The following is a 131,543-nucleotide window of genomic DNA, read 5'->3' as shown; positions in this document are numbered from 1 at the left end:
TGAAGCACCATGCAGCGCACCTTAATCCAATTCTAGATACACGACGGGCACGAAAGGGGCGGCGGATTAGCGCCGCTCGATTGGCCTCCGCCCAGACACGCCGAGCTCGAAAAAAAAAAAACAACTTCTCTGCTACGCGACGTGCCACAGAAAGCAGCAGCAGCAGCGCCCAGAATCGATCTCGGTCTCGACATTCGTAAGCGCGCTTCCTGCCACAAGGCGCTCAGCGGGGCCCCGCTCGACAAAGTACCCGGCTCTCTCTCTCTCTCTCTCTCGAGAAAATCACGGCTTACAAACCATCCTCACCCCGTTTTTCTGTCTTTTGTTACATTTCTCCGCCCCGCGGAAATACTTTATAACAATTTCCACAACAGCCTTTCGGCGCCTAACTTAAGCCACATTTTCGTTTGCCAGAGCTGGGCGCCTCCCTCTCCCCCTTCCGCGTATAAGGAGGGGTAATTCCTCGCCGCTGCCGGGAATCCCCGCGTTCGACCGCCTCCCAAAATCGCCCACAATTTTTCTCTGGCGCCTTCGCGAGGCGTGTTGATCTTCGATTTCCGAAAGGATGAGCTCGGGGGATCGCTCCCCGGCGGAAACTACACACGCTGTTCAATTGTTTCTGACCAGCCTCTATAGACCCTGCTCTAGGCCAGGCGGAGCAAACCCTGCGCGTGGCTCGCTCAACCACGCAGTGTCATCCCCAGGGGTTCCCTCGAAAGCTCTTCTTCCACCGCCTGTCCAAACAATCCAGTCCCTCCATGAGAACGGTGCGCACACACACACGAGCGTCGAACACACACGAGTCGCGTTGCGGCGATGTTTGTCATTTTCGCGGTGTGCTTGGCGTTCAACCGTGGGCGGCACTGTCAGTCGTGATGGGCTGGGACCTCTGCTATTCCGGAACAAGAAAAAAGATGAAGCAGAAACGCGCGGGAACGGGAAGCCACGCACGAGACTCCCACCACGGGTCGGTGCTTTGCGCCCGGAACGGAGCCAGTCGCCAACGCCCCGTTCTTCCTTTTTTTTTTTTTCGGTGTTTCCGTGACAAATCGAAGACGGAATCACTTATCATTCGTCTCAATCTCGCGGCACATGTGCTCCGTGGGGCGCAGGTTATTGTAGGCTAGCTTGTCGTCCAGTTGTGTCGGCGGTTGTTTCTGTGGCTACGTGGCAATTTATCTTCCTTCGAGTTTTAGCGTATACGGGCGGGCCGAGGCTACAAAATAATATCGCTTTCGGAATATAGAGACCGGCGCTGAAGACATCGTAAACCCACAAGTGGCCTGCGTTGGATTGCGAACAAACGCCTCTGTCTGCACAATGCTGTGTAACGTCGCGACGTTTTCAGCTATATATACGCGCACGATTTAGGAAAGAAAGCCACTGAGTGTGCGTCGCAGACGACGGTACTAAGTATTGCGCCGCGTGCAACTTACAATCTCAATCACGCTAGAGTGAAGCGGTTGTTAAAACCTCCGCAGTTCACTCTTTTCCGATGTCAACTGGGAACCAATGCAAGATGTCCATGCTGAAATGACCGGTGTTGGCTAGTGTCATAGGGTAGTGCATTGCAGATTGGGTTTAACGTACTACGCAACCAGATACGAGGTGAATATGCAATATCTCTTACCGGCGCCTCACACGTACAGATGAATACAGTAAATACGTCGCTCCATATTCCAGCGCGCCAAGAGAAATACGGCTCGAAGAGCAATTGCCGGGATTGCAATGTCGGCTGGTTGGTAACGCATCTTGAATAGATTTACGGTAGCGCGATTAAAAGACAGGACAAAAGAAGACACACAGGGAGACAGACACAGCACCGTTCGTGACCCTGCGTGTCTTCTTTTGTGCTGTATTTTAATCGCGCTACCGTAAACCTATTCAAAATTGCCGCGAGTCCGCAGCCTCCGGTGTCGTGCTTACCCGCACGACACCGGAGGCTTCCGGGCAGCCTGCGCACGGTCGGAGCCCAGCGGAGCGGAAAACGAGCGCGAAATTTCACGCGTCGATGCGACGCGGTGAAATCGCGATGCACCCGAGACCACCTGTTGCGTCGATTCATCACGCTCTCTCTCAAGTGAATAAGAGAGAGAGAGTAAACGCTTTGTGATGGCTGTCACTTCGGCCCAATTTGGTAAATGAGAAAAAGTGGCAATGCGGAAAAGAAACAAAGCGAGCTAAGCCGGGCGAATCGCGCGGCGAGTAGTGCTAAGCTCTTTCGTGCTGATTGACGGCCACATTTAGAGGAAGCTTTAGCTCGGTAGTTCCTATCTAATATATGGGCAATCGTTTTTGTCGGCAACCACTGCAGCAATCTTGATGAAATTGGATACATTTAAAAGAAGTTAAAATGTAGCAAGTGCAGGAAATGGACCTTCAATCATGCCATCCGTTTCTTAAAAAAAAAAAAAAAAAAAAAAAAAAGCTTAAGTGCGACGTTCACAAACCTGTAACTCATCAATAAAAACGACATCACAATTCTGTAAAGTGCCCCTATACATCTAAAGCGGACAAAATTCAGAGCGGACACCGCTCTGAAAAGATAACACTAATTTGTGCGCAAGACTTTTGCCGTACCCGACAAAGCATTGTAGCCATGTCACGTAAGCTGCTAATTCACATTTAAAATTGGTCCACTTCAGATGCTCTAACAGGTGCAGTTGACAGACATCTTTTTTGTTCCGAGCTACGGTTTCGTAAACTTCGTGTCTTCTATTTTCTTTTCTTAATTAGTCCATCTGGCTCAATCTTTCTCAAAAGTACGAGGCTTTAATCAAAATTTTCTTTCTTATCGTTGCTAGCATTTCACTTTCTCATTCAGATGCAACAAATTTTATTCAAATCGAACAAGTGTTTGTCTCACGAGAGCGTTTCTGCGGTCTGCGTGCATTTCAATAGGGAAATCCGAGTTGGCCCCGAGCTAATTTTCCCCTTAAACAGCGATCGATCACGAAACGCACTCGCCGTGTTCTCTCCGAATCCAGGGCTGCGCACGCCAATTATATATTTACGACGCACCGACAACTAGACTGCCGCAACACATGCGTCAGGAGTGGAGGCTCGGCCGTACTGGCATAATAAGTGGCAACAGATGGGCGCATAGTCGAGATTGATTGATTGATTGTTGGAGTTTTTTGGCGCAAGGGCCAGATGTGGCCAAAGAGCGCCAAGGCGATGATAATGACTTGTCAGTGGTAGATGAATGGTGAATTAGAAGGTGTGGATAAAACAGATGTGGCATGGCTGTAAAGAGGCCTAAAATAGTCGCTGTAAAATGCGTAAAATCTATAGGTACTAAGAATATGGCAATGACTAATGAAGTGTGCTATGGATACGAGGGATGCATTGTGAAAGATTGATGATATACTAAGATATGTCAGAGGCTAAAAGTTTCAAAAACACAAATGCCTTAACAGATCCCTTGAGATGTAAGGGCCTGGAGGCATGTGCTATACTGAGCTATTATCACAGTGGCATCCTCTTGAGAGAGGATGCGCTACGTATTTCTTGGGCTGATAACATGCAAGACAACATCATTCAAAAAAGCGAGGACTGCTTTGGTAATGAAAAGCGGTTCTTTGCCAAGAAACATAGCGGGATGAAGAGGGATAGAACAGCGGTATGCCAGAGGAAAATGTTTCTTCCTCTCTCTCTCGGCTTCCCGACACTCCAGCAGGACGTGGAGGACGGTCAGCCTCTCTCCACATCTACCACAGGTTGGTGGTTCATCACCAGTCAGCAAAAAACTGTGGGTACCGTACGTGTGTCCTATTCTGAGACGACAGAATAGGACGTCAGTTCGTCGTGTTTTCGTTACGGGGGGCCAGAAACCTAGCTGTGGTTTAATCAGGTGAAGCTTGTTATCTGTTTCAGCGTCCCACAAGCGTTGCCAGTGGCTTCGCAGTTTCTTTCGCAAGAAAGGTTTCAAATCTGTTACAGGGACAGCAGCTGTAGGATTAATAGCGTTCGATGTTATTGATGTGGCCATTTGGTCGGCAAGAACATTACCCTCAATGTCTCTATGCCCAGGCACCCAGCATATTATGATTTGTTGTTTAGATGCATAAGCAGAGCAGATCAGTGAGTAGAGGTAGATAATTACAGGGTGTTTATGTTTTTGCGGCATCATTAACGCTTCAACAACGCTTAAAGAGTCGGTAAATATTACAGCCTTTTGGAGTTTCAATCTATCAATGTGTTTCACTGCCGATAGTACTGCATAGGCTTCGGCCGTAAAGATACTTGCTTGGGGATAAAGTACATCGGATTCTGAGAAGGACGGACCGACTGCCGCATAGGAAACGCCAGCATGTGACTTTGATGCATCTGTGTAAAATTCAGGGCAAGAGTACTTCGACTTTAGTTCTAAAAAGTGCATTTGAATGTGTGCATCTGGCGCGTGTTTTGTGACTTCAATAAACGATGTGTCACATTCAACCAGCAGCCACTGCCACGGCGGTAGCAGCTTCGCTGGAGGCATTAGGCAATGTTCAAGTAGTGCAGCACCCATTTCTTCACTGAGCTTTCTCACGCGTAGCGAAAAGGGCTGCTTCGCTGTTGGTCGATTATTGAATAGTGTGGCACATGTGGTATCGTTTATGGTAAAATAGGTAGGATGTGTACGGTTTGAATTTGTTTTAAGGAAATATGTAAAACTGGCATAATTCCTCTGAAGGTAGAGCGACCACACGTTTGCTTCCACATACAGGCTTTGTACGGGGCTTGTCCTGAAGGCTCCAGTCGCGAGGCGGATTCCTAAATGGTGAACAGGATCCAACATCTTTAAAGCACTGGGTGCAGTAGACTGATAGACTATCGAGCCGTAGTCAAGTCGTGAGCCGACAAGGCACCTATACAAGTTTAAAATGCATTTCCTGTCACTGCCCCAAGTTGTACGCGACAGCAGCTTCAATAAGTTCATTGTTTTCATGCACTTAACCTTCAAGTATTTGATGTGCGGAACAAATGTGAGTTTCGAGTCCAGTATGATGCCGAGAAACTTGTGCTCTTTGCTTACAGGTAATGTGGTACCAGAGAGCTCAATAGAAGGGTCTGGTACTATTCCTCTCTTATTAGTGAAAAGGACGCATGTGCTTTTTTGTGGGCTCAACCTAAAACCGTTTTCATCAGCCCATTTAGCCACTTTATTTAAGCCATGCTGGACATGTCGTTCGCAGACAGCAAAGTTGCACGATTTAAAACCAATCTGGACATCATCTACATATACAGAGTAGAACATCGTTCGTGGAATAGCCGTGCGTAGAGAGTTCATTTTAACAATAAACAGTGTGCAGCTAAGCACACCGCCTTGCGGGACACCAGTTTCCTGGGTGAAAGACCTCGACAATGCCCGGCCCACCCTTACACGAAAGGTACGGTTAGAAAGGTAGCTTTCGATAGTACTCAACATATTGCCGCGCACACCCATAGTGGATAGGTCTTGGATAATGCCGAAGCGCCATGTGGTGTCATACGCTTTCTCTAAGTCAAGAAATACAGATAGAAAAAACTGTTTATGTATGAAGGCATCCCTTATAATCCCCTCAATACGGACAAGGTGGTCTGTAGTCGACCTACCTTCTCGGAAGCCACACTGGTACGGATCTAGTATTCCGCTGCTTTCTAGGAGATAGACAAGGCACCGGTTAATCATCTTTTCAAAGAGCTTACACAGACAGCTTGTCAAGGCAATGGGTCTGTAACTACTAGGCAAGGACGGGTCCTTGCCTTGTTTAAGTATAGGTATTATTATAGCTTCTTTCCAAGAAGATGGAATGTACCCAGCAGCCCACATGACATTAAAAAGAGAGAGGAGGGTCTTTTGTGTTTCAGGGTGTAGGTGCTTGATCATTTCATACATGATACGGTCTGCACCAGGTGCTGAGCTGTTGCAACAAGCGAGAGCAGTTTTAAATTCAGCTAAACTAAACGGGCGGTTGTAATCTTCATTTCGAGCACATTTCCGATTAACGGGCTGTCGCTCTGCACGTTCTTTGAACCTCATGAATGTTTCTGTGTAATGAGATGCACTGGATACAAATTCAAAGTGTTCGCCCAGACAATCTGCCTGATCTTCCAGGCTATCTCCTTGGGTACTTACTAAGGGTAGAGGATTCGACTCCCGGCCTTTCAATTTATTCACCCTATGCCATACTTTCGCCTCATCTGTGTAAGAGTTTATGCCAGAGAGGTACCTCTCCCAACTCTCTCTTTTTGCACGTCGACGGGTTCTTCTGCCTTGTGACTTAACCTGCTTGAAATTAATGAGGTTTTCGGTGGTTGGAGAATTGCGAAGCAATCCCCAAGCTTTGTTTTGGTTTTTGCGTGCTTTCCTACATTCATCGTTCCACCATGGGATGCGGCGCTTCTTGGTCAATCCGTTAGTTTGCGTAATAGATCTCGTAGCAGCGTCAATAATAAAACATGTTAGATATGCCACAGCATCGTCTACATTAAAATCAGCAATGTCATCGTCACATAAACATGTAAGCTCTCGGAACAGTTGCCAGTTGGCCGAGTCCACGTTCCATCGAGGAAAACTTGGCAAGCATCCATCTTGTTTTGTTGAGTTTAACATAATAGGGAAGTGGTCGCTCCCTAAGGGGTTCTTGAGAACAGACCACTCCAGGTACGGTATTAGTGTACTCGATACTATACTTAAGTCAATGGATGAGTATGTGTTATGTGTAACGCTGAAATACGTTGGCTCCTTCTGGTTAAGTATAGCTGCACCTGAAGAAAACAGAAAGTTTTCAATTAGGCGCCCTCTCGCATCGCAACGAGAGTCTCCCCACAAAGTGTTATGTGCATTTAAATCTCCGACAACTATATATGGCGGCGGAAGTTCATCTATGTAATTTTGAAATTGTGTCTTGGAAAGTTGATAGCAAGGGGGGATGTAAATCGAACTAACCGTGACTAGTTTACCAAACAGTACTGCTCGGGCAGCAACTGCTTCAAGGGAAGTTCGGAGGTTTAATTGTTGACAGGCAACACCTTTATCGACAATTATAGCGACACCGCCCGACGAGGCGGTAGCCTCGTCACGGTCTTTGCGAAAAACGGCGTATTGCCTTAAAAAGTTTGTGTTTCCTGATTTCAGATGGGTCTCCTGGACACACAGCACCCTCGGACTATATTTATGAAGGAGCTCTTTAACGTCATCGAGGTTATGGAGAAGTCCCCTAACGTTCCATTGCAATATTTGCGTGTCCATATTGAGAAAGAGGTTTGTGCTGTGTGTGAAGGGACTGTAAATTAGCTTACAGAGCCCTTGTCGGGCCCTGTGATGCGGGTTTTTTCTTTTTTGGAGCGATCGCGAGATTCGCGGAGCTCCTTAGGCGCTGGCGGCGCCGTCTGACCGGTTGTTGTGTCCATCGGCTCTTGCGAGGCGCTGGACACGCGCTCTTGCGAGCGCAGTGTTTGACGTGAGGGCCTCGCCTCGATGGACGAGACCTTTGAGGCCACGAGCCCGGAGGTCGATGGCCCCTTCTTGTCAGATGGCGGAGCAGTGGTAGCCGCAACCGCTGCGGGGGCGGATGGCGTCACCGCCGGCTCACTACGTGTGGGCCGGACAGCAGCCGGAGACCGTTGTGACGCTGCCCCCTGACGCGCCACATCGGCAAAGCTGGTTTTAGACAGGTAGGTCACCCGCCTTCGTGCCTCTTTAAATGAAATATTCTCTTTCACTTTTATAGTTACAATTTCCTTTTCTTTCCTCCAGGACGGGCAGGACCGCGAGTATGCGGCGTGCTCCCCATCACAGTTCACACAGTGGACAGCGTTTTCACAGGATTCAGATGTGTGTTCCAAGGCACTACATTTAGCACATGTCAGTCGGCCTCGGCAGTTCTGCGAGCTGTGGCCGAATCTTTGGCACTTGAAGCATCGGAGCGGGTTTGGCACGTATGGCCTGACACGTAGTTTGACGTATCCGGCCTCAATGGTCTCGGGTAGAACACTTGAACCAAAAGTAAGAATTATGTGTTTTGTCTGAATCTCCTTACCATCGCGCCTCATCTTGATACGTTTTACAGCCAAAACATTTTGTTCCTTAAATCCTTCCAGAAGTTCATCTTCGGTGAGCTCCAACATGTCGTCATCAGAAATAACACCGCGGGTGGTGTTCATGGTGCGGTGCGGGGTCACAGTCACAGGAAGATTACCAAACGACACTAGATTCTGTAGTTTATCATGTTGTTTCTTATCGCGGAGTTCCAGAAGGAGATCACCGCTGGCCAACTTCGTCGCCTTGTAACCTGATCCTATAGTCTCTGTCAGAGTCTTTGCAACAATAAAGGGTGAGATCACTCTCACGGACTTGTCAGTTTTCTCGCTATGTACCACGTGGTATCGTGGAAAGTTCTCAATTTGTCGGCCAAAAAATTGGAATATTTCTTCGGTGCGCCCTCGTTTCGGGCGGCGATCAGCAAGTGCAGGAAAGGAGCTATCCATATATGTGTGATGAGTTTCGGCGGTGGCGCCAGCCACCCACCATGGAGCCCAACGAGGGGACGCTGCAGAAACTGGAAAAGGCAGGTCCTGCAAACGCCAGCTGTACGCCACTACTATAACCAAATATGGAGTATCCAAGGTTGGCTACCCACACAAGGTTAACCCTAGCTGCCTGGGAAAACGGAAGTAAAAGGGAAGTGAAAAGAAGACAGGAAAGATTGAAAGTATGAGAGAAAGACGAAGGATGGAGAGGAGGATAGGAAAAGGCAACTAGCGATTTCTCCCGGATGGGTCAGTCCGGGAGTGCCGTCTACGTGAAGCCGAGGCCAAAGGGGTGTGTTGCCTCCGCCGAGGGGCCATAAAGGTCTAAGCACTCAGCATTGGCTCAACCCCCAGGATCCCCTTTTCCCCGGACACGGCTAAGCCACGCACGGTTAAACGTGGGAAGGTCCAACCCTCGTGTGCTCGGGTCCGTGGTGTCGCGGGGCGCATAGTCGAGGAGATCGAGGGAAGGGAGCACAAACGCGGCGATGACTTCTAACAGCGCTTATATTGGCCAAGTGCAGGCCACGCGGTACACGCTGGCATGCGCTAAAGATAAAATCAGTGGCGATTTAGCGGTAAATACGAGAGAAATGCGTTGACATCACGACGCACCTCTTTGGAGGGCCCGGATCCATGTTTTAGAAACTGCGTTCCCCACATTGCAAAGTGTTGTTCAGGAGCTCACGCGACACTCTTCGAGGAGCAAAGTACAACTGACGGTGGCCGGGAGCAGACCAGTTGTCAACTGCACTGTACAGGGTGATTTTTTTTTTTCCATCTGCACCAAATTTAAAAAAAAAATGCCTGTGACAGTTTATAGAACACTACCCCTTACTCGATGAGAAATCAAAAAAGCCTAATTTGATAATTAACATAACTGCGGCAATCGACTATTACTTAATTTAGGGCACATATTTAAATATACGAATTGTGGCCGGTGAGTTCACTCGGAACAAATTCCCAGGACTACACCAGTTTCGAGATGTTCATTTTCAAAGTGTCCGACGATATGCATTGGCCTTCCGGTTACCTCTGTGATTTAATGCATAAAACGGTGTTTCCTTAAAAAAAGTAAGTGGAAAACCGTGCTTTTTACCGCAACTTTGACGGTTAATTACTTTCTTTTCGCAACTTTTTCGGCTAATCTCGTGGCATGATGTCCGCTTTTTCTAAGTTGTCCTTTCGGGTCGCATATACATAGAGCAGAGCGTTACAATTATCAAACGCTTCAATAATACACAAGCAAAGAAAGAAAGAGGAGAGCCGTGGGTTATAACTATTTATAAGTAGAAAAGTAAACTATTCCATCCTAGAGCGTGCTCTGGAATCGCATAGCTTATTCAAAACCATAGGCCCTCGAAACGATCCATGAAGACTGGCTGACAGGACACGCACGCCGAGCTGGAAAAGAGGCGCAGATCGGGTGCGGTGGCGAAGAGAACTCTGCAGGGGCACGCACTGTCGGGCGACGGGTTGGAATGATCGATAGCGGCTTCCCTGTGTGCGGACATTGGCACATGCACTGACATTTTAGTTCGCGTGCGTACAGTGGGACGTCTTCCGCACTGCGTACGGGCAGGATTCGTCGAATCCCTTTGAATGCAGCAAGGTCCGGTGCTGATTTCGAAGATACGGCTGTTCGTTTCACGTCGCCGGCTGGGCCAATTGCAAAGCTGCAACATTGCTTCCATAACGAAAAAAAAAAAAAAAAGAGGAGCAGATCCAGATGTGAAGTGTACGTAAAACGCCACATGTGAAGTTTACAAGACCACATCATGTTACATAACTCCTCCATGTGCATTTTCTCACACACGATATTCGGGTACTTGTATGTCTCAGTTGGCACAGTTACGCTTTATTTGCATTTTGCACACCTGTCGGCCTGTAAGCAACAAAATTCGTAAAAATCCCGCGGGCACTACACGTGAAAGAGGGGAGGTCGACAACAGCACCTTATTTTAACGGCGATTTTATTTAGGCGCCGTATACACGGGCAGAAGCCAAACCTGGAACTGTACAAAGCGAGAAGCAACAGACAGTATTTTGATCATAGCAACTTTTTCCAGTTACTCTGCTGTGGCCCGTTTCGTCTGCTTCGAGAACTTCTCCGAATAAACATGCACGAAGCAAGTACGTTCTTGTGTCCTTCCACCATAGCTCGACGTGCTCACTCGCCGGTATACACCGACTCAAACTCGCTTCCCACTCGTTATACAGGCGTGAGATTCCTCAGCAGTGACGAAGGGTGCGAGTGCACGCATGACTATATGAGCGAGTGCCGGTTAACGCGAGTGCGATCGAAAGGCAGTACTTGAGTGGACGCGTGAACGTTATGCGACTGTCGGCGAATGTCAGGGGACGTGAGTATGAATGCGGGTGCCGGTGAACTGAAGTGGACGCGAATAATCAGCGTGAATCAGCGGGTACGGCGTAGTGTGAGACGGAAGCGACTATGAGCGCGAGTACATACGAGTGCGAGTGAGTACATAGCGTACAAAGATATTGGTGAGAGACCGCGTGTGAGCATCCACTTATTCTGCAAACCTATATATCCTTCCACCACCAGCATACTTCCACCGACGGGCAATACTTCTTCGCAAGCAGAACTTATTTCTCCGTAAAGCTCGACGAAAGATTCTTAAAATCGTAGAATGAACCCAGAGTAGTAAAGCTGACGTAAAATTCGGAAGAGTCGGCATGTTATTAGACACGTAACCATAGTAAGATGGTAGACTACTCTTCCAGAAAGTAAGTAGCATCATAGTCCCTTAATAGCTTTTAAGTATTAAGTATTTTAAGTATTAAGGGACTGTGGTAGCATTAACCTTCAGAGAGGTTCGCGTGTTCATGTGGCACGGCGGATTAAACACGCTGCTGCGTTACTGTACATGTTTTAAAATAACTCATCGCTTCCGTCCAAACTCAGCGCTCACCTTCCAACGGTTTTTCAATTTCTCTCACCACACTCGGTACACAAATCGGCGAGGATTACACAATCCCATGCACGGTACCTCGAGTCGATGCCAGGATCCCCAAAAGGAGTGGTGCCTTACCTGCACAAAGAGAATGAAAAACAAAACGCAGGAGTTAAACACACTTCACCTTGGCTCCTGAAACAGGCACACACCGCTAAAGAAAAACTGTGAGACGTGTTCTGCGCAAAACGAACAAAACAATCGGCCTAAAGTCTACGATAGCGACACAACATATTACAATAGAGAGAGAGAAAAGTCATAAGGGAAAGGCAGGGAGGTTAACCAGGCTGATCCCGGTAGGCTATCCTGCAATGGGGAAGGAGGAGAAGGGATTGAAAGAGGAGAAGGAAGAGAGAAGTTCACACCTTGCACACTTACACAGTCAAGCGCTCATTGCCGAGTTTCGTCACAGGCGGTCATATAGGCTTGTGCACTTCAAAAAACGCTGCTGCGTTTTTTGAAGAAGAGGGGGACGGGGGAATAGCCTCCACCTTTTGTGGAACACATATCCACTTTATTTACCTTTACCTTTTTTTGTTGTTGTTGTTCACAGTACACAAGGAGCAGCAAAGTTGGAACAGCCCAAACTGTAAAGCAACACACTGCCAAATTTTTCAGTGACTTATTATTCGCTCTTGCCGATATTGCGTACTTCAAGAACTTGGCTGCATAAACTTTCTCGAAGCAAGTGCACATATGGCATCACTTCGCCATCAGAACAATTTCAACGGACAGTTCAAAGACCCACGAGCGGATATCCTTCGTGAACAGAACTCAACTTTCGTAAAACTGGTCGCAACATTCGTAAAAAATGTCACAGTTTCGCCCTAAGGGCGAAGCAATGAATGCGATAGCAACACAGCAATGTCATACGATGTAAGGTGGCGGCTTTGGTAGCAATATAAATTGTAGTAAACATGAGCTGATTAAGTAAGCAGGTGTGCTGCGGCGTAAGTAGACCGACATGAAGAGAGACTCGATGACCACGAGAAGGCGCGTGTGAAACGGTGGTGTTGATGAGAAGCGCTTCCCGTGGGCAGCGCGTGCGAAGGGACACACCTGTAGCGCTGCACTGCCGATCCGGGCAGCATTACATGTGTAGCGTGCGTTGGAAAATGTGGCCCGACTATTACTAACTGAATGAACAAGCGTGGTGTGAGCGCGCACAAACAAACATGAATAGGTCACACTGAATGACTGCAGACAACGACTGTCAAAATGCTGGCAGCAAGCCCATACGCTGCAGCGGGCGAAGGTACGTGCGGTCTATCGCTTCAACAGAAACTGAGCGGCGAATGCACAGTGCATAAAGGTCAGAGCCGTGTGGAGATAAGAGACGGTGCGGTCGAGTGACGAGCGCGGTTGTTGGCAGAGAAGTGCCCCCCCTGCTCCCTCCGGCGCTGACTTTCCGCTTCCTTGCTTGCGCGTGGGAGATTGAGCGCGTTCGCTCTCCCGTGATAGATAGCGCGCGTCCCCGCACGCTTCCGCTGGGGCATACGGCGCGCGGCGAAGATTTTATCTATACGGAACCTCACGGCGACGGCGGCGACGCCGATGGCAGAAATCCGGTTGAAGTGTCCATATAATTGCTATCGCAATAAAAATTTACACGAGCACAAATTCGCCCACCTTAAGGAAAACACTGGAGAGTTGGCAGGTATACGCTTTTTGTACAAAACTAGTTAACACTTTGGCTTGTTTTCCAGTGGTTTCTCTTCAAATTATTAACCGAACATGATTACTACGACTTAAGTACGATTTAGGCTGTTTTGCTCACATGTTTTAGGTTCTTCTTTATTATTTGCTTTATTATTATTCGTTTTTCGCATAGCGTACTGCATGAGTACACTAGGCTTTACTATTTTATAGCGCCGCCAAGGATGCCCCCAATAAACGAAAAAGCGAAAATAATCATAATAATAATAGAGGCAAGCGAGAAGCAGCTTTAAGATTTTGCGTAGAAAACTAGTCAATTAATACTCCATTGCCAGCGACTACTCCTTGATATTGATAAGTTGATAACATTACGCGGATATGAGTGCGCTCCCCGCCTCCCGCCCTGTTTGTTATAGCTTTCGCATGTGCCGAGAGCAGAGATAATCGACTGATTGATTGATTTATTGAGTTTAACATCCCAAAGCAACACACAGGAAAAAACCTGCATCCAATGCTCGCTATACACAAGCGTTCGTGCATTCAGGCGCTACCGGAAAACAAACCCGCGACCTCGTGTAAGCAGCCTAACGCCACAGCCAGTGGGCTATGACGTCGACAATCTTTCCATGCGCTCTTCGGATAGCTGACGTTTGAGCAAAGGTGCGCGCATTGAGAGACGGGAAGTTATATCGGGAAGGCGGAGCCACTTTTCAGGAGGACATAAAATAGACGGGAAACAATACAAGACCTACAAATGCGCACGGGGGTACGAGGGGAAGGGGGGCGTCAGCGAGACGGCGGCACGAGAGGCTAAATTTCCAATAAGTATATATAACGAACGCGTAGGCCGATAACGAAATGCGGGCGTTATACTCTGCCCGTCAAATGAGGGGCTGATTGGAACAGACGCCCTGGAGGCACGATATGAACACAGTCTGGGCGGATCGTTAAGCAGCCTCCGCGGTTGGCGGATGTCCCTGCTGCGCTCTTCCGTCGCAAGGACGAGACCGGAGAAAAAGAAAGGAGAGAGAAGGAAATGCCGGCCAACCGAGCACGAAGTTTAAGGACGAAGTTACGGGTTACGTACAATCACGAAACAGAAGGAAGATGAAGCCGGTACACACACAAGCAGAAAGAACACTTTAAGAGTCTGTTCCGCGCGTGCAGCTAGACACGGCGCCCGTAATGGTATTCTGGCGCATCGCGACTAAAAAATCACTACGGGGCTGGGCTGGGTAATGAACGCTTCCTGCAGATCACCTCGGGGCCGGGAGTGGGCGAACAGAGAAGGAAGGGTTAGAAAGAAAGAAAGAAAGAAAGAAAGAAAGAAAGAAAGAAAGAAAGAAAGAAAGAAAGAAAGAAAGAAAGAAAGAAAGAAAGAAAGAAGACGACTTCCCATTTGGGCTCGACAGAGCAAATCAGTCAGGCATGCAACGCGTGGCGCTACGACACGGAAACAACTGCGAGACGATATAGCTATACGAGAACCGAGTAAAAAGAAAACAACTGTGCACGCGAAGGCAGGCTTATCAAGCTTCCGCGAACAAATCGCAACGTTACGCCCTCTGCGTTTGTGCTTCCTTCCTATCGCAAAAGAGCAGTCTCGCTATATAGTGGGGCTCGCGCAGGGCACGTTATCCGTCGCACCTAAAGTGGCCATATAGATGATCGAACTCGTTTGCGGTGACGGCGCCTGCACCGGAAGGACGCGCTCTCGACAAGCCGGCGGCGTCGAGTGCGTCGAGGCACGAGTCAAACGATAGGCGCCTCGCAGCAAACGGGAGGAGAAAAAAACAGACTTGGAATAAAGCGCCGAGCAACCGGCCCCGTCGTGCATGCTGTTTCTTCACATATACGCGCACGTTCTGCTGTCGTCTGGAAGGATTACTGCTTTGCCTTCAGATCTCATAGTGAGACATGCAGGTGTGAACTAAGGTCTGCATCCGTGCTGGCTGGTACGGCTTTGAAGGGAACAGCGCGAAAGATGCGAGTGGCACACACAGAGAGCGCTGCTGAAGGGCAACGGCGTTTAAACGAACATGCAACCCCTCAAGGGACTTTGTTGAAGGCGTCCTGTCGAATGGCATATCAGACAACAAAAGTATACCGGAAAAGGTTATATAGGGTGTCCCAATTACCATTCACCTATAGCTAAAAGAAGAAAAAAACACAGGCGGATTATCCTACGCGATTAAAACCAAGTACACGTTGACTAGAATCTTTTAGACAAATCAGTAATCGTTTTTTTTAGGCACTGACATTCAATCAGTAAATAAACGCAATCAGCTTACTTTTTATTTATAAATTTAATTATGAGTTAGGGGGTTGTAGAGAATCGTAAAAGACGTAAAAATGAAGCGTTTCCAGCACGGTGCACATCGCGTGTTCCCTTTCTTTCTTTTTTTTTCGGCAAATAGAGAAATCTTGCGAAGTATATGAAATACATTGCAACTGCGCACCCGCGCGCATTCCCTCCTCCTCCGTTCCACTATCGCGCTCGGCACGACCAGCGCGATCGAGGCGCGATATCGACAGTGGCGCCGCCTGCGTCGGGCCTGCCGTGGCAGACGACAGCTAACGCGCTACCAGAGGAAATCCGAGGAAAACTTCGATCGCGCCCTGCGGAGACGTTTTTGAGGCGCGATTTTGCTTCGTCAGTCAGAAACTGGTCTTAATAATGCCGTTTTGGAAGTAGCACCGCGACGATGCGAGACGGCGCAAATATCAAGTGTGCAGCAAGCGTTTGCGCACGCCGGATGGTAAACAAAAAAAGCCTTTTGCCCTCGCCTTGTCGGTTGCGGCAACTTAAGGCGCAGCAGCATGCCATCACAACGAAGTTCTTGTCCCTAACACGTTTGATCCGTTTGTGCGTACAGCACTTTCGTCGCACAGGCCCGAGAATGGCAGTCGGAGCGCGCTGGAAAGAAAAAAATATACAAAAGCGCGACGCGAACTTCCACGTGATACGGATTGGCCAGGGACAGCAGCGCCATCAAACCGTCACAGTGGGAAAATAAGTTTGCCAACAAGACTGTAAACAACATGCACTTCGACTTATTCCCGTATAGAATGGCCCGCGTGTTTCTTCTCTCTATTTTAGCTCGGTGCATGATAGCTGCAGCACCTTGTGCAGCCATCTGTACTACCCAGAAAAGTCGTGTCGGTGACCGGCTCTGTTCTCTACGCAATGACGCAATGCGACGCATATTACTGCAAAGAACGCATCATGGCTTCAAGCGCATAATTGCTTTATTAAATCGACGCTGTCTTTGCGTCGCTTCCTAGGGATATGACACGTCCGCATGCACGGTCGGTTTATCACCGAGCAAGGTAAGCCAATCCCGGGTATATTGCGTAGTAGCAAAGGGGGCCGATCACGGAGATAGTGTAATCAAAACTGGGCCGACGACTCACGTTGGAATTCACGCGAGTCGCGTTTGGTGGGGGTAGCCGCGTCTTTCCGCTCCACCGTATTTGCTATGCTGCAAAGCACGGTGCAGAACACGAACAGTTGCATGCACGTTGCCGCGCAGTCAAATGGCACAAAACTTACGCAGTGTGAGACGACTATGCCATGCGCGCACTTGGGAATAAAGTTGCGCACATCATGTTAAACTTTCCGATGAAAGTGTCAAGCTGCGCCTGACGCTGATTCCACCAAGTACGTTGGAATTGCAGCATTCATTTCTTTTCTTTTGGCTCTTCCTCCCACTTTGTGTGAACGGCTACGTACTGGCTGTACAAACTGGGACGCTTCCGGAGGCATCAGTGCAATCCAATATGGTGACTTGGTGGGCCTATCCTGATATTACCGACCAACAACATTTGTCCTTGCAAGGATTTTGTTAGGAGGCAGTGCAGATGCCCTGGAACGAGGCTGCCACTTCAAAGGAATCCAATCTGTGCGCCCTCGCGCGCCCAGGCTGCACCAGAACGCAGAAGTTAATTCGCTCCGGCGCCTGACGATAAAGAGGAACCACACGACACGTGCTGCTTCTCACGCGTCCGTTCCAAAGCTGCGCGATGACCGCCCTGACCCCGGCTGAAATGTGTTGTTAATAAGAGACACCAGTATACCCAACAAGGCATGCAACATAGGCGGGCTACTTGCTTGGTACAGCTCGCACCTATACTGCCAGTGACAACAGTCGGCGCCAGAAGCCATGGCCCCCCGCTCGTTCCGTCTGCATCATTTCTTTCTTTCTTTCTTTCTTGGCTACGGCTAGCCCTTCTCACTTGGCTATTACAGAATAAAAAACAAAATAAAAGGATAAATTCTTGCATTAGGTGATACATAAATACAGCAGAAGAATAAGTAACGTACAACACTACATAAGTGTAACCGTCGCTATCGCAACGTTCTCGATAAAATGTCCGCGAATGTCTGGGCTACACAAGTTTCAGATGCAAAAATGAGACAGACACACACAGGGTGCTGTATAGTGTATATTCATCGCAAATGCCAGTGTCATCCAAAGAAGCATTGAAGCAATTTTATTGTTTTGCGAAGCAGCGCACTTTTGATGGTCATGGTCATGTCTGAGTGTCGTCCTTTATTTGCGCTGGCAATACGAATGCAACCGGTATTCATTATTATTATTATTATTATTATTATTATTATTATTATTATTATTATTACTATTATTATTATTATTATTATTATTATTATTATTATTATTATTATTATTATTATTATTATTATTATTATCATTTAATTGGAACAGGCAGCAAATAGCATGTGCTTAGAGTAATGCGCGCGACTTAAGAAGCAACATTACATCCGTTTTCGCTGGTAAAGTACTACTCTGAAAATCTTTTTTTATTTATTTATTCATTTGGCGATGACTAGTTTCTCATTATAAGGCAGAAAACAAAGGCCCAACTTCCATTTCTTGAATTTCGCTCTGAAATCTCAGCGCCGGTAAGTCGGCGTATAGCGTACGTCACGGACTTCAAAGGAACTTTTTCTGCTATCCGGGTCGTTTTTGCACAGGAAAAGTCATCGAAGCTTGGTCGGTAGGTAGGGCCTCTGGTTTCATTAGAGTGCCAGCCTTTCTTGCCGATAAGCAGCCAATCAAACGCGATCGAGTACAACAAGCAAAAATCCATGACCCCAACGTGAGCTCTTCGCCACCCGTCCTTCGATTTCGCGTATTTTTCGGCTTATCGGAAGGCTCGCACTTGAAGAAAATACAACGCGAAAACTTTAATAGGACGATATAAGCGAGAACGGGTCGGCGGTGAACTGTTCTCTCTTCCTCCGTCCTGTTCTTTTAGCGATGTAATTTCAATTACGAACTATTTCCGACTATAGCCCAGCTGTCCATCCTATACTCACCAAGCCTCCTCACACGGTAAGAGCGGTTTTGCATTGCGGTAGCGTAACTTCTTCGTTCTGGGGTTTTACGTGCCAAAACCAGTTCTGATTACGAGGCACGCCGTAGTGGAGGGCTCCGGATTCATTTTGACCACCTGGGGTTCTTTAACGTGCACTACAACGCAAGCACACGGGCGTTTTTGCATTTCGCCTCCATCGAAATGCAGCCGCCAGGGCCGGCATTCGATCCCGCAACCTCGTGCTTAGCAGCGCAACGCCTTAGTTGACAGCCACCCCGGCGGGTAGCGTAACTTACTAACATAGCTTAGCTTATTACTAATATTTAAGTGTCCTTTCTAAGTGGGCGCGGCAACACCGACCGATGCTGAGAATAAAATGCCTGCGAAATCGACACTACGTCATTGGAGGTTTGGCTGCGAAGAGGAATAAATAAAATTCGTCGGCATCGATGCACTGCAGAGGAGTGTAGCTCTGCTCTTCGGAGCTCCGACCAGTCACGCCAATTTTGGGCTGTACAGAGAGCCCACGATGCGGCGCTGGAGCTCGGTCTCCCCGTCCCGACGTGGGTTGCGGCCCGCGGCTTCGTCGCCTCTCTGAGAGGGGGCAACGGAGCTTCTCAGGACCTTCATTAAAGTTTCTTGTCTGTCTGTCGGCCCTTCCACTCCGTCAATTGAAGGTTAAGCAGCAAAGCTGAAACATGCGGCCCCGGTGTTTATCACTGGTTAATCCCGAGGGTTCATTAAAGTATTTCTCAGTTATGAGGTTACACACACGTTCGGCTGCGACGGGGTCGCTGACGGTATGCCAGCAGTCCGCCGTTGTCACTTGCGATTCGTATGAATTAAATGGCTTCTAAATTAAATCTGGCCGTTACGCGCGACAATGAATGACTCATACCTCCTTACGCAATATGGATCTTACCCCCGTAAACGCGGCCTCCTCATTACGACGACAGAAGTGAAATTATACGCTGGAATAATGAGCGGCAACGGAGCCAGCTGTGGAAGAAGCCGACGACGACGAACGCGGGAGTAATGGCACGAGCGCGTGCCGACCACAAGCACGAACGAGCCAGCTGCGGAAGAAGACGACGACGCTCGAGCCAATGCTGATGATAATTTTTTGTGCACAGGCGATTTCGCCTAGCCATATAAAGCTTCGCTTTAATAATCATCGAGTGCTGACGGGAATATTTAAAGCGAGGAGACACGCGACGCAGCTATAGGGAGCGAAGTTTCGACATTGCCGTACGAGTAACTTGGAAATATTCCCAGGACGTGGCATCTGGCTGGCGTTAGACGCAGTTAACTACAGTGACGTCGCAAAAGTTAGGTTTCTGCAGAGTGTATGGGAATTGAAACGCCGCATCCTGGTGGGACCCGGAGGTTGCGTTTAAGATTATATGTGTCGTTGACCCTGGTCCATGAGCATGACCAGTGACAGTCAATTAAAGCAGCACATAATGTCTCCTCTCGCGAGATTACTGTACTACTACTACTACGAAGTTGTCGGCTTTGTAATGAACGTACACTTCGAGAACAGAAGCTCCCCTCTCTCCTGGCCGCTGTTCAGACGTCAGCGTTGCAGTCAGCACAGCGTTCCTTCTTACCCTGTTCCTTTCTCTCTCTCTCCCGCTCCTCATATAGAACACGCATATCTCTACCTATATCTGAAGATGATGTGTACAGTATAGTGGTTACGCACATTAACGTTACAAGTATTCCGTCGAGTAAACTAGTGCAGGGCCATGACGTCGAATGCAGCTCCACACAGTGTGTGCTCACGACGAGCCAAACAACGGGATCGAGCTGAGATAAGCGCAGCCCACGGCGCAGCCACACGCGCATATAAGGAACGAGCGACCCGATAGCGAACACGTACAGCGCGTGTTTGCATGCGCGCGCGCAGGCAGGCAGTCAGCTATATACACAGTGCCGTTGAATCGCTACAGGCGCGTGACCTCGGCGCGCTAGGCCGCATCAGTGGGGCATAAAGAACAAAAGGACTGACCCCCCGCGCGCCGGGCGGTCGAACAATAAAGTGCGACGCGGATAGGGTGCGCGTGGCCGCGCTATGTAGCTGTCTCCCCTCGCGCTAAACGCGGCCACGCTGTGTGTGTGTACAGGTATTGCGCGGCACACCACGGGTTACGAGCACGTAGAAAAACAATGATCAACGCCGCTAAGCAGAAAAAGGCCGGGCGCGTGCGCTATGCGCGTGTATTAGCGCAGCGAACTCGCAAAACGGCGGTGCCTGTACTGATCGACGTGGCCGAGTACACGGGCGCCACGGGGACGCGAAATGTGTGGAAACAGCGCGGCGCTCAGACCCAGCCATTGTGCGCGATGCACGAGAACTATCTCGCTGTCGCAACACACGCACGCAGCCGCTGGTACTTATACAAAACCGAACAGTGTCTGTTGCCGGCATCGCGAGTGGAGCGCATCCATACATTACCACATTATACGTATAAAGTTTCCTACAAAAGCTGCTAGGGGCAACTGTGGCGCTGCAATCGCTCAGCTACCACGGGAATTATGGCCGCGGTAGTACGTGGATTGGTCTAATCTCCGCGCGTGTGACTTCAGGCGTTGTTGTGGCTTGTGATTATATACGTTTTACCGTTCTAAATTTGCACGCCATGACACTTTTTTTTTAACACGGCAGGGCAGCGAGTCTCTGCGCACGTGTATGCACCATCTCTTCCACGTAACTCATGCCAAAATTTAAAATTACGCAAGTGCCACGTAGTTGGACAGAACCAAGGTAACGTTGTTTGGCATCGCTTGGAGCAAGTCAGACATTTTTTTTTAATTTCACCTAATTGCATAATTATTAAGTATTCATCAATCACTTTTATAAATATTACATTCAGAGAAAAAGTGTCAATAACAAAATTGTAGACCATCCTGAAAAATGTCGGATCCAGCTTTATCCTGCTCAACACGCGCAAGAGAGAATCGTTGCCTTTTGTTTAAAACGATCCGTCGGCAAAGTCGCTAAGCCGTTTGAAGCCAGGAGGAGCGAGTGCGGGCAAATCCACGTGTATATACTGAATTCACAATTTCCCCCTTGGCTGAAGCGTGCACGATTCTTGCGGCTACCGCACAGACACTACAGCGCCATAGTTCCCTGCAGCAATCTTTGTACGGAACTCCATGCCACTCCACAACGCAGCACTACCCTTCGCTATACCGTTCCGCCGGGACCCGCTCATCGCTTTCCTCGCGATACACATGCCCTGTTCGAATTCCTCGGCACACGCAAATAAAAGCCTTATTCTACGCTTCGGCTCGGTCGTGGAAGATGTGCGCCTATCATCATCTTCGCGGCCTCACGGTGCATTACCCCGCTGGCCACCCAAAGCGAAGCGTTTTGCGCGCGGCGAAGCGAAGGAGTATTTCCGAATGGGTTCTGCGGAATGCATCGCCTGCCTGAGGCTGGAGCGATAAAAGTATAGACGAAGAATGGAAAAAAATATCAGCGCCGCGCGTAGGTTACGCTGTGCCTCAGCTGTGAACGTATTTCTGTTTTGCTCGTACCCACGCCGCCAACCGTCGGTGTCGGTAAATAGCTGTTTGCGCCAGACAGCGCGGAAAGACGTTCACTTCGGTATTACTCGCGAAGCTGCGCTCTAGAAGCGATGCACACGGGGCGATCATTATTCAGCCTGTCCAAGGAAAGAAAAGAGAGAAAAAAAAGAGAGAAAAGAAAGAAAGAAAGAAACACGTGCAGGGTAAAGTTGGGGGGCTCTTACAAAATAAAACCGATCCAGAAACTATTTGGTTACGGCAGCCAATGTGAAGAAGAAAGCACGCTGGCAGGCGCGCGTACGCACACACGCACAAGAAAAAAAAATACTGCATAAAAGCCTTTAGCCCTAGTCAAACGAGTTTCTAGCGTCCATTCAACACCCCACCCCCATTGAAGCGTACAACATTGTGCTTCTGCGGCCAGCAGAATCCGGGCACATCTAGCGGTACGCACGGGCATTGGTGGGCGATTAAAGCAACGACTGTGGCCAATGGCGCCTAATAAAGCTAAGTTAAATAGGTGGCTGAGTCAGCTCGGCCCACCCACAAAAGTATATCATATCATATCTATGTATCATACAGCTACAAACTATGAGATAGTCAGGGAGATCAGGTAAGGGCCATTCTCTTCCATCGAGTAACGGTCTGTCCTCCGCACATTGTAAGCTCTCAGAATGCACGAAGTCTGTGCGGCGTGCATCAAATTAAACCGGGCTGACGAAAGCGACAGCGGAAAAGTGAATGTGCAAAATTAACTGAGGGAAGTAGCTCACACATCAACGTTTGGCGCATCCAGCTACCTCGTTTTGTTAATTATACGTTCACAGGCGTACAGCAACCTAAAGCTTGCTTTCCCATCTAGCACCGGTGACAAGCGGAGAAACAGACCACAGGCCAAGAGAGGCATACCAACGGAGGTAGATAGGGAGAGCGGGTGAGGACACGGGGAAGCAGCCACGACACGAGGCCACTTTCGCTATCCTTCCTAAAGGCCGCCTCAAATGGCCGGAGCCTTCTCATCTTGTCCACTGCGAGCAAGAGCGTACAGCTTGAGAGTGACGGTAGAGCGTTCCACCGGTGCACAACAGACCGCAGTAGAGGCACGAAATCTTTATGAGGCTAGTGATCGCTGGAATGGAATCAGTGCTGAACGCCAATGCTGCATGCAGCAACAGTGGCAAGATGGATTTGTTGGCAGTTCATACTGACAGCCTTGATCCGTCAGGCAAAGAATCGGACTAACTGGGCACGCACTGAACGGCGAAAGCCGCGTCGCACGAGCGATACTAAGAAGCACACCTTTGGAGTCCTTGGATTCTTAAAAACCCAGCAGCCCTTTGACTGCTGTTTTTTTTTTTTTTCGCGTGCTAGCATAGCGGACATCTTGTGTTACATATCAACTGTTTCTTTATTGTCGCTTTCTTGCGACACCGAGTTCATCAACAGCTTACAAATTCAATTTGTCAAAGTGCAGACGGACCTGCCACACTTGGTTTGCGATGGCTGTCCTGCTGAGACCGGGCGACAGAGCATCGATACATTGGCTCCCCCGGCTATAACAAATTTAACTTACAAGCTTTGTTTGTTCTTACGACCTCTGTATAGATCACAGAACAGGTAGCACAATGTCCATTTTTGCAAGAGTTGCTTCTTGAGAGGCAGGGAATGCGCACAAAACGAGCATACTCGTCAGTGGCAGTCAAAAACGATCTAGACAGTGAACGCACCGAAGGTGCACTCGGCCAATGCCGCGAGGGTGGCCTTGGATGCGCGCCAAGTTTAAAACGCGCACGGGTCACTGCCCCCACAGCCCGGAAGACGACGCCGAAGAGCATATGTCGTCCATGCTGACAGCAACCACGCTGCGGGCGGTTCAGCACTCCTCGCCTCAAGACCGGTGTCTTTTGCAGAGTGCATGCCGACGGTCCATGACTTATTTCCATAATTTTGGGGATAGCCGTATCGAGTTATAGTGTGCTTTAGAATTTGACGGCCCAAGGATAGGGGACGGAATCGTACTTGCGTACAAAAGAACGCATGAAAGAATACAAAAGAACGCGAACGGCCGGAGTCTACTCTTTTGCTCATACGGGGGGCTAAGCCGCTCGGAAACGCTTGCTTAACATATTCACAATTTCAAACGACAACATATTGAAAAAAAAAAAAGCCTGGTTGCACATTACGGTAACCTGCACAAAGCTCTTGTTCAAAACTTAATAGGGCTATCTCCGAGTTCCGAACAATTTGACTACACATATACCGTGGAACCTGCTCCGCTGTGCTTGCCATCCTCTAATGTCGTGTGTGCCTTGATAGCGCTCGAGATCAACCGGCGTACGCAACAAGCAGGTATAGCGAGAAGGTCGAGAGAGAGAGAGAGAGAGGGAGAAACGACGCAGGTTTACTGTTCGAGTGACAAGGCTAATAAATTTGACGTCACGCATTAAGTCGGGATCGCCAGAAGCACAGCACTCCAAACGGCGATATTTCCACGAAGCAGTCGAGTGGTGACGGAGTTTGATGGCTAAGCGACGGACGTGAACAAATGCTCGAAAACCACGCGAGTGACCAAGCAAAAAAAGCTCGCGCTTTTGTTGCGAACACCTGTGCACCCTCCGGGGACACCGCGAGCTCCACCCCAGCTTCAACCACGTGGACGCCCGTGCCTCGCAGCACCGTCCGTCTCAGTTTCCTGGCTCTCATAACCTCGCGGCGAACTCGAAACCTGTCCGTCGCTGACACGCCGGTGATGACGCGGAGACAGGAAATCGCGTCCCCAGCATCGCGCCGTACACGCCAGACGCGTATACCATTGCCGCTCATCTTATGCCAATTGGGCTTCTTTTTTCTCTCTCTCTCTCTCACGCGCGCGCTGTCAACGATGACGACTACATCAGGACACGCGCGAGCGACCGTGAGAAAGAGAAAGAGGGTGAGGTAACGAATCGAATGGCGCGTTGAACCACGAGAGGCTCCCACGAGGAGAGCGAGCACAAGAATGGAGAAGCCACCCGAACCTGTCGCGGCCGCGTCGATTGCGTCGACCTGCGGAAGCGAATCAAACCAAATCAGACCCTTCCAACACTCCTCCGCGGAGAGGACACGCCGCGCCCGATGTGTGTGGCCGTGAAACGCACCACGTCTCCAGGGAGGAGGAGAGACACGGGCAAGGGCGCGAATGCACGCAACGCGGAAGCAGCGCGGCGCCGATCTCGATGCAGTTCCCGAAGAGAGAATGTCATTTCGTCCTTCAACGCGGCTTCGTCGGCCCAGAGCGCAGGCGCGCATTCGACGCGGATCAGCCGACGCGCGCAAGAGTGCCGGCTGCGGTCGTGCCGGACCCCTGGCAAAGACGGCGAAAGTTTTTTTTTTTTCTTTTTTTTTAATGCGATAGCATTAGGAGTGCCAAAGTAGAAAAAGGGGATACGTGTACGTGTGTGAAGTGTAGGAAGCCGGTCACGAGAGAGAGAGGGGATAGAAGAGCTTAGAAAAGCGTGTATACCTGTATGTATGTATACCTGTATGTATGTATGTATGTATGTATGTATGTATGTATGTATGTATGTATGTATGTATGTATGTATGCGTACGCACGCACGCACGCACGCGCGTGCGTGCGTGCGTGCGTGCGTGCGTGCGTGTGTGTGTGTTATAACTATACACATAACCAATAGGTATACACACACGCACATTTGAACTGACCGTGGTTTGCGCCGGAGATTACCGTCAGTTCCACTTCGCTCCTCGAAGAGGGAGGACGAGTGTCGAGTGAGCTCCTGTACAACACTTCTCAATGTAGTGAACGCGTTTTAAATCGCGTATCCGGGACCTCGAGGAGGTGGGACGTATAATGCTAGCGCATTTCGCTCGCATTTACCGCTAAATCGCCACTGAATTCTTTCCCCGCCTAACGGCGTATTCAGCGTACGCTTGGCACCCCCGTAGTCCAGGCACTGCGTGGTCACCCCGATGACACCCATTACCCAAGGAGACCTCCTCTCTCTCCCACGGAGCTTTCCAGTCGAGAATACATCGAAGCCATAGTTCGACCTGTCCCAGTTGCCCTCACTGTAACATTTTTTTTAAACGTCTTTATTTCTGCATTCCCCGATATCCCATATCGGGGCCGTGCTGTGGCCATAAGGAGTTAAATGATAATCACTGTCGCCCAGAAACTTTAGCTACACGTTGTATAAGCAGCAGCTACTTTATTATTGACACTCACTGCACTTTTGCATTTTTATTGTTCTTTTGTAACCACTCCCCTCTTTCATGCCTCTAGATGTGAGGGTATAATAAATAAATAAATAAATAAATAAATAAATAAATAAATAAATAAATAAATAAATAAATATTTTTTCTCTCTCTCGCAATAAATGGCGCAAATCTATATACTTGCGCAGAACACGACTGATTTGGCTGACCTGAAGTATATAGCTGCACGTCAACGGGCGCACCCAAGACCTACAGCCAGGGCTCCGAATATAGGCTTATCAATCTGTATGCCAGCTATACGACGAATCACCGCCACATATTGGAGACGTGTAACGTAGAATGTCACACACCGCTCGACAATGAAGCAGTGTCAATAACTAACATTCAGCTATACGTTGCTGCAGCGTTCCAGGCGACACAAAACAACGTTGCAGCCCTACGTCGTATATATAGCAGCATCGCCTGAATGCTGATGAACGGTGCACGACTCTTTCAGGTGCAAACTGATTTGGCTACATTGCCCCTCTCTAGTATATATACTGCCGTCACCAAATCTGGACCGGTCTGCCGAATATTAGCATATCGTAACTTATAGCGTTACAGCTTCCTTTGTGTACGTGTGTACAGTGTACGATACATTACGTATTTCATATGCCGTATCCGCTGGGGAATACCAACCTTTTGACGTGTACGGGTCTCTATGGCTGTGTTCCAATTCTTTCCATCATCGTAGACAGTCTACTTTGACGTCTACGAAGACAGCCAACACAGCTTCGAGGCCAAGTAATGGAACGCGTTTCGAGCCGTCTGGAAGACGCTTCTGCGACGTGACGCCACCTCGCGGCGACAGAAAGAAAGTTGAGAAAAGCAGACATTAGTTCGGTATTTTAAGTATTTTAGCCTGCGAACCTATGAAAAACATGATGTGACTTACATTTAGGGTATAGAAAAGCGTGTCTACGTTTTTGCGTGCGCAAACAACCTTCCCGTCGAGTTTCTACGTCCTGCTCAGTCGCCATCTTGTTTAGACAGGAAAGTAGCCTGCATCGTTTTTCGATGCTGTCTTCGCGATGCTGTCTACTGTGACATCTTCGTGAGAATTGGAACGAGACTTAAGATGGCCGCCGTCCGCTTAGCTGTCTATTTAGCCGTCTAAGGCGAGTATTGGAACACACCCTATATATTGTTTCCGTGCAACGCAGTCGTAGCAGTAATTGTTGTTCATTTTAAATATAATGCATTATGAAAAGGGAAGTAACGAAAATTACTGCCGACCGTGCTGTAACATGCTAGTACTTCGCGTGCATTGGCTCATTGCTGCAGACATTATGCGAAAAAGAAAGATGCCACCTATTAAATGCATGTAAACGCAGAAATGCATTCCTGAGTCATAACCCTGATATAATCTCGACCGGGTGAGGTGGGTCGTCACCGCAGGAATCAGGAAACGACGATGAAGGCGGGCATCGTGATGATGAAAAATAGAAAAGATTGTATTCACTTCATTGGTACATGGTTTTGACTCTATCTGAGTCTCGAGCGGTTCTGATTAACACGGGGGCCAGGACGGCCTTAAATCCCCTCGTGGCGGCCGGCATTTCCTTCGGGGAAGTCCTCTCTCCGGTGGTCAAGTTGACGACCTCCTCGCCCTCGGGTCCTCCTTCTTGGTAGCTCGCCGTTTTCGTCTGCTCCGTAGAGGTGAGAGCTCTCTCGGGGCTGAAGGGGATTATCTCGTCACGGGAAAAGCGCCGGGGCTTGCTTCCCACATTGGAGAGATACAGATTCCAGGCGTAACCTGCCGATGACCTCTTCGGGGAACTTGTGGAAGTGTCAGACCTCTGTCGGGCGGTCAAGTTGGCGACCTCCTCTCCCTCGGGTCTTCCTTCTTGGTAGCTCGCTGTTTTCGTCTGCTCCGTAGACGTCAGACGCTCTCCCGGGGATGAAAGAGGATTATCTCGTCACGGGAAAGGCGCTCGAGCTTGATTCCCACATTTCACAGGTGCAGTTCCAAGCCGATCATAACAGCCCGTCCACCGCCACAGGAGGTCTCGAAGGGGTTGCAGCATCCAAGCACCTCGAAGAGACCATAGACCCCGTGCCTCTGCTTTGTTTCGCCGTTCGTTCCAAGGCAGGCCAGGTGACACCCTCTGGAAATAGACCACGCCAAGCCCAAGGCACAACAAACAGAGAGCACCCAACTAACCATGAGAACTGCCAGGTTCACATATTCTTCACGCAAAACCTTATCAGAATTAAACCTGCAGCCCTCGTTCGAGCTTCTTGAAAATTAACAAAAGGAAGAAACTAGACTTAAGTGCATATTTCAATTAACCTAATACCTAACGTTTTTGTTTCTTCTGCCCGGGAAAGCCACATTTATTGAGAGACTGAGAGTGCATTGAAAATGATCAGACGGATAAATGCTGCGCAGTGAGTTAGTTACTCGTTGGGTCAATAGTATCTGCCAGTACCAGCGCTTCTAAGGCAAAATGTACTGCGCTCTGACGACCGCTTGAACTCCTAATTAAGCTGATTCATAAAGTGGCATTTAAAGCCAGAAAACCAAGAGCCATACTCTATCTGCAATGGTAGCCGATAAACGCACCTACCCTGTAAGCATTGAATTACCCAAAATGGTTTGTTTCTACAAACCTCCAATGTCAATGCCTATCTACAAAAACAGCGCGTTCACGAGCCACCACCGTCGCAAAACCTGCTTCGCAGTTTTATTCGCGTAACTGGCGCGCATAACAATCATCACAACGAATCACCGAGATTAACGCGGAACCTTTGAAATTAAAAGAAAATAAGGTCTTAATAACTAACAAACGAAAAAAAAATGCAACGTGCTCTATTTACAAATTTACAAACGGGAACCTTATGGAGGCGCCCAATTCGACAATTACTACCTCCTAATGCGCACTCGACTAGGTCGCAATCTGAAAGTCATTGGGCCTCGCCATGGGCAATAAAGGGTGCCAGACACACACTGCCCCCTCCCGTCACCTGTCAATTCGTGTGGCCGCAGCTTTCTTTTGCGTCTCAGGGAGGGAGGCCGTAAACGCGAGGAGAATCGCCATTCTTCCTTTGCTCTCCCTCTCGCGGCGCATTCCCCCTCATTGACTGTTTGACTGGCCCTGTGCTTGCGCGCGTACGTCATCCAGGTTGCCCCTTTCAGCCGCATTCCTACTCGCCGAGACGCGCCCTGTTCTGTTGTCAGCCGCCTTTGGCGACGTCTCCGTTTTCTCAACCACCATAACGAGCTCTTTGAAGTTCTGCGTGGTGGCCTGTTCCCTTCGCTTACGGGCTGCGGTGTGTCTGTCTCGAATTTGCGCTGTGCTAAATACTTCGCTCGCTTGCGCTGTCTGAAAAATTTTTGCCTCGCCAGGCGGTCACCGAATGTGCCTGTGCAATCCTCGATCGTCCGGGTCCTGCCCTGTTTGGCCGCCATATCAGTCTCCTCTCCTTTGGACGTTTCCGGAACCCCGCTCAAATGCGGAGGTACAAGGGAGTTTTTCGGCGCCTCCTTGACCTTTTTAGGGCTGCTAAAAGAAGCCTTGTCTCCGCAAGGAACGTGCTCCGGAATAGCCACTGCTTCTACCTTCGCGACGTAATTGCTCTCTTCTGCCGCGATTCCTTCTTTAACAACCTTCAAATGGTCTAAATAGCCCTCCGAATGTGACAGCTCCAAATTATTTTCTAATTCCTCTACCAGCCTCTGCTGCGGTATGCCCACTGAGCCGAATGCCTCCTCGCTAGCACCTTTTTCCCCCCTTTCATTAGCTATGTGCTGCGCTTCCTGAGTGCCTATGTCATGAGGCCTTTTCCTTTCTTCATTGCCTTGCCTTATCTCCGCCGCGATCTCATGAGCCTGGGGACGCGGGAGAGCTTGGGCAGTATGGTCGCCAAAACTCAGACCCTTCTTTAACAGCATCTCCGAGCGATTTGAAAATAAGTATGGGTATTGCTTGGACAGATTTTGTGATACTGCGGCTTCAGTCAGCAATATTCCGAATGGCCCCTCGATCTTTACGCTAGCTATGGGCAAACAAACACTATTCTCCTCAACTACCTGCCGGATCCACGCATGTTCCCCGGTGAAATCCTCAGGTTGCACATACGCAGGGTGGACGATGTCCATTGTCGCAGCCGAGTCCCTAAGTACCCTACATGGCGTTCCGTTCACTCTGAGGTCGCGAAGGTAGGGTTCTAGGAGCGCTAAGTTGTCGTCATTCACGAAAGAAAAAACAATCCTAGGCTTCCGACAGCCGATCGCAAGGTGTCCAGGCTCCTGGCAACGGAAACAGACGACCGGTTTTCTAGCCTCGAATGCCTTTTCTGTTTTTCTTTCGTCTTTCGCTGCACTGTTATTCTGGCCTAAATTATCTGTCGGCATGTCTTTGGTCTCACTTCCAGCTTTCTCTTTGTGAAAGGGGCGCCTGTTTTCCTCTTTGCCGAATTTAGTCAACGGCCTGACGCGCGTTTTCTCGGATTCGCGACGTGCGGCGAATTCATCTGCTAGCACTGCAGCACGTTCTAAGCCCTTCTCGCCCGACCTATCTTGAATCCACAGGCGCATCTCTTCGCTCAAGGACCCATAGAACTGCTCCATGCAGATTAGCTCAACAACCTTGTCGTGACAACCGAACGCATCTTCCCCTTTTAGCCACTCAATTAAATTGGCTTTCAGTTTGTAAGTGAAATCTTGAAAAGACTCGCCCGGTGTCCTAGCTGCCTCCCGAAAACGGCGGCGGAAAGCCTCCGCTGAGAGCCGATATTTCCTTAGCAACGCAGCTTTTACTTTCTGATAATCTTCTGACTCGTCCTTCGTTAGCCTTGCAATTATTTCGGTTGCTTCGCCAGGAAGAACGGTCAGAATCTGTTGCGGCCAACTCTCTAGTGCCAACCCGTTTCTCTCGCAGGTTCGTTCAAAAATAACGAGAAACAATCCCATGTCATCGTTAACCTTGTACGACGGCATGAGATCCCTTATTTTCACTCTTGCTTCACCTAAATGCCTTTCATCTATTGAGAGGTTATTTGCTGATTGCCTGGCCAGATCCCGCTGCACGTCTAGTTCTTTTAGCCTTAGTTCGTGAGCTCTCTGTTCCTCGCGTTCCTTTCTTTCTGCAGCTTCCTTTTGATCAGCTCTCTGCCTTTCTCTTTCTTCTGCAGCGTTTTGTTCAGCTTTCTCAGCTCTTTGCCTTTCCCTCTCCTCTGCAGCGTTTTGTTCAGCTTTCTCAGCTCTTTGCCTTTCCTTCTCTTCTGCAGCGTTTTGCTCAGCTTTCTCAGCTCGTTTCTCTATCTCTTCCCATGCTTCTGAAATTTCGTCCTCAAGAGCCCCGCACTTCTCAATCGCCTCAATAAGCTGTGGCTTTCTCTGACTTTTCCCGACCTCAATTCCCAGCTCTTCACAAAGTAATAACAACTCTGGCTTTTTCCGTTTGCCCAAATCCATGGTCAATCCCGAACGAGGACTTTCTTACTCTGCTGTGACGTGAGGAAGCTTTCAACAGGAGCCTGCACGTACAGAAACTAATTCGCCGTTTTAGAAAACACACAAGCTAAAACCTGGCAAATTCTCAAAGAAAGTCAAGCGCTCACCATTCTGCTGAAGCCAGGACGAAGGGTGGAGTATCCCATTGCTGCCAACCAGCTGATATAATCTCGACCGGGTGAGGTGGGTCGTCACCGCAGGAATCAGGAAACGACGATGAAGGCGGGCATCGTGATGATGAAAAATAGAAAAGATTGTATTCACTTCATTGGTACATGGTTTTGACTCTATCTGAGTCTCGAGCGGTTCTGATTAACACGGGGGCCAGGACGGCCTTAAAGGCCTGTACACGCTCGAGCCGCACATCGCCGCAAGCCGCACCGCCCTCGCGCGGTCCGCTTAAAATGGCCGCTCTGACGTCACGAGAGGCGGTCGTGAACTTTTTCCAGTATGCAGCATGTATGCGGCGACCGCACAAACATGGCGCTGGTTCGAAGCGAAGCGAAGCGCGAGGCCTAGGCTGCTGTGGCAGTTTTTTTTTTGTCGTTTTTGTGTTTTTGCGGGATCATTGCAAGAGTTATCGAGCACTCGCGGAGACAGTCGTCGAACGCAGCAATCCGATGTACCCTGCCTGACCTCTTCAGCGCGTGCGATCGTCAACGGCAACAGATGGAAATGTGTTGTGTTTACGCGAGCGTCGGAAGCAATGAAACCGGCGATTTCGTGTGTGTTGGGCCGTATTTCGCTTGTGCAGTACCAGCAGTACAAACGCGAAGGCCATCACATACACGCACATTCTAAGTATGACACATGCATTCAGTACGCGCCAGAACGAAAATAGTGCGGTCGCCCATCTCAGCGTATGGTGTGTTGTGTGTGCGCGCTTCATCGCTGCGAAGCTCATACGTGTATGTGCATTGTGCAGTGCTGGTTTGTGTTTAAGAAGTGACCATATGACCTGTAGCGATTAGCTTTATTGTCGCGTCATCGCAGCCATTCGTAATGTGCTGTTTGTGCCTTGCTTCATGTGAGCTGTTTTGGGGGCTGCGATGCGCCTTGGTGACCGCGAGCACGTACAGAGCGTTTGAGTGCTGGGGTTCTTACTGTACGAGGTGAAGGGTACTGTTATGTATACGTGCAATGTGTCACAGTGGTGCTAGGCGTATAAGTATTCGTTTTATGCGATATGCATATGCTCGGAAGTGAGCCGTGCATACGGAACGGTTTGTACAGAACATTAGGCCCAAAATTCAAGGATGCCAAAACCAAAATTCAAGGAGGCGGAAACAAACCGTACGTGTACACATACATTGAAAAATAATGAAACCTCCTTCTCCTTGGCCGAACTTTCTTGTAGCTAAGCAGCTGCTGAGTTGGACACACACTACAAGCTCTTTAGGGTGCTTTTTATGCATGTGCTCTGAAGTAAACAGTGCAGAAGCACTGCTGGTCGTTTGTGCTCTTTGCATCTCAGTATGGGTTTTGTATCAAACCAGCTTTCCTTGCTTTGTACACGTGTTGTTTGTTTCCAGTGTTGTCACTGCACATTTTACTCTTTACGAAGAGGGGAGGCTAGGGAACAGCTTAAAAGTCATATCACTGCTCCACGTATTGCAATTATTAATTTCGTGCCAGGTGTCATGTGCTGTAATGTAAACAATGCAAATGTGCCGCATGCTATTTTTTGCGGATGTGACGACACTGCAACGCACCTTCTCTGCCACTGCCCAACCTTTCATGCTGAACAATGTGATTTGCCAGTTATACTCCATCTCAGTAGTTCATTGCAGCACTGGGGCAGCGGCAGGGCTTCTTAGCCAATAGGAAGGCTGACTTCCCCTCAAGATGTGTTCATCCGTGCTGTGTCAGCTGCTCAGCGTCTACTTGCCATCCGTTCGATACATCAGCCACTGTTGGAGCAGTGACGCAACAAATGTTCCTACGTTGTAACTAAAGGCTGCGTTTCCATGAATGCTACTGTTGGGCTTCGCTTCATCGACACGCTATCTGAGCAGTTCACTACAGCCTCCTGAGCCAGTTTTAGTAAAAGTGAACACCCTGATAAATGTTCACATGCACCGCGCCATCTGCTCAGCGTGTATTTTACGTTTGCTCACCACTGTCATCACGTACCGTACTAGAGCAGAGTAGGAATTAATGATGCAGTGAACAATGACGCCTTCGTAGCGTTCTGCATCGTCAATGCATCACCATTGCAACTGCTGTGGTGCCATCTGCCAAATAGAAACCGAACCACTTTTACTGCCTGTGTAGTCCTAGCAGTGTCAAAACAAACAGCTGATCTCAATAAGAACAACGAAAAATACCTAATGCTTTGTCCTCAGCATGAGATGAGACTACGCAGTGATGGATTTTACCATTTATTTATTGCTGTCAGGGCGTACAGCTAGTAAAAGGGCAAATTGAGATTGAAGCGGGTGGTTTGGGCTGCATGGGCGGTGCCATGTTGCTGCGTAATCACGGTTAGGGTGGCTACTGATGTTACCAGTGCTAACCGCCACAGTAATTCATCGTACAAGATGGGCATGCAAGAAGGGCCTAACATCTGTAAATCTTTTGTGAACGTCACCGTGTAGCCTGCACCAAAGGACAACAGAAAGCTAGGCAACATGAGAGACGTAAGGCGTGGAATTGACGAGGGAACAATGTTTAGCTTCATGCACCTTCGCAACGATCCATCTCCTTACATTAATTATCTGCCATCATGTCAACAAACTCATTACAGTTCGACTTGTAAATGTAACATGGATGTATTATGTCGTTGTCGTGATCTAAATAAAAAAATGAAGAAAGGTGCATTAGGTGTTTTGCAAAAAAAAAGAGAGAGGAGGAGGTGAACCCTGGTTTCTTATATGGGAGTAGGCAAGAGAGAAAGGTCCTTTGCGTTGCTGGTCGGGCAAGGAAAGAATTCCTCTGTACACGAAGAGCAGGTCACGTTCTTGTACTACAGATTCTTTGCTTCTATTTCGGCTGCTACTATGCCGTTTTAAAGAATTCTTGTGGTAGAATACTCCTTGGAAGACACTTTACAACTTTTATAGTATAACTAAAGTTTTCCGCAGGGCCCTGGTGAACGGTCCTCTTAAATTTCTGAGGGGCCCATCAAGGGGTTGTACAAATTAGATGAGTTGTTTCTATGTAAACCTCACATTGACAAGCTTTGCAAAAATCTCGGCAAGGCTTGTTATATTCTGCTCAAGAGCCGAAATTGTTTTGATACAGAAACCCTTCGAGAAATTTATTTCAGCTTGTTCCACAGCCACCTGTGGTACTGTGTTGCATCTCTGGGCCATTCATACATTGAGCCATTTATAAAACTTCGAAAGAGGGCTGTCCACTTTATGACTTCCTCACAATACAATGCTAACACGACACCGCTCTTTCAACACGTACACATTTTACCGTTGCCTTCATTACTAAATTTTTAAACTCTTGTAATGGTTAATAGTAGCATCGTTACTGACTACCCACTCTCTGCTACCAACTTTACCGAATCAGGACGCTGTACACGCAGTGCACTAAAACAAAATTTTCTGGTTCCAAAGGCTTGTAATGTGTGAGGTAAACAGAGAATTTGAAGTGTTGGAGTAGTCGAGAGGAACGTTCAGCCCACGTAAGTTAGAAATGCAGCTAATTTTCAGAGATAATTAAAACTGCATTTTCGTGATCTTCTTTCGTATGTTTATTAATACATTCACCGCTTCCTTTTTCTTTTTTCTGGTGCATTTTCCTTTACTTATAGATGTTCAATGATACCGTTTGCATTTTGAAGATTCTTTGTATTGTATTCTCTTCTTCTTCTAATGTAAAGTGCATATTGTTGCTGAGTTTAAGTACACGTGTCTGTGCTAAATTAATTGCTTTGCTTCCTCTACATTTTTTATGGATTGCAACTGGCCTCGAGCTAGTGATCCCAATGTATTTGTTCACATTATGTTTTACTCTGTACTGTACACAAGAAATAAAGTTTAATTCAAGGAAACATTTTTCTCACAGGGCCCCCTAGCCTGGAGCTGCAGCCCCCTTAGCCCATAGGTTAATCTGGCCCCAGTAGTAACTACTATCACGAATGCAAGTTTTGGCTTGCCATCCCTTTTATCAGGTTAACATTGATCTGCACAGCAGAAATCCTAACATTCATTGCATGCAGAAAACAGCCTTAGATCAAAGGACGCAAGTAACTTGTGTCCTCAAGAATCTAAACCTTGTTTGAGGTTTTCTGGAATGAAAGCAGTTTAGGTACCTTAGTCTGACACTCTATTTTGCTTGACTGCAGCATTTATCATGGATGCGAAGTGGGTGTTGTGACAGAAAGCCAGTGTGCTCATACAAGAAAAAGTACTGCAATGCCGCTCAAAAGTTTTCTAGGTGTATTGTGCAAAACCACAATTAATGTACGGGAATGACATGACAGTGGTCATAACTTAAAGCAACGGTTCATTACAGATGGGGTACACATGTATGGTCACATAAACATAATGGTGCAAGCTTGACATATAAGTGATAGTCCTTTTTAAGATACAAGTGGCATGGTGACATACCGGGAATCAATGCTCGTTATTTCTTTATTCCCAAAATTATCAGTTGTACAATACTTGTGCCCCGATACAATGACATATCTCTGAATCACAGATGTCACATCCTATCTGCCCTGTGAAATACTTTGCCGCATGAAATGGAAATCTCATTGACATAATCAGTTATAGATTTTGCATTAGTTTTATGCTGTTTCTTGCAGTCCTGTCTTTCATGAGTACTTGCATAATATGGAAAAGGGTACCTTGACATTCTAAATGTTATCTATATATGACCATACAACTATTATTTTTTCCTAATCAGAGGAGGCTCTCGTGTCATTATATTAATTGAACTTCTTTAACAATGAATACGCGACAGGTACTTGCATGTGAACAAGTGTATGTAGCCTCCCAAAGGCAAGCACGTTTACGAAAGTATCTTTCAGTCATTTTTTGGCAAGAAAACTTTCCCATGGGCTTTTTTTCACGCGAAAGGTGACCACACATTTCTTGATCTAGCAGACTGATCTTTTATGCTACAAGTCTGTGCTGTTTTCCTTGAAACGAGTAGTTTTACATATGTCTACAACACGTAGGTCCTTCATCGGCTATTCTTTTTTTTTTTCTACAACTTTGATGTTTTCTTGGGAACAATATATTGCACGTTTTTGAAAGCTAGCCATTCAGAGGCCATTCTTTCTTGAAAAGCTTCTTTGCAGCCAGGCTCTAAAGTTGTTGATAGACTGTTTATGTCGATTTTTTACGTAACAATTAGTAGTCTTGCATTTAAAACTTATCCTTTGTGCCCAATATTTAGCTCTCTTTTTGCACTAGTTAAGGTGTGGTACCTAATTTTTTTATATGAAAATAAATATTGTTACTACAGGTACGTGTGTCGTCGTATGACTATTGAATATTTGATAAATAATATTTTATTCAATTCGTATTTGAAAACGTTTACATTCGCCCACCTTTACTTCTTGTACAATGCACAAAGAGGCACGCAAGCCATAGTGGTGCTTAATGAAGTCTCTTTTTGCTGCATGTATAGTGGCAAAAAGCAGCTTCTCACAGGGAACTTGATTGTGTTGTCTTGTGTATTGTTCTTCTGCCATATGTATTCTGAATTGATAATTATATCACAGACAGATATATAACCTCTCAATGGAACAGGCATTTATGTGATACACATGAACTCGCACCCTGTTCAGCTGGCTTTCAGTTACGCTGATTGTGGCCAGCCTCTATAGAGTATGTCTGCAATGTGGTATGAGGGTATGTGTGCAGTGCTACTGTTAAGCCAACTATTGTTCTCACAGCAATGTATTGAGTAAGGTTATTGCATAATTATTATTAAAAAAAAGACAGCATTAGCCCAGGTTTTAAGGGTGAGAAAATGCTTGGTGCACTTCACCAAGCATACAGACAGCATACAATGTGACTACATACCATGTGCTAGTTTGTATTTACAAAGTGTTTACAAAATGGGGAAGGTGGAAGTGAGACTCCTTGGGGAAGCAACACTTCAGTTGTACTGATGGTACGGCGTGACCATATAATTTCCTTATTGCTTGGTTAAAAATATGGTGGGTTACAACCTATGAAATGCCACACCAGCAAGGCTGAACATCCATACTTACTTTTCAGTGGCTTAAATACGCCACTGTGTTGTTGAGATTCCGAAATATCGCCTCGTGTGCCACGTTGTCAAATGCCCCCTTCAGGTCTAGCGCGAGAATGGCCCGTGGTGTGTGGCAGGGATGACAATCTCCTTCTTCAATTGCATTAGCACGTCCTGGGTCTCAAGTTGTCGTATAAAGCCAAACATGGGGTCTGGCATTTGCTGGGTTTCGTCCAGGTGTTGTTGAGTACTATTTGAGTACTATCCTTTTCATGATTATGCTTATGCGTGAGGTGAGGGATATCAGCCACAGGTTGTCAATGTGCGGGGACTTGCCCGGTTTGGGGATAAAGCGTACTTCAGCTGTTTTTCATTCTTGTGATAGCTTGCGTGATGTCCAAAAGTCATTGAAGGGGTCTAGAAGCGTCTCTAGGGCCTGATCTTCGAGGTTAGCCTCGAAGATTCTGGTCGGGCCCGGGGGCACTGCTTCGCCGGCTTTTTTCATCAATGGAACAACGACATAACACAGAATGAACAAACACGAGTGCTGTGTGACACGGTCATATTCCATCATGTAATCAATTGTACGCTCACTTTTAACTTGGCAGCTACTAAAAAAAACCATAAGTAAATCAACAAGCCGTAGTTGAATATTCACTCGCGTGCTCGGTGATGAAGAGAAGTGACTTGTCGATCTACACAGCTGTATTCCGCGATAATAGAGCCATCTGTATAAGAGTATGTTAATATACAGGGCGTTCATTTTAAAGTGTTACGGAATTTTTAAAAATTGCCTGTGGCAGGTAGCATAATTCTTATTGTTGAGCTGGGTTATTCGATGAGGTGGACATTAGTAGCACAAAAAAATCGAAACACATATTCAAGTAAAAAAAATTGACTAATGAACTTCTTAGTTAATTACTTTACGACACATATTGCAATTTCCGAATTATAGCCGGTGAGCTTGCAAGACGCATCCACTTCAAATGAATTTCCAGGATGACGCCAGCTTTGAGATATTATTTTCGCCAAGTGTGGGACGAAATACATGGGCGTTCCAGTTACTTTAGTGCTTCAATGTATAAAACAGCATTTTGGTAAAAAAAGTAAGTGGAACAACAGTGCATTTTTAGGGCGAGTTTGATGGCACATATCTCCAAACTGGCGTCATTCTGGAAATTCATCCCAAGTGGTACGCCTGCCAAGCTCACCGGCTCCAATTCGTAAATCACAATATGTGCTGTACAATAATTAACTAAGAAGTTGATTAGTCATTTTTTTAATTAGTTCAATATGGGATTTCTCGTGTTACTAATGTCCGCCTCATTGAATAACCCAGCTCAACGATAAGAATTATGCTACCTGCCACAGAGGATTCCTTAAAAAAATTTAAAACTTATAAATGAACATCCTGTATAACGCTGCGGCGCTTCAGCGTGCTACGCTGTTGCTGCGACAAATCCCTTGTTCATTGGCTTAAAAACGCACGCGCGGTCTTGCAAGCTTTCGCTAGCACATCTACACAAAATGCGCCGTCACGCCGCACACAACCGAGTACATAGCGATGTATGTTGTTACAACAGTATGCGGTAGCAATGATTCAAAAAAAAAAAAAAAAGAAAGAAAGGAAAACGAAAAAAAAAAAAAAAAGAGGCGCAGGTAAGATCACTGCATAGTGTTCGAGAGGTGGCTTAGCGCGCCAACACAACACATGCAGTCAACAGAGTATGACAGTGCAAGAGTTTTGCGTTTTCGCCGTGACGCGGAAGCTTGAACCCACGCCGATAAAAATATGCCAGTGTCGTCTGCTGTTGACGATAGTTGCCGACTTAGAACATCTTTGCCCCGCCTCTCGGTTGCCGGCTCTTAACTACTCTTAACATACGTCGCGTCCCCAAATCGGAGTGCGGATGCCGGCACTTGCGAACCGCTCGAGCTCACTAATCAGAAAATTACCTAATAAGAAAACAAACGTAATAACAAAATCCTGGATCGGGCCAAAATTTTGCTGGTCGCCAGCACACAAACGCTGCGACTGCGCTGTTGCATGTTGCCAGTCGCTGGTTATCTGTTTTGCCAGCCAGAGGGCGCGTGCGTACGGCACCGCTCGCGCCGGTCCCAGCGTGAATCGAATTTTGTGCCCGGTTGCTTCAACCGTCCGCCGCCACTGAACCGCCAGCATGCGGTGCGGCTTGCGGCGATGAGCGGCTCGAGCGTGTACAGGCCCTAAATCCCCTCGTGGCGGCCGGCATTTCCTTCGGGGAAGTCCTCTCTCCGGTGGTCAAGTTGACGACCTCCTCGCCCTCGGGTCCTCCTTCTTGGTAGCTCGCCGTTTTCGTCTGCTCCGTAGAGGTGAGAGCTCTCTCGGGGCTGAAGGGGATTATCTCGTCACGGGAAAAGCGCCGGGGCTTGCTTCCCACATTGGAGAGATACAGATTCCAGGCATAACCTGCCGATGACCTCTTCGGGGAACTTGTGGAAGTGTCAGACCTCTGTCGGGCGGTCAAGTTGGCGACCTCCTCTCCCTCGGGTCTTCCTTCTTGGTAGCTCGCTGTTTTCGTCTGCTCCGTAGACGTCAGACGCTCTCCCGGGGATGAAAGAGGATTATCTCGTCACGGGAAAGGCGCTCGAGCTTGATTCCCACATTTCACAGGTGCAGTTCCAAGCCGATCATAACAACCCCTAGACTGATTTTAATCAAATTTGTTGCATTTTAGAGAGAGTTCAAGTTACATTCTAATGACTGTTGGAAGCGCAATTTTGATTTAGAACCTGACATTTTTTTTTTACAAAAATTCAAGAAAATTGGCTGAAAAAAACAACAGAAGCACGAAGTTTACGAAACCGTAACTCTGTATCAAAAACAGATATCGCAGTTCTGTAAACTGCATCCTTTAGAACATCGAAAGCGGACAAATTTGTTATATTAATCTTTGTCTTACGTGATTTTGCTACAATGTTTACGAGGGTTTTGCAAAAGTCCTAATTACGTATCAATGGCGTAATTGAGAACCATATGTATAACACATAAATTTTGTCTGCTTTAGATATGTACTATTAGATGCAGTTTACCGAATTGCGATATTATTTCTCTTTGTTGAGTTACAGAGCTGAGAACTTGATAGTTTCGTTGTCTGAATATTAGCGATATTCAACAACCCTTATTAAAAAAAAATTGACGGGCTCAATGAAGAATTCGCTTCATACATCACTAGATTTTAACCTTATATTTTAAATGCAATGAATCCCGCCAAATTCGGTGAAGTTATGCGGAGAAAAGCTAATTCTTCTTTTTCGTGTACTTAGATATCAGCCTCCCAGCAGAGAAGACAGTCGCGTTTTTAAGCAGCTTTAAAATACAATCTTGCGACAACATTGACACGATTACGTCGGAGGTCCGATTAAAAGCTGCTGTGATGCACCGCCGTTATGCATGTCCGCACACAGTAATAACCTGCGAGTACTCTCCACTATAGAGAGAGTATTCGAACCGAGAAAGAAAAAAAAAGCAAGAACAAAAGAAGCAATCGCGCATCCACGCTAGCTTGATTACGTTTCGGACCCCGAGGACGCCCTTGCGCTGTCCAACTAACGAAACAGCTTGACACTTTTATCTACGCTCGTAACCGGTGTTCTCTTGCATTTATCTGCCCGTTCTCATCTCATTCCAGTGGTACGGATAAAGTCGGCAACGAATTTGAAACTAAGGACCGGTTTCACCGGAACAAAGACGCTTGAGTTGATATCAACAGCCGTGAAGCAACGGGTGGCTATGGAACAATCGTTTCGACAAGGAGACTTAATTATCCTGACCAAGGCTCTGACGAAGACGACGTCCCTCCGTCGAAACGCCGATCCCAGCCCGATGACACATATCTCCTCGATCGACCAGCGTTCACGTCGACGAAGAATGCGTGCCAGTAGTGAGAGTCAATTACGACCGCTCCGCAGCGCGGTGCTTCTTCGATCGCGCGCTGCGCTTCCTCGTCGTTATAAGAGCCGCGGGTCACTGCCCCGCGCACATGCGGCTTAACCCTCCCGCAGCTCCTTTAGAGAAACCTGCCAGAGTCGGACGAAGCTTCCGCGCATATAGAAAGAAACCGAGCGGAAGGCGGCGAGGAACTCGTTCACCGATATGCGAAAGACGGTGCCACCCGAACAACACCGTATATATAGTGCGCGCGCACAACGGAGCGTTGCGCGAATGCACTATGCATGCGCGGTTGCCCTCGCGGGCCGCCGAACGCACGAGCTGGGAGCCGTCAACGTCAGCGCGCACGACAGCCGGGCAGAGAGGGGCGGGACCCGCGTCGGAGGATTGAAAAAAAAAAAAAGAAAAAATAATGCAGGGTGCGGTGCAAAAGAAGAAGCCACAACGCAAAACTGGAGTGAAAACACTGCGGAACGAGGAAGTCAGAGCGGAGGCCTCGGTGTCATGAATTATTTACCGATGCGCGGAGAAGAGGATTTGGCACCCCCCCCCCTCCCCCCTCTCTGATTGCTACGGCCGAAAGAGGGTCTCGTTCCGAGACAACCCTGTCAGACCGCAGATTGGGCTGGGGCAGAGTGTATATCGGGACGGCACGGAGACTCGGCACGATGAAAAGCGGCCAGTGCGTGCTGCTTCGGCCCGCTTTCGACCGCTGCCCCCCCCCCCTCCCCCCGCCACCTTTTTCTTTTTTAATCTCTCTCTCTCTTTTGTGTCCCAGCCGCCAATCGAATGGAGCAGCGAGTGCGAGCACCTCGATGTAAATAACGGCGCGAGCAGGACAAAGAAGGGTGGACGACGACGACTCATCGCGAAACGAGTGCCAGCGCTCGGTGGCGTGTCTTCACTCCGTTCCTCCAGCGCGTCGAGTTATCTCGCTCAAAACGAACGTGTAGCACCTCGACCAATACTTCTTTATTCGATTCTCCTGCATGTAATACTTAGATCGCACACAGTTCACGAGCAGGAAGACCAGGGGACCCGTCGTCGTGCGTTCGCGCTGTAACCCATGTATGGTCACGGCGTGAAAGCATGGAGGGACAGGAATTATACAACCGACGAGCCAGACGAGCACTTAATTGTCCTTGCTGGTGTCCAGTTTTCGCGCTGGAACCCTTTTGCCACAAAAAATTACCGCCCAGCCCAATCCATCACGCTTTTATAAAAACATGAAATTGGACCATATACTGAAACCTCACTGCTAGCTCCCTCGTTAACACTGTTGAGCCGTAAGTCACATACGGATCTAGTGGTAGTGCTCTTCTACTAGACTGCGCTGCAGAAGTAATGGCTTAAGGCCGTGCAAACCCGAAAGCGTAGCCGCCACCGAGAGACCACGCAAAATCGGTGGCGAGCACTCAAGGCGATCTATTTCGTCAGCGAGTGGCTTCGTCACAATCGGAAAGATCGAGTTCCGAGCAAGCGTACGGCTGTTAAAGCGCCCGATATGAGGAGGCCTTTACGACGACGCAGGATTCAAACCCGCAACCTGTAGACTACCGACAGGCCTTTCTTTGCCACAGGTGCGCGGCCCCGTTCAGGCGAACTGATCGATTGGCTTCATTCAGCACCGGCACGCAAGCCGAGCCGTTGACCGGGAAGCCCTAAAACCTGCCTCACCGCCCGGGACCGATCGATAACCTGTGCCCCGCATCATAAGAGAACAGTGCGAGGAGTAAGGCCTTCGGCCGAGCGCACGGTTCGGGGGTAGTCACGTGGCTGCGCATTACGCGGCTTAGCTGAATATTTCATCGCAAGCGTAGCCGCGACCGACAGGCTATAGAGCGAAGATGTAAACGCACTTCAAATATATACGATTGGCGGCGCCAGGAAGTGAGCGAGTGGTCAGGGACTGAAATGCATTACGAGGGTGAAATGAACTAGCTTGATGACATGTGCCCCCACTATACGTTTCAAAGGGGGCAGTCATATCAACACCAGCAGCAGCTGAACATTTCACAAAAGACGATAGAAGAGGAGGAAGAAAACGGTAAACAAACGTGCTGATAAGTGATTACTGTATTACTGACCGGTGGCCGACTACACTGTATTACATTCACAATCTTTTACCTTCGTATTTTCATTGAGTACCACCAGATTATCAGCCTATCCTCCGCGCCAGTCGTCTAGACGAATAGCACACGATGGTAAAGGAACAAACGGAGACACGAAAGGACACACGCTGTCACACAGCGACCATCGTCTTGCCCATTTTGCCTCACTACTGCACGGATGACCCCACAGAGGGTTTGTGCCATATTCAGAGGGAATCCACAGAAGCATAAGACAAGGACAAGTGGTGAGCATACGACGCATGCGCCGCCCGCGTCTTCCACGCCGTTTTCAGCATGGATTCGAAGCCAACGTCTCACGGGGCAAGCAAGAGCCGCGGGTAGAAACGGAGAGCCTTCCGGCTAACGGAATTCCCGTCTCGTTTGAGCCCACGTCATTGCTCAAGTCAAACAATGAGGGGGGGCACCCACTAAGCCTGGAGTGGAGTCCCAGAAAAAGAGAAGGCGCGGCGAAGGAGGGAAAGGGCCGACGCCGGCGAACAGATCGATGCCTTCGCACTCCTCCCCCACGTGTGTCCGCAAGGAGCGCGAGACGCAACCCCTGGGAAGAACGAGGCGGAGGGCGGCTAATAGCGGGCCGCAGTGGGGATCGCGCCAAGACGGGAGCACCCACCGCGGAATGCGAGCCGCCAAGGGATGACCGCGCGGAGAAAGCAGCGGGCCGCCTCCAAAATGGCCCCCCTTCTTTATTTCTCTGTTGCTTCCATCACGCACGTGTATATACACACGTACGCTGGCTGGGCTAGCCGCCCGCCACCTCTGACTTTGAAATCGACGCACGCAGGGGCGGCGAGCGACCCAGTCCGGAGCTGGCGCCCTAATGGCGCGTGCCGCATTGTTGCACTCCGAAGGGAGGCAACGATGCGGTCCACGGACGCCGCCCTCGGCCGCGGAATTCTTGCATTCGAGGAGAGTGCACATACCCTGCAGTTCGTCTTGCAACGCGCCCGTGTGCAGAGAGAACACAGAAAGAAAAAAATAGGGGAGACGAACAGGCGAAAGATGCGAGGATCGAATAAAACTCGAGACGTTCACTTATCTGAGAAAGTCGCGTACTTGCCGGTTCGCTGCTCACAGACTAGCTAGCGCGCGATGCCCAGAGTTGCCGTGGAGAAGAGCAGACAATTAGGAAGGCTGGAAGCAACGCACTCTTCGTTGTAATGTACAGGTACGATGCGTTCGTTTGTATTCTGGCCTAGCGCTCACTGAGGAGTCTCCGTACAGAAAGGAGAGATAGGGGAGGAAAGAAAGGCACACAGGTTAACAAGATGATGTGTTCACGTGGGGAGGAGAGTGGGAGAAGCGGAAGAGAGAAGAACGAAGTTCAAATAAATCACACGGACTACACGAGATGCAGCGTGTCGAGCACTCAAGTCTGTCGTCTTCACGTATGCTGTAAACATGTGGCTTTCTGCATGGGCTGTGAGGCCAGGTTCCCAGGACATTTGCTTCGTTAAAAGGAGTATTGTCCAGTCTATACTCAGGGCACACTGATGAGTCTGGCGTTGTTTGTCGAAGCGGGGACAGTGGCAGAGGAGATTTTCGATAGTATCTCCTCACATCTGGACTTAGGGCACATGGGTGAGTAAGCCAATGCGATGCGACAGCTGTATGAGTTACTGAAGGCTACCCCGACCCACCACCGACACAGCAGTGTTGCGTCACGTCGTTAAATGTTTGGTGGCCGGTAACTGCAATTATATTCGAATGCACGGGAGTAAACGAGTTAGTCAACGTGATATCACGCGCAAAATGGTGAAGCTCCCTTACAGCGTCCATTATTGATAACGGCACGAGGGGTGTGGGCGCTCCAGCGTCGGCACAGAAAGGAATGCGCCATTAGAATTCTTAATGTCACAGGACACCCACTGTGTCAACGAGCTCCAGTTTTCTCGCGTGCCCTCCGTCGTGGGTCTAACTGCTTCCCAAACAAACTAATGGGTCGCGAACACGCAACCGAACCGCGCCATCACATTTAGCGAAGGGTCTTTAGTGAGGAGGAATGTATGGTGGAAGGGTCTTTCGCTATGCATGGCTTCGCGGCTTGCACAGGTGCAGCCCCTTAAATACAGATCCCTACATACCGCAGTCACAGTGTCTGAGCAACCTGCTGGTTTTCGGGTAACTTTTAACTTACAAACTCCAATTAATAATTCACCGTACTCGATTTGATTGGCACGAACACATACATGTTTTAGCCCGCGCGATTGACTGCTGTTACATACTATTTCAATGCGCAATGTCAATGCATTTCTTTCTTTCTTTTTATTTCGTTTTCATATTGCAAGTGAAAGGACTAAAGCTCCTGCTATTGCGAAAGTCTAGTGAGGCGACGTGGGCCTCGCATGTGTGATGGGTCGTATAAGGCAGCATAGGTTGTGACGAGCACTGGATGTGGCTGACGTCCGGACCGCGTGTATATGTCTATCCGGCGCTGTTGCGCGCAGGTATACTATACACTTGCGCGCAACACCGCCGGATAAGCACGCCTACGCGCACCGGCGGAGCACATGTTACATATATATATACTACATATTGCGCCACTATTATAATCCACATACGTAAGATGGACAGGAACGCTCCTAACGACTTATACCGCGTAACGTATTGTGCGAAAAACTGCTGCAGCATGTCCCTGAGGACGTACATGAAGTACCGTTTAAAAGAGCGACAACTACAAACGGCGACTATAAAAGGAATACGACGAGTAAGATGAACCTGAAATAACGTAAGTTTAGGCATGTTGGTGTTCGTTCCATTTCTGCATAAAGCGCACCACACAGGACAAGGACAGAGTCTTCGTCGGTTTTTTCACCCTGTCCTTGTCTTGCGTTGTGCGCCAGATGCGGAAATAACATGAACCCGTATTGCGCTGATAACGGTGCCGATGGCTGCGCGCACTTTCTTTTCGTGCTATGTGACCGTATTCTATATACTCTCATCCAGCTGATTACATCTACGGCTGACCACATCAGCGTACGCTCTGCAAGACCGCAAATGGGCAACAAGTACAGGAATCCTGCCGATCTCATATGACCAGACCTGCCAGCCTTAGATTTGGACTGTACCACAATGGAAGAAAAAAAATGTTGAGAACTAATAAAAGGTGTTTTATGCAAGACGTTCACTGCTCGTTAAAAAAAAAAATTGCACACCGTTATGTACAGGGACGCTGTGAACAGGCACTGTGCTTATATAGTCGTCGTCAGAGACAAAAATGTTTGAGTTTATGAAATATTCACGTCAGCTTTAAAAATCGCTTGCATGCATGAGAGGGTTTCTCTGCGGCGGGTATATGTATAACGTATAATCGAGCGAATCCAAAAATTCAGGCTCCGAAACATCAGTATGCGACTGTTTTAGTGATCTTCCTAAATCAGTTTTGCTTTAAAGAGAACGCAAATTGAGAATGTTAAGGTTTTTGATGTCAGTATACTACAACCGTATAAACAAGCTACGACAACCTGTAATTTTACGATAAAATCGTAAAAGTCGGCAGATATATGCATATCGCAGTGAACGCAAGAGCTGCACCGCGCCTGTCTGCATCTGCGCCGAACTCTGTCACTCGCGATCAGCACCGAGGCATCCCCCGATGAGGATTTCCTGCTTTTTTTCGTAAGGCGCAAATATCCCCAGCGATGTACATATCTGTGGTGCCTTCCCGTATGAGGAAGATTTCCTTACCGCGGAGATTTCCTTTCCGCACCGTAAGTGAGAGCACGTGACCTTTTCCACCATCCCGGGCGTGCTACATGTTCACCGGGATCCCGCAAGCATTCCTCATGTCGTCAGCAGGCGCGCTTCGGGATAGCGCGGCCGCGAACGACTACAAAGGGAAGAGAATGGGGGAGGGCGATCGTGGAGAGGAAGCATGTATCCCGCGTTTCCACGGCAACGGAGATGCGCGGATGGCTCGGACGCGCGCAGCGAGCTGCCTCTCGTGATAAATCAAAGCCGCGGTCATTCTATATGGCGGTGTACAGTGGAACAGTGCGTCACCGATCGAATGGGCCAAAATAGTAGGAAAGAGGAAGAAGAAGCAGACATAAAAAGCATGTAATTGAGGAGAACACGAGAGGCACGCCGTGTTTTATGCCCAGAAAAGACAACTGAATAAGAAAATGTTTTTTTTTTTTTTCATTCGTTCTTAATCGTAGCAGTTATATATGCGCGCGCCAGTCATTTCAGGTATGGCGCTCGAAAACATGGACCGTTTCGAACACACATAGCACAGACTCAAAACACGGCGACAATTCGTAGCTTCGGTAGACGTTCCGGCACATTTCTGACCTAACGGGGGTGTGCGTGAGGGAGCATTTCTCTGCGGTGACATTCAGCCTGCACTGCACCGACCATCGTTTCAGGGGAGCCCGTCGCACTCTGTGCGCATGTCGGGAGCTGCTAGCGAACGCGCCCGAGAGACGTGCTCGGCACACAAGTCCGGCGCAGGAACCCCGAGGCGTTTCTGCTGTGCCACATGTGCTTGCCGCACGATCGCACAGTAGCAGAAAATGTGCCGGGTACTCCGGAAACAATGTTTGGCATTAACACGACACATATTACCGAGGTCAGCAAAATGACACACACACACACACACACACACACACACACACACACACACACACACACACACACACACACACACACACACACACACACACACACACACACACACACACTGCAGTGTGCGTGCATATGTATATGGATCAATGACATAATGCCGTTACGCCACACCGTCATGCTGCAACCGCGCGTCCTAACAGTGCGACTTTATTATGTCGCCAGATATGGAGAACACCGTCGATAGATTCCCTTCGCGCGCGTATACTATAAGCGCCACGTGTCCACTCATATACCCTCGCAGTACACCGCTTTTCGCACGCAATAACAAAGGTTGTTAGCCCCGCACATTGCGCATCCCGGGTGCACGGAGTTCGCCAAGCCGCCCTTGAAGACCTTGACCCATTCGGGGCGCGCGCACTCGACGTCAGACAAGGTCGCGCTACATCACACCTCGCTCGCGATCCTCTCTGCCTGTAGTCCAATTACGCCCCCTGCGTAATAAGCGCGCGCGTTCGTCGCCGCCACGGTTCTCGGCGCCGGCCCCGCGGGGGTATCCTCCGGGGGCCGAAAGGGGGCCGACGCCCCCCGCACACACGAGCGAGCTTTATTTAGCGGAACGCTCCCCCCCGGCTGCCGAGCAGAACCCGTTCGTCTCCGAGATAACGGGAAGCGCACGCCGTAATGAGGCCTCCCACGGGGCACGCGCGAAACGAGATCCAGACCCGCGATGCATATATACGCACGCGAACGCGGGCAGCGTCTATACTCGTGCGCAATGATCAGCTATATATTTACCCCTGCCGCTGTGTGACCGAAGGTGGTTTGCTGGATTGGCGCTCCGATGCTCGACGTTAGGGACCAGGGCCCATACTGACTAAAGCCTCTCACGCTAGCCCCTCTTTTCGTATGAGAAAATGCCGGCCAATCCGATAAAACGCTGCACGTATGCTTAGCGAGAGCGTTCCAGTTCGTAGCCCAATTGAAAAAAATGTGGTTGATCCCTCTTATATAGGAATCGGTATAGAACACGAAAGTGAAATGTGTCTTCACAGAAGTAGTGTAATGTTTATTGCACATTGATATATAATGTCTATTGGTGTTTTGTGGCTAAAGCGCCCTTAGGCGTTGATGCACCCACGCTGACGCCTGGTGGCACGTCTCCTCCATCACGACTACCAACGTCGATGACCATGAGCAACCGTCGTGCATATGGAAGCTGCACTACGCTGCACACGCTAGCACAACGCGAAAGACGAAGCACGTAACTGACACACTAATACAACGCGCAAGACAAAGCACGTAACTGAATCGTCACCGAGTCAAATCAGCGCGTACAGCGCGTCGTAATTGCAGCCTCCGCGATCAACTTCAGAAACATTTTCAGAGCTAATTGCGGAGGCCACGCTCCGCTGTGCTGAGTACGGTGAACGCCACCTAGGTGGCGTTGGTAGTGCTTCTTGATGCCAGCGTCCCTTCGAATGCTGGCATCGAGGCGTCGTAGTGCTGAGACCACCGAAGCGTTCACTGTCGGTGCGCGTTAGTGTCATAATGCAGTACTTCTCTTTTCTGCTCGTAGGCGGCGGCACCGCCCCGAGCAAGAGCGCGGGTACACGGAGGAGTGTTAGATATATAAGGCGCGTCTGTGTAGCTCTCTGCAAATGCGTTTGTGGCGCAATGGGTTAAACGCTCGGCGATCTATCGTCGCGGACCGAGAGGTCGTGGGTTCGATTTCCAAATTTTGCATGTTTGTGGAACTTTTTCTTCTGGTTTCTTTCTTTGTATTATGTTCTATGACGTATTTCCGTGACGGAAATACGTCAGTGAAGTCTTGGTGGACCCCGGCATAAAACACTTTCGTGTTAAAAGTTGTCGCAGTTTCACCTGAAAGGCGAAGCATCAATTGCGATAGCAAATTTGTAGAGAGCTATACGGAGTAATGATAGTAGCTTTATCAGGTGTATAAACTTGGACATGCAGCAGCACCGGCAACACGCACAACTGTTGTCGACGCCGTCGGCGTTTTGCCCGCGTTCGCTCAAAATGCGTGCGGCGTTGGTGACTGTTGCCGGAGCCTCTGATATAAATAGGCACTTGGTGCCGCAGCTAAACGCCGCCTCCCTTCCCTCCCCCTCCCCCCCCTCCCCCACGGACTCTCGCGCGTCGGAAGAAGGCGCGTTTGCTCTACATATATGGTGATTGTAAAGGAGGAAAGAGACGCCTACTTCTGCAGCCCTTAAGCGAGCACGGCGCAGAACGCGCGTTTGTTCTCCGCCGTGCGTTCACTCCCCGTGAAAGCGCGCGCCCCTCGCGCCCTTTCACTCGCACATACAGCGTTCGGCGCGCGGCGACGATTTCATCTTCATTGACGTCATACGGAACCTCACGGCGACGGCGACGGCGACGGCGACGGCGACGCCGACGGCAGAAATCTGCTTTTGAGTGTCCATATAATTGCTATCGCAATAAAACGACTGCCGCGCGCTAGAGTGTTGTGCGCCGAGACGTGTATACCTGCAATACTTCCAACGACATCGGCAAAACATTACGCTATATCTTTCAAGTTTTACAGAACTCTTAAACATCGCCTGTGGCTGGTAGCATGACTGTAGTCCTTGAGCTGCATTATTCAAACATGCGAAAATTACCAACACGAAAAATCGAAACACATATTCAACCACTTAAATGATTCACTGATTATCTTCCTAATTTTTTACTTAACAACACGTATTGCAATTTGCGAGTTGTAGCCGGCGAGTTGGCATGGCATATTCCACTTGGAATGAATTTTCAGGATGACACCAGTTTCGAGATAATCATTGCCAAAAGTGTGCGACAAATTACATAGGCATTCCTGCTAATTTTGTGCTGCAGTGCGTAAAAGAACGTTTTGTTAAAAAAAAGTTAGTGGAATAACAGTGCAATTTGACCACTAGTTTGATGGCGCATGTCTAGAAACTCATGCCACTCTCAAACTTTGTTCCAAGTGGTTATGCGTAGCAAACTCACCGGCTACAATTCGTAAATTGCAATATGTATCGTAACGTAATCAAGAAATTAGTGAATTTTCGTCAATTAGTTATGATGTATTTCGGTTTCTCGTGGAAGTTATGTCCCCGCTATTTCATTAATGCACCTCAAGGACGACAATTATGCTATCTGCCACAGGTAATGTTTAAAATTTCGTAGAATATGGAGAGTTCCGTAGAACTTAAAAATGACCGCCCTGTATACAACAGTGTATGGCATGACGATGGCGGGTACAGATACTCGCCACAGGGATAGGAGAGATGCTGCTATTAACGCCACCATGTAGGTCAAGCACTGCGTGCATCGCAGAGTACAGAATAGAAAGCTTTCTCAACTAAGTTGACAAATGAGAAATCATCTTACTGGCGGTACTTTACGATTAATAACACATTCGTACTTTTCATCAGCACACAACGCAAATGCGACCAACAAGACAGCTTTCGATTCCGAAACCCTGGTACCACCATGTTTGCCGGCAAATGCCGCACATATTCGCAAGAATGCGGCTGTACACTATAGATGCATGGCTGGTCACTGCACACTTTGAAAATATGCTGGCCTGGAGTACTGGTGTCCACGGGGCCCAGCAGTTGCATGTGCCACAAATATGGCGGACTCGATTGGGCTTATATTTCAAGCTATGTCCCGGGAAAAAGCCTAAAGTGCGCACAGTCAGTAAAACTAAAAAGAAGAAAAAAAAGTACCGTACGTATACACCACTACAAACGATGACCGTAAGTGTAGTGTGATATTAGGTATATTAAAAAGACAAAAGCCTATTTTTTATAATGATGGCATCTGCAGATCACACACATCTGCTCATCTGCACAGCTGGGGCGAGCAGCGCGAAAATAGGACTTGTAAGGCCTTTGTACCAAGCCTTATGTCCGCGTTGCTCGTCGCCTCAAGAAATGTGTACCAACTCGACCAGCAAGCCATCATTCTGATGCACATTGTTACAATCGGCCAGCGGGGGCAGCGAACTTCGAATCTCTCCTGCTTTCCTGCGACGAATCGCTTCAACTTTGTGAAGCTAAGTGCCTTCGGTCAGACCAGCGGCGACAACATGCATGGCGTGACACGTTTGACAAAGAAGACGCGGTTGACGGGACGCCACTTGGTCGCCGACCACCACGCTGAGACCAAGAAACTCCGGGAAAAGGGCGATCCATACGCCGCTTCCTTAAGCCGCCAAAGCCGATCGACAGACGAGCCAGCGATTCCAGGTAAAGCCCCCTTTTACCTGGAACTGGGGGTACGTCGCCGATTGTGTTCAGCGAACAAAGGCACCGCAGTGATTGCGCGCACCTTCGCCTGCACCTTCGGCGACTTTGGACGTTCCGAATGGAGTAAGGTGTGAGCTGCGAGCTTCGGCACCATACGAGTATCCCTTGTTCCGTAAATAACTTGACCTCTGCTGTCTTAATAAAGCCCCTGTTCCGTTTCCCCTACCTCGTCGACCTCGTAGAAGCAACCGTCGTCAACAAGGCTCGGACGAAGGCGTAGGCCCGCTAGGCCCGTTACGAGACGCACCGGCCGCGAAGGATAGAGAGCGAGCCTCAGTGAAACGCCAGGCTCCGAGACTATAGTACGACCCCCGAATTCGACAAGTCTGCACAGTTGCACAAACGTGCCGCATTCTCGGAGAGCAGCAATAATGGAGAGCTATAGATCTCTCTCGACTTCCGCTACACACGGTGCGCGCAAACGCGGCTAGATCGCAGCGTGGCCCGTCTGGCTCTCATCTCGCATGCACAACGCGACCTGCTAAGCGCAAGAGGGGCGGCCGGTGCACTATATACACACTGCAGGCCACGTCACAATGGTGCGGTGCAACGTGCACGCCGCTTGGTGCGAGACAATGCAGCGCGGCGGTGACTGCAACACCCTGCTTCTGTTACACTGCAACGTGTACAGGCACGCAATTTGAAATACTTGACACCTCGTCAGTCACTTTAACGTTATGATTCTCGTCCAAGTAATGCGGGCCACTTCAAGTGATCCACTCGGAGAAGGGGAAATGCGCGCAACTACGTCCATTGGCCCAGAGCCACGGGGCTTTCTTTCGCAATGCTTCGTTGTAGGGGTCAGTGGGGTAAGTGTGACAGACACGACCAGCGTGAGACGTCACGGACGTCACGTCGTGCCTGGGTCCTCGCCCGTGGGAGCGGGAATACGAGGTGCGGCAGCCCTGACGCGGGGTCCCGGACCAGAGCCTGTGCCCTCCCCCTCTCTCTCCTATAGTCCTGGCGTGGATCAATATATCGTAGTTACGCGCCGGGTTGACTTTCTGCAGCGTGCCGCCTTAGTGACGCAGATAAGATGCGTCCGATCGCACTAACCCGAATGTGAACTGACGTGCCATGCTCACTAGCAGCCTCGCGTCACGACTGTCGTGGTTGCTAAGCACGCACCAGGGCCCACCAGTCTGTCCCACTGATTTCTCTCTCTCTCTCACCTCTTCCACTCTCTTCCTCTTTTTATACCCCTATTCCTTCCCTCCGAGCAGGGTAGCTATTCGGAACTAGACCTCTGGTTAACCTCCCCGCCTTTCTATGCATCCTTTCTCTGTCTCTCTCGTTACATACATTGGACACGGCTTCGACGTATAGGGCGCAAGCTAACTTCCGACAGAAATGCAGCAGAGCCGTATAGCTTTCGTGTATGCCCATACGTTCTCATTATGAACGTCGCTGCCAGTCTTGCAGGTAAGCAAGCACGCAGCCAGGCATCCGGAATTTAGTCGCGTGGAACGGTAGCACCAATGCGGACGGCGGATGTGTCACCGGGCCGACCTGTTGCTGCGTCGGCGAAGGGCGGCCAAGGACGGCGGCGTCGTAGCCGTCGTGATACGCAGCCGTGTATCTGCAGCTGACACGAGCTGTGGAAATTAACTCGGCTACGCGCGCTTTCGCAACATCCGCACATATTTGGCGCGGACGACGACCGCCGGCACGCGCCGCCGCGCGAGGCGACAGCGTCCAAGCGCAGCCGCGTACGAGAGGGATCCGATCGCACCGAGACTCTCGCATAAATGCGCGCACAGTTCATACACTCTGCTGCAATATGAAATGAAACAACAATGTGTGTACAAACATAGATCAATCAATCTTATATCGACTGCCCATAAGTGAGAGTATACTGTTTCGTCCTCCACTTCGTGCTTTTTTTCTAACGAGCTGATCTCGCGGTCGTGCTTGCATGGACTCTTTCACTGCTGTGTAATAGACGACCATCCAAAAGTTACTGGACCGTGCTTCCGGTGCTGGTGCCCGTAGAGATCATCTTTGTGCACCTGTGTTCGTGCGTATCGTGAATTTTGGCATTTTTCTTCCTTTTCCTTTTTTTTTTATTATGCCTTGAGTCACTCGAGATTTCGGGATAGCCGGTTATGACGCAGCCTAGCTTCCTATGTTCCTACACCCAAATAATTCTTTTTCGAGTGACACTCTGCGGCTCGCAGTTCTCACGCTAAAGAATCACCCTCGTGGAAACATTTGCTCTTTTTTTTTTTTTGGCTTTCGACAAGAACTTATCCTAGGCGTTTGCACTGAATCGTGTCATCTTGTATGAAGCCTCTTTGCGTGTCACATGCCTGATCAAGCAAAGAATTCCCTGAATTTCAAATGTTCGCGCCGAGATCTCGGAGGCAACAGCCGTCATTCGCCGAGGACAAATTAAATGGAGCCAGAATACCACGCTGTAGCAAAACAAGTCTATAATAGACGCACAGTTTCCGCGCCTCCCCAGCGCAAGTTCGTCAAAGTGCGCCCGGCCGAAGCGGGCGGATTGATGAACGAGGGCACGTGCGTTCGTCAGGCGGCATTGCGCGTGAGAGACACTTGAACTTGCTATCGCAAGACCTTTCTGGCGCAGGTTTACGCAAAAAAGAATGGTTGGTTATTTATTTATTTATTTATTTATTTATTTATTTATTTATTTATTTATTTATTTATTTATTTATTTATTTATTTATTTATTTATTTATTTATTTATTTATTTATTTATTTATTTATTTATTTATTTATTTAGCGCAGAAACAAGGGAAATCACTGACTATGAACATAACTCCAATGTTCTAGGAGGCCATTCCACGCGACCTCATTTTAACAGACGTTTTCTCTCTCATTCATTCTCTTCCGATGTAGTCTATGACATCTGCTTCTGCAGATTAAGCACCTATAACGTTACGGAAACTTCCTTAATGAATCGATAACCCTTTCGTATCCGCGCAACAAGGACACGCACTGCTCCGCCAGCGAGCCTTACTCGGGATCCTCGCACGAGGACGACACGTGACTCTCGTCTGCACGGAGATCGAGAGTCCAGGCGCAAGGAGAGAGCACGGGGGAAGAGATAAAGCGGGGAAGTAGCGTACCGAAAGAGCGGTGCAGGGCGCAACACAGGCCTGTCAGCGCGTGGACGGCGCCGGAGAGACGCGCGCATGCACTACACCGTCAACACGCGGCCGCGGTAGTCACGACGAGCTCGTGACACGGAACGACCGCGCGCGGACCCGCTGACGAGCTACCGCACTTTCACCGCGGAGATGCTTCACGCCAGATTAGCCAGGCATCGGGGAGGGAGGGCGCTGACGAGCGACGCCGGAACGTCGACACCACCGCGCGAGCAGTCCGCCGAGAGGCTGACACACAAGAGAAACGCTCGATCACTTTATATATACGGTGTTGCACTTAACTTGGGCCAAACTTTAAAAATATGCAAATGCTACGTAACTGGACAGAACCAAGGTAATGTTGTTGGCCGTCCCTTGGAGATAGATTATTTTTTTTTTGCATTCTGCCTAATTACATAATTAGTCCTAAGCAATTATAATCAACTTCTCAATTTATATAGTTAGATTAAATGTGTCAATGATAAAGTTCTAGAGCAACATGAGAAACTCCCGATACAGCTTTCCTTGCTCAACACGCGCTACGTAAAAGTTTTTCCGACACCAAAGTGCCTCGAGCGGCCAATCGCGCGGCAATCTTGCGTGTATTCGCGGGCTTCTTTCCAGCTCGGAAAAACACTTTTATGTAGAGCGTATTGAGCAAACGAGAGCTGCATCGGGAGTTTCTCATGTAGCTCTACAATTTTCTCATTGACACGTTTCATCTAATTATATTAATTGAGAAGTTGACTACAATTGCTTACGACTAATTATGTAATTAGGCAGAATGCAAAAAGAAATAATCTGACTATCTCCAAGGGACGGCCAACAACATTATCTTCGTTCCTCAAAGCTACGTGGCATTCGCATATTTTTAAATCTTGGTGCATGATAGTTGGGAAACCCTGCATATAAATCCGTAGCCAGCGGGATTTCCGAGATTACTGACTATATAGCTTTGAACGAGACAATGCTGTACTGTGAGCCACTATAATAAACTTACAGGGCTTTTCGGTGCGATCACATTCTTTTGAAGAAATGTGCACGCTGTCGGCTTACTATATATCGTACTACAACGCCGAGCTGTACAGTGACTCTGCGATTCGCGCATAACGTAAGCGGTCAAAAATCGAATGCGGCGTGGTCAGGCAGCACAGTATAAAGGCGGCTGTGGCGTACGACCGCGTACTTACGCAAGTAACACTCGGACCATTCTCTTAATAACGCGAAATAACTATAGAAGTTCGGTTATGTCATCATCATCATCATCCCACAATTACAGAGTTGATCCCCATCCGCCCCGCTCGCTGCAATCGTAATACATATTTCTTGTTTTTTTTTTCGAATAAAATGGCAGGCAATGAATATTCAGGTAATATGCGATGTATATGTAATATGCGATGTAATACGCAGGCAATATGCAGGCGACCTTCATCCTAGTTGGTCTCCTAACGTCCCCCGCATCGGCGTTGCCTAACAGCGGGCTGCTACGCATCCCAACCTGCACGCTCGCGATGGCGGTTTGCTGCATACGGGCATTAAGGTCGGACAAGCAAGAAAGAAAAGCAAATGCAACAGCGAACGGCAATGCATACAGAGATGGATTCCATCCAAGGTCGCTGCAGGGACTCGATGAAGCGAGACCCGCCGCACGTGACCTCGTACATAAGCAGCCGGAGCCCGTTTCCGTTATTATAACGCGGGAGCCCGTGGGCGTAATTAGGAGCGCCGACGAGGGACCCGCCATATAAAGAAAAGACCGGAACGACAAAACGGGAGCCCACCGTCGCGAGCGGCCCCAACCTGCATCAGGCATTGGCTGCAAGATCCGCAACTGGCTCACGATTCCGTTGGGCCGAAGCCGATAACAACGAACTGCTGCTGGCTTGTCAAATGTAGCGATCAAATACAAAAAAAATGACACCAAGAAAATAAAACTGGAATTTAGGCTCCTTATTTCTATAAAGTCCCTCTCATATAGGGACTTTATATTACTACACATAACTGCGCCATCTAACTTTATTCTTCTGCACTTTCAAAACGTACAGCCAAATGTACATAAGTTAGCGAATTTTTGTCGTTGGTCACGCAGGAAAATGGTCGACGCTATGTTGCCAGAACCGAAATTAGCCCGTGGCTGTCCTCCCTAGCTGTGTGACTCGGTTGCAGGTCAGAACCTTGCGTGTCCGCCAAACTTTTATCGGCGAGTGACTCACGTGCTTTCACAGTTGTATCAAGTTGTTTTCTTTTGCATTTCGAATTAAGAGGGGGTGAAATAAATCGCTGACAACGCGGACTTCCTTTCCTTTTTTTTTTATCCCTTCTTTCTCATCAGCCATCCTCGAACGAAACGAGAAGTGGTGGAAAAGTATATATGAACACGAAACGTAACCAATAAAGGCTCGTACCGCGCCCTACATACTCTACTGCGAATAGCGGCTACGACGAAGCCAAGACGGCCCTTATCCGCGAGAAAACGTCAACGAGGGAGAGAGAGAGAAGAGAGCAATTAAGTTGCTGCCGTGACGAATAAAAGCCCGCTCGTCTGGGATTTGTCTGCGGCTGACGACGTCTGACCCTGTCAGTGCCAGAAGCCACCAGTCTAGACGTACATGCAACAAAGTCGCAAGACTTTTTTTTTAGTCCTACCATGTTGAGATTTACAAGAAAAAGTGCATTAACTGCTTGGCTACAACACGGCTAGCAGTGCAGATAGAGGTACTGTGAACGCGGTTAGGGTCTACAATTAATAGAACTGGAACCACGAGAAAAACGAAACCACCGTTACATTTATCACGATGCAACAGAACAGAAAAGAACAAAAAATGGGCAACTGAGATAGCTAGCTGTCAGGCATTGTAAAGAGGCAATCTGCTTTCGTAATAGTTGTGCAGTAGAAAAAAAAAAAGCAAAAGTCGGGACTGTCCCGCTAAATTTGGGACGGTTGGCAACCCTACCAGGACATCGCAAGTGCAGTGCGGCTAAGCGTCTAACAGCAGCACGTGTCCCCGGAACGTGCGTAGAACTGGAATAAATCATTTTTCGCACTAAATATTTCGAACCATGATGCACAAGAGTGTACAAGAATAATTTACTTTGTTCATTTCACGATTCAAGACACCTCAAAGCCTTCGTTAGCTGGTGTCCAATAACGAGCTGTACGTGCATTTGCTAGGCACCTGACCTTTTTTTCCACAGATACCTCCGAGCAAGCGTGTTGTGACTCGAGATATATACATCGTGCGCGTCATCTCTTTCGCGCGCCCCACTACGAAGTCATTCCCTCAGCGCAGAAAGACAAGTGGTTCCGCCAGCGGGAGAATAAACGAGTACGGCGTGACCCGGGGAGTTTCCTCCGGGTCACATTACTACAGGTAACTCGGGCGCATACTATATACCACGGGAATGATGGTTAGTACATGGACTTGTCTGATCATATCATCGTGCTCGAGGCATGAAACGTCCTCGTGTACTCGGGCAATCCACTTGCTGTACTTTATGCTCTACATTTCCAAGCACTCATACTTTTCTAAGCGCGTGAAGACAATAATTTTGTAGCGGTATTCTGTTGGGCTTTAGTCGGTTCATACCGGCGGGTGCGGACAGCGGTATACCCGAGAACGACAGCAAAGTATGCGAGACACCGCTGACTATCAAGTTGATATTTTTATGGAACGTGCTAAGCTGCGCTGACCGCGCACCCGTCAATAAGTTTTTGCGCACATGCGTGCACAATGACTGCGAATTGCTACATTTATAACGCAATGTTTTGTAAATTAATTATCAATCTGCAAAGTCACAAGGCCTTCAGGGGTCGTATTCTGAAACGATCCACTTCGGCGATAGTATCGCCTAGGCGACAATTTCGCATTCAGGCGCGCGCTGATTGGCTGGTTGAGCAAAATCGAATGACGTCGGGCTCAACCAGCCAGTCAGCTCATCCAATTTCGCTAAAACAGCCAATCAGCGCGCGCCGTTGGCGCAGGCATGGTCATGGCGAACTATCGCCGAAGTGGAACATTTCAGAATACGGCCCCCGTAGCGAGAATGACAATGTTGAGGCAAATACGTGTCCTGTGTACTCATCGTTCCCGTGCTGGCTGAACGCCATACCCTGGCAAAAATAAATAAATAAATGATAATAATAATAATGAAAGTGCGTGAGATTCAATTGCATCTCAACAGAAAGTCCATTGAGACAGAAGAAGCTCAATGGAAACACACCAATATTTACATAAGGGCTTCTGTAACGGTTCTGGGAGCTCCCACTAGCGCCAGATTTCCGTCTAGTAATTTCTGCAGAGGAAATTATACGCGGCGACGTTCCCTCGATAAGGCCCCCCGATGGAGCGAGCCACAAGCCGAAGACGTCGTTCGATCCAGGGAACCAGCTCGGCGATCGAGCGCGTCGACCTCAGTCGCCGCGTCGGCCACCAAATGGGACACAAAAATGCGGCAGCCCGGGTCCCCGTGTCTCGCCTCTGGCGGCAACGGCGGAGGCCGCAGGCGTCGTTCACTCGTCACGGCAGCGGTGACAGGGGGGGAAGGGGGGGGGGGGAGGGGTTACACGAGCAGTTCCCGTCGTGACTACGCACGGCTGTTGTGCGCGAGTGCGCGAGCGATCGACGATCGACCGGGCCGCCGGGTTCGCCATCCTCCTGTCAGACAGGGAGGAGGGAAACAGAACATGCGCGCAGAGTTCGGTTGCCCGAACGGCGCTCGCATCGTGCATGGCGTCCCGTGACAGAGGACGCCGACGGGCGACAGCTAGGCGCGACAAATACAAACACAAACGAGCACTGACGCTAAACTCAATCTCATACTGGTGGAGACTGTATATGGCTGAACGTTGGGGCTGGTTGGTATATACGCCGCAATATGCGTCACGAGTCGGGAGTCCGAGGCCTTTACTCAGGTCGGGTTGTATTGCTGGCGGCACCGTGTAACAGGCGCACGCTCATTAAATAGACACTAAAATTGTAATACTACATCAGTTTAGACTGACGAAAGATTCTCTTCAATATCTATTTCAATTATTTTGGCGGAAGGATGTTAGAGAAAACGCTCATATGCAGAACGAGGGCCCTACAGTCTCCGACTATGGGACCTCCTCATAGATGTAACACCCATAAAATCTTAATCTAAATTGAAAAACCATACTTCCTTCTTTTTTTTTCCTTTTTTTTAATTTTCATAGTGTTTTGTCTCCTGGCTTGCTATACTGAGTCTTCGGTTTCCGAGTAGACGCGCTGCCAGAATCCACGGAATGTCGGCGAGAAGTCCGTTCTCGCGGATTTCCCCGACTCGCCAAACCTTCACCCACTTTGACAGTGCGCAACTTACTAAGTCTCTCGGCGTTCTCCTTCAGACTCGATCCAACACCGTGGATCCCTCCGAATGGGCTAAGAATTGGGTCTCACTCACGTCGAGTACGAACGAAGAGCGCGCTAAAATCGAGAATGAGACAGGACGACACGGCAGCCTGTCGCCTGTCCTGCATGTATATCTGCGTTCAGAATCACAAGTTCCAACGACGTGTTGGGGCGCCTACAGGCCGTTGCAGGTAGTTTGAAAGTGTTTCAAGGCCCTTCGTGACAGCGATTTATACCATTGAGCCACCCTTAGTGAACAAAGCTTCATCATCATCATCGTGATAAAAGAACAGTGAACATGGAAGGAAAAGAGTACACGTCTCCGGGAACTATACCGTGCAGCCTATAAAACGATTTCAACGCACCGCGAGTTCCTTTGTTAAAAAAAGCGCGAATTATGTATACAGTTACACTGAGCCGAAAATAATTACACGCGCTACCATGCAGTTCACACCACATACGGACAAAAAGCACACATCTGATCTTTCGGAAAACGTTTGGGAGGGTGTCTGGCTCCTTTTGGAGGGGGGTGTTAGGGGGCCACATGCTCGCCAGGACACGACTACGCTTACACGTGACACCACCTCGACGCGCACCAACGTATTGCATTCGCGATAGTGCACCCCGCTGCCCAGGACAGTGCACTTCCTAGCGCTGACGGACACGCACAACGACTACATCGTTCTCGTGTGGCCGACGACGCAGCGAGACTGCCGCATGCGCCGCTGCACAGATCTCTCGATCGCACGCTGTCGTAGAGCTCCGCTCAGCGACGGGAAAACGGGAGTCTGCGAGGCAAGTCACCCGGGAAACCAACAGGCTGCAAACTCGCTCGGTTGACAAAGCGGCCGGCCGCGCGTGCATGCATGCACCAACGCAGTAGCGAGAGCGTCGCATCAGCGTGCTCAAAGGCTCTCGTTTTTCTGCACGGACTGCGCTATATACGCAGCAGTGCACGCTGTCCCTGCGGAATCGTGCCGTGGACAGAAAGCGAGCGTGAGACGAGCGCGGATAACTGGCCCGCCGGGAACTCCGCAACTCCGCAATGCGGAGTTCCCAGCGACGCACAAACGGCGACGAGGAAAGAAAGAAAGGCCTGCCGTAACGGCAAAGAAGGTCCGGGATTTCGCAGCACTTGGCTGGACCTGCCGTGCCAGAGGGGCAAAACAACTACGGCGCCGGCGGCGAGATGCTCCTACACTCTAAGAAGTATTCCGGGGAAAACGGGAGTAACTGCACAGTTAGTCCAAAAAACGGCACTTTCGTCCGTCAAGGGAGTAACTGCAGGAGTGTGGGTGGCGTGTGCAAATTTTGGAGAGTAAGTGTACGATCCCAGGTCCGAAAGAGAGCAACGGCGAGGACGAACTGCAACAGTTACTCCCCATGCACTTTGCTGTTTTCGTCCGTCTCGTGGAGTGATGCGGCGAACGCGGTATTGTCTATATATCATGAATAGTTGGAAGTTCGCGTACTGTCTATCTGAACTAGATGTAAAGCAGCACTTTGCATCTTCGTGAGAATATTGCCTGAAATTTAAAAGGTGGAATCTGAAGAGCCGTGCACTTCGTGTGCGTGCACACCATAAGTGAACGATACGCATTAAGCGCGCAAGTCATAAATGGATTGCCAGATTTTCTTGGCCAGTAGTACCTAAGGAGTACCTTTCGTTCCAAGGAGATTATAAACTTAACTAAAGCGATGTGTAGCTCAAAAGGGGCACGCTAAGCGATAGAGAAGTTGTCCTCTGTCGTCTTGCGTGCCCCGTTTGCACTCGCTACACGAAGATCACGTAATGTCTCAGTTTAAATCACCGTAGGAATAATCGGGCAACTTTCTTTATATAGTCGCTTAGATTTGTAAGTATGCGCAACGTTAGACTCTCCCGGCATAGCATACACCAAATGCTGAGTCTCTTCTGTTACTGCCGCACCTGCGTTAAGCTGGTTAACGTCGACTCGGTAACTTGACTTGCCAACCGAGCTGCCATAGTGAAGTGGTTAGGGTACCCGCCTTGTAAGGGAGAGGATGTGAGTTCGAATCCTACTTGCCGGTGCGTTTATTTTTTCGCCCAGTAATTTTTTTATTAGCGAATAAATGGCTAATTTAATTAATTCCATCTTCGAGGAGCATCGGAAAGAATAACCGTTACTCCCTTGAGGAGCATCGGAAAAGAGCAACTGTTAGTCCTCCGCATGGGGAGTAACAGTTCATCCCCTCTCACTTACCCCCTAAAGGGAGGAATGGTTGTGGCAGATCAGTTCCTCTCCTAAAGGAGTAACCTCAATACCCCATTTCCTCCTTTTCTTCTTAGAGTGTACGCACGCATACAGGCGGTCGTGGGTTGCGTTTCGCAGGCGGCGAGCACATTCCGACTGTGGAAGAATGCAAAGATTGCAGAACTTCGGCACACGATGAAAAACACACTAACTCGGCGGTGATAACCGAGAGCCCGGCAACTGCGGCCTCCGCCGTTACGCAAACAGCTTCGACAAGTAGAGGTCAATCAATCAATCACACGGGTATAAGGCGTCCTATTTCCGCTACAAGGGCCGACGGCGGGCGGGTTATCGGAACAGGCGTGTCTGTGGTGACAAACCCCGGCTGTTCGCTCGAGCCTGGATCCGCACACGTCGCAATTCGGGGACGCACGCGTACGCCGCGGTCGCCGCACGCCGCCACATGGGTCACGCCGCATTTACTCGCTCGCAGTTTCAGCAGCGGCCGTCGCGTGCGCTCCAGCCATCAGTCACCGCCGCCGGGCTTCGTTTGCACCGACGAGGCGTCGATGCGTAGAGCAGAATTATCGCAGCGCGTCTTACAAACGCACGCACTTCGCCCTCCTCGCCTATACGGTGGCAAGCAAATCGTTAATAATGTCCAGGATAGCCGGCAGCCTGGGTTACGCTGCGTGGCCGCGTGAGACTGTGCGACGGAGGTTTTGAGTTCTATTTCTCTGCATACTGTTCGTACTTCAAAGGCCACATACGGCGGCGGCGTCAGCAAACAATTAGGGGTGTGCGAATAGTGATTTTTGTGACCGAATCGAATGCGAAACTACACTGTAACGAAAATACCCCACATGGGAATTTTAACAAGGTGATGTGCCCTATATACTCCCATCCTTGAATATTTATTTCGATGTATGGGAGGAATACAACGGCATTCCCTCGTTTCACTCCGCTCACAACCTGTGGGAGGATAAGGGCGGACATGACGTGATTTTATTCCGCCTTCAAAATTTTGTTCTCCCCGGGAACTCCGCACAGGGAGTTTTAAAACACTCCCCCGCCGGAACAGGTTGGTCACGTGGTGCTTCCCATAAGGCTGTGCGCCGTGCCAGCGACTGGCCGCGTTCGGCGGAGTCGGCGGTGCTCATGGCTGACGGTTTGTTTACATCTGTGAAGTGTCGTTCCGTGCCAGCGTTTCGCCGATTTTCTTTCCTATACTTCCTTCCAGAAAGTGTTATAGGCGTGCCTGAAGCTCACTGTATCTCATCTTCATGTGCGTTAGCTGTGATCACTCTGCTGACAACGATGAATGCAAGAGCAACGATTTCAAGTGCGGAAAAAGGCTTAGTTGTGACCACGAAGCTGCCGGTTGACTCGTGATGTCGGCTCGGGTTTCTGGCTGTGCTTCCGTGTTGCGTGACCTTGACTTGTGTTCCTCAGTGTGTTCAATACCACTTTTATGTCCTTTTGAGTATATTCTGACAACGTCCAGTGTAAAGTGCCGCGTAGCAATGACAACAGCAGCCACTGTTCGAGCGACAACGTCCGTGATAGCCGCACATGAATGCCATATTCCGACTTCGTCACGGTGCTGTGCTGCCAGTAAGTTAGACCGTGGTGCAAGCAACTCTTTTATGAATCTGTGTACGGATATCCTCGCCCAAGAAATACGGTAGGACGTAAGTACGTACAGTGAATAAAGCTTCTTACTGAGCGATGTGAATTGAATTGTTATCGCGCAGTTCTGTTTTGATCACGTCGTTGCTTCGGATATTGGATTAACATCATGCTACATCCAACATACTGATTTAGGAGCATACCTACTGGCTCCGAGCGTGAGGATTCGTTTGCCACATCAGCGATATGGCTCCGTTTCACAGCCGAGAGACATTGCTTGGACGCGGAGCAAATAGTGCGGTCAAAAAAATGTATCACTACGCAATTTTCGGTGTTACGTGGGCTACTACGGGTCATGCTCACATGTAATAAATTGTTGTCCCGCCACAATTCTTTCGCACGAAGCTAATTTTGTCATGAAGCACGCGCGCGTACATTTTTCTTGCGTACTGTAACAACGCACTACATTTTGGCCGCGGACGCCGGCAGAGTGCGAAGTCGCTTCAGCCATCTTCAGCGGACACGGAATGGCATTCTAATTTTGAAAAAAAAATGTGCCATGAACGTTGTTTTTTCAATATTCTAAGTTAACAGTTCCGTGTGGATTTAGGTTTCGTGCTATTTTCAGAGAGGCCGATCCCATATGTGCGAGCCTGTGAGTCGTAATTGTGAAAACACTACAGCTGCTCGCTAGGCCGTTTCGAGGCCCACATTATCGTGGCTATATATACTGGCACGGTTGCTTCTTGTGTGTCGAGTGTCCGTTGGATGTCTTTCAGAGCTCTTTATCGGGTGTTTCTCAAATGTTTGTGTTTATGTATTGCTTGTCTACGCTTACAAAATGGCTCCGTTAGCCCCGATTTGCTTTCGTAACGTGACGCAAATTTGACGTTTCGCCTAAGAAACTGTAATGTAGGCATTGAACATAGCGTGGTTGATAAAGCAAAACAGTTTTCCTCCCCAGTAAAAATAAAGCGGCTAGCTCAACGCGTACGATTATTCCATCAAAATCGTTTCTCGCTTCCGTCGTCTGCATGCGCGCAGGCTGTCGTCTGCTTCATTAGCTAGGATGCGTGTCCTCGGGAAACTGAATGAGTCATCGTATATCGGCGCCCACGCGCTTGCTTTCTACCTTGAGACAACACACGCGACCTACCAGTGATGATGAGCGCACGCTCTAGGCCGCGTTATCGCTATCTCGTGATCCGCAAGTTACTCAGCCCGACTCACTCGTCTGGCTGAGAAGCCGCCGAATATCATCGATAGCGTTGCGCGCGCCACAGGTATCTGCTTGAGCGACGCAAACGCCGGCACTGCCATCTCTTGTGCACTTCGCTGCTTACTCGCACCGCGAGAGGAAACTTCACGGCGCCGTCTTACGACATTTCTTTTTGTAAATTAAAAAGTCACCGTTGTCATAGCCTTTGATGATGCGAAAAGTCATTAATATTGATTAAAATACAAACGCAATAGTGAAAAGTGCGCAATGTCACAGAAAGTTTGCTAGTTTCAACCAATATTATTTCAAATAAACGTGTTTTTAATAAAAATAATGGTGCAAAACACAAATTCCAACACCACCCGAAAGCGATGCAAATGCTATGAACACGAGTTGTGAACAAAAGATTTTCATGGCCCGAAATGACAGGGAAAATGCGGCGTACGCATGCCTCTCCACTGCCGTTGCATATGGCCGCTCATTACCATAATTCGCGCGGCTCGTCGCACCACAAACTATGGCGGAAAATCTCTGCAATGGCGGCCCAGCGCAACGTCACGCAACGTCAAATTGACATTTACGAAACAGCCCTTCCTGTGACGCTCCTCGCGGGATATTCCTTCAGTCTCGTTCACTTGTTTCGCAGAATTTGGCTTATTCTTGTGCGTGTATTTCGGAATTTGACCCGAAGCCTCTACATAAAAATTCTCCACGCAAATTGACGTGTCTTTTTTTTTTATATATATATACTCCCGGTGCACCTCGAAAAAACTCCGTCCAGCTCGAAGTAAAAAATAAAAACGTCAGAAAAAAAAAAAAAAAAACTCCGAAGGCACCACGCAAAAATTCCGCCCGCACGGAGTAAAAATTATACTCCGATCATTCGGAGCATAATAAACTCCCAACCGGGGGGTCGCTAGAGGACAAGCATTATACTCCCACCTGAGAGTTATTTCCATTTACAGTGTAATAGGATATCTTTCAAATAGTTCGTGAAAAATGAATAGCCTTTATCATAATTAATATAAATCGATGTTCACACCGAGTAGTCCTACAATTAGCAAGTTTGTCATTACGTATTACGTTATGACGCGTTGTTTGTTAAAAGCGCCAATATAGCATTTATAGGAGCGAACACGTAGTTTCTTCGCATGCACAGGGCTCTTCAGAGAGTGCGAACGATCTATGGACAGCCTGAAAAATACGGCTACCAAAGTGACGTCGCCTGCTCCAGTACACAAGTTCCCATGTTATATGTCTATACTGTGTGCCGGGGCTGATGATGATGACTATACTGGGGACTGGGGGGGGGGGGGGGGGGCGTTTACGTTCTGAAATATTCGAAAAGTATTCGAAAAATATTCGTATTTAGGAATCGGCATTACTAGATTCGAAGACCCAATCGAGTAGGACATTATTCCGTTTGTTATTCGAAACGAAAGTTCCGAATATTCGCAAGCACCTACACACAATGTTACAACGATGGTCATTCCAATTCAGGGACATAGTAGGAACTATACTTTAAAAACTAAACGCAACATCAACCGTGCTGAGACCCTGGAACTTCACTCCTTGCCGTGAGAACACGCGAGGCATACACACACTATACGCGTACATGAATGCACCGTTAGAATGCGCGTACATTTATGACATCCTCTACTCGGCCGGCCTTCGCTGCGCAGTCACGCCATCAACACACAAGACAGCTAATGTTTCAGGAGCCTGTCGATGCACGCACTGTGTACTCGCTCACACACCTATGTGTACTAGCACAATCGCCGGCCATCACTCACGTTCCTACAGTCGCGCTTACGCATACACACTCACTCGCGCCAACTGTCGCTTCCATTCGCGCTTACCGACACCCACTGACGCTCACACTCGCCGACAGTCACTCACGTTCCTATTCACGTCCACTCACGATCACCGTCCAAGACTATCGTTCGAACTTATGCATTAACCAGCGGGGGTATTCTGTAAGTGTCCAGCTAGTGGGCATCTCCATTTCGTCTGGTGCTGAAGTTCGGATTGGCTTGGCTGGGATGTAAAGCTATACCACAACGTTCACGTTTTCGGGTGTTGTCAGGAGGAGCGTGCTTGCGTTGTTTGCTGCTCACGTGTGAACTCTTGCGCGGCGCAGCTTCAAGGTATGTATATACGTGCGCACTGTCTCGTACAAAATGTTTCCGGCGCAGAATAGCCACGCGACCTCGTCGTGGTTTCCGACACGCCGCCAAAGCGAACGTGTACGTCGTCACCAAGCTAGGCTACAAGAGTGCGAACGAGGATAGCACACGCAAAATGCAATGCTTAATTTCGTGATGGTCCGTCTTATGAGGAAGGACACAAGCCAAAGTGCGCGGAAGGAAACAGCCTGCGAGCAAACACACGAGTGTGCCAGGAGGAACCGGCACGCCAACACAAATGGGCCGAGGGATATAAGGTGAAGAGCGCGAGGGACGTTGGGGCGGAGGGAAATGCGACGCCAGCCGAGAGCGGCGCATTTCTCGGGCGCCCCCGACGCCCGTTGAGTTGACGTGCGCCATTGCTCATCTGTGGCGGAAGAGAGAGAAAAATCCTGCACCGCGGCAAAGCCAGACAGCCAGAGCAGGAGCAGGGCAATTACTCGACCGCAGCAACGGGACAGCCGCGAGGAGATGAAAGACGACGCGGAGCCCAATGCGGAGGAGAGCGCGCTATCAGCGAGCTCCGCTAACTGGCGGCCGAACGACGTAACACGAGCACGCGCGCGGCCTGTTTCATTTCGGGGCGATAAGTATAACGTCTCCTCTCCCTTCCTTCACCGACGCGCTCGGCTGCCGTTCGTCGTGTGTGCACACTGCGGAACCCCTGGGGCCTCCTCGAGAGCGGAGGATGACATGCTAGATACCCGACGTCCATGGCAGGCCTCCGAGCTCCTATACACTTGCCTGCTCGTGATGATGGCAGATATCCCATTCGGACGACTATGACAGCGTATAGACGGGACCAAGACGCGCACGACCAACCCTCGACATATACGAGCCGTAATAGGGCTGCCGAAGGTGCCGCAGTTTCTCCAGCATCATCATCATCGTCAGCCTATATTTACGTGCACATGAAGAACGAACGCCTCTCCTTGCGATCTCCAATAACCCCTGCCTTGCACTAGCTGATTCCAACCTTCGACTGCAAATTTCCTAACTTCATCATCCCACCTGGTTTTCTGCCGTCCTCGACTGCGCTTTCCTTCTCCTGGTATCCATTCTGTAACCCTAATGGTCCATCGGTTATCCATCCTACGCATTACATGGCCTGCCCAGCTCCATTTTTCCTCCTAATCTCAACTATAGAATATCGGCTATCCCCGTTTGTTCTATGACCCACACCGCTCTCTTCCTGTCTCTTAACGTTAGGCCTAACATTTTTCGTAGCATCGCTCTTTGTGTGGTCCTTAATTTGTTCTCGAGCTTCTTTGTTAATCTCCAAATTTCTGCCCCATATGTTAGCACCGGTAGAAGGCAATGATTGTACCCTTTTCGTCTCAACGACAGTGCTAAGCTCCCAGTCAGGATTTGGTAATGCCTGCCGTACGCACTCCAACCCATTCTTGTTTCCTTGACAAGCTACTGAACATTAATTACCTTTGCCTTCTGCATATTGATCTTCAACCCCACTCTTACACTTTCTCGGTTAAGGTCCTCAATCATTAGCTCTAATTCGTCCCAATTGTTGCTGAATAGGACAATGTCATCTGCAAACCGAAGGTTGCTGAGATATTCGCCGTTGGTCCTCACTCCTAAGCCTCCCCAGTCTAAAAGCTTGAATACTTCTTTTAATCATGCAGTGAATGACATTGGAGAGATTGCGTCTCCTTGCCTGACGTCCTTCTTGATAGGTAACTTTCTACTTTTCTTGTGGAGAACCAAGGTAGCTGTGGAATCCTTGTAGATATTTGCCAAGATATTCACGTATACCTCCTGTACTCCTTGACTATGCAATGCCTCTATGACTGCCGGTAGCTCTACTGAATCAAATGCCTTTTCATAATCTATGAAAACCATATAGAGGGGTTTATTGCAGTTAGCAGATTTCTCAATTACTTGATTGATGACATGGATATATGCGTCAGGCAAGGAGACGCAATCTCTCCAATATCACTCACTGCATGTTTAAAAGAAGTATTCAAGCTTTTAGACTGGGAAGGCTTAGGAGTGATGATCAACGGCGAATATCTCAGCAACCTTCGGTTTGCAGATGACAAGCCATATAGAGGGGTTTATTGCACTTCGCAGATTTCTCGATTACCTGATTGATGACATGGATATATATATGGTCCATCGTAGAATATCCCTTCCTGAAGCCAGCCTGTTCTCTTGGTTGACTGAAGTCAATTAAGTGTTGCCCTGATTCTATCGGGAATTCTCTTGACGAATATTTTATACAGCACTGAAACCAAGCTAATAGGTCTATATTTCTTCAATTCTTTAACGTCTTCCTTCTTATGGATTAGTATAATGTTGGCGTTCTTCCAGCTCTCTGGTACATTTGAAGTGGCGAGGCATTGCGTATAATAAAGGGACGAAAGTTTTTCAAGTATGATATCTCCTCCATCGTGGATTAAATCGACTGTTATTCCATCTTCTCCAGGAGTTTTTCCCCTGGTCATGTCCTGCAAAGCCCTTCTAACTTCATCGCTAGTTATAGAAGAAGCCTCTGTATCCTGTTCATCACTACTTCGAGTGAAAGTAGCTTGGCTGCTCTGGGTATACTGTACGGGTCCGTATAGAATTCTTCCGCTGATTTTACTATGTCATCGAAATTGCTGATGATATTAACCCGCTTATCTTTCAGTGCGTGTGCATCTTGCCTTGTCCTATGCCAAGTTTTCTTCTCGCTGATTTAATGCTGCGTCCATATTTGGCGGCTTTCCCAATCTTTCCCACGAACATATAATTTCTCACGCATACCATCCCCCATTGATCGGAAACACAAGCAGAGTATCTCCGACGCATTTCTGGCAATACCGCCGGCCATCATCGGTGCGTCTTTTAAAACGGACTGGAGGCAGGTACTGCTCTTTTCATAGTGGATGCATGTCGCAGGAGTGTATATGGCCGTCGTGGAGTAAAACGAGCCGAAAAGATAGCGCAAGTGCGCAGCAGTTGTCGTGCCATGGTGGTGCACGCCGCCGTCGCCGTAGTCGATCGTCTCGCTGTCGCGCCGCGAACCAAAATATTTGCACGATATGCCATCATCAAACACCGCTGTCGACGTAAGCATGACAGTGTACTCCGAAAGTACTGCTAATGCGTCCATTTGATTCATGTGGTCCGCACAAGCTATAGTCCCTTATACTTTGGCGATCATCTTCGATGGTTTCTGCGCAGCATTCTTTTTTCAGCGTATAGCTCAAATCCCAGGTGCATTAAGTATAAACCGCATTCACGCGATCTTGCGCGCGACAGCGACAAGCGACGCGATGGAGATGGCTGTCGCGGTCGCTCGTCGCCTACAAGTCGTACCGCATGCGAGCGACGACTTTGAGCGACGTCTCCCCGGTGTTGCCGGTTTGAGGGCAGCAAATATACTCGCCGAAACTGGCGTGACGCTTGCTTTATTAATTTAAGTTGATGTGTATTAGTGTAAAGAGCAGCATAAATATTTCTAAAGGTCTTGCACTACGTTTTTATCCTTGCACGTATCAAAATCTAGTCGTTTGCTCGTTCCGTGCGACAATCGGTAGTGTTTGACTGATGTATATCCAGTTCCGGCTTCGCGTTATTGGCTAGTCGCTCATAGCACTTTCGGGCGACGAGTGACGAATTCTAGATTTCTAGAACCGAGCGATTGAGCGAAAAGACCGAGCGATCTGTTCGCGCGACGGCCCGTTTCGTCGCTCGAAGCCGTCGCTCGTCGCCGTCGCGCACAAAATCGCGTGAATGCGGTTTGGGCTTCAAGCAGTGTTTCATGCGCCAGCGATCCCACCTAGGCGGATTCGCAACCGCGCGAATCCTACTAGACTCGTTGCTTTTCCTTTTGCAGTGCCACAACGTCTAAGTTGGCAAACTCAAATGTCACAGAATGCTCTGCTGTAACTGTTACTTCCAAACTATTTCACATTGTTTAGGCACTTGTGGAAGATTTCAATGTACTTTTGATGTATTTTATATGGTCTTGGGTGAACCTGCACTTGAATGAGTTGCTTTCAATTCATACTGTGCGTTGTGCAAATAACATGGACAAAAAGGAGGAATCGTAAAAACTAGTTGAGAGCTTGCGCTCCTGTCATCCATTTCTTCCTTCTTGCCTGTGTACAATTTGCATTAGTCCACCCACTGTGTATTTGCATGTTCACAACATGATGCAGGTGATTACATGGTTAGTGCAATCTATGACAATAGGGTTTTATAAGTGTGCTTTAGGCCATCTTAAAAAGTTCTGACAAGACTCCTTGTCACACCAGACTGCATGGCAGCCTATGCTGTTAAGGATCTACGTTTTTGAATGCCTGAGTTTGATGGGATTGCTTTCTTTAGATGATGTGATCATGTGGATTCTAATGGCTTCACAATGTTCAATAAATTTATTTTCTACAAAGCACTACTTTGACTACTTTTGTGCATCTTCCAGCTTGGAAAAACAATATATTTCTCAGTGTGAAAAATTAATATTGAAGATTCTGAGAGCGGCATATTATCTGATGCATGCGAACAGATACTACCACCTCTTGCAAAAGCTCCCCAATCAATGTAAAAAGATACTCCAATGGTACCATGCAAAGCCTCCTCGATGGATGTAAACATATGCTCCCATAGTTGCCTGCAAAACCACCTCGATGGATGTAAACATATATTCCCATAATTCCCTGCAAAACCTCCTCGAAGGATGTAAACATATGCTCCCATAGTTCCCTGCAAAACCACCTCGATGGATGTAAACATATTCCCATAATTCCCTGCAAAACCTCCTCGAAGGATGTAAACATATGCTCCCATAGTTCCCTGCAAAACCACCTCGATGGATGTAAACATATATTCCCATAATTCCCTGCAAAACCTCCTCGAAGGATGTAAACATATGCTCCCATAGTTCCCTGCAAAACCACCTCGATGGATGTAAACATATATTCCCATAATTCCCTGCACAACCTCCTCGAAGGATGTAAACATATGCTCCCATAGTTCCCTGCAAAACCACCTCGATGGATGTAAACATATTCCCATAATTCCCTGCACAACCTCCTCGAAGGATGTAAACATATGCTCCCATAGTTCCCTGCAAAACTACCTCGATGGGTGTAAACATATATTCCCATAATTCCCTGCAAAACCTCCTCGAAGGATGTAAACATATGCTCCCATAGTTCCCTGCAAAACCACCTCGATGGATGTAAACATATATTCCCATAATTCCTTGCACAACCTCCTCGAAGGATGTAAACATATGCTCCTATAGTTCCCTGCAAAACCACCTCGATGGATGTAAACATATTCCCATAATTCCCTGCACAACCTCCTCGAAGGATGTAAACATATGCTCCCATAGTTCCCTGCAAAACCACCTCGATTGATGTAAACATATATTCCCATAATTCCCTGCAAAACCTCCTCGAAGGATGTAAACATATGCTCCCATAGTTCCCTGCAAAACCACCTCGATGGATGTAAACATATATTCCCATAATTCCCTGCACAACCTCCTCGAAGGATGTAAACATATGCTCCCATAGTTCCCTGCAAAACCACCTCGATGGATGTAAACATATTCCCATAATTCCCTGCACAACCTCCTCGAAGGATGTAAACATATGCTCCCATAGTTCCCTGCAAAACCACCTCGATGGATGTTGTCATGATATGGACGGAAGCGCGCGAAAAACAAAAAGACATTGCCGTGTTCGCAGTGCGGGGGCGATGACGAAGTGGTGTGATCGTGTGGCGCGTGGCGCGTGGTGCGTGCAAGTGTTCTGAGCTGCTCGGCGTTGAAGGCCAGCCGGTTCTCGCTGGACGCCCGGTCCAGAGAACCCAGATCGCCCACTACGCCGTCCTTGGACGCAAAGGACCTGCGTTCCTGCTGGGCAACCGGTCCAGGGAGCCAGGCGAACGAGGTAACTCGTTCTCGGATGCCGGTGACCTGCGTTCCTGCTGGGCAACCGGTCCAGGGAGCCAGGTGAGCGGGGCAACCGCGGTCCAGGGAGCCAGGCGAGCGGGGCAACCGTTCGAGAGAGCCAGGCGAGCGGGGCAACCGGTCCAGGGAGCCTGAAGGGCCTGTGTTCCTGCTGAACAACCGGTCCAGGGAGCCAGGCGAGGGGGTCGCTTTCCCGGGCCACTGCCACGACCAGCCTGCTGCCGGAGGCGAGAGCAGTAGCGAGAGCTGTTGCACGGCTACCACGGCTGTGTCTGCTACCGTCCCTGCTGCAGCTGCAAATCCCATGATGCCGTGGGTAGGCCCATGGTGACGTCGTCCAGCCGTCAGCCGACCCTTCGGGACCGACATCGGCCTCTACGCGTCAACGCGCTCCACGCAAAAGGAACGCACGGCGAGAGACTTTAGAATATATAACAGGACACTCTAGTAGCAGCTTCGGGACTGCATGCATTAACAAACTTAAGTACGTGTCCATCGTGATGTCTGTACGTCTTTGTGCTGTTAATATACATTCTGTGTTTGTGTGCACTCGAGTGGTCGATTGGGTTCCTTGGTGAGTGGTCCTGGGCCCAAACCTCATTACAGTCTCATCACCAATCTAACGTCACTACATAATCATCATTTTCATCACAATCTGGCGAGCCTGCCAGGATACCGCTCGTAAAATCATCGAAGGAAATTATCCTCCCTCGAGTGCACGCTCACAGAGAACTAAACGATGGATACAGAAAGATTAGCCACTATTGGATCACAACTAGGATTGTCAGGCGTGGAATTGCGTACGTGGATTGAGAATGAACAGGCAAAACAAAGAGCGGAACGAGCTGCGGAGAGAGAAGCAAGTAAGGAAGCCGACGAAAGAACTCGACAAATTCTTGAGCTCAAATTGAAGCTCCAAGAAGGAGCTCAGAGTGAATCCGCACGAATCAACACTGATTCGATGTCTCTTCCGAGTGCCGCCTCTTCAGTTCTCAACCCGCAAAAGTTGCTTCCGTTGTTCGATGAGCGACGCGATGATTTGCATGCGTACTTGCAAAGGTTCGAGCGCGTCGCAACAGGACAAGATTGGCCACAAGAGAAGTGGGCATTAGCTGTGAGCATGTGTTTGAGTGGTGAAGCGCTAACAGTAATTGGCCGAATGACTGCCGCTGATTCATTAAACTACGAGAAAGTAAAGAAAGCTTTGCTGCAGAGGTTTCGCTTCACTGCGCAAGGTTACCAGGAGAAATTTCGCAAGGTAAGGGCAGAGGATGGAGAAACCGGGAGACAGTTAGCTGCTAGGCTCTCAGGATACTTCGACCACTGGATTGACATGGCTAACGTGTCCAGAACGTTCGACAGCCTCCGGGACTACATGGTCGCGGAACAGTTTATCCGGTGTTGCCATCCGAAGCTTACTATATTCCTGAAAGAACGAGAATGCAAGTCACTCCAAGAGCTAGCCAATGCGGCTGATCGGTTCATTGAAGCTCAGAACTTATCGAATCTCGGGAAGGTTCCGGAGGACGCAATAGACGTCACTAGGAATCCCACCAACGCTCCAAGAAAACCACCACCAAGGTGTATGCTTTGTAAGCGCCTGGGGCATCAAGCTCATGAATGTCCCAACCAAGCTAAAGAAGTGACAAAGTGCAAGTTCTGTGGGAAGGTTGGTCACAAGAGCGACGACTGCTGGAGCATGAAGACGCATAATGAGAAAAGTTCAGCCTGCGTGGTCAACGAGAACCGCTATGATTTTTCTTTGTGTCACCCAACTGGAAAACACAAGAAAGGGAAAAATAGTGACACTTTTGACAAAAAACCGGATCAAAGAAAACCCAGTTTTCTGGTGGAAGGAATGCCAGTAGTTGAAGGGCAAGTTCTCGGCCGAACAATTAGGGTTCTTCGTGATACGGGCAGCAATACTGCAATTATCCGAAGAGGCTTAGTTCCTGATCAGAGCTTGACTGGAAAGAGTAGCAGAGTCCTGCTTATTGATGGCTGTGTAATTGATGTGCCAGAGGCCAGACTCCACGTAAATACACCCTACCTTACTGGAGAAATCACAGCCTTATGTATGAACAAGCCGCTTTATGATCTTGTGCTCGGAAACCTACCCGGTGTCAGAGGACCTCACGAGCCAGATATTAACTGGAAGCACGCTTCAGTCGACCAAAGAGACACTGCGTCGCTAAACACCAGTGTGCAAGTGATACCTGTGGAGTACCCTCACTATGTTTCCGCCATGGTCAAGCCACAAGAGGATAAGACGACTCCTTTGTGTGTACCAAAAATAAAGTGGTGCGACGTTACCAAAGAACAATTTGCAGAGGAACAGCACACGGACAAAACGCTGAAATCTCTGTTTACTAAAGTCAACAGAAAGTTCAAGTCACCAAAAGGCCACTGTTACTCGTTCCTTGAAAAAGGTGGGCTTCTCTACCGACAGTACTGTCTTGCTACCGGCAGGACATTTAACCAGCTGGTCGTGCCGAAGATGTTTAGAAGACCTATACTTGAAGTCGCACACGAAGGTCTTATGGCCGGACATCAAGGCATTCGGCGCACGACTGATCGAGTCTTGGCGGATTTTTACTGGCCAGATCTGCGTGGCGACGTGAAACGTTTCGTCAAGTCCTGCGATAAATGCCAGCGAACAACACCAAAAGGCAAAATAGGTGTTGCGCCTCTGGGCAATATGCCTATCATACGTACACCTTTTGAGCGCGTTGCGGTCGATTTAATCGGTCCTTTCTCACCAAAATCAGACCATGGCAACCGCTATATTCTAACCCTCATAGATTTTGCCACACGATATGCGGATGCCATTGCTCTCCCTGCAATTGATGCTGTGCACGTGGCAGAGGGAATGATTGAGATCTTCTCTCGCATTGGTCTACCCAAAGAGATCGTAAGCGGCCAAGGAACAAGTTTCACATCGGAACTCATGGAAGAGGTGGGCCGTCTACTTGCCATCAGGTTTCTACGAACAACTCCCTATCATGCCATGGCGAATGGGCTCGTGGAAAAGTTTAACGGGACCCTGAAGACCATGCTGAAGAGGATGTGCCAGGACAAACCTCGATCCTGGGACAGGTACCTTGCTCCACTGCTTTTCGCCTACAGAGAAGTGCCGCAAGCAAGCCTGGGCTTCTCGCCTTTTGAGTTGATTTATGGTCGACACGTACGAGGACCACTGACGGTGCTCAAGGAGCTGTGGACCAATGAGGATATCGACGAAGAAACTCGTACAACCTATACCTATCTCGTCGATCTTCGAAATCGCCTTGAGGAGACATGCAAACTCGCCCATGATGAGTTGGAGAAGGCACGCGCAAAGCAAAAAACCTACTTTGACCGGAAGAGCCGTCCTCGCAAGTTAAACGTTGGGGATAAAGTGCTACTTCTACTGCCGACTGATTCTAACAAATTGCTAATGCAATGGAAGGGTCCATTTGAAGTCATCGAACGGAAGAACGAGGTCGACTATGTTTTGAACATAAGTGGAAAAACAAAAATATTCCACATCAATATGCTCAAGAAATATGAGGAACGCGAACCTTCACAAGTGCAGCAGGTCTCTGCCATAAGCGAGATCACCAAGCCTTTGACAGAACTCACACGGAAAGGACCAAACAACATTCTCGCGTGAGGACCGGCTCAAGAGCAAGCGTTCAGCATTTTCAAGAATAAGCTCGGCAATGCTCCCATTCTACAAGCACTCAACATGACAAAGAGTAGGATAACATCGGAGCGGATTACCTGAGCCGTTTCTAAATCGCTAAACCATAGAGTTAAAATGTTTAACCTTTGGAGTGCTGAAGGACAAGAAGACAATTACCAACTTTACTTTTAAAGCAACAGTTGTATATGTAGTGGACTCGTTGTAAAAGTGTACCTCCGCGCAACACGTTGGCCTTTGTTTTCCGCCTTCTTCCCCATTAGAAAAGTTGTAAACAACTTTCTTAAAACCGGGGGTTGTCATGATATGGACGGAAGCGCGCGAAAAACAAAAAGACATTGCCGTGTTCGCAGTGCGGGGGCGATGACGAAGTGGTGTGATCGTGTGGCGCGTGGCGCGTGGTGCGTGCAAGTGTTCTGAGCTGCTCGGCGTTGAAGGCCAGCCGGTTCTCGCTGGACGCCCGGTCCAGAGAACCCAGATCGCCCACTACGCCGTCCTTGGACGCAAAGGACCTGCGTTCCTGCTGGGCAACCGGTCCAGGGAGCCAGGTGAGCGGGGCAACCGCGGTCCAGGGAGCCAGGCGAGCGGGGCAACCGTTCGAGAGAGCCAGGCGAGCGGGGCAACCGGTCCAGGGAGCCTGAAGGGCCTGTGTTCCTGCTGAACAACCGGTCCAGGGAGCCAGGCGAGGGGGTCGCTTTCCCGGGCCACTGCCACGACCAGCCTGCTGCCGGAGGCGAGAGCAGTAGCGAGAGCTGTTGCACGGCTACCACGGCTGTGTCTGCTACCGTCCCTGCTGCAGCTGCAAATCCCATGATGCCGTGGGTAGGCCCATGGTGACGTCGTCCAGCCGTCAGCCGACCCTTCGGGACCGACATCGGCCTCTACGCGTCAACGCGCTCCACGCAAAAGGAACGCACGGCGAGAGACTTTAGAATATATAACAGGACACTCTAGTAGCAGCTTCGGGACTGCATGCATTAACAAACTTAAGTACGTGTCCATCGTGATGTCTGTACGTCTTTGTGCTGTTAATATACATTCTGTGTTTGTGTGCACTCGAGTGGTCGATTGGGTTCCTTGGTGAGTGGTCCTGGGCCCAAACCTCATTACAGTCTCATCACCAATCTAACGTCACTACATAATCATCATTTTCATCACAGATGTAAACATATATTCCCATAATTCCCTGCAAAACCTCCTCGAAGGATGTAAACATATGCTCCCATAGTTCCCTGCAAAACCACCTCGATGGATGTAAACATATATTCCCATAATTCCCTGCAAAACCTCCTCGAAGGATGTAAACATATGCTCCCATAGTTCCCTGCAAAACCACCTCGATGGATGTAAACATATATTCCCATAATTCCCTGCAAAACCTCCTCGAAGGATGTAAACATATGCTCCCATAGTTCCCTGCAAAACCACCTCGATGGATGTAAACATATATTCCCATAATTCCCTGCAAAACCTCCTCGAAGGATGTAAACATATGCTCCCATAGTTCCCTGCAAAACCACCTCGATGGATGTAAACATATATTCCCATAATTCCCTGCACAACCTCCTCGAAGGATGTAAACATATGCTCCCATAGTTCCCTGCAAAACCACCTCGATGGATGTAAACATATATTCCCATAATTCCCTGCAAAACCTCCTCGAAGGATGTAAACATATGCTCCCATAGTTCCCTGCAAAACCACCTCGATGGATGTAAACTATATTCCCATAATTCCCTGCAAAACCTCCTCGAAGGATGTAAACATATGCTCCCATAATTCCCTGCAAAACCACCTCGATGGATGTAAACATATTCCCATAATTCCCTGCACAACCTCCTCGAAGGATGTAAACATATGCTACCATAGTTCCCTGCAAAACCACCTCGATGGATGTAAACATATATTCCCATAATTCCCTGCAAAACCTCCTCGAAGGATGTAAACATATGCTCCCATAGTTCCCTGCAAAAGCACCTCGATGGATGTAAACATATATTCCCATAATTCCCTGCAAAACCTCCTCGAAGGATGTAAACATATGCTCCCATAGTTCCCTGCAAAACCACCTCGATGGATGTAAACATATATTCCCATAATTCCCTGCAAAACCTCCTCGAAGGATGTAAACATATATTCCCATAATTCCCTGCAAAACCTCCTCGATGGATGTAAACATATATTCCCATAATTCCCTGCAAAACCTCCTCGAAGGATGTAAACATATGCTCCCATAGTTCCCTGCAAAACCACCTCGATGGATGTAAACATATATTCCCATAATTAACTGCAAAACCTCCTCGAAGGATGTAAACATATGCTCCCATAGTTCCCTGCAAAACCACCTCGATGGATGTAAACATATTCCCATAATTCCCTGCAAAACCTCCTCGAAGGATGTAAACATATGCTCCCATAGTTCCCTGCAAAACCACCTCGATGGATGTAAACATATATTCCCATAATTCCCTGCAAAACCTCCGCGATGGGTGTAAACTATACTCCCATCATTCCACCCAAATCCACCCTTCAGCTCAGCAGGAGAGTAAACATATACTCCCATCATTCCACCCAAAACCTCCGTTCAGCAGGGGAGTAAACTTTTTACTCCGCCTGACCGGAGTATATCGCACTCCCATCGGGGAATGCGCTAGAGGACAAGTCATTTACTCCCATCACGGCTCATTTTTGCTTACAGTGCTATAGTCTAGCTTCTAGTGCAGTAACGTTGTCTAGTAGACAAGCTAGTCTACTAACGTTGTGCCGGCCCGCGTGCAGAAGTGGCCCCGACGGGGCAGCACCTACGTGCACGATACCATGCAGCACTACATATACTCGAAGAAGCTCGGTGCATGCAGCTGAGCACGTATGCGCCCGGATGTCGCAGAAACTGCAAGCGTCGCCGTCCGCCACGGCTTGCGTGTGTACTGCCGGTGCGTGTTTCCCTCCGGCATCGTCCCGATGCAGTCGACGGCGGCGCAAAGAGGTAACGCGAGACGCAAGACCCGGCGACGCGCGATAAGGCGCCCTTCCAGCGCAGTTATGTATATATATGCGCATGCATCTCAAGGCCGGGGCTAGCCTTCTGCAAGTACACACGATGGTGCCCTCAGCCCTTTTGTTTCCGCGAGATTGTACTTCCGCGCGAACGACAGAAGGGGAGGGGAAATGTAGAACGCGAGATATCACACAGGAAAGGTCTCTCGCGACACGGCGCACGGGAACAGCACAAGCTACGAGCTGAATTATGCGCAGTTGAAAGGAAATTCAAGCGGTACGCTCAACCCGCTTCTATAGCCACCTTTACGCGTAGCGACGCCGAGTCTACCCACAAGCGCCATGAGAACCCCTCTTTTTACGCACACGACATCTTTCTTAACAAACTAACCCCGTCTCTCGGAACGCAATTCAGGAAAAAAAAAGTTTATTGATTGGCAAATGCAGAGAGGTCGGCCGGAAAATGGAGTATCTGGCCTGCCGCTCTACATAAGGGAAGGGCAAAATGGGAAGAAAGAGGGCCACAAAGGGGGATGATGATGGGAGAAACGAGGTGATAGAACACAAGTGGTATACCATCACAAGCACGAGTCCAGGCCCGTGTCGCCTATAAAGAAACGTGACAGAGCACGCATTGCCTCTATCGTGGGCCAACTCTCCGGCCATATGCGCCTGGCAGGAGGTCCTCCGACAGTGGTCTGCTGTCTATATGCCTCAAGGTAGCTGCCATGGTGTCAGTCTTTCGCGCGCATACACAGGGCACACAACGAGCACATGGTCTATGCTCTCTACAACGCCACACGATGGGGAGTCTACCCGCCCAATGATGTGCAAGCATTTGCGCGTGAAAGCGACGCCTAATCGTAGTATGTGCATCAGGCAGGTATGAGGGCGTGGAATTCCACGCAGAACAGAAAAGTGCATATCGGGACCCAGCCTTTTAAGGCGGACGTGACGAGCGTGAGGCTGGGCCCACTATCTTCTCGTCGCACTGAGGGAAGTCGCAAAAATCGGCAGACACGAGACGACGTACAGTGGAGCGATTCACCCCCAACAGCGTAGGCAGTGGTTGGAGGGAGACAGGGGAGTAAGGAGGGGGGGGGGGGGGGGGGGGTGTTGTTTCGTCCATTATAGCTTAAAGGGATGCGGACACAAAATCTGAAAATTTTGCGAAAATGCTGAAAATGAACCCTCAGTGTGTGATTACACCGAAAAGAAGTAGTCACTTAGCTCATTTTTGAGCCGATGGCTTTGTTTTTGACGTTTTTGTGAGCGCGCGCCTCGCCGCCCGACCCGCGGGAGTTGGAAGGCGTGACGTCACGACACCCTCGTCGGATAGCCAGCCGGCCAGCCGCGGTCATTCGAAGCGCACCGACGCCATATATAATCACCATATATAAGCAGAGCTATGTGTGTGTCTGCCCCGCTGCCATGTAGGACTGATCTCGCAAGTCGCGCTCGCGCGCGCTAGCCTTGTATTGTTTTACTATGCTTTGCCAACATGTTTAAAGACATTACTGCCTTCGTGCCCAGCCTCGGGCATCTCGCCCCAGCCTCGCCCTCACACTGCTCAAGAAGGCTGCAAGTGAACCGAAAAGTACAGACATCTTCTCGCCTCCTCTTTTCCAACGCGCCGCTGATCATTTCTGCCTTGCGTTTTCGTGAGAAGACCGATGGCACAGCGTCAGGCTTTAGGCGTTGCCTTTTGAGCGGAATGCCGCGGCTTTTCAGCACAGCCGGGCTGGTCACATAATCATCGTCGACGAAGTGGTCCGCGCAAATGAAGTCATTTTTTAAGGTCTCCAGGCTGGGCGTGATAGCTGACAGGCAGGTATCCAAAGTTTACGCACCTTCTCGTCTCTGGGAAACGTGTGCGACGGCGTGTCACGACCGACGATGCTGTTATAACAGATGTCTGGGCTTTTCCTTCCGCCACGCCGAACGCGTCAATATCAAGCGACGACCACGAGAAGGCTCATGTAAGACGCACCACCTGCGTGGAGCGCCGACGGAGATAGTGTTTCAGACGGACCAAGTGCGAAGATCGCCGAAAGGGGTTAAACAAACGCTGCAAGGGGCCGAAACCCTCGGAAACACTGCGACGGCTGTGGCCGACCTTGGACGCGCGCGCGCGCGCGCGGGTGGGTGGGTGGGTGGGTTATGACGTCAAATTTCAGCTTCTGCCGGCGGCCGCTTGGAGGCAAGGTGCAATAGAAAATCGCAAAGACATATGTTTCTCGTTCTTTTTTTTTTTTCAAAGCAGTTTGTTGTATTCGTCATTTTCAACAGTTAAACTATTGTTCCGACGCAAAAAAACCACCCCCCAACTTTTGTGTCCGTATCCCTTTAAGCACCTGATTATATTTTATGGGAAGCGACGTCATGTATAAAAAATGTAAAGCATATATTTAATAAAGGATGGAGTGTTAGAATGGCACACTTGAATGTCATATTAAGCTGCTATGAGCGTTATGAATGGCAATTACGTGTTTTCCTCAGGGGGGCGCGGCCTAGAATGTACACGTATATGCATAGTACGCGTCTGTTTCTAGCTGGTTCGAACAAGAGGCTGTATGACACGCACGTAAACCCGTACTTTATTACTGCTGCCATATAAAGAGCTCAGTTGTCTGAGAAGAACAACATCTATGAATAAATAGAGAGTAAAAAACATATGCCACCATGCAACTCCCATATCAAATTATCCCGAATCATTAATGGGAGCATACGCACTTTTGTATAGGATATATCATATAGGCATATGCCGTTACCGCATATATATATGGGCTAAGTGGCATACGGGATTTTCCGATATGTTACGGATTACATAATAAGAATAGAAACATGCGTTCGATTCTTTAATGCTTTGATATTTCAAAAGCGGACACCAAGTCGGCACGAACAGACGGGTATTCTGTAAGTGTCCACCTAGTGGACATGTCCATTTCGCCTGCTGCTAAGTTCTGATTGGCTGGGCTGGACGCACATGTGAATGAGACAGGTGGCCCCAGCCAATCAGCACTCAGCAGCAGACGAAATAGACATGTCCACTAAGTGGACACTTACAGAATACCCGTCTGCAGTACTCCTACTCCTTATTGATAGCTGAGTGCGTAGTCCCTCAGCGTGAAGCACGGCGAGCATGTGGACAATGGAAACTCAGTATAAGATGCTGGCTCGGGCTATGCTTGGCTAGGTTCCATACTTGAGAACAACCAAGAAGACGCGAACGAGTGAACAGACGAAAAACGTCGGGTCGTCTGTTCGCTCGACCGTGCCGTCTGCGCTTTTTTCTTGAAGCTCAGCGGGGTCAGCGACGATCGACGGTGTGGAAGTATTTTGCTCGAGCACAATTTCTTTCGCAACACGCGCGGGAAGTATACGCGCCTACGTCGTCAGTCTCGAGAGTCGCAGTTACAGTTGCTGAATTCGGCACGCGCGCTCCTAAAAGGGGAAACCATTCCCGCCTCACCCGGTTTATAATAAACTCGGACAAGGCGTGCGCGCACGGTGTCGTTATACCAGGGAGGCCCCGCCGCATCGATCCCCACGCTTAAATGCGAAGACGTCATTCGGGCCCACGCGCGGCGCCGTCCCCCTGCAGCAACTATATGCTCCTGACCGAACGCTATATTTATTTATTTTTATTTTGAACTACTGTCAATCCCTCACTGGGATTATTGCAGGGGTGGGGGTGAATACATAAATAAAATGTACAGAAATATGACGCTAACCGCAGCATAATTTAACAATTAAAATACAGCGCGACAGCGTTGAAAGCACGCCATGGCAGTGGTGGCAGGCGCCGCCGAGATTATATTGAAGTATATATGCAAATTCCCCGTTTCCCTTTATGTATATGCTCGGGCAAACGAAGACGTGACGTGTGCTGCTGGTTCTCAAAGTAGACACTCTTGCACGCGAATGAACGAGTGATGATGCGAAGAAACGACTGCACGTCACGCGGAAGCGAGGCGCATCCCGCGATCAGTTTCATTAAACGCGCTCGCTCGAAGGGAGAAACAAAAAATTACGGCACAAACCCATCTCACGATGACTGCCGATACGGTAATGCGATTAGCCTTCAAACAGTGTGGCGACACACACAATTGCTGAAGTCTCGCTATATTAAGTATGTATAGTCCTTCTGAGACTTCCGTTGTTTCGCCTGCATCCGACATAACACTGTCTCGAGTATCAATCAATCAATCAGTTTATTTCCACTTCAAAAAGCGGAGGGCCAGCAAAGAAATGATCCACAGAGCTTGGCAAGGTTTCCCTAGCCCCTGATAGAGACACGACTAAGTTAGAATGACGATGACGGTATATGGCGAAAGTCTAATGCCGAAACCTGGAGCGATGACACTGAAACGACCACGATGGACCCAAGCGACGGCAAACAACATTAGCTTGGTTCTGTCCAGCTACGTGGTGTTTGCATATTTTTAAATCTTGGTGCACGATAGCTGGGACACCCTGTTTGCATGAACCTCTTGTGTCACACTGGCACATACCAATTCTGGAGGATCGGTCAAGAATGGACAGTGGCGGATACCCGAATGGCTATAAATCGAAGAAAATCAAGTAGATCAAGGAAGCCGGGAAATACAATGCACTATGCCATTAAGAGACCGCTCTGATATTGAGACATATATGATCCGACACTGCACGTCCAGGTCCGTCTTCACTTTTTTGTTTTCTTTTTTTTTGTTAGGGGAACTTAATACGCACAACTTTGTCGGTGAGCATAAGGGCTTATACAAGCCTATGGGTAACTGTTACCTACAGTCGCTCTCTTGTATATATAATTGTCTGCTTTACTCTATCTTGTCGGGCTGTCATTCTACTATACGGAGTCCCACCACGCGTCCATCGTAGCAGCCGTCTTGTTAAAGGCACACCAAAGGGCAACATTACACTTATGTGTAAGTTAGTATTACAAAATTAGTAAAATTTGGTGAGGGTTGCTTGGAACTCTTAATTTGAGTGGGTTTAATCAAGTATAGCCGCCACTGCGCAACCCACTCTTCATCTCTGGATCCACAAGTGTGTCACACTGACGTATCGGTGCCGGGATTTTGTCACGAAATGAAAAAAAAAAAAAGTAAGGCAAAAAAGTGTTGCCTTTATTTTTTATGCTAGTATACAATCGAACCCGTACTGCGAAATTAACGACAATAAAGTTCCGAAAGGAAACTATCAGTCTATAAAGCAATTTAGTGCTTCTGAGCAAGTGTCCCTTTAATTTTCGGTTGTCAGCTGCAGCAAAACGCGGATGAATATTAAGAACGAATGCAAAACAGCGAGACACCACAGCGCTAGACTTTTTTAGTGACTGCATATAGCTACGTTGCGCTTAATTGGCTGTTTATTTGCTTATTTACGGAATCGCAGGACACAGGGAAGAAAAGCTGCAGCATATGCCAGGTTGACCCTGTTGCCTTTACAGGCACTCCCAACTACGTGAAAATCAAAGCAGGTGAAACAGGGAGAAAAAAAAAAGAACAGAAGAAAATAACACAATATCAGCAAAGCAAGTAAAAAAGTCAAAGCTTACACGTCATTACTTTGAATTTTATATTCGCCACAATACAAAAGTAACACCTAAACTCGACATGTGTAAGCGTGTTTAATATACAAAAGCAATACATATACAGAAGTAACAAATAGGAAAGTTACCGTGACATTAATAGTAAAAAAACAAAACAAAAACTGCGGCAACACAATCACAACGCATACGCTTCGCATCCAAAATAATACGTAATCTTCGCACAGCGGCAGTACGTTTTTATAACACACATGCTTCGCATATATAGTACAACAACGACATGTCGATCGAGCATTAAGAAGTCACGTGTCACCTAGCTCGCTAGAAGCGGCGACGCAAACCCAGCGGGCTGAACAGTCGAGCGTGCTCGGAGGAAGCGCTCCGTACCATAATCCCCCGGCGCGTCGGTAATCCGGGCACGTACACTGTTGCGAATGGTGATGGTCCGAGCGGCCACGAAGGTTTCCATGTATGGTGCCGTGCCAGGTGCGAAGAGGAGGAGTTATCCAGGGAGATTACAAAATTGTTTTATATACACTGTACATGGTATATTACAAGATGGGCTCCATGATATTGGAGCCGTCTACGTGCTAACATCTTTGCATGTGGTAGCGTTTACATCTCCGAGCGTTCTACATGGTCGAGCGTCTCTACATGATCAAGCGTGCTCTACATGGTCAAGCGTGCTCTACATGGTCAAGTCTCAATTAGCCTCTCTACATGGTGAAGCCTCTCTCACAACACTCAAGTCCCCTGTTTTATCCCTTTCGTTTCCCTCTTTCACTCGACGAGGGAATACACTGTAGTTCTTTTAGCCAATCAGCATCTTGGATCAGGTGGCCATATCCCGCACGTGATGTGTCGTCGTTTCCCGCCGGGCTCCGCCTCCAATCTTGTTAGGTCGCCCCCGAACACAGGCAGCGGTTGACACCTTGGGAACCGAACGTTGATGTCGTTCCCCCGGGATTGCCAGACACTGGCCCCTTTCAAGATTCGCCTCTCCATAGCGGCCAGTTCGCGGAATCAGGGAGGGCGGTGGCTGTCTCGAAAGGGCGCCAGTTTGGCGCGTCGCAATCGACGCCGGACCTCGTTGTGGTTCGGGCGGCGCTGGTAATTCACGGGACCGCACCAAGGGGCGACGCTGCCGTTTAGCCACGCATGAGGTAGCCCGGAGACCAACTGCTAATCCCTCAGTCCCAGGTGACAATTCTCGGCCGCGAGAAAGGGGCGCCAGGTTGGAGCGTCTGAGTCGGCGCCGGCCTCCTGTGTCCCGAAGGACCGCCAGACACAACAGCACCCCCGCCGCCAGATGATGCATCGGGAGGTCGAGTTGTTCCATGCAGCTCGGCCGGTTTGATGCCTGCTTCGCTCAACCCCATGGGGCCGCTGCTTCCAGGAATGATGATCTTCCCACCAAAGGCCTCTTCATAGGTGGGCTCTGACTGGGCTGCAGAAATGCAAGATGACAAGCTCCAAGGAGCGACCTTTGTCAGCCACACACAGTGCTGCAAGCGCCACTGCAAGCCACTCTCATCGCCAGACTTTACCACTGTTGCGAATTCCAAAAATCTGACTGCCCCCTATCTAATGAAAACCCTGAAACACAAGGTGCTCGTTGATCCGGACAAGTACCAAAAAACTTCCGATGATGTGTCTTCGCAAACAGACACCAACTGGGTTTATGTAATGAAGCTAAGTAATTATGAATTAGAGCTTCCACAGATCAGGAAGGCGAAGGGAGAGCTGGCCTTCAGTAATTCATACTCCGTAACACTTAGCACAAGAGAGCTACATAATCATTACATAATGCCAATATACTAGATAACAAATGGGCAAACCATCTACGACTTATTACAAACTCGTGCAAAAGCTCCGGTCATCAACTTGCGCAACCTGCGCGTGACCTTCTAAACTATTTGCAACCCTGACACTGTTTGCAATTCAATTCTTTATCTGTCGCCGCGTACACACTCCCCTTTAAATCGTGAGTCTAACCTGAGCCGGAAAGTTTAACAACAAAAAAATGTCACAGTTTCGCCCTAAGGGCGAAGCAATGAATGCGATAGCAACACAGCAATGTCATACGAAGTAAGGTGAGCGGCTTTGGTAGCAACAACACGCAGAACTGTTGTCGACGCCATCGGCGTTTTGCCCGCGTTAGCTCAAAATGCGTGCGGCGTTGGTGACTGTTGCTGGAGCCTCTGATATAAATAGGCACTTGGTGCCGCAGCTAAACGTCGCCTCCCTTCCCTCCCCCTCCCCCACGGCCTCTCGCGTGTCCGAAGAAGGCGCGTTTGCTCTACATATATGGTGATTGTAAAGGAGAAAAGAGACGCCTACTTCTGCAGCCCTTAAGCGAGCACGGCGCAGAACGCGCGTTTGTTCTCCGCCGTGCGTTCACTCCCCGTGAAAGACGCGCCCCTCGCGCCCTTTCACTCGCACATACAGCGTTCGGCGCGCGGCGACGATTTCATCTCCAAATGACGTCATACGGAACCTCACGGCGACGGCGACGGCGACGCCGACGGCAGAAATCTGCTTTTGAGTGTCCATATAATTGCTATCGCAAAAAACTGCGGCATTCTTTACGCGCTTCAAACTTTCAAAACTCAACTAATCTCAGGCAGAGAGAATACAAAAGAAAAAAAAATTGCGACCCGTCTTCCTTGTTTACTTATTCTCGGGCCCCAAACGCACCCCTTACTTTCAAACGCACTCGAGGGGGTCGCGCGTTCCGGGGATTTCGCAAGGTGTCGTCGCGAATAAGGCAAAACCCCCTAATTTGCCTGACACACCTTGTAGCTGCGACTTTCGAACAGCCGCTTCCAAGTACTGGGAGGGGGAGGCATTGACAGACCCATGCGCGCACTGTCCCATTATCTGCTAGGCAGACCCTTTTCTTTTCCCCCGCGAGTGCTCGGCCATTGTAACAGCCTACAGGACGCTTCCCTTTGTCCCTCTGCTTACAATGCGCTGTACGCGAGGCGGTTAGGCGACAGTTACAATCCCTCTGTCTACAGTGCACTTTACGCGTTGCGGTCAGGCGACAGTCACTACGCCTGAATCTTCGCGAGACTCGCCTTTTCGCGACGTGCGTCACGCCGATCCTTGACCTCAGCAAACGCCTAAGCTTTGGAGTTACCCTCCTGCGCTTTTTCACATTATCTGGCTGGATCATGATCTTAGCGCGTTTACCAATGTCGCCTTGGCGCTTCGCACGTTTGACTCGAGACGCCCTGACCGCCTCCACCTTTCGCATCCTGCGCTTGCGCCTTTTATGTTTGGCATGCTTCGTTGGTCCTGCGGCATCAGCACACGCACTTGAAATTTCGTTGCCCTCTCGGGTTTCACAGTGCGTCTGCCTTTGTAATAGAACATTACCAGATTTGACCATTGAGCAAGCTGGCTTGTCATGAAGTCTACCTTCAGCTGGCCTAGCTCTATCACTGCCGTCGACAGCATGCAAAACTCCTTGCTGGCCTTCGAAGTCGGCCTCTGTTTCCAGAACAGCCTCGCTAAATGGCGAAACAGCTGTTTCTTCGCGCTTGTCACTGTGTCCGTTAACGACGGGCACCGCAGCCCTCTCAGCGCTGTCTGAACAATCTTTGTCACTGCCATCTTGGCCTTCGAAGTCGGCCCCTGGTTCTAGGGCGGGAAAACCACCGCTTTCTTCGGTGACCGCATTCACCTCGCTTCCGGCTACTAACACGTCTAACTCATCACTGCTTACAGCTGCCTCTGGAATCGTTCCATGGTCCTGTAACCGCTGCTCAATAGGGAATGCGCCTATCAGTCTCTGAGTCTCCTCACGTGCTTTTGCCCTGAAAGCTCCCTTGCTGGAGATGGATTTTCCCGGTTCCCTCAGCATTTGCTCCGACCTATTCGAGAAGCAATGCGTGACCTTGTCTGGCAGGCCGGCCGAAATTGCCGCCGCCGTACACACTTGGCCTGAAGGGCCTTTCGTTTCTAAAGCGGGAAATCCGCCACTCTCTTCGCTTCGTGTGTGTGCCACTTGCATCACACCTTTTCCAGAGCTTTCTGCACTAGTCCTCTCAGTGCTACTGTTACCTTCGACAGGCTCGGCTTTTCCACTGTCTTTTGGGCCTTCGAAGCCGGCCTGCCATGCTACCCCAAAGCGCCTGAACAAAGCCCTCTTAGCCCTGTCGTAGTCGCGCGCTTTCTCCTCGGACAAGCAATGCAAGAAACACGCACCGACACTAAACGGGAGAAGTGCTCCTAATCGCTCGGCCCACAAGTCCCGGCTGACACCCTCTTTCTCACACACTCGTTCAAAACCGGCGAGGAAATTAACAATACCCTCGTCTGTCTCGAAAGTGTGGAGCTGGCGTCGCGCTGTCCGCCATCTGAGCATCTGATTTTCCCGTTCGAGCTCTTTCATCCTAAGAGCGTGCCGCTGCGCTGCCTCCTGCTCGCGCCTCTCGCGAATTTTGGCATCGTGCCTGCGCCTTTCTGCTTCTTCACGCTCGCGCCTCTCGCGCTTCTCTACAGCTTCAAGCTCGCGCCTCTTGCACTCCTCTGCCTTTTGCTTTCTTTCCTCTATTGTCTCCCAAGCCTCGTCAGCTTCCTCGACCGTCACCTCTTCTGCCTTCATGACGTCTAGAACCGCTTCTTTCGTTTTTGCGGAGTCGGCCGGAATGCCTAACTCCCCTCAAATTAGAAGGAGGTCCTGCACTCTTAAATTTCTCCATAGCGATCTCGTTTGCCTTCAAAATTCACCCTTCCTAAAATTCGCTATTTAAAGAAGGTGAATTTCCCAAAATGGTGCCCGCCAGAAAACACACAGTTACTCTCCTAGCAACTACCTACTTGTACTAGAGAGTTCTGGCGACATGAAGCGCAAACTCAGGCACTAAGCCCGTCCTTATCGCTACCATCAGGAGATCGCAGAATTTCTCTCTTCGTTCCTTCCGAAACAATTTTCCTGGCCTCTCCGGCCTTCTCCCAACTCACTTCCTCATTCTGTAAAAGCTCCAATTGTTGACTTTTGCCTACCGCAGGGACAACCAAAATGCCCATCGGCTCACAACTTTTGAGGAGTTCCTGGATTTCAAACTTATCCGTATTTACAGTGCACCCTGTGTTTCTTCCCCTTAGTAACTTAGCCCACGAGACACTATATTCTTGGTCTGCGAGATGAAATCACTAACGACACCAAATCATCATTACCGACTTAGTAACCTGCGCTAATGAGTCTGGCGAAAAGAGAAGCAAACACGTAGCACTCACCACACCGATGTAACCAACGCCGGCCGATCCCATAAGCTGCCAGCCACTGTTGCGAATGGTGATGGTCCGAGCGGCCACGAAGGTTTCCATGTATGGTGCCGTGCCAGGTGCGAAGAGGAGGAGTTATCCAGGGAGATTACAAAATTGTTTTATATACACTGTACATGGTATATTACAAGATGGGCTCCATGATATTGGAGCCGTCTACGTGCTAACATCTTTGCATGTGGTAGCGTTTACATCTCCGAGCGTTCTACATGGTCGAGCGTCTCTACATGATCAAGCGTGCTCTACATGGTCAAGCGTGCTCTACATGGTCAAGTCTCAATTAGCCTCTCTACATGGTGAAGCCTCTCTCACAACACTCAAGTCCCCTGTTTTATCCCTTTCGTTTCCCTCTTTCACTCGACGAGGGAATACACTGTAGTTCTTTTAGCCAATCAGCATCTTGGATCAGGTGGCCATATCCCGCACGTGATGTGTCGTCGTTTCCCGCCGGGCTCCGCCTCCAATCTTGTTAGGTCGCCCCCGAACACAGGCAGCGGTTGACACCTTGGGAACCGAACGTTGATGTCGTTCCCCCGGGATTGCCAGACACTGGCCCCTTTCAAGATTCGCCTCTCCATAGCGGCCAGTTCGCGGAATCAGGGAGGGCGGTGGCTGTCTCGAAAGGGCGCCAGTTTGGCGCGTCGCAATCGACGCCGGACCTCGTTGTGGTTCGGGCGGCGCTGGTAATTCACGGGACCGCACCAAGGGGCGACGCTGCCGTTTAGCCACGCATGAGGTAGCCCGGAGACCAACTGCTAATCCCTCAGTCCCAGGTGACAATTCTCGGCCGCGAGAAAGGGGCGCCAGGTTGGAGCGTCTGAGTCGGCGCCGGCCTCCTGTGTCCCGAAGGACCGCCAGACACAACAACCACACAGCAAAGCGCCTCTCGAGGGTTGCCCGTTTCGTAACGGGACACCGACGGCAATCGACGTGAGCGTCTCTCGATTCTGGATTGGCGCTATAGCTGCTCGCATATATAGGTGTATACGCATAGATGTGGGACGGCGATCCCGTTACAGCTTCCAAGGGCGTCGTGCACGAACTATCTATACGCCGGCCATGAGCGACGACGAAAAAATGCGAACGCAGCGACATCTAGCACAATTCTAACCCTTGAGGCGGCCATTACTTCCACGAGATATCATGACGTTTAATTCAAATAATTACCACAGTTACGCTAATTACCTTTCTCGTTGATTACATTAAGGAACAGATTCGCAACTACGAATTATAGCCGGTGAGTTAATTCGCAAGGCGAGTCTGCTTGGAACGAATTCTCGGGACTGCACCTTTTTTTTTTTTTCGATATCAATTTTTGAAGCGTTCCAGTTACGTTTGTGCTTCAATACATAAAACAGCGTTTTCAAAAGAAATGTAGGCGGAATAACGGTGCATTTTTACCGCAAGTTTGACAGCGCATATCTCGAAACCAGTGCCATCCTCAGAATTCGTTCCAAGTCGATATAGGGGATGAGGCGGTGAATCGATGGTAAATACTCTACTTCGCGCATCAAGAAATAAAATTTATCATTGAGTGATCGATTGGTGTTTTGTTTGATTGATTGATTCCCACCACTGAGTCATGGCGGCAAGTGCGCTGTTCAAATTGCAAATTATTTCCGGTATAATAAAGAGAACCTTCCGATATTTAAATGGATCACGCCGTAAAACCACGCGCACCTGCGTGGATTCTCAGAGACGCTCGAGTTAAAAGACACATCGAATGATCCGGTGTCAAAGTAAGGCCAGTCCGCCACGTAACTGCATGCCGTACAACGGTCGCCGCGCGCGCGCGCCCTCGCTGAACGCAGTGACGCAACGAGGAAAGGGTGGGCGCGACCACGGCCAGCCACCGCGGCACACGCCCACCCCCAGCGAGAGATGACGTCATAGCGTGACGCAGATCGGCGCAGCGAACCACTCCGTCGCCAGCTAAAAATGGTCGGTGCGCGGAACGCGGCGAGACAGACGAAAAAAAAAAAAAAAAAAGCGCGCCAGCACGCGACGTTGGGAGACGGCGGATAACGCGGCCGAAAACAAGCTGCCGGTTGAATACCTTAGCTACAGCGCAAAATTTTTTGGACGGAAACAAAGAGACAGCAAAGAACGCTGTTTTACGCAGTTTACTGAACAAATTCCGGCCGTTTTTACACAGGGGGAAAACCGGGCGTATGCGCAACAACACGCGTGTGATTATACATGATAACAGTGGTCACTCGTACTACACTACATTGTTATCTACACTTATCTACTTATCTGTTATGTATAATCAAACACGTGTTGCTGCGCATGCGCCCCGTTCCTCCCTTGTATAAAAACGGCCGGAATTTCTTTAATAAACTCAGTAAAACAGCGTTCTTTCCTGTCGCTTCATTTTCTTCCAAAAATTGTTGCGTGTACCTATACATTCTTCAGCATGAACCAACTCGTCCAAATCAAGCTGCTGATGCGAGAAGGGTCGTCTTGCACCGCTGCAGTTGCGATATATATGAACGCGACAGCGCAACCAGCGCGACGCTATCGTAAATGCGTTCGGCTGAAACGATGGAAAAAACATGGGAGAGTACGAGCAAGGAAATAAGGCCACACGCGACATTTCTCTTCCGAAGGAACGGGCAACGTGAAGCGGAGATGAAATGTGCCCCCGGCTCGCTTATTAGCCATTTGCAAATGAACGTTACATATTTACTGTCTTAGCTTATTTACTGCAGTAACAGCGCCTGCAAAGCTAAGACAGCATTTCTTCGTAGCCATAATACTTGCACCTTCGGTCCGCTTCCTGCAGGAGGAAGAGCAGTAGTATACCGACAGCTACGATATAAACGGTACGTCGCATCCAAAATTAAAAAAGAGAGAGAGAGAAAGAGAGAGCATTACAATCAAACGCTTCCTTTTACCTTCCCGAACAGTTTTCCTTACGTGCGCGGTAAATCGTCGTGCCCTGCTGCGCTTTTAAATTTCAATCATACACTGGTAACGAACTATTTCAGTCCTATATTTTGATCAATGTGGCTGAACAAATGGAAATTATGAAATGTAGAAAATACGAAGGCCAAGCCGTCTTTTAGCGGATTTCGCGCTCATGCAAACCATACACGTACCATCTGCGTATACGTCGCGTGTGGTATCACGCATTTTTAAGCCCCCCCCATTTGGGCAGTTCTCCCGCTCAAAATGTTCGCAGGACTTGCTACAGCGTTCAGCCTTTAGTTTGGAGTTTGCTGCTTGGAAGAACAAGAAAAGAAATATGAAAGAAAACTGAATGGTTGCGAGCAGACACTGTCAAGCCCATGACGTCACTATAAACAGCTGGCGCAAGAACTTAACGGTTGCGTCGCCGCCCATCTTCCGGTGTTTGGCTTCTCGCTTAATTACCAATAAATAAGCCTCGGTTCGCGGTACGAGTGAGCTTATTATTGTTATTATTCTAGATGCCTAATTCACCTAACGCAAGAACACTTCACCATTTCTGCTGGTTTGTTAGGGAACAAAAAAAAAAGGTGATCCGCATAATTACCAGGTATTCTTGTCGCAACTTTAACCTGTGCTGGAAGACTATGTAGAGCGTACGTGCTTTCACTAACAGCAGACGAGCCGGTAAGAGGTAAATCATGTCACAGAACTCCACTCGCACATAACGTATGTATACTGCGTTCAAAAGCGAACGTTGAGCGAAACGGCTGCCGTCCTCCGTTAATAGCAGCACATGTATATCGACGGGAACGAGCCTTCGCATGCAGTATATAAGCGGTGACATCGGCCCATTCAAGAAGCACGCTCAGCACGAGACGTCGTTGGCAACGCGGCAAGGTGTCGGGAAACGACGGCGTTCAACGGAAGCGCCAAGAGAGCGTTCACCCCGCGCGCGCGTGGCGAGCAGCAGCTGCGCCTCAACCGCGCGCAGAAACCGACGTAACGACGGTGGTTACGCGATGCCACGACCAACGGACATCCGCTTTCGCTGGTGGAGGAGTGTAGGTATGGGAGCAACAGCTTCAATGAGAAAATTGAAGACCATCCTGAAAAAAATTCCCGATCCAGCTTTCTGTCTTAATGCGTGCTACATAAAAGCTTTTTTACAAGCCTAAAAAGAAAACTCGCGAAACACGAAGTGCCGCGTGAGAATATATTCCAGGTGTGTGTTTCTCTCTCTCTCTCTCACTCTCAAACACACAGAGACCCGAACGAACGAACGAACGAACGAACGAACGAACGAACGAACGAACGAACGAACGAACGAACGAACGAACGAACGAACGAACGAACGAACGAACGAACGAACGAACGAACGCGCGCACTTTGGAAAACACCCCTTTAGAAGTGAGCATTGATGGGCTTCTGAAAGTAAAAGCAGTGGTTAGTTGGCCTCTTTTGTTGTTCGTGTCCGTAACTATGTCAATGCAAGACAGTCACGGCGATGCCCTTCCTTTCATCCCAAAAATCTGTCCGGGAAGTGATCGGCCGCGCCGACAACGAGTCGGTTCACCATCGTTGCGTAAACGACAGCTGCAGCGTAGAATGTCCGCCACGCGGTGCGAAATTGCCTCTCCACCATAGGGAGAGACACGCTTTAACGGGACAGAGAACACTTCCCGTCAGCCGGCTGGGAAGAGTAAACACCCCTCGCATCGTCACCAGCGGCTCCGAAACACGAAACGCCACTCAGGGCGCCGCGCCGCACAAATTGTGACGGACGGGGGACTCGGAATCGCACTGCGACAGCTGTTCCGGCAAGTATTTACATGCATGCAGCAACCACTGCATCTAGCTGGCTATATAATGATATGCACGTGCGCGCATGCAAGAGTGAAAAATGGATTGTCCAGAGCGGCGCCCTGGCGGGTACGCTTGGCGTGCTAATCTAATGCATGCTGTGCGCTTTGCTGCACGTTTTCGGCCTCTGCAGGCATGCGAACACGTCGCCGTTAACAGATGTCTGGTTCGAGAACCGAGCGACGACAAAGCGGCGGAGGCTCGCGGGCTTAAATAAACGAGACCGGAATGAAGACACGTGCGACGCATTCCGCCGCAGAGCTTGCAGGATGAATGCCAGGACTGACAGCCTGCCGTTGCGGTTTCGAGCCGCCTTTCCACGTGATCGTGAGCTGTTTCTGGTTGTTCTCAGTGTTAACAAAATCTCGGCGGTGCTCGGGCACCGAACACCTCGCTCCCCAACCAAGCTGTACACGGCTACATATATACCGCCTAAGCGGACCTTAAGCGGACACCTGAGCAGTCCGGCGACCGTGTAAAAGACGCGAAATGGCACAAACATAACCGGGAGAAGAGGCACGAATGTTGCAACATAATAGTGTCAAGAAGCGCATAAAAAAGCAACACATACAGGTACACGTTTGGGGCCCCAGAGAAATAGCGTCGACACCACTGCGCATGCGCGAGACGCTAACTGCGTTTGGGTTTTGCGTTGGGCACGCTATTTCACCGATTTAGCGGGAGCCCCAAAAGCAGCCTCAAAAGCTTTGCGTCAACAAACATAGCGGCACTCATCGAAGCGACGGCTCTCCGAGTACCAAACTCAGCTTGATTCGTGGTAACGCGTGAAGTTCGTAAGCTAGGAGAAGTGACTGCCGGTTATCGCTTTCTCTCAACTAACGTGTGTAATGAAGATTGATTCATTAGACGCCGCTGATTCTGAATTCGATTGTCGATTTTATGGCTCGTAGGCCTAACGTGGATTAGCTTGGCTGGTGAAGGCACGTCAAGTTGGTTACTCAAAATTAGGCGCATCAAATCACTTGCTGCTGATAGAATAACCTCTCAATTGTAATTAAACGCAAAACCACGAAAGTCAAAATTACTCTCCCTATCATAAAATAGTATAGTTTATTTTAATATTTATAATACTTTTTCCTTGACACCGTAGTGGCATGCAAGCGCAAGACGCTATTCGCAAACGCAAAGCCCAATTATAAAACTCTTCACTCTTGCATGCCCCAACGCTAACACCCGCAAAGCTCTTTGTGGCCCCAAACATTTGGGGCCCATTCTAAAACTCTCTACTGTCTCCGCATTGTGTAGAGTCGGTCACATACAAAAGGAACGTTCTATCTGGCGATCACGCGACGGAATCACAGCGTCCGGTGGCTGCCGACTACTTCTTACACCCAGCGTGGACGCCGGTGCCGCAAAGAGTGCCCTGTAATCACTTCCAACACTGCAGAGCCGTCGGTCGGCAGTGCTTATATAGCACTCGGCCGATGCTTCTGCCGTGCATAGGCCAGTAGCGGAAGGCGGCCCAGTGGAGGGAGTGCAGTTCGCCCCGGCAATTTGACTGCAATACGCCGTTCCACTATACAGAAGCTCTGTAGTTCCGCCCCGAGACGTGAGCTCGCGCACAAGAAAGCACGCCGCGCAAGTCTCGAGCCGCGCGGAAGCTAATGGAGTCTGCATTGCGCGCGCCTCGAAAGGGCCCGCCGGGAGGTTGGATGCGCTGCATGCCTGCAGAACACGCGTTTGGCAGCGTAGGTGCATTCGGCACGGGATGAGAGATAAAGAAAGGAAGTCTCTCTCAGGAAGACACCGTCTGTCGGCAGACGGGATATATGCCGTCTGCAACAAGGCCGCGACGCTCTAACGCCACGAAAACGAATCTGCAACAAAACACGCCCACAAGGGTGGCGGTTTGCGCGACCTTTGAATGCTTCCATCACGTTTTGTTGACATCAGCGCAACTCGAACAAGTGAAGGAAAAGTAGGGAGGAAAAAAAAAAGGAAGAAGAAAGATAAAACAAAAAAAAAGGGGGGGGGGGGCGAAGGGGGCTAGCATTTTAAATGAAAAATTACCTGAAAGATTTCTGCCTTTTTTTTTTTCGCCACTTTTCATTCACTATTTCCGAGTTACGCTATGACAACAGGACGTAATAAAATTAAGCTCCTCTATACAGAACAACTGGCTGCTTGCGGACTGACCGGAACATCTGTGCAGTGTAGGCACGCGTTAATTTCCAAGTATTCCGCGTGTTGTTCGTCCATATACATACATACATACATACATATATATATATACGAGGCACGGATTAGACCGACGACCGGATCGGCGGACTCCAACCGGGTCATCCGCTCTTGGTTTTCGACAAGGACACGCAGCCCCTATGTAGGACGGCTCCCCAATACACCCCCAGTCCGCTTTCCCAAATCATCTACACCTAATGGACGTTCGAGCAAACCTCGTCTATGACACGTTTTAAGCATCAATAATTTCGCCGAAACGTATTCGCGAAATGCGAGGCTCATCCCGTATAGACGGCGACTAGCATGCGTCTCGAGTGCAGCGCGTTTCCGAGATGGTCTTCCTATACCGAACGGCCTTGAACCAGTTTTCGAGTCGAATGGCGCCGAGCCTCGGGCGAAGGATCTGTAGCGACGCGAAGACGGGTCATCGTGAAGGGGCTCGGCTGCACCTTTCGGCGCGCCTTCAGATACGCCCACAACTCGCGACATCGCTTCGGGCGTTCGCCTCGCTTCCCAACGCGTATAATGGTTCCATCGAGGGATCTACAGAGAAGTCTGCCCCAAGACACTGTCCAAAACGGCGATGCGACGAGGACTCTTTTTTTTTTTTTTTCGTGCCTTAATAGGAACACTAAAGAAAAATAAAAGATTGATGGATTCTGGGGTTTTACGTGCCAAAACCAGTTCTGGTTATGAGGCACACCGTAGTGGAGGGCTCCGGATTAATTTTGACCACGTGGGGTTCTTTAACGTGCACTACAACGCAATTACCAATGACAACAAAATTAACTATATATACGCCCGAGCAGATGCCGTCAAAATTCATGACGTCACGGCAAACTGGTGCGGGAATTTCAAGACAGCGTCGCCACTCGCTTTTTGCTTATTTCCTCGCTTAACATATCTCTTGTTACGGTAAGAGTGAGTTTCTTTAATACTGCAGAATAGTAATACACTGCTCAACTTCACCTATTTTTTTTCCTCTTTATATAGTGCACGTGCCTTTAGGCATAACAAAATGCAAAACGTGGCGAACCGCGGCTCAACCTCAACACTCCGTAACGAAGAGCTCATTCCACGCCTGTACCGTGACACCATCATCGCCATCATCATCATTTCATATAGTAACCAGAAAGTTTTCTACAAAGATCACTAAAGGAAACTAGGGCGCTATATGATAGCACAGCAACACAGAAAATGACGGGTAGTACATGGATTTGTCTAATCTTCGTGCTTGCCATTTTACGCGTTCTTGGGACGTGTTTCTGGCGTTTTATGCCCCTTTAGATGGCCTAAATTTTCAAGCGATCACATATTTCAAAACGCATGGATGCAATTGGTATCTTCACATAGGCGTCATCGTTGCAAGATGTTGCGCTCGTATCGCAATATGTTGTTCAATGTGTTGATCAATTTGCAAAGTCACGAAGCCGCCTGAAGCAAGAAGGACGCAGCTTAGGCAAACCTGTGTATTTACCCAAAATTTCCCCGTTGGCTGAACCGCCATGCTCGCAGCTTCTCGGAGTTTTATAGCAGTGAACTCTGGGCTATATTAACGTCCAGCAAGCGCCATAGCTGTATTCTAATGGCCGAGCCGCAACTCGACGATTGTGGCTTCAAGGGCCAATTAAATTAGCGGCAGCAGCAATGCTCGGGCTCCCATCGTCCGAACACTTTGTTGCAACGATAGCGCAGAGACTTGGGAGGTTAACAAAGAAGCTCGAGAACAAGCTGAGGACCGCGCACAGAGTGATTGAACGAGAACTGTTCGGCGTATAACGTTAGGAGACAGGAAGAGAGCGGTGTGGATCAGAGAGCAAACGGGCATAGCGGATATTCTTGTTGACATTAGGAGACAGTAATGGATATGGTGGGCAGGCCACGTAATGCGTAGGGCGGATAACCGCCGGTTTATTGTAGATACAGAATGGGTGCAAAGGGAAGCTCAGCATAGAGAACGGCGAGAACTGCTGGGTGGTGCAGTGAACTTGCAGGAATGAGATGGCGTCCGCTGGCGCAAGACAGGGCCAACCGGATATCGATGGGACGGGCCTACGTCCTGCACTTGACATAAGTAGTACGGTGTGTATAGGGGAAAAAAAAAAATAGGTGCGCGTCTTCGTGCAAGAATACGTATCGGTGGCGCTATTTCTTGTGCTTCGGGCCTCCTGGTCCTTCTCCTGTGGTTAAGCTAGGAACTATTTTTGAGACTATAGCCCGGCCACACACGTTATCAGAGTGTACAGAGCGGACGCCGGTACCCGAGAGAGCTAGCGAAAGCGTTCACGGACCTTTTCAAGCCGACAGCGTGTGAACAAGGGAGTCGCTCGACCGAGAAAGCGACTGCGACGAGTGGGCCAAGAAGAGCAGGCCCGTTCGAGATGCATGCCACCGGAGCGCGTATCCTCGTCACTTCTCGGCCGTGAGCTATACGAACACCATGCGGATGTTCGTTAAAAATATGCAAGTGCCATCGAGCGACCAGTCGCGCGGCAATTTTGTGTGTAAAATTTTGTGCGTAAATTTCGCGTATAAATTTTTTGCGTCGGAAAAACACTTTTATGTAGCACGTATTGAGAAAACTGTATCGGGAGATTTTCATGTCGCTCCACAATTTTCTAATTGACCCTTTTCATCTAATTATATTTGAGAAGTTGATTAATTAATTAATACTAATTGTGCCAATTAGGCGGAATGCGAAAAGTAATCTGAGTACCTCCAAGCGACGGCAAACAACATTACCTCGGTTCTGTCAAGCTACGTGGAATTTGCATATTTTGAAATATTGGTGCATGATAGTTGGGACACCCTGTATATGTTCCAAGTTGAACGATTGATCACGAGACTCAACGTAAACTAGTGACGAGCGATATCACTTTGAGCTCGGAGCGCGGCATAAAGAAATCTAGCGCAATTTACACATTCATGTGTGATCACATATAACGTAACGGCGTCGCGCCAGAAAACGGTACTGAACCAAAAACATGACAACCTGTGGTTTCCAAGTCATTGGCTATATAAAATAAAAACGATAAGCGAATGACAGCAGTATTGATATAATAAAGCGACTGAAAGTACGTAGTATACTATGTTTTGGCAAACACCTTCTAGGCCCGCATCATTCGACAATGGCCCCACCATTTGGACAATTAAGGCGTAATGCTTTCTGAAGGTTTGGCTAACATTTCGTGCCGTTCACGCAGTCATTGTCGGCACCAAACACCGAAACAGCGGCTTGCTGCGCCACACTGGCGTCGTACGCTGCCGTGTATAGTAGTAAACAGAGGCAGTGGAGGCCGGCTGAGGCAAGCAATGGACGCGTCACCACATGATCAAACGTGGCGGTACCCTCGGGTACGCGGTACCTGACGTCAACATTACATTGTAAACGGACAACACCGCGAAGCCATGTCATGTCACACAAGTGTTAGTGAAATTTACACATCTGAGGAGCATGTATACAGTTGTTTCAAGTCTTAACAACGTGCCGCAAAGACAATGACTTTGTTTAATCAGGACACAAACGTAATATTCTGCTACGAAGGTAACACTAAGGCAAATTTCTTCTAGCCTTTTATAAACTTTTTTTTATTAACGACTTCTACCCTTTTACATACGTACACTTTGCTCCCCAACAGTTCGAAAAGCAGCTACAAGTCACAATGACGAAGTCAAAAGGAGGTGTTACCTTAACGTGCAACCGGCATCGGTGAACAGGGCCGCGATTTTGTAGCGATTCCTTCTCCGATGATATTCCTTTTCGCACTTTTCACGCTTTGTCAGTGGTCAGAGAAAGAGTATATATCTTACACCGTGGGTCAGAGCTACGTCTCGGCCGCGTTATCAAAGCGACCAGCCGGCCGTGAACGGTGGATGATAATTAAGAGTGGCATATGATCGAGCGGAAGGCATCGCTACAAAATCGCGGCCCAGCACGCCGCTTCTATATGCACATAAGGTAGTACACATTCAATCGTGCTTTACTAATCAATATCCTCACAGGATGCTAACATATGCACAGAGAATGTGTTCAAAAACGTGCAGAAATATACAGATAAGGTGCAACGCGTGTTCCTGCCGAAGGAGCACTCCGCCGCGCACTTCGATACAAGTGACGCAGAACAGCGCTCTCCGCCCGATGCAGGTATTTCTCGAGGACGAGTGACTGTGCGTGTTCTGTTCATTCCTTACTAAAATCCGTGCCGATAAAAAAAAAATTGTACTCAATGAGTGAATAACATTGCAACAACCTAGATTCAAAATATCCAAGAAATATAGAAAGAACGCGGCACGGTGTAGGACCATGAAGCTTGGATGCCGTAATATCTGCTCAAGATGACAGACAGACGTCCTCTTATCAGTATTATGGAACATTTCAATTCATACGCGTAGCCACGAAGATCGAACTCAACTGATCAGCCCGTTTATCCACCTCCCCCCTCGGTAAATTTGACAACTATCACCATTCACTTATTATACCGGCACGTATTCCAGTTGCCATCGAAAAGGTAATTACACATTTTACGGTAATTGCACGTTTTAAAACTAAAACTACTCTTACGCCTCATGTTTACCTTTGGTTACGTGTTTTCTTTTTACACGTTAAGCATGTACAATGGAAATACGAATGCCGAGGACAGTAATGAAGACTGGTCGATTGAGTGAACCTCGGGGCAGAAGCAAGGCGGCACTTCCGCTGGTGCTTCTCGCATACAATGAACAGCTGCTTGCATACGCGTCTATGCGCTGAGTGCTCTGACATTCAATGCAAAAAGGCAACTGGATCGTTACAACGAGTAGCTGCGATCATCTATGTAGCCTCGTCGCTGAAGCGCGTTCCGACGAACTGCATCCAAAATGTGTCATTAAAACGCAGCTTCAAAGGCACTTTAAGCATGGCGACCTAGATAAGAAACGCATCAGACGACGTGCTGCAATGACCACCCCGGTGGGACATAAACACCGGCATGCCGTACGTTCCTCCGCCCCCTCGGTATTTCGCAGCCATAGTACGCCGGCCATCTACAACTGTGAACACAGATTACAGCTGATCCGTGCCCAGGCCAAGGAAACCGGTTCTTTCGCGGGCCTACGGGCGATTCGACGGAGCGGCGAGGAATCTCCCCTCCCTAGGCATCAAAAGAAAATAGCTGGAGCCCTCCCGCGCCAAACAAACACGACGAAAATAATCTCCGGCAGCGCGAAGCCAAAAGCATGCGCCAGGGGGGAGGGGTCTCGCGCATGTGTTGTCGTGTGCAGTTGGCGAAACGCTTTCCGGCAACACAGCGTTTAGCGTTGCATTGCAAAGCCCATTCAGGCCATACTTTCTTTCATTTGAACGTCCAGCTTGCAAGTGTCTTGCGGTACTACGTATTTGGCACACAATTCAAAACGAGTTGCAAGTATACCACGACGCCCCGGGTAATAACGAAGCGACTGTCGAGCGGCCAGCTAACGAATGTAGTGCAGATTGCCCGGGCCGTGCAACACACTGCACGATGCACGACAGTGTACTTCCAAAACTACAATGTAGCTCGCAACGTTGCGCCTGGTTCAATTCGCAAGATGAATGACAGTACGCCCCGCACGACGAGGTGCGCTGGGCAGATTGCAACCCGGTCTTTGGTGCGACGTTAGTCATCGGCGCGTCTGGTGGGCGTTCGTAGTCGGAGAGACGCGTGCGCGAAAAAGAAATATCGCCGAGCACAGCGGCGGGGGCCGGGAATGCCGCTTCCGCCGAAGCCCTTTTTCGTCGGACCGGCCCGAAACGGCGGCGCCTCTAGGCCTCGCTCGCGCTTTGGAGGAGAGCTCGTCTGCTCGCCGTCAAACGCACGACTCACCTTCGATGCAGACGACGTGCTCGCGGATCTGTTGAGCCAGCAGCGGATCCGGAATGACTTCGAGAAGATCGTAGATGGCATAAATGCTCGGGTGGACGCTTTCGAAGCGTTGGATCTCCTGCCGAATGGCCAGAGAGTTGTTGTAGTACGGCTGCGTTCGGTTGTTCATCGCTTGCGCTGATCATAAGGCCACAACAACAAAACACTCCATCGCAGCACCCACTGACCGCACACGCTACATGCACCGAAATCCTGGCACCATCTTCTCCGCAAAACACGACAGCTGAGGCACACACACACACTAGCAGCTAGCAGCGCTAGAAGCAGTCCCGTGAAGGCAGAAAGCGGGCGCGCTGCTAGCACACGGACGCAGACAGACGCGACGCAGGCGCAACAACGCGCGATTGGAGTACAGTGCTGACACTCTAAACCCTCCAAGCCGTTTGGAGAAATACGCGTATGCGCCGCATGAGGACTTTCTTTTAGCGCCCGTAGCGCTGTCTAACGTTGGCGCCGTCTACAACACACACTCAAGTAGCAACACTCAAAAGTTCGTAAACTATGCTTTGGTTGCCAGACGGGTGCTTTGATATTCTCTAAACTTGATCATTTATTTTTTTATAGGTGATCAGACAGAGAAAAGTCGCGTTCAAGCAGCAGGAAACAAATAAACACTCGGTCTCAAAAATAATAATTCGCAATGTACATTTAAAAGTAAATCTACCGTGACAACAAAAAACAAAATTCAAGGGGCATTTCATTTCGACCCCTGCACGATGCTTATGCTCTTTCAGTCAGTTGGTCTTTATTCTATGCTTTCAGTCGTCCCTTGGATCTCGCCAAGACTCCCACTTCGTCAGGAAATTAATCAACACCAAAGGTCGTGGGTTCGAGTGTCTTAACTATATCTTAATTAGCTGTCTTAATTATCTATCTTAATTTAACTTCACCTCGATTAACATTAAAGGTCGTGGGTTTAACTCCCACCAATGGTTGTTGGCTCGAGTGCCCTAATTCTGCGTTAACTGACGTCATAAAATGTCTCGATTGGCTCACTTGACTTACCGGAACATCGACCAACGCAGACAACGCCGGATTTTCCGCCTCATGAGCCATATAACGCTTTCGCATTAACAACAACGCTATGGTCGGCCCATTCATTCTGCTAAGTGTACTTTCTGTCAACTTGTTTTTGTTGTCCCAAATAATTATGGCGTATATACCCACAGTTTGGGATTTAATTATTTATCTATCTATTTATTTATTGGTACTGCAACCACCATTACAGTAGTTTTAGCAGGGTGGGATACAAAGTAAAAGAAAATACTACATAATGACACTGTAGCGCCCACCGACGCTGCTATGCGGGGACGCTAAGGTCGGCGCTCTCGGCCGGCGCTTTGGGGCCGGCTGCGGATGACGAGGAGAATAAAGTTGGGCGGCGCGTGCTAGCGGCGCAAGCACGGCACGAGCCAGTCCGTTCTAAAAGCCTGCCGAGCTGGTCCTCTTGGTCGGGCGCTCCGCGGCTACCTCGCGGTTTCTTACAGCACAAATAAACATGCAGAGGTTACAAAGTCTGCATAAAACAGGCTCACTATTACAGAAGACAAAAAAAAAAAAGACAGAATTACGCCGAAAAAGTGGCATACAATTATTTCAGTTATCTAAAAAGATGAAAACACAGATAATGAATCTGCTTGGACAACGGTATTGCTAAGATTATTCCAGTCCCTGATTGTTCTTGAAAAAAAAGAATACTTGAAGCAGTCATTGTAGGAGCAAAAAGGCGTTATCTTTAGGTCGAGTCTCTGACGTGTCGAATAACTGGAGAAAAAAGAAACCCATTCACTATGTCAACTTTATACTGCCATTTAATTGATATAAAAACTTTAGTCTTCATGAGCGGTTTCTTTCGGATAAAGGGGTTAGCTTAGCACGTGCGAGAGGTCCAGTAAATGAGCTGCATCTGAAATTGGTGTAAATGAACTGAATGGCTCTTCCTTGCACTTTCTCATTTTTCTGAATATTAGCTTTTGTATAGCGGTCCCATATTATAACAGCATAGTCTAAAATGGGGAAGACAATAGATTTATATGCTAATCTTCGAACAGCGGGGGTAGCTAGGGTTAGAGCTCTTCTCAAGAAAAATAACTTACGGTATGCGTTGGCTGTAATGTATTCAATATGTTTATTCCAACTAAGATCATTAGAAATCCATAACCCAAGATATTTGTAATAGGACACCTCAGACAGAAACAAGTTATTAAATTGGTATTGAAACTCCAAGTGCCTCTTTTTACGAGTGATCTGCATAAAAAGTTTTGTCGAAGTTTATACCATGAAACAATGCGCTGAAAATTCATTAAACCATATCTCGTCTGACTGGCTCTTTACTTCTGCATACAGAACACAGTCGTCTGCATACTGTTTTATTTTAACAGAGATGTCCTTTAGTATCATTTATCATTTATGTATCATTTATGTATATCAGAATCAGATGGTTAAGAGAAACGGACACTTAAAGTGAGTGTGCAAGTGGAAATGAAAAATTAACGCCAAACTTAAACATTAGGAATCAATTTAGCAGGGAATTTAACTTCTTTAGCTGCCCTTTTGTAATGCACTAGCATTCCCCTTTACCAATAAATATCTTTGTAGTCCAACAACGTTCAGTATTTGGTTCCAGTAACGCTGGTCTCTGCAATGTCAAACATACGGAACAATATATTTGACACGCTCATACATACTGAGCCATTCATCCACGTCAACGCTGTTTGCCCCGGAAAAGGTCCCGGGATCGCGGGACTGTGTGAGGGCGATAAACTGGGTAGCGGTCGCAGGCGTTAGCTGGTGGCATGGCAGTAGATTCGAGGTGGCGTCCGCTTCGAAGCTCTGTCGTCGGATGAAGTACCCAGCACCTCCACCAAATAAATGTTACGTGGAAGCACAGTAGGGAAACTATTTACAAGTTGTATTTACAAGGGGTGGCGAGCACTGGCCAACATGAAAGCTAGCCATCAACACAAGGCACGTTGTCGTTTTCTGATCAGCCAGAGGCCGCCTATGGGTACGTCCCACTACTTCGAAGTGTCAACATCACTTCCTTTATTTGCTGAAAGTACCTTCGACTACTATGTACAATATAACTTGCAAAATTTCGAATCAGACAATTCGTTATGCATATTTCCTAGAGTCCTTGTTTCCTCTTCAGTTCTTTTATGGCCTCCTGAAAAATTAAAGACAGACAGCGAGTGAGAAAAACGTAATGCATAAACTGACACGTATGTTCACACAGCCAAGTGGGTAACAAAAAGAGTTGATCTTTGTTGACTGCAGCTAGTGGCCACGAGATGCAGAAGCGTTATCTCACCTCCAACTTTTTCACCTTATCTGACGAAATATCCTTTGCCTTCTCGGTTGTTCGACCAATTCTTTCAATCAGCGTTCTCAGGAGGTTAGAAGTTGACATGAGCTCAAGACTTTCCTGTCCTGTGAAATAAGGCAGTGATATGCAGATGAGGTGCAGCGCGTTAATGACATTTGCTTACAAAAAAAATTACACACACACACACCGGGTGTTCAAAATTAAGCTTTATGGAATTTTTAAAAATCACCTGTGGCAGGTAGCATATTTCTTATTGTTGAGCTGGGTTATTCGATGAGGCGGACATTAGTAGCACGAGAAATCAAAACACATATTTAACTAATTAACAAAAAATCACTAATTAACTTCTTAGTTAATTACTTGATGACACATATTGCAATTTACAAATTGTAGCCGGTGAGCTTGTCAGGTGTATCCACTTGGAATGAATTTCCAAAATGACGACAGTTTCGAGATATGCGCCATCAAACTCGCCGTAAGAATGCACTGTTCCACGTACTTTTTTACCAAACTGGTACATTGAAGCACAAAAGTAACTGGAACGCCCATGTATTTCGTCTTACACTTTGGGAAATAATATCTCGAAACTGGTGTCATCCTGGAAATTCATTTCAAGTGAATACATGCAAAGCGAATACACGCAAAGTGCCTCGAGCGACCAGTCGCGCGGCAATTCTGCGTGTGTTCGCGGGCTCCTTTCACACTCGGAAAAACACTTTTATGTAGCACGTACAGTGCAAGAGAAAGCTGTATCGGGAGTTTTTCATACTGCTCTACAGTTTTCTCATTGACACTTTGACAACTAGGACAGTACTTCTCGAGTTAGATAATTAATTACAATTAGCTAATCAAATCTCAGTAAGGAAAAAATTACTGGCGGCTACTCCACTGCACTGGAAACAATACGCACTAGGTTTGCTTCGCGTAATGCCGTTCATCTTTTTTTAAGTCGTGCTGCGTGATAGCTGGGACACCCTGTATATATATATATATATATATATATATATATATATATATATATATATGACAGTATAAAGCCAGCAGGCAATGAAGCCAAGGAAATTAATGTGGTTGCGATTAACAAAAATCTAGCCCCTGTTTCCCTTCTTCTTGTTTATATGTCTATATGTATGTATGTATGTATGTATGTGTGTGTGTGAGAGAGAGAGAAAGCAGTATTGACTAAAATGCAAGCACAGCAAAATCACATTTATGTTGATCAAACCGGTTTTTATAAGGTTTGCAGCGTTAAGTTTGTTACAAATAGAGTTGTATCAACTTTTTAGAGCAGCATTTTTTTATGCGGCCAGCTGTTTTCTTATGCCTTAATTTATTCTGCACCCGCCGGGGTGGCTCAGTCAGCTAAGGTGTTGCGCTGCTGAGCACGAGGTCGCGGGATCGAATCCCGGCCTCGGCGGCCGCATTTCGATGGAGGCGAAATGCAAAAATGCCCGTGTGCTTGCGTTGTAGTGCACGTTAAAGAACCCCAGGTGGTCAAAATTAATCCGGGGCCCTCCACTACGGCGTGCCTCATAATCAGAACTGGTTTTGGCACGTAATACCCCAAAAAGGAGAAGAATTTATTCTGCATAATCCCAGCATTTTCTACATGAATTCAGCTTGCACCTCAAGTACTATAAGACATTTTGAAAAACAACAAAATACCTTGCATCTTGCATTATGATTTTGATATTTTCAGCTCTTGTATTTGATCTTTACCTGACTTCTGTCTGATTTAATTCAATTTTTGTTGCACCTTGTACCACTGTTCTTTCAGGTTTTCTGTTCTCTGTGTCGCACAAGTGCATCAATACTAAGGCGTAGAGCTGTTCTTGGGCACTTTCAGAAATAAATTGAATGAAATCTTAGTTTCTGCAAAAGCTGTATCTAAATAAATGCGGAGCAGTTGCTGCAAAAGCTGACTTTAGTGAACCAGCAGTCAAAAATAGAAAGTGTGTTCCGAAATGGTATGCTTTGTATGCCTGGGTCGGGATTTTTTTAGCGCTTACTTTGGCTGCGCCCGAAGCTGGCCATTAACTTCACATGGGCGCGTGACGCACTGTCACGTATCTCCCAAAGCGCTGCGCGAGATAACACGCGCAGCTCTTCACCATTTTGAACAACGTGATTCTGACTGTGCAGCATTATAACTAGGTCACTTAGGTGTTCCGTCAGTGCAATTGCACAGCCCTCAGCACAGCATGCCAAATGCAATTCAAATGTTCAACTGCTGAGGGCACTGCTCTAAGACATAGCAAATAAGAATTGTAAAGCTGACGCATTCAACAACGGAATTGCTCATGTATGAAACATTGGTTAGTTGAAACATTTTTGGTTTTTGTGCCCTGACAGGCAACCCAAACAGGATAGAGTGTACCATCTCGGGCACCTAGCTGGTGGCGTAAGTATGATGCAATCGCGCTTGCTCAATTGCAAGACTACGGCAGCAGTTGCTCACCGAGGGCTTTTCCACGCAGCATTACGTGAGCAGTGATCTGAGCTGCACGTCTGAATGGGTACGAATCTGCTAGCTGGAAGGAACACGCAAAAACGAAAGCAATGAACAACAATGAGATCGCGGTTATTTCACGAACGTCAGCTACAGGCACTGTTAAATTTACAAAACCGAGCTCACCCTTTGAATGAGCTGCTCATTATGCAGGAGGTATCTGCAAAAAGAGAGCGACTAGCAAGATAAGCACTTCACCCTTCAAGAGATCTGCAGATCAATGAACCCACATGCGCGTTTCCTTAAGTGGCTAACGACGACATCTACAACGACACGCGGCAACACAAACACTGCATGTTATCTGATAGTCAGCCTTACCGTATGAGCACACGTAAAACCATTTTTAACGCGTGAACTTGTTGCACGGCAGTTTACGTTCGGTTTCTGCTAACCATGCGCGCAGCCATCTTTACCGAACCCTTCCGTCGAGGGTAGGGTGCACTTTCGTACACGGACACGGCGAGTGACACGGCCGTGCAAACCCTCAAACCCGACACTCCCACACAGTGCCGACAATCCTCACTCGTTGCTCTTAATCTTAACGTAGCTCCATTTAAAATATTACGATCACTAACTTTGGAGCCGCAGCATTTTGAACAGCTGCTTGCCAGCTGGCACACTTCGTCTACCTTTCGCAGCAATGCACCACAAGAGCACTCGATTAGTTTAGACAATCCCGTGAGTACACACACGTTCGTCTATCGGCGTTTTCTTGCAGAATTTTAACGACTGGCTTGCTTGCGCGGCCACGTCCCTTCGTCGCCCATGGTTAAGCGGAGCATGAGCAAAAAAATGCAACTGCCTGGTAAACAGGTTTTGAAGGTGTAACCCCCTAACGTGCTGTATCAGCTGGTGTCGGTACGACCTAACCGCGCGTGCTACGCACACAACACGTTCGTCTACTGTTATGCAGTTAAGATGTCCGAGGTCGGTGCCACGGTGATCGAAGGAATCGGTGACGAGGTGCTGCTGTTTGCGTCCGTCTCCTTGACGCTAGTCGCCGGGCTTCTTGTGGCGTTCTACATCCAGTCGAGTTTTCGACCACGCAGTGGATCGCAGGATCAGGCGAGTTTTGATGCTTCATTACTTCATCGGCACGAGTTTCGTTATGCCACTGTGGCAACTGATCGTGCATGCAGATGGGCTGACTTAGAACGCTTCAGATATGCTTCCCATGATTCCTATGCTCGCGACGTGCAATATTTGTCCCGGACAAGCATTTGCTCGTGAAGCGAGTGTAAAAATGGTGGCTAGGGCTTTGTCTGGTAGTACAGATACCAACCATTGACGTGCAGTCACTAGAGGACTTCTGTTTGCCCAACATGGATGCTTGTCATTTGTCATGCGTTTTTCTCACGCGCGCTATGTGGGAAGCAAGAGTTCGTATCATCCGTTAATTTTCGTGTTGACTTGTTCTGAATTACTTCATCATTGGAGCCCTGTTCGCCACACGAAGCCAGAGCATAAGGCTAAGCCAGATGTGCCTGTTGCACTGACACCGACTGTTTACACTGTCCCCAACAGCGTACGAGGCGGGATGTCAACTCTGCGCAGAATGGCAGCACCCGTGTTGTGCCCACGGCATCCGGAGACCACGCGTCGCCCAGACAGACAGAGCTCGCCCGCAGTGACAGTGAAGCGGTGGAACCGGCATCAAATGATTCCGCTAGTTCGGGTCGAGGTGACAACTCCCAGCCGCAGCAGGACTGCGAAGAATGCAGCACCGAAGCTGCCCAAGAACCGGCGAGCCCCAACATTGTTCGTCAGCGGAGGCTTGAGTTCATGGAAAGGAATTGTCGCATCGAGAGCATAAGCGGTGTGGATGCGGTGGAGCCGGACTCTGAGGACTCGGCCCAGGCCACTGACAGTGCCGGTGACGAACCAGCGGTAGCAGCACAAGAAGAGGAGGAAGAGGGTTTCGCCATCCGTCTCAAGTACTTGAATGACACCGAGCGCTGTGTTAGAGGCAGGCCAGATGAGACCGTAGGATCGTTCAAGAGGTAAGCACTTGTGTCCTGCTTACTGAGTCTTATGATGTTTACAAAGCAGCAAAGTGATCACAGGAAAGCTGTTGAAAACAAGTGATGAGTAGTGGCAAACAAGAGCCTGAGTCTGGAGTTTTCACAAGGGGGCTTGTCCTCAGTGGGACACCATTGCCACTCCATGTTATGCCGTACACCTTTGCAACGAGAACAGGTTGTTGCCTTGATGAAGACAAGTTCTCTTGTCAAAACGCTGACTCCAGCCCAAAGCTTCCTTTGTTTGCCATGGTTCATCACTCCATGATGTTTCTGTTATTGGTGCATTCCCAGTACATTGCACAAATTTTTTTACCGCACTGGTAATTGTACTGCTTAGTGTGCCAAAGCTCTCTTCCTACTATGTGTTTGCTGCGGCATGTTTGAACACTAATTTCAGAGCACTCTTGCAGTGCTACTAAGATTACGCAAGTCAGCTTTAAACATACTTGTTGTCAAGGTGTGTAGCTCGAAGTGGAGACTAAAGACGGACATGACTACTCATATGCTTGTCATCCATTATCATCTCTGCTTTATGCTACACAATTCTGCAGCAAGAATGTATGACCATCTAATCCAATCTGCAACCTTACTCAGTTTTTAAACTCTAATTATAAAATAAGTGGGTGTAATATTGGCAACCTGGCATCATTATCACCAGTGGAGCCTGTGTATGCTAGCAATAATGCTTAGTAGCTGTCATACGCCACCTCTGAAGCACTGCTGGAGTGCCCTGAAGAGTGCCAACTGTCAGATATATCAGAACCCAACTGATGGCTTTAGCATGTGAACTGCATACAGCCTTTGTCAAAAGAAACTAAGCCTATGCACGCTAAAGCATAACCGACCTCTGGATCTACTCAGCCTCCTGTCGTATCTGCACTGCATGAAAGCTCGGGAGAGGGAGGCAAGAAGCACCAGGGGCATTATGGGTGCGACATGACCAGTCCAGGGCCCAGCAAACACTCATTTTCCACGTGGCTTTGTCTCTTTTGAGAAAGCTGTGCATTTGAGTTTTAATTTTTGGGTTTTCTTAACATTAGTACTACATGTTCAGATCATTTGAATTCCAGAGATCTCTCGAGACAGGCTAGTAACAGGACAATAAGGATGAAGAATGGTGTACGATGACACCCTTAGTGCGCTGTTACTAGTTTCTCCATACGTACCAACTCGCTCAACTCTCTATTCTTCTGAAGTGATCTCTCTAGTTCTGTCAGTAGTTGATTAAAGTTAAATGGTTGTTACAAAATGATGAATTGGCTAGAGCCATTTGTCCTCTGCGATTGAGCGACTTGTCACCACTACACCTTTCGGATGTGATAGATGGACTGGCCCAATCACTACGTGACACTTTAATGATGTGACTAGCCAAATGTTACTTCTCTACCAGCACTGGGGGATTTAAAACTTCACTGCTTGTACTCTGCCGTTTATTTGAGACCATCATAATCATTTGGGTATTACTGTATTGCTTTAGATGCCTTGCTGAACCATGATTCGCTGCGACTTTCGTGCTTCAAAAGCAGCTGCAGCAGTAAGTTAGAATGTGTTTAAATGCACAGCATTTGCCCAAAGTATCAAAGCCACAACACGTGATTTAACCTGTCATTGAGGTGCATAATGGTGTCAAACTAATGAATGCCTCAATAAGTTGATTTCTAGAGCACAGATATGTCCTTTATTCACTTTATTTATTTACACACACTGCAGCCCAATATAGGGCTATAGCAGGAATGTTCTCAGTGAACATCTTGGTCCACATTGCCATGGTGCAGTCTGCTTTTCCTCAAAATATTTATAATAGTTAATGAAAAACAAAGGCTTATGACAAGTTATTAAGGCACAAGAAATTTCTATGTGCATTGAGAGTGTGTCAACATTGCCTCTTGCAAGGAAAGAATGCAAACTGATTTCCCTGACACAGGCGGCATGTTTGAAAATTGAATTTCATGCTCTTGCTTTCCTATTTCCTTCTGTTTGGTTTTCCTGGTCTAGGACATGTATGCAGCTGCTCTCAGGAAAATAAATTCCCACTTGCAAGTTCAATGCTGTGTGCATCTTCATACCACATCTATGTCATAGCAGCTGTGTAAAATTTTCCCAAAATGTCCCGTGTAATTTTAGTTTCTCTAGAGCCCTGTAGGTTCAGAGTGTCGGGACTCCCATCTGTCATTTGGAGTCCTATGCATTTTAATTGGAGCCCTGCAACAGGGCCTGGTGAGCAATTTTGTCTCTTGAAATGGGGTTGGAAGCTTTAGATTTTACTACGTTATCATAGACAAATATTACAAAAAGAAAGTAGGGTCAACAAAAATGCATTCTTTCTTTTTTATTTTCGCCGCTTACTGCAGTGCTGGCATGATTTTAGCCTGTTTGCAGAGTTTGTAAATAGTGATGCGAAACTGAACTCGAGTTATTAGTTGTAAGAGGTGTTCTGTTCTATACTTTTCAATTTGTGTTCTTTTTGCCCATGATAGTACACTGAAACACACTGGAAGTAATGTGAAATACACTGAAGCATCGTGGTTAATAAACATGACAGACAAGGAGTATACAGTCGAACCTGGATATATCGAACCCACATATAATGAATTATTGTGTATATGAAACAGCTGTAAATCCCCTTGAAAGTTTCTGTATAAAATTTTTATCTAATATATCGAATTACCTATATATAGAACTTTTTTGTGATCCTCTTCAGATTCGAGATATCCAGATTCGACTGTACAAGATCAGCACCGAGTCTGTCGTCTGCTGCGCTGTTTAATCACAGTCAATGGAATCCAGCTCGCCTAACACTTTGGTTCTAATGAAATTCATGCTCATTTTCATGGGTATTGCAGGCGCCATTTCGCTGCAGAGTTGGCGGACCAACGACTGGTGCGTCTCATCTACAACGGAGGTCAGCTTCGTGATGACAATGCACGTCTCTCATCCTGCGGGCTTGGTGACGGCTGCGTCGTACATGTGCACGTCTCGACGGCGCCCGTCGTGCAAAGTGATACTTCGTCGGCAAATTCCAACAGCGAAGGGGACCTCAACCTCGGCGCCCTCATGTGGCCGCTGTTTGCAGCAACGCTGGGCATCATGTGGGTGCTGCACTTCCAATACCGTGAGCTGTTCAACACTTCGTCGACTGTGGTGCTCGTTGGCATATCTGGACTGTTCTGTGTCGGTCTGTACGGACAGAACTATCCCCAGTCACCGGCGCAGACAACTGCCGATCAAGAAGGAGGAACCCGGGCCACTCAACTTCCAGGACGGTAGCCACTGACAACACCAACAGCACCAGTTATTCTTTTCGAATCTCCATATTAGGGCGCTTGTAATTATGATGTGGGGGTCAGTGGTCGAACATTGACATGTACAAGAGCTGTAGTGTGGAAAGGCAATCAAGTCCAGTGAACTTTGAACTGAACAATATTCAACTTGCTCTCTGGGCATCTTGTGCTTCAAATCCATTACATATGGTTGTTAAAACAACCTTAGAAGGGGAGTCACTGGAACTGTGCGTGTTTGTATGCGTGAAGTGGTAAAATTGGTGCATTTAATGGTGCTGTGAAAAAAAATCAAACAGCGACACTACCACACGTGTGTGAAGCAGTTTCTGCGCTGAAGTGAACTGGACCATGAGAGCACGTCTAAGGATCAACGCATCAACCATGTTTATGCACCGACTGTACGAATGGTGTGTGGGCTAATCTGGATGCAACTAGGCCAAGGGCATTGATAAGAATGTTTGCTACTGTTAAAGATGCTTTAACATAAAACTGCTGCACAAGTTTGAACTGTTCGATGCATGCATCTGCATGTTAGCTTAATCCTAGTTTTTCTTTCTCTTAAAATACGCCTGAAAGGTGGTGACGTATTCTTTTCTTTGGAGCGTTAAGCAAGCCGGTCGTGTTCAAACACCTGTTGGCACCTGTGTGCTTGTTCATAAATGCACTTAGCATTCACATGAAGCTTGTGTTTCTCTGAAGGTGACATTTGTATGCAGCAACTGCGTCGACACAGCTTTCTGCAGTCACCATGTACTTTGTCGTATTAACAGGCAATGCTGTAGAAGCTATGCAAATAATGCAGTCATAGAAGTCTCGCTGCATGCATTTCACAGTGCAGCTTCTGATATGCGACACTTTATACGGAACAAGTACGTACTTAATATACAACAGGTTGTGAGCATCAGGTTAGGCTAGCTTAGCGGACGCCTGCGAATGGCCACCAAGGAAGGGGACGAGCAGCGAATCATGTCCACAGGTCACCAATTCTAAGTGGCTGGCTGACACGAGCCATGTACCTTCCTTGTGAGCAGCGGCGATTAACAGTGGCATCTGGTCAATGGAGCAGCATACCGTTCTTGGTCATGAGCACAAGCGGTGAACTGTGGCTACTGGTCAGAGACAGGCGCGTAGCCAGGGGGGGGGGGGGGCTGATGGGGCTTCAGCCCCCCCCCCCCAAAATTTTTTCGTGCTGGCATGCGCCGCCGACCAAAACTACCACCGACGCCGGCAATCATTCTGGATTTTGTCTACAATGTCTTTTTCACGCTCATAAAGACATTTCGGCACGAACATTGCGAACTCGGGCTGGATTTTGTGACAACGCCCTTGCACCTGGAGTCACGTAACGCAAGGAGCCCCATTCGAGCACAAACTTTCAACGGCTTTTCGATAGTGAGTGGGCGCGTTGCAGCATCTCGCAGCGGCCACGGAATATACGGAGCGCATGGATTTCAATTACGAAACTTTATGGGTATAAAGTTCTCATAAACTTTTGACGCGAAAGGTGCGCTGACATTTCCAAAGGCATCCTTTAAAAGATTTTAAATTCTAGAACTTTATGGAGTTAATGTTCTTATAAACTTGGGCCAACATGCATGCACTGGAGCCCTCCCGTCCAAGCCGTTCCAGAAATGGAAGCACGCGCTTGCAATCTTCCACACACACGAAAATACTAAATATCACCGGGACTGTCAGCTAGCAGCTGATACTTTTCTCCAAACATTTTCAGGAAGCGTGCCCAATGTGATTGATCAGCTGGACCAGGGCAGGCAAAGTAAAATATGAGAAAACAGAAGAAAGTAAACGGCTTATTATTGAGAATTTTTTTTTTTTTTGCGGGGCGACAAGGTCTGGCTCTTCGTGGCCACAGGGACAGGGGCCCTATGGATTTAAGCAATGCCCCTGCTGAAAATACAGGCATTTTCAGAGTGCTTCTTCGCATGCGAGCTGATTGTGGAGATACGTATCTGAAGAACCATTTGGAAAGTTGCCCTAGTAATGCCTCGTATTTAAGCCCAGACGCACAAAACCAAATGATAGAAATTTGTGGTGACATTATCAAAGAAAGCCTAGATTCAAAAGCAGGCTGCTTCTCCATACTTCCTGACGAAACGACGGACATTGCTTGAATCGAACAGCCTACTGTTTCTGCAAGGTACCTAAACAAGTATGCCAACGACATCAAGGGAGTGTTTTAGGTTTTAGCACCGGAATAGATGCCCATCTCTCATTGCGACAGCATGCAGGTTCTATGTAAATGTGTAAATACTGCTGCAGCTTCTAGTCACCCTTCCAGTGACCACTGCCAGCGCAGAGAGAATATTTTTTTAGCAAGAGTTTACTAAAAACTACTTGCGCTCTACAATGTCTGTGGAACGCATGGTTATTAGGCTGGCGCTTCTATACACCCACAGAGACGTCGGCATCAACGTGTCCGAAGTCATTGACCGCTTCGCTCAACTTTCCCGCCGAGAGAAGTTTGTCCTTTAGATAGCGAAGCAGCAACAATCAATGCAAGTAAAAATCACTGTTCCTTCAGGTTCATAAGTTGTTAATTATGAAAACGTATGACCGTTCATTAGCTTTTAAAACCGCAGAAATTTTCGCCGTTTATTCTAGCAGTTGGCATCATGATCACAATTATCACGCGAATACAAAAATTACGAGAATACCAATAACCAATTTTGACCGACCTTGCTCACTGAATGCCCGGCCCACGTGGCGTTCGCCAAAAACACACTCGGATATTGGGTAGTTCAACTTACCGCATCATCTGTGGCCTTCGTTTGTCCTTTTCTTTCGTTTTCAGCTACCTGCTTTTATTTCTCTTTTCAAACGAAGGAATACCCTCCTTTAATTTTGGGTGCAGAAAAATTGTTGGCGTTGTGCAGGCAGTTAAATTACACATTTTCGTACTGATTTATGCATTATTCCTCTATTATTCTACCCACATGGCGCTGTCGCGACCGCTGCATGGCCCAAGTACATAACATGATTTCTGGGATCATAGTTATGTTCTTGCCTAGATCATCTGTATTTCTGTGCGCAAAGTCACTATCTGTGACTGAGCAACATGTTTATTTGTCTTATTTGACGCATTATATACACTGACGTTTGCTTAAATACGTAGATTTATTGGAGACTCATACGTATTTTTAAATATCTTATTGCGAGGTTTTGTGTATACAAGCAGTGAACTTTGTTTCCAGCAACTCTTTTTTGCCCTTTAGCGAGTTGTATCTTCGCATTTGTATATTCCATTCTATCTTCGCATTTCTAATATATATTTTGCAGAAATCCCACTTTTTATTTGTACTCACTGCTGCGAGTATTATCTCGGTGTAATTACAATACACGAGTTACAGCTGCTCCTGTGCAATCGATTGCAACGAGGGATAGCGTCATTGAGATTTCTTCCTGGCCGTTGCATGTGTAGAAAAATGTAAACAAGGTTATTGAATGACAAAGATTCATCAAAATATTTGTCCTCAACTTATTCATTTCATGGCCTTTGCGTTTTTCATATAAGCTGCATGCACTGCTTTGCTGGTTTCGAACTGATATTGACCCTTTTCGCGATGATCCCGTGGGCGCTGCCATATTTGATCACGTGGTGACGCGTCCATTGCTTGCCTCAACTGCCTCCGTTGCCTCCTTGTTTACAGTGGAAGTGTATGCCGCCGGCGCGGCTTAGAAAACCTCTGTTTTCGGAGATATCGTAGACGGTGACTAGGTGGACGACACGAAGCTTTGATCACAGCTTCAGAGAACATGCAAAAGCGCTTTCGGAGCTGATTAAGCTATGTCCAAACGGCGCAAGCAGTGTATATGGTGCTTCTTCTAAAAGCGGGGCTAAATATGTGTTCCAAGCTACCCAAACTTTCCCCTCATGAGTTGAATCAGGATTAGCTTGTTTTGCTCTTCGTTCTTTATTTGGTAAATATTTTGAAGCAGCGGCTTATCATGTTTCTGACTCAGTAAAATTCCTCGGTGCGGTCACTATCCGACTATTTTCTGCCTAATCGCTCACGGGTGTGCTGCACTTCCGACAGATTTGTTCTTGCTGCGCACAAGGCTTGAAACGTACGTAGCTGTTCTGCACATTGTAACAACTTATAGCAAATACGTATTATCGCTAGTAACTCGCTTACTCTTGTGGACCGTCACGAAATTAACATTCAGTTGTAACAAATTGATTTGGGCGAGTTGGGTCATCTTGAGTAAAACTTGCAGTGCGAAGAAGACGAGGACAAAAATCCATTCTTGTCCTCGTCTTCTTAGCGCTGCTTCAAGTTTTATTCGAAACATTCAGCTTCGACCATTCGTGCGCTATCAGTGTAGTACCGTCATTTAATTAATGTGCGTTTATCATCACCAGACTAAATTTATGTCCACTGCAGGACGAAGGCCTCTCCCTGCGAGCTCCAATTACCCCTGTCTTGAGCTAGCCGATTCCAAATTGCGCCTCAAATTTCCTAACTTGGGGCGCGATCTTGTACGCGTTCCAAAATGGAACGGAGGCGTTCCGTTCCATCGAGCCGCACACGATTGGCCAATTTCAACCGCGACGTTCAAATTGACCACTCGTGTGCGGCTCGATGGAACGGAACGCCTCCGTTACATTTTGGAACGCGTACAAGATCGCGCCCCTGATCACCCTTCCTAGTTTTCTGCCATCCTCGACTGCGCTTCTCTTCTCTTGGTACCAATTTCAGTAACTCTATAATGGTCCACCGGTTATCCATCCTACGCATTACATGGACTGCCCAGCTCCATTTTTTTTCTCTTAATGTCCATTAAAATATCGGCTATCTCACTTTGGTCTCTGATCCACACCGCTCTCTTCGTCTCTTAACGTTAGGCCTAACATTTTTCGTTCCATCGCTCTTTGCGACCGAATAACAGGTTTACTGGCGTATATTGTGCGTATATATTCAAGTGTGCACCTATTCACTTATTCTTGACACGTTGGCGAAAGAGTGGGTGCAAGTTTGCGTGCCAGTTGTGCTAGACGCAGGGGCGGATCCAGGTTTTTTCTGAGGGGGGGGTCAGCTTCTGTCGATGATGATGATGATGATGATAGTAGCCTTTATCATTTACCGAAATTCACCGTTTCTGCTCACGATAAACCCGCGTTTTATACGGCTAGAGCAGCACCTGTAGCCTACAAGGCTTGAGAGGGCAAATCACTTTTTTTTCTTCTTTTTTTGTATTTATTGCCAAGAAGTTCGCGCTGTTTTTATTCCCCGGCCGCCACTGTCATCATGAAAACGAGTGTTACCTCGCGCCATCTAGCCCGCCGTGGTGGCTCAGTCAGTTCAGGCATTGCGCTGCTGAGCACGAGATCGCGCGATCGCATCCTGGCCGCGGCGGCCGCATTTCTATGTAGGCGAAATGCAAAAACGCCCGTGTGCTTGCGTTGTAGTGCGCGTTAAAGAACCCCAGGTGGTCAAAATTAATCCGGGGCCCTCCACTACGGCGTGTCTCATAATCAGAACTGGTTTTGGCACGTAAAACCCCAGAAAGAGGAAGAAGACCTGTAGCGAAGCCAGGTACGGTTTCTCCGTGCTTATAGGAAAAGGACGTTACCCAATACAGCCATGTGCTTGGCGGCTGTGCCTGATCATGCAGGTTGTTCAAAACTAAGCTTTATGGTTTTCTTAAAATTAGGCACTGGGAGGCACGCGAAGATCACCTGTGCAAATAAGTTATGTGGCCAGGGGGGCACAAAGTGAGATGATAATTATCGCTGTGAGCAGCCCAATTAACTAAAATTGAACAATTATTTTTGTCGACTGCAGTAAGTGGGTATGTTTGTATTGTGAGACGTTGACCAATGCGATGCCTTTATTTCCGAGCAGTCGCCCGAGTCAGAGACGAAGCACCGCACGAGACAAAAGATGATGATGAGTCGTATGTACAGATGACGACGACGATTTGCACAAATAGCGCTCACACAAGATGATGAGTCGTTTGTGGAGATGACGACGACGATATGCGCAAAATGCGCTCACACTAACTTCCCCCCTTCAGGAAAGCGGTCAGCAAGACCGCAAACTAGAAAGGGTAGGTACGGCGAATGTAGGGTTTCAGGCGAGATACGTGAACGATTTCCGTAGTGCGGCGGCGGCGGTCAGTAGCTGAGCTGACAGGAGTGACGCTGTAGTTAACGGCCGAAGTTCGTTGCAAAACGGTGTAGGGGCCGAGATATCTGTGGAGAAATTTTTCACAGAGCCCCGGTGCGCGAACAGGTCTCCACAAAAGAACTTCGTCGCCTGGGCGGAACGAAGCAACGCGACGCGTCGCATCATAGCGAATTTTCCTTTTGTCCTGAATGGTATAGCGGTGTTGGCGCGGGCAAGTTCACGGCACCGGGAGAGGCGAGCGGCAAATTCCTCAGGAAGAGACGCGGATGGAGCAGCAGGTGCTGAAAGGAGTGTAGTGTAGTGTCCAAGACGAAAGACGGCGCACGACCGTACACCAGGAAGAAGGGACTGTAATTGGTTGTACGTTGGACGGCAGTATTATACGCAAACGTCACAAAAGGTAGGATGGTGTTCCAGTTGGTGTGATCGGGTCGAACATACATTGACATCATGTCAGACAAAGTTCGATGAAAACGCTCCGTAAGACCATTTGTTTGCGGATGGTACGATGATGTGGTCTTATGGATGGTGTCCGAGGCCTGAAGGACTTCACGGAGGACATGCGATAGGAACGTCTTGCCACGGTCACTCAGGAGGACACGAGGTGCGCCGTGGCGCAAAACGATTCCGTGCACGAAAAACTCGGCGACTTCGGAGGCAGTACCAGAGCGAAGAGCCGCTGTCTCAGCGTAGCGCGTTAGATGATCCACTGCGGTAACGATCCAGCGGTGACCAGCGGGCGTGAGTGGGAGGGGTCTATACAAGTCTAAGCCCACAATTTCGAAGGGGGTGTACGGGCATGGTAGAGGCTGCAGAGGACCGGCTGGAAGGGATGTCGAGCGTTTTCTGTGTTGGCATGATGCGCAGGAGCCAACGTATTTGTCGACTGAGGTGGAAAGGCCCGGCCAGAAACAACGCGTTTTGATGCGGTCGTAGGTCTTATGAAAGCCCAAGTGGCCAGCCGTCGCGTCGTCGCGAAATGCTTCCAATACTTGGAGTCGAAGTGAGCGAGGTATTACTGGCACCCACCGGTTACCGGAAGGATGGTAGATTGATCGAAATAACGCTCCACCTTGAAGCTTAAAACGCGAAAGTTGTCGTCTTAAGCGACTGTTGGGGGGTCGTGCCAAGCCAGTAAGTCGGTCGATCAGCGTACGGCAGTATGGGTCAGTACGTTGGAGTGAGACGAGGTCAGTAGACGGGAGAAAGTCAACTGAGGCAACTGACTGTCCCGGGCTACTGGGCGTGCGCTGAGACGTGTGGCTAGATGGTGACGTGCATACCGAAGGTGAAGCATGGGCGTTTGGGGACAGCGGGCAGCGCGACAAAGCGTCGGCATCTTGATGTTGTTTGCCGGACTTATACGTGACAGTGAAGTCATATTCCTGTAAGCGCAGTACCCAACGGCCGAGGCGTCCAGACAAGTTTTTCAGGGACGACAACCAACAGAGAGCATGATGGTCGGTCACAACTGTGAAATGGCGGCCGTAGAGATAGGGACGAAATTTTTGTATTGACCACACGATGGCGAGGCATTCCTGTTCTGTAATCGTGTAGTTGCGCTCAGCAGGAGAAAGAGCACGACTTGCATAAGCCACGACTTGCTCTTCGGACTTCTGATTCCGCTGCAGCAGGACAGCGCCAATTCCATGCCCACTGGCATCAGTGTGTAGAATAGTCGGGGCCGTTGCATCGAAATGACGGAGCACGGGCCCTGACGTGAGAACTCGTTTGAGGGTCTGGAAGGCGGCTTCACAGTCGTTCGACCACACAAAGGACGCGCTCGAAGTCAGAAGTTTGTGTAGAGGAGCGGCGATGGTGGCGAAGTCACGGACAAAGCGGCGGAAGTAGGACGCCAGTCCTAGAAAGCTGCGGAGTTCTTTAAGAGCGGTTGGTGGCGGAAATTGCAGTACTGCAGCGATTTTATCGGGATCAGGCTGGATGCCATGCTTACTACGACGTGGCCCAATACTTTAATGCTTCGGCTTGCAAAGCGACACTTTTAGTATTGAGTTGGAGACCAGCTTTTGCTAGACACGCGAGAACTTGGTCTAGACGTTGTAGGTGCTGGGAGAAACTCGACGAAAAGATGACAATGTCGTCCAAGTAACAAAGGCAGGTCTTCCATTTTAAGCCACGGAGTACTGTATCTATCATACGTTCAAACGTAGCTGGTGCATTGCACAATCCAAAAGGCATCACGTTAAATTCAAAAAGGCCATCAGGTGTAGCAAACGCAGTCTTTTCTTTATCTGGCTCATGCATGGGAATCTGCCAATATCCGGAGCGCAAGTCGAGGCTCGAGAAATACTCGGCACCTTGTAAGGTATCCAAAGCATCGTCAATACGAGGCATTGGATAAACATCCTTACGGGTAATTTTGTTGAGCGCCCTATAATCGATGCAAAAGCGCACAGAACCATCCTTTTTTTTTTTTAACAAGCACAACAGGAGAAGACCAAGGGCTTGCTGAAGGCCTTATAATGTTGCGTGTCAGCATGTCGTTCACTTGTTCTTCTATAACTTTTCGCTCCGAAGGTGACACACGGTACGGGCGACGGCGAATGATGCGAGAGCCGTCTGTTTCAATTCGATGAGTAGTTACAGTGGTCTGACCCAGGCCTCGCGAAGAAACGTCAAAACAAGCTTCATGCTTCATTAAAATGGTGAGGAGTGCATTGGTCTGGGCCGGATTGAGATCTGCACTCAAGGTGGCCTTAATAGCACCAGTGTGGCCTTCTGCGGGCGTACAATACGCGGAAGATGTGGCAGGCGAAACACTGACGACACATACCGGCGCAGCCGTACTACTCTCCGTGGCGGTCGTCGCGCCCGGTTTGTTTCTACTGCGGTATTCGCGGCCACATTTCTCGCTACTGCCGTCGGCGTCAGCAGGATGAACGACGGGGCTATGCTACCTTTGAGCGAGACAGCGCACCTAGGTTGGATTACTACGTTCCCGGGCGTCACCCAGGTGACAGGCGCGGCTACGCCAACTTTGAGCGAGACAGGACACCTGGACCAGATTCCTCCGTTCCCGGACCGTACACAACCTCCTCTGGTCGCTCTCCTTCACCTACCCAGCACCTCCACCACTTGTGAGACGTTGACCGATGCGATGCCTTTATTTCCGAGCAGTCGCCCGAGTCAGAGACGAAGCACCGCACGAGACAAAAGATGATGATGTGTCGTATGTACAGATGACGACGACGATATGCACAAATAGCGCTCACACAAGATGATGAGTCGTTTGTACAGATGACGACGACGATATGCGCAAAATGCGCTCACAGTATTGAAAACCTAGAGGCTGTCGTGTTTCTACACAGTATCAGTCGGAAGAATTATTCTAGCGTGTTCGTGCTCCGAGATATCCGACTCCAAATTTCAATTGCACTGCGCAGAGTTATCGACTCGACGCGAGAGCGGTTTATGCTTTGCGTTGCTGTGGAAGGGAGGCATTTTGGACATTTTTAGGGCATTGACATCTTGATGGGTGAAGTGTTGTCATGAGATTTGTGCATGACAACACCAAAGTTAAAGCGGCAGTATGAAATATTCGTTAGCATAGCTAAAAAGGTTTCTGCTGTTGATGGTGCAGTTGTTGCTTTTGATTTCAATAAAGCTTACAATACTTGTAAATCAGCAGTCACTTTATTTGCGTAGCCCAAACAAGGACCATGCCCGGTCGTCTAGTCACCATTACGCACGCGCACTGGCCTCCGGCTTCTCCGCTCGCGCCATTATCTCGGCATGGCAGCTGCCGCCATCTTTACAGGCTGCGCGGTCGCGTGTTACGACAGCGGTTACGGGTTCTTCGATTTTTTTTTTTCGCCAGCCGTGAGGGGAAGGGGGGCAGTTATTATCTTTGCCAATGCCTCCGCCGCGTTGTCAGACTAAACGCTGCACCCAACAGCCGCGTCACATCAGGGAGGAGCTTTGCGCTGATCCTCACTCTCTTGCATGCGTAATCATGCGAACGACAATTAAAATTTGGAGTTGGATATATCGGAGCATAGACATGCTAGACGAATTCTTCCAAGTGAAACTGTGCAGAAACACGACTGCCTCTAACTTTTGAATACAAACATACACACTTACTGCAGTCAATAAAAAGTTAATTATTCAATTTTAGTTAATTCGGTTGCTGACAGCGATAATTATCTCACTTTGTGTCCCCCTGGCCACACAACTTATTTGCGCAGGTGGTCTTCACGTGCCTCCCAGTGCCTAATTTTAAGAAAACCATAAAGCTTAATTTTGAACACCCGGTATATCAGCCTGTATTGTTTCTTAAAATAAAATTTGGGATGGTCTGTCGCAGGTTCGTTATAAATGCGTAAGCACGGGTCCGGCTTTGGAGTTCTGTTGGGACACCTTGATTTCCTTAAGAAGATTCTTTGTGTTCGGCTGAGACACCTTCGTTTCAACGCGGCAACCACTACGCTAGTTGTTTACGATATGCGAATCACCGCGTGTGAAGACTCACGACGCCACCTACAAGAAGAACGATGTAGCGTAGTAGCCGTGAGCGCGAGCCAGCGTCTTCATGTTTTGTTTCCCACGCGACGTCATCCTTTTACACAAGGCGCGCATCTGCTCCCATTTCTCTAACCACGCGACGCCATCCTAGGCCCGCGCGCTGGCGTTGGCCGCTGACGTCACGCTCCCCCATTTCGCAGCCCGGCCATGCTCGAGGCTTCGCCCCGCTCCGCGAGAACGCCCACTCAGATAAACGGATCCGGTGGGCTTGAGCCTCCTATGCTTAATGTACGACAATAAAACTGCGAAGTTACAATGAAAAACTTGTAGCGTACGAACGGTACTGTGCTCGTACTGGATATTGTCAACGTGTAACTGTGATCACAATGAGTGCTACAGTTAAAAAAAAAGTTGTCTATGCGTAGTTCTTAGTTAGGCTGTTAGTTGTTATATATATATATATGAACACTTCAGCGAGAGATCTCTTTCATTAAGCAGGTTGGTCGCGGAACCGATGACAGCAAATGAGGCAACCGATGACACCCCAATGGGGAACTAAGTTGATCAGGCGCGAAGGCGCTCGCGCGGACATCGGCGTGCTTGGCAAAAGGGACGTCCCCTCGTTCATTCGACGCCACCGACGGGACGAGTAAGGCACGGCCGGCGCCAGGAGGTCCAAGGTGTTCATGAGAAACAATAACTACGGCAACTTCGCGACACCACACCCCTACGGAATATAACTAAGCTTGTGAGCGAGCTAGCTTTACTTCTACATGGCTGCTACCACTGGTATTCGCGAAAAATACTTTTGAAAAATGCTGGTGGCCATATTTTTTTGCGACAGGGCCGTCCCCGTGTCAGCAGGGGGGGGGGGGGGGGGGGCGATGCAGAAATCTGAGGGGGGGGTCAGGACATCCGGACATCCCCCCTGGATCCGCGCCTGGCTAGACGTGTGTAGATACTGTGCGCGAAACCTACTATGACAGCAAGCGGCGCTATTCCCTTTTTCATTGTTTAACGAGTGCTACTCACCCTTGCCGACGTACCGGGGTTGAAGCCCTTTCTTTGAAGGTTAGCGATACAACGTTGGCGGATGAGAAAATTTCTGTATCCTCGAGGAAAGTCGTACATCTCGAAGTGCCGGAAACACATACGAACAGTTGCAGCAGCAGTCCGCGAATTTGGCCACACATATTCATTGCATTCCTTAATATGCCAGTCACTATTTTTGCAGCCAACTATTGCAAACTTCTTCAATCCAGCATGATTGGATGGATGGAAACAACGTTTTTGAAAATCCGGCTTAACTTAAAGAGCCGGCCGCGCTCACGTCTCCGATGAGGGGACTTCGGCCTTGCCTCGTCACCGCCTCCCGGGCCCGGGCCGCTGGACTGCCCGTGCATTCTTGTGTCTTGAGGTTGAAGCTGCGCAGATCTGCGGCGGCCTATTTCGATGCGAGAGCCTCCGGAGCTACTGCTATTTTAGCTGCTATAACAGGACACTCCGACAACATGTGCGAAAGCGTCGCTCTAGTTGCCTGACATAACTTGCAAAGAGCACTCGAGCATTGCGCGGGGAAAATGTGCCGCAATCGCAACGGACTAGGGAAGGTGTGTGTCTGCAGTTGTCGCCAGATGACTACCTGGTGACGTTTCAGTTAAAGCTGATTCACACTATATAGGCCGACATGGCACCGATTTAACGCGACACCGTTAAGGGCCCCGTACGTGTCGCAAAAAATCCGGCGTCTGCATCGGCGTCTCTGGCGGAGTAATTCACCCCGAACATACAGGCCCTTCACGTGGCGCAAGGCGTTAGTGAACAAAAAATTGAATTTCTCAAAGTAAAATCCGTAGAAAAATCGTAAAGTACTACTTAACTACATCGAGAAGAAAGGGAACCGAGGGGCCCGATTTTTATTAATCATATCATAAGAAACCAGAAAACTTTGACACCAAGGACAACATAGGGGAAATTACTTGTACTTATTAATTGAATTAAAGAAATGCTAAATTAATGGAAAATGAAAGCGGATGAAAAAAACAACTGTCCGCAGGTGGGGAACTACAACCTACATACATGATAGCATCGAATTGTAATTTGAATGTACGAGAAAACATAATTCTGTTACGAGGAAACTCAAACACAAACCCCCTTTTCCAGCATTTCTACAACACGAGCGGCGCGCTCGGGTAGGTTACTTGCGAAAGCCCCACCCATGCCCCATTTAGAGTCACTAGCCCCATCCAGTCGGTAGCGGCGCATAGTGGCGAAGGTGAAAAAAAAAAAAAAATACTCGCCGTGCGGCCAAGCCGTTACTAGTGTTATTTTAGGACAAGCTCGATGATGTCTTTCACCATGAAGTATACATAGTTTGCACGTGCGTCACTTCCGCACTGGTCCGCGAGCCTGTCCGCCATCTTCAGGCACCTGCGCGCCTGCGGAAGCGTGCTGGGCCAGGCTGCGCGCGCTGACGCGTTGTTGATCTGAAGTTCCTTCTCGCGTCGTGATCATGCCAATCTGCGCGATTTTCGGTTGCCGCACAAGAAGTACCACTGCCGCGAAGCCGAGCTACGCAGAACCGGGCGTAGGTCCACACCAAAAGTAATAACATGGCAGTGCGAACGCACAAGAATGCTATCGGAGAAACGTTGGTGCCTGTGGCTTTCCCGGATAAATCGGAAGGACCTGAACAACGTGCGTGTCGTCACTTTGTTTCGGGCGAGTATATAACACGCCAAAACGCTGCACATCACGCATGATCGTAAAAGGGCGGCAGCGAAAGCCCCGTACTGGTTGGTGACCGCCCGCTCCCACACGCATAGTCGCCTTTACCGCTCTGAAAAACGCCCGTGTACTTGTGTTGTAGTGCACGTTAAAGAACTCTGGGCGGTCAAGATTATCCCGGAACCCTCCACTGCCGTGTGTTTCACAATTAGATCGTGATTTTAGCACGGAAAACCCCAATTTTGTTTTTTTAACGGCCTACAAACTGCTTCGCATCGTCATTTCTTGGTATGTGTGCTTCGCTTAGCGATATGCTAAGCAATATTTGAATGTCTGCGTGCTTTCATTATAGTGGGCTACTTCTATTTAACGCAACAAAATTCACATGCACGGTCATGCACCGAACTCTAAACCAAAACTCGCAGAAAGACGCGAACACACGTTTTGAAGCTTGGGGAAAAAGTGCATATAGGTGAACCATTGTGGCAAGAAAGCTTTCCCTGAATGGAGCAGCGCAAAAAATACTGAGATAGTTTTCTCTGCCGCACGCCAAGGTACATATGCTTTCATTGACTCACCTCGCCGAGGACGATGGTAAGACCCGACGACAGGCGCTTCGCTGCAACCTTCCTCACCCAACCGCTCATGAAGTAATTGTGCGCCTTCGGCGATGTGTAAGCCTTTATTTCGTTCAGCGTGACGTAGCTTGTGGACGGGACAAGATAATTAATAACATCCACGTACGTCGTGGCCGGGAGTGGTATCCACGCCAACGTGCAGCTATAGTATGGGTCCACGCCGTCGCACATTCCGACCTTTTCTTTGTAGCGAGCCCGCGTCGGCCCTACAAGCTCGTCCATGTAGCAAGGGCAAAATTCAGGGCTCCTGACTTTTGCCATCGTAAAGCTTTCACGATATCAAACATGCGGCGCTAACATGTAGAAGCGAACGCCGAACACAAACGCAGCGGGCCAGCGGCTAGTAGCGAGGTGCCTAGCGATGGCGGACGGTCGGGGCAGGCGGCGGATATGACGTCACGTGCAAACTATGTATTATCATTGTTTTCTTTAACTCCCTCAGCAATTCGACCATTATGGACGCCTTTCTGACAGTTTTAGTTTTTATTAGTTATTACAGTTAGCACGAGTTAAGTCGTAGGCTCGGTTTGAGCGGTGAATTAAATTTTATGCGTAAGTGTCAAATGACCCATGGAGCGAAATGCAGCCCCACTGACGTGAAACCTGGGGAGGTGTGAAGCATGCAGTGATTCACCGATAATGGGCTCGTACTGCAGTGGCTCATTAAACGCGGCCTCCCCATTACGACGACATAAGAGAAGTGAAATTCTACGCTGGAATGATCGGCAACGCAGCCAGCTGTGGAAGACGACGACGAACGCAGGAGCAGCGGCACGAGCGCGTGCCGAGCGCGGGCACGAGCCGCTTGCTTTACCGTGAGGACGAGGACAGGAGACGCCGACAGCCCAAAATTACCAAAATTATTTACCAAAATTAGACATTAGCTAAATTTATTCACTTAGCACGTATATAAAATCTGCCCGACTCTTGGCCGATCCTTGTGAGTGTGTATGCGCCAAAGAAAAGGTCGTCATCATCATCAGCCCAAGCACATAAGGTGGTTCGCACCTAAAAGCTGCAGCTGCCGAGAAGCCTGACAAGCATTCAGGGATCTTTGAATACTAAAGCGTCCTCCAAATTCTCGACACGCGCGCGTCTCGGGGCAAGAGCAAACAATTAATAAATTAATAAAAATAAGGGTCTTCACATTCTGATATGAGACGGCTTATATTGCCACTGTAAAAATGTCTTCCAAGTCGTCGTTCGACCCAAAGAAGTGCTATGGCTGTCAAAAGCAGGGCGAAATTTCTCGAGGAGACGGAGAAGGTCATGGCGTAGCTTGGAGTTTAAGGCGCTGTCGATGACGTGGCTGAAAACGTCTTCAGGCGATGTGGCAGGTGCGGGACTACCGGAGAGGGTGTTGACCTCGGACGATCCAAAAAGTTCCAACGTGGTAATGGTGTCGTAAGGCTCCACAGTGCCGAGAGATTCACCGCGAAGCAACGTAATCGGGAAAGGGAAGTGGTTGTATACAGGAAGGTGAGTCGCGCCTGCTTGAAGGCCAAGCAGCGCGGTTGGCAGTGGTGAGATGTGGCGACGAACGAAAGCAGTGGA

The 131,543-nt window shown here is 48.6% G+C and overlaps 3 protein-coding genes across 3 annotated transcripts; 1 reads left to right on the top strand and 2 right to left on the bottom strand.

The window, feature by feature from the left end:
* Positions 1-9,956: 9,956 nt before the first annotated feature.
* Positions 9,957-105,228, bottom strand: LOC125946189 (centaurin-gamma-1A-like). Its single transcript, XM_049668692.1, has 2 exons — positions 104,801-105,228; positions 9,957-11,555 (listed from the first exon to the last, which is right to left on the bottom strand). The coding sequence occupies exons 1-2, from the start codon at positions 104,967-104,969 to the stop codon at positions 11,491-11,493; spliced, it is 234 nt and encodes a 77-aa protein (XP_049524649.1). The 5' UTR covers positions 104,970-105,228; the 3' UTR covers positions 9,957-11,490.
* Positions 105,229-107,881: 2,653 nt separating this feature from the next.
* On the bottom strand, positions 107,882-111,176 carry LOC119455299 (protein NCBP2AS2 homolog). The gene is made up of 5 exons (XM_037716699.2): positions 111,013-111,176; positions 110,821-110,854; positions 110,644-110,716; positions 108,171-108,289; positions 107,882-108,026 (listed from the first exon to the last, which is right to left on the bottom strand). The coding sequence occupies exons 1-5, from the start codon at positions 111,033-111,035 to the stop codon at positions 107,988-107,990; spliced, it is 288 nt and encodes a 95-aa protein (XP_037572627.1). The 5' UTR covers positions 111,036-111,176; the 3' UTR covers positions 107,882-107,987.
* A 14-nt stretch (positions 111,177-111,190) lies between these two features.
* LOC119455298 (transmembrane and ubiquitin-like domain-containing protein 1) lies at positions 111,191-116,671 on the top strand. Its single transcript, XM_037716695.2, has 4 exons — positions 111,191-111,372; positions 111,608-111,759; positions 112,219-112,694; positions 115,559-116,671. Exons 2-4 carry the CDS (start codon positions 111,613-111,615, stop codon positions 115,980-115,982), a joined length of 1,047 nt encoding a protein of 348 aa, XP_037572623.1. The 5' UTR covers positions 111,191-111,372; positions 111,608-111,612; the 3' UTR covers positions 115,983-116,671.
* Positions 116,672-131,543: the final 14,872 nt, after the last annotated feature.

The sequence above is a fragment of the Dermacentor silvarum genome, chromosome 6 (assembly GCF_013339745.2).
Source record: "Dermacentor silvarum isolate Dsil-2018 chromosome 6, BIME_Dsil_1.4, whole genome shotgun sequence".
NCBI classification, from domain to species: Eukaryota; Metazoa; Arthropoda; class Arachnida; order Ixodida; family Ixodidae; genus Dermacentor; species Dermacentor silvarum.
This window is presented reverse-complemented; position numbering and strand designations above follow the sequence as displayed.

Coding starts and splice junctions, on each gene's coding strand:
- LOC125946189 (XM_049668692.1), bottom strand. CDS start 104,969: ATGAACAACCGAACGCAGCCGTACTACAACAACTCTCTGGCCATTCGG. Junction 11,556..104,800: donor GCACGTCGTCTGCATCGAAG/GTGAGTCGTGCG, acceptor CTCTTTGTGCAG/GTAAGGCACCACTCCTTTTG.
- LOC119455299 (XM_037716699.2), bottom strand. CDS start 111,035: ATGGTTTTACGTGTGCTCATACG. Junction 108,290..110,643: donor GCTGCGTGGAAAAGCCCTCG/GTGAGCAACTGC, acceptor CTTATTTCACAG/GACAGGAAAGTCTTGAGCTC. Junction 108,027..108,170: donor ATAAGGTGAAAAAGTTGGAG/GTGAGATAACGC, acceptor TTAATTTTTCAG/GAGGCCATAAAAGAACTGAA.
- LOC119455298 (XM_037716695.2), top strand. CDS start 111,613: ATGTCCGAGGTCGGTGCCACGGTGATCGAAGGAATCGGTGACGAGGTG. Junction 111,760..112,218: donor GCAGTGGATCGCAGGATCAG/GCGAGTTTTGAT, acceptor TGTCCCCAACAG/CGTACGAGGCGGGATGTCAA. Junction 112,695..115,558: donor ACCGTAGGATCGTTCAAGAG/GTAAGCACTTGT, acceptor TGGGTATTGCAG/GCGCCATTTCGCTGCAGAGT.